The sequence below is a fragment of the Molothrus aeneus genome, chromosome 15, assembly GCF_037042795.1.
Source record: "Molothrus aeneus isolate 106 chromosome 15, BPBGC_Maene_1.0, whole genome shotgun sequence".
NCBI lineage: Eukaryota > Metazoa > Chordata > Aves > Passeriformes > Icteridae > Molothrus > Molothrus aeneus.
Window position 1 is genome coordinate 16,333,423 of NC_089660.1, and position 136,341 is coordinate 16,469,763.

The 136,341-nt window shown below is 55.1% G+C and overlaps 15 protein-coding genes and 2 pseudogenes across 15 annotated transcripts; all 17 read left to right on the forward strand.

The window, feature by feature from the left end:
* The first annotated feature begins 616 nt into the window (after nt 1-616).
* On the forward strand, nt 617-13,682 carry LOC136563215 (uncharacterized). The gene is made up of 3 exons (XM_066560455.1): nt 617-3,115; nt 4,815-4,929; nt 9,531-13,682. The coding sequence occupies exons 1-3, from the start codon at nt 680-682 to the stop codon at nt 12,425-12,427; spliced, it is 5,448 nt and encodes a 1,815-aa protein (XP_066416552.1). The 5' UTR covers nt 617-679; the 3' UTR covers nt 12,428-13,682.
* On the forward strand, nt 6,682-9,531 carry LOC136562926 (protocadherin beta-16-like). The gene has a single exon (XM_066560022.1). It carries the CDS (start codon nt 6,718-6,720, stop codon nt 9,097-9,099), a length of 2,382 nt encoding a protein of 793 aa, XP_066416119.1. The 5' UTR covers nt 6,682-6,717; the 3' UTR covers nt 9,100-9,531.
* Nucleotides 13,683-14,235: 553 nt separating the features above from the next.
* Nucleotides 14,236-18,176, forward strand: LOC136562957 (protocadherin beta-15-like). The gene is made up of 2 exons (XM_066560062.1): nt 14,236-17,061; nt 17,112-18,176. The coding sequence occupies exon 1, from the start codon at nt 14,434-14,436 to the stop codon at nt 16,876-16,878; it is 2,445 nt and encodes an 814-aa protein (XP_066416159.1). The 5' UTR covers nt 14,236-14,433; the 3' UTR covers nt 16,879-17,061; nt 17,112-18,176.
* Nucleotides 18,177-18,384: 208 nt separating this feature from the next.
* LOC136563216 (protocadherin beta-15-like) lies at nt 18,385-22,674 on the forward strand. Its single transcript, XM_066560456.1, has one exon. It carries the CDS (start codon nt 18,385-18,387, stop codon nt 21,412-21,414), a length of 3,030 nt encoding a protein of 1,009 aa, XP_066416553.1. The 3' UTR covers nt 21,415-22,674.
* A 202-nt stretch (nt 22,675-22,876) lies between these two features.
* On the forward strand, nt 22,877-27,136 carry LOC136563218 (protocadherin beta-4-like). Its single transcript, XM_066560457.1, has one exon. The coding sequence runs from the start codon at nt 22,877-22,879 to the stop codon at nt 25,856-25,858; it is 2,982 nt and encodes a 993-aa protein (XP_066416554.1). The 3' UTR covers nt 25,859-27,136.
* Nucleotides 27,137-27,672: 536 nt separating this feature from the next.
* On the forward strand, nt 27,673-31,679 carry LOC136562936 (protocadherin beta-15-like). Its single transcript, XM_066560035.1, has one exon. The coding sequence runs from the start codon at nt 27,924-27,926 to the stop codon at nt 30,366-30,368; it is 2,445 nt and encodes an 814-aa protein (XP_066416132.1). The 5' UTR covers nt 27,673-27,923; the 3' UTR covers nt 30,369-31,679.
* Nucleotides 31,680-32,317: 638 nt separating this feature from the next.
* LOC136562966 (protocadherin beta-4-like) lies at nt 32,318-36,111 on the forward strand. Its single transcript, XM_066560075.1, has one exon. It carries the CDS (start codon nt 32,427-32,429, stop codon nt 34,869-34,871), a length of 2,445 nt encoding a protein of 814 aa, XP_066416172.1. The 5' UTR covers nt 32,318-32,426; the 3' UTR covers nt 34,872-36,111.
* Nucleotides 36,112-36,845: 734 nt separating this feature from the next.
* On the forward strand, nt 36,846-40,567 carry LOC136562948 (protocadherin beta-15-like). Its single transcript, XM_066560049.1, has one exon. The coding sequence runs from the start codon at nt 36,872-36,874 to the stop codon at nt 39,314-39,316; it is 2,445 nt and encodes an 814-aa protein (XP_066416146.1). The 5' UTR covers nt 36,846-36,871; the 3' UTR covers nt 39,317-40,567.
* Nucleotides 40,568-41,165: 598 nt separating this feature from the next.
* Nucleotides 41,166-44,998, forward strand: LOC136562960 (protocadherin beta-15-like). Its single transcript, XM_066560068.1, has one exon. It carries the CDS (start codon nt 41,305-41,307, stop codon nt 43,747-43,749), a length of 2,445 nt encoding a protein of 814 aa, XP_066416165.1. The 5' UTR covers nt 41,166-41,304; the 3' UTR covers nt 43,750-44,998.
* A 478-nt stretch (nt 44,999-45,476) lies between these two features.
* On the forward strand, nt 45,477-49,414 carry LOC136563148 (protocadherin beta-15-like). The gene has a single exon (XM_066560361.1). The coding sequence runs from the start codon at nt 45,722-45,724 to the stop codon at nt 48,164-48,166; it is 2,445 nt and encodes an 814-aa protein (XP_066416458.1). The 5' UTR covers nt 45,477-45,721; the 3' UTR covers nt 48,167-49,414.
* A 12,546-nt stretch (nt 49,415-61,960) lies between these two features.
* LOC136563219 (protocadherin gamma-A10-like) lies at nt 61,961-69,239 on the forward strand. Its single transcript, XM_066560458.1, has 2 exons — nt 61,961-64,417; nt 68,958-69,239. Exons 1-2 carry the CDS (start codon nt 61,961-61,963, stop codon nt 69,237-69,239), a joined length of 2,739 nt encoding a protein of 912 aa, XP_066416555.1.
* An 89-nt stretch (nt 69,240-69,328) lies between these two features.
* On the forward strand, nt 69,329-71,927 carry LOC136563220 (protocadherin gamma-B5 pseudogene; annotated as a pseudogene).
* A 1,872-nt stretch (nt 71,928-73,799) lies between these two features.
* Nucleotides 73,800-81,062, forward strand: LOC136563221 (protocadherin gamma-A10-like). The gene is made up of 2 exons (XM_066560460.1): nt 73,800-76,256; nt 80,784-81,062. The coding sequence occupies exons 1-2, from the start codon at nt 73,800-73,802 to the stop codon at nt 81,060-81,062; spliced, it is 2,736 nt and encodes a 911-aa protein (XP_066416557.1).
* Nucleotides 81,063-81,151: 89 nt separating this feature from the next.
* LOC136563222 (protocadherin gamma-B5-like) lies at nt 81,152-83,641 on the forward strand. The gene has a single exon (XM_066560461.1). The coding sequence runs from the start codon at nt 81,152-81,154 to the stop codon at nt 83,639-83,641; it is 2,490 nt and encodes an 829-aa protein (XP_066416558.1).
* Nucleotides 83,642-85,624: 1,983 nt separating this feature from the next.
* Nucleotides 85,625-92,806, forward strand: LOC136563223 (protocadherin gamma-A10-like). Its single transcript, XM_066560462.1, has 2 exons — nt 85,625-88,075; nt 92,528-92,806. Exons 1-2 carry the CDS (start codon nt 85,625-85,627, stop codon nt 92,804-92,806), a joined length of 2,730 nt encoding a protein of 909 aa, XP_066416559.1.
* Nucleotides 92,807-92,895: 89 nt separating this feature from the next.
* Nucleotides 92,896-99,973, forward strand: LOC136563224 (uncharacterized). The gene is given in 5 exon segments (XM_066560463.1): nt 92,896-93,946; nt 93,949-95,378; nt 96,967-97,270; nt 97,335-99,838; nt 99,926-99,973. Coding segments are annotated over 5 exon segments (5,337 nt in total).
* Nucleotides 99,974-104,356: 4,383 nt separating this feature from the next.
* On the forward strand, nt 104,357-108,123 carry LOC136563225 (protocadherin gamma-B5 pseudogene; annotated as a pseudogene).
* The last annotated feature ends 28,218 nt before the right edge of the window (nt 108,124-136,341 follow it).

The following is a 136,341-nucleotide window of genomic DNA, read 5'->3' on the forward strand; positions in this document are numbered from 1 at the left end:
GTAAAAGTCAGGCGAGGTGTGAAACTCAGAAATAAAAAAATAGCATTAGGATGATGTGTCCTAGGACAGCTTTATCATCCTGCTGTGATGGCGACCTGTGGTGATAATGAAACTTTTACTCAAGGACAATTCTTTGTCAGCTCTCTGGCACCAGCTCTCGCTTTCAATAGCTTCTCTGACTCGCCACACCTACTAATCGTCCTGTGCTGATTAACAAGTGGAGAAGAGAAGGCAAATCTCTTCTGTGGAAGTGGAACTTGCCGTGTCTACACAAGGCAAACCAAAAGCTGCATATGAAGAGTTCGTGGTTGCGAGCTGGGATGTGATACCCGGAGCAGCGCTCTGTGTGTGGGCAGGAATCCCACTTCTGAGAGAGAAGAGCTTTTACACCGCACCTTTTTTATCCTCTTTGGCACAAAGAGCGCGGGTTCAAGCAGCAAACCCCGAGCCGGCAGCGCTGCCCCGATGGAGAGCAAATATTCCCCCTTCCGACGCTGGGTGGGGATGTTGGCCGCGGACCGGAGCGTTCCTCGGTCCGCCCCGGCTTTGCAGACACAGGGAGACAAAAAAACCGTGTGAGCTGAGCTGCTCGCAAAGGAGTCAGAGCACTCGGGGGCTTCCAGATTCCTTCACCCCAGGATTGCTGGCCCACACCGCTCTTTTTCGGACGCTGCTAAAAATGCTGGGAGCCGCCGAGGACTGCGGATGGCTTTTTTGGAGAGTGATGGCCTGTGGGAGACCGAGCGGTGACAGAAAGAGGCAAGTGATCTTGTTTATTCTGTGTATTTGCGTGTGTCAGAGCGGGGCTGAAACCCTCCGCTACTCCCTGCCGGAGGAAATGGAGAGCGACTTCTTCGTCGCCAATATCGCCAAGGACCTGGGGGTTCCTCTGAGCCAGCTTGCGGCTCGCAAAGCCCGCGTTGTGTCCGAGGGGAACGAGCAGCTTTTCCGACTCAATCAAAACACCGGAGTCCTGACGGCAAAGGAGTCGCTGGACCGAGAGGAGATCTGTCCGCAGAGCGATACCTGCACGCTCGTCTTTAAGATATTCTTTGAAAATCCGTTGCAGCTTATCCGAGGGGAGGTGGAAGTTCGTGACGTAAACGACAACTCGCCCGTGTTCCCGGAGAAGGAGATGGTTTTAGAGATTCTGGAAACAGCATCTCCTGGCTCCCGTTTCCCCCTCGAAAGCGCCCAGGACAAGGACGTGGGCATTAATGGTTTGCAGAACTACAGCCTTGCGCCCAATCCTCATTTCTCCCTCTCTCTGGGAACAGGAAAAAATGGCGTAAAATATGCGGAGCTCGTCCTACAGCGTCAGCTCGACCGTGAAGAGCAGGGAGAGCTGAATTTACTTCTGACCGCCACCGACGGGGGGTCACCACCCAGGTCGGGCACGGCTCAGGTACGGATCGTGGTTGTGGATGCCAATGATAACATTCCTGTCTTCGAAAGGGAGAGCTACGAGGTGCGCCTGGCTGAGAACAGCCCCCTGGAGCAGCTGGTGGTCAGAGTCGCTGCCACGGATCCCGACGAAGGGTCCTACGGGAAAGTGCGTTATGCCTTTACCCAGACATCGGAGCGATCCCGGCAGCTCTTCCAGCTGAACCCGACCACCGGTGAAATCCGAGTCGCAGGAAAACTGGATTTTGAGGAAGCAAAATCCCACACTATGGTGGTGAAAGCCACGGACGGCGGAGGGCTGTCTGCGCACTGCAAAGTGCAGGTGGAGGTCCTGGACGAGAATGACAACGCCCCGGAGATAGCGCTCACCTCCCTCAGCGCCTCCATTCCCGAGGACGCCCCGCCACGCACCGTGGTGGCTCTGTTCAGTGTGCGGGACCGGGACTCCGGGGACAACGGCAGGACGGAGTGCTCCATCGACGGGGACCTGCCGTTCAGCCTCACCCCCACTTTGGATAATTACTACGAACTGAGAACAAACGCGGCTCTGGACAGGGAGAGGACAGCGGAGTATAACATCACCATCACAGCCACAGACTGGGGTAGGAAGCGGCTGAGCTCTCAGGAAAGCATCTTCGTGCAGATATCGGATGTGAACGACAACCCCCCAGAGTTCACCCAGGAGATTTATACCATGTCTGTCACGGAGAACAACAGCCCCATGCTCCGCATCGGCAGCATGAAGGCCACGGACGCCGACGCAGGAATAAATGCCCGTGTGAATTACGCACTGGTGCGGCAGGAGGGCAAAGAGCAGCCCGAGGTGTCAGTCAACGCTGAAAACGGGGATGTTTATATCCTCCGCCCGCTGGACTACGAGAAGGTGCGCTCCTTCGAGGTGACAGTGAGCGCAGCCGACGGCGGCTCCCCGCCGCTCAGCGCCCAGGCCGTGCTGCGCATCGTCGTGCGCGACGAGAACGACAACGCGCCCGTGCTGCTGCACCCGGGCCCCGACAGCAGCGCGGCCGGAGAGCTGGTGCCGCGCTGGGCACCGTCCGGCTACCTGGTGGCCAAGGTGGTGGCGGTGGACGCGGACGCGGGGCAGAACGCGTGGCTGAACTACGAGCTGGCCAAGGCCACGGAGCCGGGGCTGTTCCGCGTGGGGCTGCACAGCGGCGAGGTGCGCACGGCGCGGGCCGTGACCGAGCGGGACGCGGCCCGGCAGAGGCTCATCGTGCTGGTGCGGGACCGCGGGCAGCCCTCACGCTCTGCCACCGCCACCCTCGCCGTGGCACTGGTGGACGGCTTCTCCGAAGCCCATTTACGGGTGAGCAAGGAGGCACCGGCCGCCGAGCCCGACGGGCCGCTTACTCTTTACCTCATCGCCTCCCTGGTCTGCGTGTCGGCGCTGTTCCTCGTCACCGCGGTGGCCGCCCTGGTAGTGAAGGTGCGGCGGGCCAGGCGGAGCGAGACGGAGACTTTGCCCACGTTCCCGACGACAGCCACGGAGAGCAGCGCGGGCTCCCTGCCCCGCAGCTACGTGTACGACGTCTGCTTCGCCGCCGGCACCGTCAACAGCGAGTTCCGTTTCCTCAGGCCGCTCTTCCCCTGCTTCCCCGCCGGGCTGCCCCCCGGGCCCGGCGAGCAGCGGAGCTCGGTGTGCTCGCAGGACGCCGCCAACCTCGGGGCCGAGGGCGACTGGACTGCGCAGGTGAGGGACTGACAGGGCCATCGGACAGGCGGGAGGGAGGTGTGACAAGCCCTGGGAGCAAGGACTATTGAAGCTGCAGAACTGCAGGTGGAGGAGTCCCTGGGGTGGGAGGAGATGATAGAAAGCATCTCAGAACTGCTGGAGAGGCCTCCCAGGAGGATCCAGCAGGGCTCAGCTGCTCCCCAAATGATGACTAACCATGCCTCTCTGCATCATAGAAGGATAGAACATTTTGGGTTGGAATGAACCTTTAAAAGCTGTTAAGTCCAAACCCTCATGCCCTAAGCACGGATACCTTCAACTAGACCAGGTTGCTCAGAGCTCCAGCTAAGCTGACCTTGGATATTTCCAGGGCGGGGCACCCACCACCTCTCTGGGCAGCTGGGCCCATATCCATGCTGAGTATTCGTGATAGATCAAGTCTTTGGTGTCTCTTCAAAGGGGAGGATTGAGGCCGTGAGAAGGTGAAAAGCACAGGTAGAGATGTGTCGCAGCAGATCTGGCCACAACACACCATACAATGTCAGAAGGCTTCAAGCATTAGCCCATACAGACTAACACCATACCCCTCCAAAAGGCTCCAAGAGTGTGACCTTCTTGTTCTTTAGCCCAGCCTTTTATACCCTTCATGTTCATGCATTGCACCTGTGTGTCCTCTCTACCTTTTTGAGATTGATCAGTGCACCTGGGCATGCCAGGGCTCATCACTTTCAATACTGATCACCTGTCCTGCACAGCTGTAGCCCATTGGGGATGAGGCTGGGCCGCAGCCCCACCCCCAATTACCACAACCCGTGTGCCCACAGACGTGTGGGTCCTGCCCACACACTGTGTAGATACCTGGAGCAGGAATGACACCATTCCTAAGGATACATCCTCCCGGAGGTGGCAGTAACAGGAATGTAGTGGCCTGTCCAGCGTCAGATGGGACTGCAGGGACAGCTGTGCAAAGGGTGACCCCAGCTATGTCCCCTGCACTGCTGTTGGGAGCTGGTGCTCGGTGCTGCCCTGTGCCATTCACCAGGGTGGTGGCAGTGCTGAACTCAAGCTGTCTTACAAACTGTTGGAGCCTATGGAGGTGGGAACCACTGCCATTAAATTCCCTTATGTTTTTGTGACTTGCATTGATAGTGTTGGCCAGAAAAGTGTGGTTATCAGTCAGCCACCTCTTAGTATGGGATTCTGTAGGGACTCCATGGAGAGTGTCCAAGGATCCATCTAGCATTTCACAGTAGGAAGGATGATGAACATGGATGAGGTTGGAGAAACACAAACACCATCAGGGTCAGTTAATATTTTCATATTTCATAACCGCCACTTGGACTAACTTTACTGCAGAGTGTCAGAATCACAGTAGCCTCAGGGAAGACAAGGACCCTTCTTGATATATCAAAATTAAACCACATTTACTGTTTGTGGTTTCTGTTTGGGCCTCTCACCATTTCAAATTACTCAAAACTCATAAAAGTTTTATAGAGATTCATTAAGATTTTGCAATAGTATCTTTTTGGAGGAGGTTTCTGACTTCAGGTGTTCTTCATTCAGGTCAGAGATCCACCAAGTCTTGCTTGCTCTTTGGCTCCCAGTAGAGAGGAGGGGTGTGACACAGGCAGTGGTGTAATTCACATCCTCTGAGCTTCTAGGTGAGGCTTGCTTTCCTTCAACTCCAAATAACAGCTGCTCTCTCTGTTCTTTGCAGGGCAGTGCTCCCCTCTCTGAAGATACGGGGCCCAGAGCTGCAGGTGCAGTTTGCCCTGCAAACAGGGAGCTGGAGCTAAATGTCAGTTCTGATCAAAACCCTTGGCTCTCCCATCAATAAGCGAAGAGAAAGTCAAGTTTGTCCTCACACGGAAAAGGGAACAAAGAGACCAGTCACCTTCCTAAAAAGTACCAGGGAGATGAAACCTTCTCTGTGAGAGTACTTTCCCCTTGAGCAGTACTTTATTCATGTAGATATTGTATAACTGTGCTGTCGATGGAGAAGGAGAACCGTGCTGCATGTTGATTACATAATAATCAATTATGATCATAATAATCAATTATGATCATAATAATCAATAATTACCATACCTAATAATGTATGATTGTGAGAGTGCTACTGCTTTTACATACTTCAAGAAATACAGAAAACTGGCAGCAGATCTTTAACTTCTTGTTACACCGCCTTCTCTGGGGGATTTCCTTTTGTGCTTTGTTTGTTTCTTTCTTTTTATGGAGAGAGTTTATATAAAAATATCTTAATTTTCTGCCGTGTATTCAACACCAGGCAAAACAGATATTATGTAAAATTAAGTGGTGCTTGCAAAGGAATTTCTTACAAAATAGGCAGAAGCTGTTTACATTTTGAACTGCTGGCATTGGCACATGACATATTTGACCAGGAATTTACAGGCTCTCCTAATTATAAAGAGTGGGCTTTGAGCAGTGTATTCTTTCTTCCTTTCTTTTTTTTCCATAAAGTTGAAAATACTATTTCACGGTTTTTAAAAACCAAGATAATTAAAAGTATTGTTTGTGGGTTTTCAGTAAAATAGACGAAACCATTTACAATTAGCTTAGGACACTGTAGAATATAGGGTGTCAAGAAGCTTTCTGGTTTTCTTTGGTCAGCCGGTATTAAACTATAAAGTAATGTGATAATTCCTGTCGTTGAACCATTTTAAAGAGTCAAATGAGTGATGTCAGAAAACAATAAAATCTGCTTGGAACTCTCCCGGGTGAGTGTGCTGTCTCGAGATCACTTGCCACAGTCATGGCCGAGGAAAAAGCCAACTCAAGAGCAGGATTTCGGGAATACATCCGTGCATCTGGAATGGAATTAATGCCGGGGGAAATCAGAACTATCTGGGAAATAGGACGGTCTCAGAAGTCGGAGCAAGGCGGAAGAGTTTTTTTCTGAGTGGAGCTGAGGTCTGAGATGCTGCCTCCAGCCCATTCCCAAAGGCTCCCAGCAGAAGAAGTCATGAACTGCGGGAACAATCTCTGTCCATTCCGAGAACGACCCTGGCCCTTGCTGCCGTGGTTAAAAGACCACCTCACCTGGTGGCTGGACCCCTGTAACAATACACAGCTGTTCCAGCTGAGCAGACGGAAAATCCTTTATTCAAAGAGTTCACACTGCGGGAAGTGGGGGGGGAACCAAAACAAAAGGAACGACCCAGCTTTATATACACTTTGTTTTGAAGAAGAAGGTAAACAGAGGCATTGCTCATCCAGCCAGTGGCCATACTTTGAATACGGTTGTATGGACATTTCAATCTCTATGCTTTGACCTAGGAAAGGAGAAAACGAGCCGTTAATCTCTGCTTTCCAGGCTTTGCGCTGGGAAATCTTCGAATCCTTCTACAGCTCGGCCGCCTGGTGCCGCTGCTGACCGCGGGAGCTCCGCGCAGCTCCAGAGCTCCGCTGCCCCCGCGATTCGGGCGGGCGGGGCTGCACCATCCCGAGCTGCTCCGCTGGGGGGTCGGCAGGCTGTATCGGCAGCTCCATCCGGCTTACAGAGGACGAGATCGGGTCTCTGGAAGAGAATGAAGCCGAGGAAGAGCGAGGAACCGCTCCCGGGGCGAGTGGCGGCTCTGCTCCTTGTCCTCTGCGTCTCGGGGATGAGAGCAGAAACCGCTCGGTACTCTGTGCCCGAAGAGGCGGAGAGAGGCTCTTTTGTAGCGAATATCGCTAAGGATTTGGGACTAACCGGTGAGGAATTATTGGCTCGTCAGGCTCGAGTCGTTCCTGAAGGAGAAAAGCAGTATTTACAGCTGAACCAGCACACCGGGGACTTGGTGGTGAGAGAGCAAATGGATCGGGAAGAGCTGTGTGGACAGAGCGAGCCCTGCTTGGTGCGTTTCGAGGTGCTGCTGGAGAGCCCACTGCAGTCCTTCCGAGCTGAGGTGAGACTCACCGACATAAATGATCATGCTCCTGTGTTCTTAAACAGAGAGATTGTTTTAACGATCCCGGAATCTGCAATGCCCAGGACTCGGTTTTTGTTGGAAAGTGCTCACGATCCAGACGTGGGGAACAACAGCCTTCAGCATTATAGTATCAGCTCGAACGAGTATTTCCATGTGTACACCCAGCGGCGAAATGACGGCGGGAGGTACGCCGAGCTGGTGTTGGATCGAGCCCTGGACCGGGAGCAGCAGGCAGAAGTTGCTTTTATCATCACGGCTGTGGATGGTGGGAATCCACCGCGGTCTGGCACAGCTTTAATCCGCGTGGTAGTCCTGGATACAAACGACAATAGCCCGGTATTTACCCAGACTTTATACAAAGTCTCTGTAATGGAAAATAGCTCAAAGGACACCATAGTGGTGGCAGTGTCTGCTAGCGATTTAGATGAAGGAACAAATGGGGAAATAGTGTATTCCATATTTCAAAATTCAGAAGAAAATCTCCAAACGTTTAAAATAAACCCAGAGACAGGCCAGATTCGACTCAAAAAGCCTTTGGATTATGAAGAAAAAAAGAGCTATGAGATAGACGTCCAAGCCACAGATGGAGGGGGCCTGTCCACGCATTGCAAGGTGGAGGTGCAGGTGAAGGACGTGAACGATAATGCCCCCGAGGTGATCATCACCTCGCTCACCAGCACCCTCTCCGAAGCCGCCCCGCCGGACACCGTGGTGGCCCTCTTCAACGTGAGAGACCGGGACTCGGGGGACAATGGCAGGACGACCTGCGAGCTGACAGGAGAGCAACCCTTCAGGATCACTCTGCTGGCAGCCGACGCGTACGCGCTGGTGACATCAGAGACGCTGGACCGGGAGCAGGTGGAGGAATACAACGTGACGGTGCGAGCTCGAGACGAGGGCTCCCCCGCCCTCTCGGCATCCAAAACCCTGCTCGTGCGGCTCTTGGATGTGAACGACAATGCACCCACCTTCACCCAGGCCATTTACACCATGGCGATGAGCGAAAACGAGCCCGCGGGGAGGAGCCTGGGCCGCCTCAGTGCCACGGACCCTGACGCGGGAGAGAACGCCCGCGTGAGATACTCGGTAGTGCCGCCACCGACGGGCACCCTCGCCGCCGCATCCTTCGTGTCAGTGGACGCGGAGAGTGGAACCGTCCGGACTTTGCGCCCGCTGGACTACGAGAAGGTGCGCTCCTTCGAGGTGACAGTGAGCGCAGCCGACGGCGGCTCCCCGCCGCTCAGCACCCAGGCCGTGCTGCGCATCGTTGTGCGCGACGAGAACGACAACGCGCCCGTGCTGCTGCACCCGGGCCCCGACAGCAGCGCGGCCGGAGAGCTGGTGCCGCGCTGGGCACCGTCCGGCTACCTGGTGGCCAAGGTGGTGGCGGTGGACGCGGACGCGGGGCAGAACGCGTGGCTGAACTACGAGCTGGCCAAGGCCACGGAGCCGGGGCTGTTCCGCGTGGGGCTGCACAGCGGCGAGGTGCGCACGGCGCGGGCCGTGACCGAGCGGGACGCGGCCCGGCAGAGGCTCATCGTGCTGGTGCGGGACCGCGGGCAGCCCTCACGCTCTGCCACTGCCACCCTCGCCGTGGCACTGGTGGACGATTTCTCCGATGCTTTCCACCAGCTTGGCCACGATCCCGCAGGCGGACAGCAGCCGCAGGTGGCCGAGGAGGAAATGCTCACTACTTACCTCATCGCCTCCCTGTGCTGCGTCTCGTCCCTTTTCCTCTTGTCCGTCCTCGTCTTAACAGCGAACACGCTCTGCAAAGCTCGCGTCCGGGCAGAACTTCCTCCTCCCTCTCCCAGCTGCTACGCGGACGGAGACTTCGCCAGCGACGGCGTGGGCATGGGCAGCACGGGCACTCTGTCGCCAGCTTACCGCTACGAAATGTGTCTGACCAGCGGCTCGGGGAGGAGCGAATTCCAGTTCGTGAGGCCAATCCTGCCCAGCCTTCATAGCAACGCAGAGGCGGGGCTGAACAAGAGCGAGGAGCCGCTACGCTGCTCGCAGCCCGCCTGCGACCGGGACACCCAGGCGGGGAGCACAGCCACTCCTCCCTTTTAGCAGCGAGACTGGCCAGTAGGCGTGCGCGTCCATGCCTGAGCTGTGCTGAGACGCACCTCCCTTCCCCGTCCTCAGAGATTACCCAGTACTAGTAGTGCCATTCCCGGCTGTTATAGGCATAATTTCCCTGCATAGGCTTCATGCCGGTTTCTCCTGCCGTGGAACGCGGCTCAGTCCCTCCGAAATCAGCCTCTGCCTCATGGTGCCCTGGAAAATCGTTGAGCCTCTCTTGCCGCCGCGTTTCTCGAAAGCCACGGACGCGACAATGGGTAGACAGGAGCACAGCAGGCCAAGAGTTCGGACCAGCGAGGCGAGAAGACTGGAAGCGGAGGAGCTGCCGACGATGCTCCGGCGCCGGAACTCTCCCAGGGATAGTGCCCATCCGCCCTGGAACTTCTCTCCGCGGAGAATGTGAGCGCACCCCGCCGCAGGAGCCCCCGCTGCGGCTTCGGGATCGCGGGCCGGGCCGAGCGGCAGCGCGGGCTGCGGGCGGCGGCGGCTGCAGTCCCAGCGCGCACCGCTGGGTGGTGCCCTCGGCCAAGGCGGCGCCGAGCGGCTGCGGCAGCGGAGGCGGCCGAGCCCGGAGCGCCACAGCCCGAGCAAGCTCGGCCCAGCCCAGCCCAGCCCAGCCCAGCTCAGTTCAGTTCAGCTTAGACCAGCCCAGCGCAGCCGGGAGGAGGTGGCAGCGGCTGCGGCAGCGAGCGCTGCCCCGTGTCACCCGCTGCCGGCACACCCCGGCTGCGTTACGGGCCGCCGGCCGCAATCTCAGACAGCGAGGGAAGGCGCCCGCCCCGCACTTCGCCGCTCTCCGCCCGGAATCGCCCGGGACACCCGCCGCGACACCCACACCGACACCGCCCGCCGCCGCCGCCGCCGCCGCGCCATGGCGCTCGCAAGGCAAGTGCTTTGTGTGTGTGCTTTGCTGGGGCTGCCGCTCGCTCGCGCCGAGCCCATCCGCTACTCCGTAGCCGAGGAGGCGGAAAGCGGCTCCCTGGTGGGCGAGCTGGCGGAGGACGCGGGGCTGACGCCGGCGCAGCTCTCGGCTCGCCGCGCCCGCCTGGTCTCGGAGGACGGCCGGCAGCATTTTCGCTTCGAGCGCGCCTCCGGCCGCCTCGTCGTGGCGGGGAGGCTCGACCGGGAGGAGCTGTGCGCCCAGTCCGACACCTGCATGCTCCCCCTCGAGCTGCTGCTCTCCAACCCCCTGCAGTTCTTTCGGGTCGAGGTGTCTCTGGAGGATATCAATGACCATTCACCTGTCTTCCCCGAGGAACGAGTCAATTTTAAGGTCCTGGAAAGGAGCGACCCAGGCTCCCGTTTCCCACTGGAGGTTGCTCAGGACCTCGATATTGGTAGGAACACAGTCCAGGAGTACAGCATTACTCCCGAGAATGAGTATTTCAGTGTCTCCTATGAAAGTGGGTCTAATGATGACAAATATCTTGAACTTGTTTTGGAAAAGCCACTAGACAGAGAGGAGCAGGCAGAGATGGGTTTCAGTGTTATTGCTGTGGACGGTGGCTCTCCTCCCAGAAGTGGGACCATCGAGATCTCTATTATCATTCTGGATGTAAATGACAATGCTCCCATATTCACAGAAGACCGTTATGTCGGGAAGGTTCTGGAGAACATGCCAGAAGGCTCTGTGGTTCTTACTGTGCTGGCAACTGATCCAGATGCAGGAGTCAATGGGGACATCTCCTATCAACTCAGCCAGGCAGTGGGACAGAGCGACTCAGCATTTGTGATTGATCCCATAACTGGGGAAATTAAAATCACAAAACCTCTGGACTTTGAGGCAGCAGAGCATCATGAACTCCGTGTAAGGGCCACAGATGGAGGGGGCCTCTCAGCCATCTGCAAAGTGTTGGTGGAGGTGGTGGATGTGAATGACAATGCCCCAGAGCTGGTGGTCAGTTCCTTCAGCAGTCCCCTCCCCGAGAACACAGTGCCCGGCACGGTGGTTGCCCTGTTTACGGTCAGGGACCGGGACTCTGGTGCCAACGGGAAGATCTCCTGTGCCCTGCAGGATCAGCTCTTCTTCTCCCTGCGGCCGGCCTATAAGAATTACTATGAGCTGGTGACAGTGAGCGCGCTGGACCGCGAGGAGACGCCTCAGTACGTCCTGAGTGTCACGGCAGCAGATGCGGGCTCGCCTCCTCTCAGCACCACGCAGACCTTCACCGTGGACATCTCCGACGTCAACGACAACGCCCCCGTCTTCAACCAGACCTCCTACACCATGTACGTGCGGGAGAACAACGTCCCCACGGTGTTTGTTGGGGCCGTGAGCGCTGCAGATGCTGACGTGGGGCTCAATGCCAAGGTGACCTATTCCCTGGCAGCAGAGCAAGGGCCAGAGCGGCCCTGGTGCTCCTGCATCTCGGTGAACTCTGAGACGGGACACGTGTTTGTGCTGCGGCCCCTGGACTACGAGCACTTGAGGCAGACCGAGGTGACGGTCAGTGCCTCTGACGCGGGCTCTCCTCCCCTCCGAGCCAACGTCAGCGTCCGCCTTGTGGTGCTGGACGAGAACGACAACGCCCCGCTCGTGCTCTACCCGGCCCCCGAGAGCAGCCCGACCTCCAGTGAGCTGGTGCCCGTGTCGGCTGAGGCGGGCTACCTCATCAGCAAAGTGGTGGCCGTCGATGCCGACTCGGGACAGAACTCCTGGCTCTCCTACCACCTGCTGAGGGCCACCGACCCAGGCCTGTTTTCCGTGGGCCTCCAAAGCGGCGAGGTGCGTCTCAGGAGGCCGGTGACAGAGAGAGACAGCGTCAAGCAGAAGCTCCTTGTGCTGGTCAGAGACAACGGCAAGCCCCCGCTGTCAGCCACGGCAGCTCTCAGCGCTCTCCTGCTCAAGGACTTCTCCGACATGCGCCTCCCGCACAGCGGCCCGGCCACCGAGGATCAGGCCGCCTCCCTCACCACCTATTTAATCATTGCCTTGGTCTTTGTCTCCCTCCTCTTCCTCATCTCCACCGCAGCGCTGGTGGCTCGCAGGCTGTGCAGGAGGAAGGAGCTGAAGGCTGGCCAGGTGCTCTATGCTGCCGACACCTTGCAGAGCGGCCTGGCCCATGCAGCCGCTGCTGCAGGGACCCTGCCCCGCCCCTATTGCTACGAGATCAGCCTCACCACGGGCTCGGGCAACAGCGAGTTCAGATTCCTCAAGCCCATCCTGCCCAGCCTGCCCCCACAGCACTGTGCCGTGGGCCAGGGCCCCCATGAGGAACAGGATTTCCCCGCTGGCCCTGTCAGCAGCGAGGACATGGCCCCAGACAGTGCTGGCACTCTCTCTGCAGCACAGTTCAATGCTCTTTCCTTTGACTAGCTGGGCTCTGCACAGACTGACGCTTCTTGGGCCATGGGGCTAAGAGGGCATCCTGACTGCAGCCTGTGGCAAATGTTTCTCCACAGAAAATATGTTCCCCTCCAGCATAGCCAACTTCCTCAAATTTTGAGTCAGAGTAAAATATTTCTTCCACTCCAAAAACACAAATAAGGAAAAAAAGATACTTTGATTCTTTCCCTCAGACAATAGGATATTTCACCTCTTTCCCAGCCCTTTCTGATAGCCTTTAATAATGTGCACCCAACTTTGATCTTGTGTCTTTTCCTGTTTGATCCGCCATTGGATTTTTTATTCTTCTTATAGCTCAATGGCATAGTTGTGTACACTAATATCACACTTGCTGAAATGACAGACAGGCCTTTTCCACAGAAAACAACGTAGTTCTGAATATTGTTTTACGATGTTCTGTTAACACAGGGCTTTTTCTCTCTGGGCTTCTGGATGTCTCTGCCTGGCATGTGTGGTCTCTGTGTGTTACTCTTTATTCTCAGTATGTCTCTCTGCATGACTATTTTGCATCTGCAGATGCTTCACTAATACTGCCCAGTGAAACTGGGTGTTGTTCCAATCCAACCGTTGCACTGCAGTCATTTCCAGCTCGGCAGAAGAAGACTGGAGTTTTGACCCTTTCAGGGCAGAAAAGAGCACCACAATGCTCAAGAAAATTTCCCCTTGGCCTATAAGTTTGGGTTTGGTGTTCTTTCTCCTTGGCATTACCTTTGAAATACAGCAGCATCTGGACAATCTGAGTTTGGACAGGCTGTAACTGTACAGATTCATGAAAACATATCCATTGTCTTTGTCTACATGAAAATGCCACATGTTCATCAATGATAATATTCTGAAGATAAAATCAAGAATTCGAAAACAGAAGTTTGTGTTTTGTTTCACATTCTTGATTCTGAATTCAGTGGCTTCTTGTTGGGACTAGAAAGCATCATCCCATGACTGTGTCAATTTGTTCTAGAGCATCTACATTCTGAATTTCGCCCTTCCTTCTCGACTCTGTGACCTGTATTGGGCATTGTTTAGCCTTTTTCAATAGAGAAGCATTGCCCCCTGATGTGTAATAACTGGTTGTTTGAATAATGTCTGTAATGCATGGAATATTCAGAAAGCCTCGCGGGGTGTTGTGCTGAAGTTATACAGTTTAACATTGTAAACTGGTATACCTCGGAGTTTAACAATTAAAAACAATATGATAGACTGAAATAAAAAGTACAGATTAATTCTTTTTGTGGAGACCAAAGTGTCTATAGAGACGTTATTTTTGGGAACGCTCCTTCAAGGTTTTCAAAATCCTGCCAGTCTTTTTCTCACTTTGCCCCTTGACAGAAACTGTGTGGAGTCGGTACAGTGCCTGATTGTAGAGATGAAGCCGGGAGTCTGTTCATTGGCATGTCCGTACTTTTAACACATCCCTATCTGTGTGAGGTTTGTCGTGTCGTTGTGGGCTGAAATGTGAGGCTTGGCCGTTGTGGGTTGAGCCTGGTCTTTGGGCTGCCCTGGTTAAGGCCGCGTTGCGGTGCCGGCCCCGGGTTTCTCGCTGCCTTCGGGATCGCGGGCCGGGCCGAGCGGCAGCGCGGGCTGCGGGCGGCGGCGGCTGCAGTCCCAGCGCGCACCGCTGGGTGGTGCCCTCGGCCAAGGCGGCGCCGAGCGGCTGCGGCAGCGGAGGCGGCCGAGCCCGGAGCGCCACAGCCCGAGCAAGCCCGGCCCAGCCCAGCCCAGCCCAGCTCAGCTCAGTTCAGCTTAGACCAGCCCAGCTCAGCCGGGAGGAGGTGGCAGCGGCTGCGGCAGCGAGCGCTGCCCCGTGTCACTCGCTGCCGGCACAGCCCGGCTGCCTTACGGGCCGCCGGCCGCAATCTCAGACAGCGAGGGAAGGAGCCCGGCCCGCACTTCGCCGCTCTCCGCCCGGAATCGCCCGGGACACCCGCCGCGACACCCACACCGACACCGACAACGGCCGCCGCCGCCGCCGCCGCGCCATGGCGCTCGCAAGGCAAGTGCTTTGTGTGTGTGCTTTGCTGGGGCTGCCGCTCGCTCGCGCCGAGCCCATCCGCTACTCCGTAGCCGAGGAGGCGGAAAGCGGCTCCCTGGTGGGCGAGCTGGCGGAGGACGCGGGGCTGACGCCGGCGCAGCTCTCGGCTCGCCGCGCCCGCCTGGTCTCCGAGGACGGCCGGCAGCATTTTCGCCTCGAGCGCGCCTCCGGCCGCCTCGTCGTGGCGGGGAGGCTCGACCGGGAGGAGCTGTGCGCCCAGTCCGACACCTGCATGCTCCCCCTCGAGCTGCTGCTCTCCAACCCCCTGCAGTTCTTTCGGGTCGAGGTCACTCTCCAGGATATCAATGACCATTCACCCGTCTTTCCTAATGATAGAGTGACTTTTAAGATCCCAGAGACAAGCGATCCTGGGGCTCATTTCCCGTTGGAGGTTGCTCAGGACCTCGATATTGGTAGGAACACAGTCCAGGCATACAGCATTACTCCCGAGAATGAGTATTTCAGTGTTTCCCATGGAAGTCGGGCTAATGGTGATAAATATCTTGAACTTGTATTGGAAAAGACACTAGACAGAGAGGAGCAGGCAGAAATGGGTTTCAGTGTTATTGCTGTCGATGGGGGATCTCCTCCCAGAAGTGGGACCATCGAGATCTCTATTATCATTCTGGATGTAAATGACAATGCTCCCATATTCACAGAAGACCGTTATGTCGGGAAGGTTCTGGAGAACATGCCAGAAGGCTCTGTGGTTCTTACTGTGCTGGCAACTGATCCAGATGCAGGAGTCAATGGGGACATCTCCTATCAACTCAGCCAGGCAGTGGGACAGAGCGACTCAGCATTCGTGATTGATCCCATAACTGGGGAAATTAAAATCACAAAACCTCTGGACTTTGAAGCAGCACAAATGCATGAGCTGATTGTGAAGGCCACAGATGGTGGAGGGCTGTCAGCCATCTGCAAAGTGTTGGTGGAGGTGGTGGATGTGAATGACAATGCCCCAGAGCTGGTGGTCAGTTCCTTCAGCAGTCCCCTGCCTGAGAACACAGTGCCCGGCACGGTGGTTGCCCTGTTTACGGTCAGGGACCGGGACTCTGGTGCCAACGGGAAGATCTCCTGTGCCCTGCAGGATCAGCTCTTCTTCTCCCTGCGGCCGGCCTATAAGAATTACTATGAGCTGGTGACAGTGAGCGCGCTGGACCGCGAGGAGACGCCTCAGTACGTCCTGAGGGTCACGGCAGCAGATGCGGGCTCGCCTCCTCTCAGCACCACGCAGACCTTCACCGTGGACATCTCCGACGTCAACGACAACGCCCCCGTCTTCAACCAGACCTCCTACACCATGTACGTGCGGGAGAACAACGTCCCCACGGTGTTTGTTGGGGCCGTGAGCGCTGCAGATGCTGACGTGGGGCTCAATGCCAAGGTGACCTATTCCCTGGCAGCAGAGCAAGGGCCAGAGCGGCCCTGGTGCTCCTGCATCTCGGTGAACTCTGAGACGGGACACGTGTTTGTGCTGCGGCCCCTGGACTACGAGCACTTGAGGCAGACCGAGGTGACGGTCAGTGCCTCTGACGCGGGCTCTCCTCCCCTCCGAGCCAACGTCACCGTCCGCCTTGTGGTGCTGGACGAGAACGACAACGCCCCGCTCGTGCTCTACCCGGCCCCCGAGAGCAGCCCGGCCTCCAGTGAGCTGGTGCCCGTGTCGGCTGAGGCGGGCTACCTCATCAGCAAAGTGGTGGCCGTCGATGCCGACTCGGGACAGAACTCCTGGCTCTCCTACCACCTGCTGAGGGCCACCGACCCAGGCCTGTTTTCCGTGGGCCTCCAAAGCGGCGAGGTGCGTCTCAGGAGGCCGGTGACAGAGAGAGACAGCGTCAAGCAGAAGCTCCTTGTGCTGGTCAGAGACAACGGCAAGCCCCCGCTGTCAGCCACGGCAGCTCTCAGCGCTCTCCTGCTCAAGGACTTCTCCGACGTGCGCCTCCCGCACAGCGGCCCGGCCACCGAGGATCAGGCCGCCTCCCTCACCACCTATTTAATCATTGCCTTGGTCTTTGTCTCCCTCCTCTTCCTCATCTCCACCGCAGCGCTGGTGGCTCGCAGGCTGTGCAGGAGGAAGGAGCTGAAGGCTGGCCAGGTGCTCTATGCTGCCGACACCTTGCAGAGCGGCCTGGCCGATGCAGCCGCTGCAGCAGGGACCCTGCCCCGCCCCTATTGCTACGAGATCAGCCTCACCACGGGCTCGGGCAACAGCGAGTTCAGATTCCTCAAGCCCATCCTGCCCAGCCTGCCCCCACAGCACTGCGCCGTGGGCCAGGGCCCCCATGAGGAACAGGATTTCCCCGCTGGCCCTGCCAGCAGCGAGGACATGGCCCCAGACAGTGCTGGCACTCTCTCTGCAGGACAGTTCAACGCTTTTTCCTTTGACTAGCTGGGCTCTGCACAGACTGAGGCTTCATGGCCCATCGGAGGAGAAGGCTCATGCCGCAGCATGTGGCAATGGTTCCTCCATAGAAATTTGTATTTTAAATTGGTTTAACCAACTTCCCTAAATTCTCTTCAAAATACATGTTTGCCACTTCACAAAGCAATGAAGGAATTATAAGAAGACAAGGTGCTCTCACGCCACTTCACAAAGCAATGAAGGAATTATAAGAAGACAAGGTGCTCTCACTTTTTTAAAATGGGTTTCACGTCTGTTACTGCCTTTTCTATCAGGCTTTATGTATCTGCTTAAACTCAATCTATGATCTGCTTTCTCTTGCTCACTGACAAGACACAGCTTCTTTTTATTCTGATCTTCAAGAAATATCACTGTTGCCCAAATGAATCATATCCTCACTGAAGTAGAAAAACTCTTTTTCCCACCTCTGGAAAGCAAGGACATTGTGAGTACTAATATCACGTGAGCACTAGGCCCTTTCTTCCCTGGATTCTGGATGTCTCTGTCTGAGATGTCAGCTATGTGTGCTTTGCTTTCTTGTAATTATGTTTGGCCATGCAGACGTTGAATATCTGCAGGTGCTTCAGTCGTGTTGCCTGGTGAAGCAGGGAGTCAGTCCCACCCAGACACTGCAGCACAGGCAATGGCCGCCCAGCAGAAAAGTGTGTGATGTCGACCCTGTGAAAACAGCAGTCTCATCTTCATTATCTAGCTTAGAGTAGAGCAGCAAAAGGCACAAAAAAGTTTTCCTTTGGCTTATGAGAAAGGCCTGTGTGTTCTGTCACCTCAGGATTGCCTTGGAATTACAGGAGCACAAATAGTGGTACGGTAGATTGTAACTGAACAGAGCTGTAACATGTAACAGAAAGATGTTTGTTGTCATTGAATACATTAAGGGAAAATTCCACAAATATAAAAAGACAATTATTGGAAGGTAGAGTCAAGAAGAACTTAAGAAAAGGTGTTGAGTTTGTTCTGTTCATTGTTGTTCCTGAATCCCAAGGCTTCTTGATGGAAGTAGAAAGTTGTCCCGATGTGATTTTCTGTGTTTGTCTTAGAGCCTTCCCATGTCTGCCTTTTCTCCTTCTGAGCACTGTACTGAGCCAGTTACTCTAGAGAAGGGCTGCCACCCCATCGAGAATAATTGGTGGTCTCAATGAAGTCTGTGATGCATGAAATAATCAGAAAGACTCCCTCACCCTGTATTCTGACAAAGTGAGATTAAGGTTGTAAACTGGTATACCTCTGAGGTTAACAAATAAAAAATTGTGTAGGACTTAAATACACACGACGTCCTGACTCCTTTTGTGAAAATAGAACTTGTTTAGACGCGTGCTTATCTGGAAAGCTCCTTCAAGGCTTTTCAAAATTCTGCGACTCTTTTCTCACTGTGTTCCTTGACTGAAGCAATGTTTGGTCGTTGAGTGAAGCAATGTTTGGTTGGTACCGTGCCTGAGTATGGTGATGCAGCAAGGAAGGTGTTCATTGGCATGCATGTGCTTTTACCAACTCCCTGTCTCTGTGAGGTTTCTCCTGTCGGGAAAGGCTCTTGGCCGTTGTGGGTTGAGCCCGGTCTTTGGGCTGCCCTGGTTAAGGCCGCGTTGCGGTGCCGGCCCCGGGTTTCTCGCTGCCTTCGGGATCGCGGGCCGGGCCGAGCGGCAGCGCGGGCTGCAGGCGGCGGCGGCTGCAGTCCCAGCGCGCACCGCTGGGTGGTGCCCTCGGCCAAGGCGGCGCCGAGCGGCTGCGGCAGCGGAGGCGGCCGAGCCCGGAGCGCCACAGCCCGAGCAAGCTCGGCCCAGCCCAGCCCAGCCCAGCCCAGCCCAGCTCAGCTCAGTTCAGTTCAGCTTAGACCAGCGCAGCCGGGAGGTGGTGGCAGAGGCTGCGGCAGCGAGCGCTGCCCCGTGTCACCCGCTGCCGGCACACCCCGGCTGCCTTACGGGCCGCCGGCCGCAATCTCAGACAGCGAGGGAAGGAGCCCGGCCCGCACTTCGCCGCTCTCCGCCCGGAATCGCCCGGGACACCCGCCGCGACACCCAAACCGACACCGACAACGGCCGCCGCCGCCGCCGCCGCCGCGCCATGGCGCTCGCAAGGCAAGTGCTTTGTGTGTGTGCTTTGCTGGGGCTGCCGCTCGCTCGCGCCGAGCCCATCCGCTACTCCGTAGCCGAGGAGGCGGAAAGCGGCTCCCTGGTGGGCGAGCTGGCGGAGGACGCGGGGCTGACGCCGGCGCAGCTCTCGGCTCGCCGCGCCCGCCTGGTCTCGGAGGACGGCCGGCAGCATTTTCGCTTCGAGCGCGCCTCCGGCCGCCTCGTCGTGGCGGGGAGGCTCGACCGGGAGGAGCTGTGCGCCCAGTCCGACACCTGCATGCTCCCCCTCGAGCTGCTGCTCTCCAACCCCCTGCAGTTCTTTCGGGTCGAGGTGACCTTGGACGATATCAATGACCATTCTCCTGTTTTCCGAGAAGAGCGAGTGAATTTTAGGATCCCTGAAATGACAGTGCCAGTTTCTCGTTTCTCACTGGAGGGAGCACAAGACCTCGATATTGGCAGTAATACAGTCCAGGAGTACAGCATCTCTCCCGAGAACGAGTACTTTAGTGTCTCATATGGAAGTCGGAGTGAGGATGTAAAATATATTGAGCTAGTGTTGAAAAAGCCACTAGATAGAGAGGAAGAGGCAGAGATGATCTTCTTTCTCATTGCTGTAGATGGTGGCTCTCCTCCCAGAAGTGGGTCAACAGAAGTGAAAATTGTCATTCTAGATGTAAATGACAATGCTCCCAAATTCACACAAGAGGTGTACATTGGAAAGGTTTTGGAGAACACACCAGAAGGCTCTGTGGTTCTGACTGTGCTGGCAACTGATCCAGATGTAGGAGTCAATGGAGACATTTCCTATCAACTAAGCCAGGCAGTGGGACAGAGTGAGTCAGCATTCATGATTGATCCCAAAACTGGGGAAATTACACTCACAAAACCTCTGGACTTTGAGGCAGCAGAGCATCATGAACTCCGTGTTACAGCCACAGATGGAGGAGGCCTCTCAGCCATCTGCAAGGTGTTGGTGGAGGTGGTGGATGTGAATGACAATGCCCCAGAGCTGGTGGTCAGTTCCTTCAGCAGTCCCCTGCCCGAGAACACAGTGCCCGGCACAGTGGTTGCCCTGTTTACGGTCAGGGACCGGGACTCTGGTGCCAACGGGAAGATCTCCTGTGCCCTGCAGGATCAGCTCTTCTTCTCCCTGCGGCCGGCCTATAAGAATTACTATGAGCTGGTGACAGTGAGCGCGCTGGACCGCGAGGAGACGCCTCAGTACGTCCTGAGTGTCACGGCAGCAGATGCGGGCTCGCCTCCTCTCAGCACCACGCAGACCTTCACCGTGGACATCTCCGACGTCAACGACAACGCCCCCGTCTTCAACCAGACCTCCTACACCATGTACGTGCGGGAGAACAACGTCCCCACGGTGTTTGTTGGGGCCGTGAGCGCTGCAGATGCTGACGTGGGGCTCAATGCCAAGGTGACCTATTCCCTGGCAGCAGAGCAAGGGCCAGAGCGGCCCTGGTGCTCCTGCATCTCGGTGAACTCTGAGACGGGACACGTGTTTGTGCTGCGGCCCCTGGACTACGAGCACTTGAGGCAGACCGAGGTGACGGTCAGTGCCTCTGACGCGGGCTCTCCTCCCCTCCGAGCCAACGTCACCGTCCGCCTTGTGGTGCTGGACGAGAACGACAACGCCCCGCTCGTGCTCTACCCGGCCCCCGAGAGCAGCCCGGCCTCCAGTGAGCTGGTGCCCGTGTCGGCTGAGGCGGGCTACCTCATCAGCAAAGTGGTGGCCGTCGATGCCGACTCGGGACAGAACTCCTGGCTCTCCTACCACCTGCTGAGGGCCACCGACCCAGGCCTGTTTTCCGTGGGCCTCCAAAGCGGCGAGGTGCGTCTCAGGAGGCCGGTGACAGAGAGAGACAGCGTCAAGCAGAAGCTCCTTGTGCTGGTCAGAGACAACGGCAAGCCCCCGCTGTCAGCCACGGCAGCTCTCAGCGCTCTCCTGCTCAAGGACTTCTCCGACGTGCGCCTCCCGCACAGCGGCCCGGCCACCGAGGATCAGGCCGCCTCCCTCACCACCTATTTAATCATTGCCTTGGTCTTTGTCTCCCTCCTCTTCCTCATCTCCACCGCAGCGCTGGTGGCTCGCAGGCTGTGCAGGAGGAAGGAGCTGAAGGCTGGCCAGGTGCTCTATGCTGCCGACACCTTGCAGAGCGGCCTGGCCCATGCAGCCGCTGCTGCAGGGACCCTGCCCCGCCCCTATTGCTACGAGATCAGCCTCACCACGGGCTCGGGCAACAGCGAGTTCAGATTCCTCAAGCCCATCTTGCCCAGCCTGCCCCCACAGCACTGCGCCGTGGGCCAGGGCCCCCATGAGGAACAGGATTTCCCCGCTGGCCCTGTCAGCAGCGAGGACATGGCCCCAGACAGTGCTGGCACTCTCTCTGCAGGACAGTTCAATGCTCTTTCCTTTGACTAGATGGAGTCTGCACAGACTGAGGCTTCATGGCTCTTGGGAGGAAGATATCCAGGCTGCAGCATGTGGCAATGGATCCGCTATAGAAATTTGTATTTTGTATTGGTTTTACCTGCTTCCTGCAAATTCTCTTTGAAATCAATGTCTGCCACCCCAAAAAGCAATGGAGGAAATAAAAGAACCCGAGGTGCTCTCACTTAGTGTGTAATAGGTTTCACCTTTTCTGAGAGGCTTTATGTATGTGTTTAGCCCTCAATCTATGATTTGCTTTCCCCTGCTGTCTGACTAGACAGAGGATCTTTTTATTCTGATCTTCAAGACAATACAACTGTTAGCCAAACTAATCATATCCTCACTGAAATGCAAAAAGGATTTTCTCAACTCTGGAAAGCAAGGAAGCTTTGACTGCTGAGTCACAATGCCACGTGAAAACTAGGCCCTTTTTTCCCTGCATTCTGGATGCCTCTTTCTGAGACTTGAGCTCTGTGTGCGGACATTGAATATCTGCAGAGGCTTCATACTTACTGCCTGGTGAAGTAGGCGGTTTCTCCCACCCAGCCATTACAACAGGCAATGCCAGCTCAGCAGGGAAGGAGGTGCTTTGGACCCTTTCACAACAGCACTCTCATCATCCTTATCTAGCCAGAGTAGAGCTGTAAAATGCACAACGAAATTTTCCTTTGGCTTACCAGAAGGGCTTGGGTGTTCTGTCACCTCAGAATTGGCTTCGAAACACAGGAGCACAAACACTGCAAACTTCTGCAGGTAGACTGCAGCTGTACAGAGCTGTAGAAACATGTTCATTGTCATTGAATGCATTGAAGGAAACATCTATCTATATATAGTAAAACACAATTTTTGTAAGATAGATTCAAGAAGTGATTAAAAAAAAAGATATTGAGGTTAGTCTTTTTATTGTTGTTCCTGAATCCCAAGGCTTCTTCATGGCACTAGAAAGCTGTTCCCACATGATTTTCTGTGTTTGAGTCAGAACATTTGCATTCCCATGCGCACACTTTCTCCTCTGAAATGGAATGAGCACTGTACTGAGCCTGCTGATCTAGAGAAGGACTGCCACCCCATCTAGCGGAACTGCTTGTTTGAATGATGTCTGTGATGCATGAAATAATGGGAAAGCCTCCCTCACGCTGTGATGTGCTGACATTATACAGCTTAACCTTGTAAATCGGAATAACTCTGGGATGAGAAACTGAAAAATGTGTTAGACTGAAATAAAGTGAACCCCCTTTTGTGGAGACAGAAGTCTTTGTAGACACGTTATTTCTGGTAAAGCCTTTTCAAGACTTTTCGGAATTGTGCAACTTACCTTCTCACTGTGTCCCCTTGTCATCAGGAATGTTGGGTGGGTAGAGCTCCTGAGCATGGAGATGCAGCCGGGAGTGTTCATTGGGAGGCCGATGCTGTGAGCCTCGCCCTCTCACTGTGCTGTTTCCCCTGCTGAGGGATGAGGCTCTGTGCTTCTGGGTTGAGCCTGGTCTTTGGGCTGCCCGGGTTAAGGCCGCGTTGCGGTGCCGGCCCCGGGTTTCTCGCTGCCTTCGGGATCGCGGGCCGGGCCGAGCGGCAGCGCGGGCTGCGGGCGGCGGCGGCTGCAGTCCCAGCGCGCACCGCTGGGTGGTGCCCTCGGCCAAGGCGGCGCCGAGCGGCTGCGGCAGCGGAGGCGGCCGAGCCCGGAGCGCCACAGCCCGAGCAAGCTCGGCCCAGCCCAGCCCAGCCCAGCCCCGTTCAGCTCAGCTCAGTTCAGCTTAGACCAGCCCAGCGCAGCCGGGAGGAGGTGGCAGCGGCTGCGGCAGCGAGCGCTGCCCCGTGTCACCCGCTGCCGGCACACCCCGGCTGCCTTACGGGCCGCCGGCCGCAATCTCAGACAGCGAGGGAAGGCGCCCGGCCCGCACTTCGCCGCTCTCCGCCCGGAATCGCCCGGGACACCCGCCGCGACACCCACACCGACACCGATACCGGCCGCCGCCGCCGCCGCCGCCGCGCCATGGCGCTCGCAAGGCAAGTGCTTTGTGTGTGTGCTTTGCTGGGGCTGCCGCTCGCTCGCGCCGAGCCCATCCGCTACTCCGTAGCCGAGGAGGCGGAAAGCGGCTCCCTGGTGGGCGAGCTGGCGGAGGACGCGGGGCTGACGCCGGCGCAGCTCTCGGCTCGCCGCGCCCGCCTGGTCTCGGAGGACGGCCGGCAGCATTTTCGCTTCGAGCGCGCCTCCGGCCGCCTCGTCGTGGCGGGGAGGCTCGACCGGGAGGAACTCTGCGCCCAGTCCGACACCTGCATGCTCCCCTTCGAGCTGCTGCTCTCCAACCCCCTGCAGTTCTTTCGGGTGGAGGTAGATCTGGAGGATATCAATGACCATTCACCTGTTTTCCACGAAGATCGAGTCAGTTTTAAGATCCTGGAAACGAGCGAGCCAGGTTCTCATTTCCCTATTGAGGCTGCTCAGGACCTCGATATTGGAAGCAACACAGTGCAGGAGTACAAAATCTCTCCCGAGAACAAATATTTTAGAGTGTCTTATGGAAGTCAGATCACAGGCAAGAAGTATCTTGAACTTGTTTTGGAAAAGCCACTAGACAGAGAGGAGCAGGCCGAGATGAGTTTCAGCCTTATTGCCATGGATGGTGGCACTCCTCCCAAGACTGGGTCCACCCAAGTGAAAATTTTCATTCTAGATGTAAATGACAATGCTCCCATGTTCACACAGGAGGAGTACATAGGGCAGATTTTAGAGAACACACCAGAGGGCTCTGTGGTTCTGACTGTTTTGGCGAATGATAAGGATGCAGGAGTTAATGGGGATGTTTCCTATCAACTCAGCAAAGCAGTGGGAGAGAGTGATTCAGCATTCGTGATTGATCCCATAACTGGTGAAATTAAAATCACAAAACCTCTGGACTTTGAAGCAGCACAAATGCATGAGCTGATTGTGAAGGCCACAGATGGTGGAGGGTTGTCAGCCATCTGCAAAGTGTTGGTGGAGGTGGTGGATGTGAATGACAATGCCCCAGAGCTGGTGGTCAGTTCCTTCAGCAGTCCTCTGCCCGAGAACACAGTGCCCGGCACGGTGGTTGCCCTGTTTACGGTCAGGGACCGGGACTCTGGTGCCAACGGGAAGATCTCCTGTGCCCTGCAGGATCAGCTCTTCTTCTCCCTGCGGCCGGCCTATAAGAATTACTATGAGCTGGTGACAGTGAGCGCGCTGGACCGCGAGGAGACGCCTCAGTACGTCCTGAGGGTCACGGCAGCAGATGCGGGCTCGCCTCCTCTCAGCACCACGCAGACCTTCACCGTGGACATCTCCGACGTCAACGACAACGCCCCCGTCTTCAACCAGACCTCCTACACCATGTACGTGCGGGAGAACAACGTCCCCACGGTGTTTGTTGGGGCCGTGAGCGCTGCAGATGCTGACGTGGGGCTCAATGCCAAGGTGACCTATTCCCTGGCAGCAGAGCAAGGGCCAGAGCGGCCCTGGTGCTCCTGCATCTCGGTGAACTCTGAGACGGGACACGTGTTTGTGCTGCGGCCCCTGGACTACGAGCACTTGAGGCAGACCGAGGTGACGGTCAGTGCCTCTGACGCGGGCTCTCCTCCCCTCCGAGCCAACGTCACCGTCCGCCTTGTGGTGCTGGACGAGAACGACAACGCCCCGCTCGTGCTCTACCCGGCCCCCGAGAGCAGCCCGGCCTCCAGTGAGCTGGTGCCCGTGTCGGCTGAGGCGGGCTACCTCATCAGCAAAGTGGTGGCCGTCGATGCCGACTCGGGACAGAACTCCTGGCTCTCCTACCACCTGCTGAGGGCCACCGACCCAGGCCTGTTTTCCGTGGGCCTCCAAAGCGGCGAGGTGCGTCTCAGGAGGCCGGTGACAGAGAGAGACAGCGTCAAGCAGAAGCTCCTTGTGCTGGTCAGAGACAACGGCAAGCCCCCGCTGTCAGCCACGGCAGCTCTCAGCGCTCTCCTGCTCAAGGACTTCTCCGACGTGCGCCTCCCGCACAGCGGCCCGGCCACCGAGGATCAGGCCGCCTCCCTCACCACCTATTTAATCATTGCCTTGGTCTTTGTCTCCCTCCTCTTCCTCATCTCCACCGCAGCGCTGGTGGCTCGCAGGCTGTGCAGGAGGAAGGAGCTGAAGGCTGGCCAGGTGCTCTATGCTGCCGACACCTTGCAGAGCGGCCTGGCCGATGCAGCCGCTGCTGCAGGGACCCTGTCCCGCCCCTATTGCTACGAGATCAGCCTCACCACGGGCTCGGGCAACAGCGAGTTCAGATTCCTCAAGCCCATCCTGCCCAGCCTGCCCCCACAGCACTGCGCCGTGGGCCAGGGCCCCCATGAGGAACAGGATTTCCCCGCAGGCCCTGTCAGCAGCGAGGACATGGCCCCAGACAGTGCTGGCACTCTCTTTGCAGGACAGTTCAATGCTCCTTCCTTTGACTAGCTGGGCTCTGCACAGACTGAGGCTTTGTGGGCCATGGGAGGAGAGGGCCCATGCCGCAGCATGTGGCAATGGTTCCTCCATGGAAATTTGTATTTTAAATTGGTTTAACCAACTTCCCTAAATTCTCTTCAAAATACATGTCTGCCACTTCACAAAGCAATGAAGGAAATCTAAGAAGACAAGGTGCTCTCACTCTTTTTTAAATGTGTTTCACCTTTGCTACTGCCTTTTCTAACAGGCTTTATATATGTGGTTAGAACTCAATCTATGATCTGCTTTCTCTAGCTGGTGCACAAGACAGAGCAACATTTTATTCTGATCTTCAAGACAATATCACTGTTGCTCAAACAAATCATATCCTCACTGAAGTAGAAAAACTCTTTTTCCCAGCTCTGGAAAGCAAGGACGTTGTGAGTACTATTATCACGTGAGCACTAGGCCCTTTCTTCCCTGGATTCTGGATGTCTCTGTCTGAGATGTCAGCTATGTGTGCTTTGCTTTCTTGTAATTATGTTTGGCCATGCAGACGTTGAATATCTGCAGGTGCTTCAGTCGTGTTGCCTGGTGAAGCAGGGAGTCAGTCCCACCCAGACACTGCAGCACAGGCAATGGCCGCCCAGCAGAAAAGTGGGTGATTTGGACCCTGTGAAAACAGCAGTCTCATCTTCATTATCTAGCTTAGAGTAGAGCAGCAAAAGGCACAAATGTCTTCATTTGGTTTATGGGAAGAGCTTGGGTGTTCTGTCACCTCAGGATTGCCTTGGAATTACAGGAGCACAAATAGTGGTAGGGTAGATTGTAACTGAACAGAGCTGTAACATGTAACAGAAAGATGTTTGTTGTCATTGAATACATTAAAGGAAAATTCCACAAATATAAAAAGACAATTATTGGAAGGTAGAGTCAAGAAGAACCTAAGAAAATGTGCTGAGTTTGCTCTGTTCATTGTTGTTCCTGAGTCCCAAGGCTTCTTGATGTGAGCAGAAAGTTGTCCCGACGTGATTTTCTGTGTTTGTCTTAGAGCATTTGCCTTCCCATGTCTGCCTTTTCTCCTTCTAAGCACTGAAATGTACTGAGCACTGTACTGAGCCTGTTCCTCTAGAGAAGGGCTGCCAGCCCATCTAGAATAATTGCTGGTTTCAATGAAGTCTGTGATGCATGAAATAATCAGAAAGACTCCCTCACACTGTATTCTGACAAAGTTATAGAGATTAGGGTTGTAAACTGGTATACCACTGAGTTGAACAAATAAAAAAAAAATTGTAGGACTTAAATAAACAGGACGTCCTAACTCCTTTTATGAAAATAGAAATTGTTTAGACGGGCTTACCTGAAAAGATCCTTCAAGGCTTTTCAAAATTCTGCGACTCTTTTCTCACTATTTTCCTTGACTGAAGCAATATTTGGTCCTTGACAGAAGCAATGTTTGGTTGGAACAGTGCCTGAGTGTGGAGATGCAGCAAGGAAGGTGTTCATTGGCATGCATGTGCTTTTACCAACTCCCTGTCTCTGTGAGGTTTCTCCTGTCGGGCAAGGCTCTTGGCCGTTGTGGGTTGAGCCTGGTCTTTGGGCTGCCCTGGTTAAGGCCGCGTTTCGGTGCCGGCCCCGGGTTTCTCGCTGCCTTCGGGATCGCGGGCCGGGCCGAGCGGCAGCGCGGGCTGCGGGCGGCGGCGGCTGCAGTCCCAGCGCGCACCGCTGGGTGGTGCCCTCGGCCAAGGCGGCGCCGAGCGGCTGCGGCAGCGGAGGCGGCCGAGCCCGGAGCGCCACAGCCCGAGCAAGCTCGGCCCAGCCCAGCCCAGCCCAGCCCAGCCCAGCTCAGCTCAGCTCAGCTCAGTTCAGCTTAGACCAGCGCAGCCGGGAGGAGGTGGCAGAGGCTGCAGCAGCGAGCGCTGCCCCGTGTCACCCGCTGCCGGCACACCCCGGCTGCCTTACGGGCCGCCGGCCGCAATCTCAGACAGCGAGGGAAGGCGCCCGCCCCGCACTTCGCCGCTCTCCGCCCGGAATCGCCCGGGACACCCGCCGCGACACCGACACTGACACCGGCCGCCGCCGCCGCCGCCGCGCCATGGCGCTCGCAAGGCAAGTGCTTTGTGTGTGTGCTTTGCTGGGGCTGCCGCTCGCTCGCGCCGAGCCCATCCGCTACTCCGTAGCCGAGGAGGCGGAAAGCGGCTCCCTGGTGGGCGAGCTGGCGGAGGACGCGGGGCTGACGCCGGCGCAGCTCTCGGCTCGCCGCGCCCGCCTGGTCTCGGAGGACGGCCGGCAGCATTTTCGCTTCGAGCGCGCCTCCGGCCGCCTCGTCGTGGCGGGGAGGCTCGACCGGGAGGAGCTGTGCGCCCAGTCCGACACCTGCATGCTCCCCTTCGAGCTGCTGCTCTCCAACCCCCTGCAGTTCTTTCGGGTCGAGGTAGCCTTGGAGGATATCAATGACCACTCGCCAATTTTCCCGGAGGAACGAGTCACTTTTGACATCCCGGAAACGAGCGAGCCAGGCTCTCGTTTCCCACTGGAGGTGGCTCGAGACCGCGACATTGGCAGCAACACAGTCCAGGAGTACAGCATTGCTCCAGAGAATGACTTTTTTAAACTCTCCTATGGAGGTCGGATTACAGGCAAGAAATACCTGGAACTGATCTTGGAAAAGCCACTTGACAGAGAGGAGCAGGCAGAGATGGGCTTCAGTGTCATTGCAGTAGATGGAGGCTCTCCTCCAAGGAGTGGCACCACCCAAGTGAAAATTGTCATTCTAGATGTAAATGACAATGCTCCCATCTTCACAAAGGAGGAGTACACTGGACAGATTCTAGAGAACATGCCAGAAGGATCTGTGGTTCTGACTGTGCTGGCAACTGATCCAGATGCAGGACTAAATGGGGATATTTCCTATCAATTCAGCCAGGCAGTGGGACAGAGTGATTCAGCATTTGTGATTGATCCTAAAACTGGTGAAATTAAACTAACAAAACCTCTGGACTGTGAAGCAGCACAAATGCATGAGCTGATTGTGAAGGCCAGAGATGGTGGAGGCCTCTCAGCCATCTGCAAAGTGTTGGTGGAGGTGGTGGATGTGAATGACAATGCCCCAGAGCTGGTGGTCAGTTCCTTCAGCAGTCCCCTCCCCGAGAACACAGTGCCCGGCACGGTGGTTGCCCTGTTTACGGTCAGGGACCGGGACTCTGGTGCCAACGGGAAGATCTCCTGTGCCCTGCAGGATCAGCTCTTCTTCTCCCTGCGGCCGGCCTATAAGAATTACTATGAGCTGGTGACAGTGAGCGCGCTGGACCGCGAGGAGACGCCTCAGTACGTCCTGAGGGTCACGGCAGCAGATGCGGGCTCGCCTCCTCTCAGCACCACGCAGACCTTCACCGTGGACATCTCCGACGTCAACGACAACGCCCCCATCTTCAACCAGACCTCCTACACCATGTACGTGCGGGAGAACAACGTCCCCACGGTGTTTGTTGGGGCCGTGAGCGCTGCAGATGCTGACGTGGGGCTCAATGCCAAGGTGACCTATTCCCTGGCAGCAGAGCAAGGGCCAGAGCGGCCCTGGTGCTCCTGCATCTCGGTGAACTCTGAGACGGGACACGTGTTTGTGCTGCGGCCCCTGGACTACGAGCACTTGAGGCAGACCGAGGTGACGGTCAGTGCCTCTGACGCGGGCTCTCCTCCCCTCCGAGCCAACGTCACCGTCCGCCTTGTGGTGCTGGACGAGAACGACAACGCCCCGCTCGTGCTCTACCCGGCCCCCGAGAGCAGCCCGGCCTCCAGTGAGCTGGTGCCCGTGTCGGCTGAGGCGGGCTACCTCATCAGCAAAGTGGTGGCCGTCGATGCCGACTCGGGACAGAACTCCTGGCTCTCCTACCACCTGCTGAGGGCCACCGACCCAGGCCTGTTTTCCGTGGGCCTCCAAAGCGGCGAGGTGCGTCTCAGGAGGCCGGTGACAGAGAGAGACAGCGTCAAGCAGAAGCTCCTTGTGCTGGTCAGAGACAACGGCAAGCCCCCGCTGTCAGCCACGGCAGCTCTCAGCGCTCTCCTGCTCAAGGACTTCTCCGACGTGCGCCTCCCGCACAGCGGCCCGGCCACCGAGGATCAGGCCGCCTCCCTCACCACCTATTTAATCATTGCCTTGGTCTTTGTCTCCCTCCTCTTCCTCATCTCCACCGCAGCGCTGGTGGCTCGCAGGCTGTGCAGGAGGAAGGAGCTGAAGGCTGGCCAGGTGCTCTATGCTGCAGACACCTTGCAGAGCGGCCTGGCCCATGCAGCCGCTGCTGCAGGGACCCTGCCCCGCCCCTATTGCTACGAGATCAGCCTCACCACGGGCTCGGGCAACAGCGAGTTCAGATTCCTCAAGCCCATCCTGCCCAGCCTGCCCCCACAGCACTGCGCCGTGGGCCAGGGCCCCCATGAGGAACAGGATTTCCCCGCTGGCCCTGCCAGCAGCGAGGACATGGCCCCAGACAGTGCTGGCACTCTCTCTGCAGGACAGTTCAATGCTCTTTCCTTTGACTAGCTGGGCTCTGCACAGGCTGACGCTTCATGTATCTTGCAAGGAGGGGATCCAGGCTGCAGCATGTGTCAATTGTTTCTCAAGCTTTCATCTGTGTTTGCAGGTGGATCAACCAACTTTCTGAAAGTTCTATTCAGAATAAATGCAATCTGCCACTCCAAATACATCGATGGAAGTACAAGAGGTCAAGGTTCACTCACTTTTTTTAGTCATTTGTTTCAGCTCTTTAACTGCTATTTCTAACAGGCTTCATGGATGCAGGTAGCACTCACAGCTCTGTTGTTCTCTCTCTTGCTGTCTGACAAGTCAGAGGACCTTTTTATTCTGACCCTTACACAATGTCACTGTGGGCCAAACAAGTCATATCCTCACTGAAATGCAAAAAGGTTTTCTTGTACTTCAGGAAAGCAAGGAACTTGCTAGTACTGAGTCACAATGTCATGTGAACCCTAGGCTCTTTCTTCCCTGGACTATGGATGTCTCTGTCTGAGATGTGGGCTATCTGTGCGTTACTTTTTCTCACTACGACAGACAAGACAAGCTTCCTTGTTCATTCAGACACTGAATATCAGCAGATGCTTCAGTAGTGCTGCCTGGTGAAGGCAGTTGCTTCCACCCTGCCATTGCAACACAGGCAGTGCCAGCTGAGCAGGGAACAAGGTGATTTGGACCACTTTGATACAGCAGTCCCATCTTCCTTATCTAGCTCACACTAGAGCAGCAAAATGCTGAACAAAATGTTCCTTTGGCTTACAAGAAGGGCTTGGATGTTCTGTCACCGCAGGATACCCTTGGAAATACAGGAGCACAGTGTTAGAGTAGACTGTAACTGAACAGAGCTGTAGGAACATGTTCATTGTCTTTGGCTGCATTGAAGGAAAACTCCACAAATACCACAAGGGAATTATTGGAACGTAGAGTCAAGAAGAACTCTTAAAAAAGATGTTGAGTTTGGTCTTTTCATTGCTGTTCCTGAATCCCAAGGTTTCTGGAAGGGAATGGAAAACTGTCCCCACCTGATTATGTTTGTTTGTATCAGTGCATTTCCATTCTCATGTTTGCCATTTCTCCTCTGAAATGTACTGAGCACTGTAGTGACCCTGTTCCTCTAGAGAAAGACTGCCACCCCATCTAGAATATCTGGTTGTTTGATATGATGACTGTGATGCATGAAATACTCAGAAAGACCCCCTGAAGCTGTGATGTGCTGAAGTTATACAGTTAAATATTATAAATTGGTATAATTGTGGGATTAAAAAGTGAAAAAATGTGTGATACTAAAATAAAGAGCACACCCTGACTGCTTAAGTGGAGACAGAAGTCTTTAGAGACACGTTATTTCTGGTAAAGTCCATTCAAGACTGTTCGGAACTGTGCAACTTACCTTCTCACTGTGTCCCCTTGTCAGCAGGAATGTTGGGTGGGTAGAGCTCCTGAGCATGGAGATGCAGCCGAGAGTGTTCATTGGGAGGCCGATGCTGTCAGCCTCGCCCTCTCACTGTGCCCTCCCACTAATTCCCCTGCTGAGGGATGAGGCTCTGTGCTTCTGGGTTGAGCCTGGTCTTTGGGCTGCCCTGGTTAAGGCCGCGTTGCGGTGCCGGCCCCGGGTTTCTCGCTGCCTTCGGGATCGCGGGCCGGGCCGAGCGGCAGCGCGGGCTGCGGGCGGCGGCGGCTGCAGTCCCAGCGCGCACCGCTGGGTGGTGCCCTCGGCCAAGGCGGCGCCAAGCGGCTGCGGCAGCGGAGGCGGCCGAGCCCGGAGCGCCACAGCCCGAGCAAGCTCGGCCCAGCCCAGCCCAGCCCAGCCCAGCCCCGTTCAGCTCAGTTCAGTTCAGCTTAGACCAGCGCAGCCGGGAGGAGGTGGCAGCGGCTGCGGCAGCGAGCGCTGCCCCGTGTCCCCCGCTGCCGGCACACCCCGGCTGCGTTACGGGCCGCCGGCCGCAATCTCAGACAGCGAGGGAAGGCGCCCGGCCCGCACTTCGCCGCTCTCCGCCCGGAATCGCCCGGGACACCCGCCGCGACACCGACACTGACACCGGCCGCCGCCGCCGCCGCCGCCGCGCCATGGCGCTCGCAAGGCAAGTGCTTTGTGTGTGTGCTTTGCTGGGGCTGCCGCTCGCTCGCGCCGAGCCCATCCGCTACTCCGTAGCCGAGGAGGCGGAAAGCGGCTCCCTGGTGGGCGAGCTGGCGGAGGACGCGGGGCTGACGCCGGCGCAGCTCTCGGCTCGCCGCGCCCGCCTGGTCTCCGAGGACGGCCGGCAGCATTTTCGCTTCGAGCGCGCCTCCGGCCGCCTCGTCGTGGCGGGGAGGCTCGACCGGGAGGAGCTGTGCGCCCAGTCCGACACCTGCATGCTCCCCCTCGAGCTGCTGCTCTCCAACCCCCTGCAGTTCTTTCGGGTCGAGGTGACCTTGGATGATATCAATGACCATTCTCCTGTTTTCCGAGACGAGAGAGTAAGTTTTAGGATCTCTGAAATTACAGAGCCGGGTTCTCGTTTCCCGCTGGAAGGTGCTCAAGACCTCGACATTGGCAGCAATAGCATCCAGGAGTACAGCATCTCTCCCGCGAACGAGTACTTTAGTGTCTCATATGGAAGTCGAAGTGAAGATGACAAATATATTGAACTGGTCTTGAAAAAGCCACTAGATAGAGAGGAAGAGGCAGAGATGAACTTCTTTCTCATTGCTGTAGATGGGGGCTCTCCTCCCAGAAGTGGGTCAACAGAAGTGAAAATCGTCATTCTAGATGTAAATGACAATGCGCCTATATTCACCCAGGAGGTGTACATTGGAAAGGTTTTGGAGAACATGCCAGAAGGCTCTGTGGTGTTGACTGTGCTGGCAACTGATCCAGATGCAGGAGTCAATGGGGACATCTCCTATCAACTCATCCAAGCAGTGGGACAGAGTGAGTCTACATTTGTGATTGATCCCATAACTGGGGAAATTAAACTCCGAAAAACACTGGACTTCGAGGCAGAAGAGCATCATGAACTCCGTGTGACAGCCACAGATGGAGGGGGCCTCTCAGCCATCTGCAAAGTGTTGGTGGAGGTGGTGGATGTGAATGACAATGCCCCAGAGCTGGTGGTCAGTTCCTTCAGCAGTCCCCTCCCCGAGAACACAGTGCCCGGCACGGTGGTTGCCCTGTTTACGGTCAGGGACCGGGACTCTGGTGCCAACGGGAAGATCTCCTGTGCCCTGCAGGATCAGCTCTTCTTCTCCCTGCGGCCGGCCTATAAGAATTACTATGAGCTGGTGACAGTGAGCGCGCTGGACCGCGAGGAGACGCCTCAGTACGTCCTGAGGGTCGTGGCAGCAGATGCGGGCTCGCCTCCTCTCAGCACCACGCAGACCTTCACCGTGGACATCTCCGACGTCAACGACAACGCCCCCGTCTTCAACCAGACCTCCTACACCATGTATGTGCGGGAGAACAACGTCCCCACGGTGTTTGTTGGGGCCGTGAGCGCTGCAGATGCTGACGTGGGGCTCAATGCCAAGGTGACCTATTCCCTGGCAGCAGAGCAAGGGCCAGAGCAGCCCTGGTGCTCCTGCATCTCGGTGAACTCTGAGACGGGACACGTGTTTGTGCTGCGGCCCCTGGACTACGAGCACTTGAGGCAGACCGAGGTGACGGTCAGTGCCTCTGACGCGGGCTCTCCTCCCCTCCGAGCCAACGTCACCGTCCGCCTTGTGGTGCTGGACGAGAACGACAACGCCCCGCTCGTGCTCTACCCGGCCCCCGAGAGCAGTCCGGCCTCCAGTGAGCTGGTGCCCGTGTCGGCTGAGGCGGGCTACCTCATCAGCAAAGTGGTGGCCGTCGATGCTGACTCGGGACAGAACTCCTGGCTCTCCTACCACCTGCTGAGGGCCACCGACCCAGGCCTGTTTTCCGTGGGCCTCCAAAGCGGCGAGGTGCGTCTCAGGAGGCCGGTGACAGAGAGAGACAGCGTCAAGCAGAAGCTCCTTGTGCTGGTCAGAGACAACGGCAAGCCCCCGCTGTCAGCCACGGCAGCTCTCAGCGCTCTCCTGCTCAAGGACTTCTCCGACGTGCGCCTCCCGCACAGCGGCCCGGCCGCCGAGGATCAGGCCGCCTCCCTCACCACCTATTTAATCATTGCCTTGGTCTTTGTCTCCCTCCTCTTCCTCATCTCCACTGCAGCGCTGGTGGCTCGCAGGCTGTGCAGGAGGAAGGAGCTGAAGGCTGGCCAGGTGCTCTATGCTGCCGACACCTTGCAGAGCGGCCTGGCCCATGCAGCCGCTGCTGCAGGGACCCTGCCCCGCCCCTATTGCTACGAGATCAGCCTCACCACGGGCTCGGGCAACAGCGAGTTCAGATTCCTCAAGCCCATCCTGCCCAGCCTGCCCCCACAGCACTGTGCCGTGGGCCAGGGCCCCCATGAGGAACAGGATTTCCCCGCTGGCCCTGTCAGCAGCGAGGACATGGCCCCAGACAGTGCTGGCACTCTCTCTGCAGGACAGTTCAATGCTCTTTCCTTTGACTAGATGGAGTCTGCACAGACTGAGGCTTCATGGCTCTTGGGAGGAAGATATCCAGGCTGCAGCATGTGCCAATGGATCCGCTATAGAAATTTGTATTTTGTATTGGTTTTACCTGCTTCCTGCAAATTCTCTTTGAAATCATGTCTGCCACCCCAGAAAGCAATGGAGGAAATTAAAGAACCCAAGGTGCTCTCACTTAGTGTGTCATAGGTTTCACCTTTTCTGAGAGGCTTTATGTATGTGTTTAGCCCTCAATCTATGATTTGCTTTCCCCTGCTGTCTGACTAGACAGAGGATCTTTTTATTCTGATCTTCAAGACAATACAACTGTTAGCCAAACTAATCATATCCTCACTGAAATGCAAAAAAGATTTTCTCGGCTCTGGAAAACGAGGAAGCTTTTACTACTAAATCACAATGCAACGTGAGAACTAGGCCCTTTTTTCCCTGCATTCTGGATGCCTCTTTCTGAGACTTGAGCTCTGTGTGCGGACATTGAATATCTGCAGTGGCTTCATAGTTACTGCCTGGTGAAGTAGGCGGTTTCTCCCACCCAGCCATTACAACAGGCAATGCCAGCTCAGCAGGGAAGGAGGTGCTTTGGACCCTTTCACAACAGCACTCTCATCATCCTTATCTAGCCAGAGCAGAGCTGCAAAATGCACAATGAAATTTTCCTCTGGCTTACCAGAAGGGCTTGGGTGTTCTGTCACCTCAGAATTGGCTTGGAAACACAGGAGCACAAACACTGCAAACTTCTGCAGGTAGACTGCAGCTGTACAGAGCTGTAGAAACATGTTCATTGTCATTGAATGCATTGAAGGAAAGATCTATATACAGTAAAACACAATTTTTGTAAGATAGATTCAAGAAGTGATTAAAAAAAAAGATATTGAGTTTAGTCTTTTAATTGTTGTTCCTGAAACCCAAGGCTTCTTCATGGCACTAGAAAGCTGTTCCCACATGATTTTCTGTATTTGCATCAGAGCATTTGCATTCCCATGCGCACACTTTCTCCTGTGAAATGTAATGAGCACTGTACTGAGCCTGCTGATCTAGAGAAGGACTGCCACCCCATCTAGAGGAACTGCTTGTTTGAATGATGTCTGTGATGCATGAAATAATGGGAAAGCCTCCCTCACGCTGTGATGTGCTGACATTATACAGTTTAACATTGTAAATCGGTATAACTCTGGGATGAGAAACTGAAAAATGTGTTAGACTGAAATAAAGTGAACCCCCTTTTGTGGAGACAGAAGTCTTTAGAGACACGTTATTTCTGGTAAAGCCCTTTCAAGACTTTTTTGAATTGTGCAACTTACCTTCTCACTGTGTCCCCTTGTCAGCAGGAATGTTGGGTGGGTAGAGCTCCTGAGCATGGAGATGCAGCCGAGAGTGTTCATTGGGAGGCCGATGCTGTCAGCCTCGCCCTCTCACTGTGCTGTTTCTCCTGCTGAGGGATGAGGCTCTGTGCTTCTGGGTTGAGCCTGGTCTTTGGGCTGCCCTGGTTAAGGCCGCGTTGCGGTGCCGGCCCCGGGTTTCTCGCTGCCTTCGGGATCGCGGGCCGGGCCGAGCGGCAGCGCGGGCTGCGGGCGGCGGCGGCTGCAGTCCCAGCGCGCACCGCTGGGTGGTGCCCTCGGCCAAGGCGGCGCCGAGCGGCTGCGGCAGCGGAGGCGGCCGAGCCCGGAGCGCCACAGCCCGAGCAAGCTCAGCCCAGCCCAGCCCAGCCCAGCTCAGCTCAGCTCAGTTCAGCTCAGTTTAGACCAGCCCAGCGCAGCCGGGAGGAGGTGGCAGCGGCTGCGGCAGCGAGCGCTGCCCCGTGTCACCCGCTGCCGGCACACCCCGGCTGCCTTACGGGCCGCCGGCCGCAATCTCAGACAGCGAGGGAAGGCGCCCGCCCCGCACTTCGCCGCTCTCCGCCCGGAATCGCCCGGGACACCCGCCGCGACACCCACACCGACACCGACACCGGCCGCCGCCGCCGCCGCCGCCGCCGCCGCGCCATGGCGCTCGCAAGGCAAGTGCTTTGTGTGTGTGCTTTGCTGGGGCTGCCGCTCGCTCGCGCCGAGCCCATCCGCTACTCCGTAGCCGAGGAGGCGGAAAGCGGCTCCCTGGTGGGCGAGCTGGCGGAGGACGCGGGGCTGACGCCGGCGCAGCTCTCGGCTCGCCGCGCCCGCCTGGTCTCGGAGGACGGCCGGCAGCATTTTCGCTTCGAGCGCGCCTCCGGCCGCCTCGTCGTGGCGGGGAGGCTCGACCGGGAGGAGCTGTGCGCCCAGTCCGACACCTGCATGCTCCCCCTCGAGCTGCTGCTCTCCAACCCCCTGCAGTTCTTTCGGGTCGAGGTCACTCTCCAGGATATCAATGACCATTCGCCTGTCTTCCCCGAGGAACGAGTTACTTTTGATATCCTGGAAACAAGCGAGCCAGGTTCACTTTTCCCGCTGGAGGTGGCTCGGGACCTCGATATTGGAAGCAACACAGTGCAGGCATACAACATCTCTCCCAGGAACGAGTACTTTAGTGTCTCATATGGAAGTCGGGCTAATGGTGACAAATATCTTGAACTTGTTTTGGAAAAGCCCCTAGACAGAGAGGAGCAGGCAGAGATGGATTTCCTTGTTATTGCTGTGGATGGGGGCTCTCCTCCCAGAAGTGGGACCGTTGAAATCTCTATTATCATTCTGGATGTAAATGACAATGCTCCCAAATTCACAGAAGAGCGTTACGATGGGAAGGTTCTGGAGAACATGCCAGAAGGCTCTGTGGTTCTGACTGTGCTGGCAACTGATCCAGATGCAGGAGTCAATGGGGACATCTCCTATCAGCTCAGCCAGGCAGTGGGACAGAGTGAGTCAACATTTGTGATTGATCCCATAACTGGGGAAATTAAACTCACAAAACCTCTGGACTTTGAGGCAGCAAAAACTCATGAGATCAGTGTGAGGGCCAGAGATGGAGGGGGCCTCTCAGCGATCTGCAAAGTGTTGGTGGAGGTGGTGGATGTGAATGACAATGCCCCAGAGCTGGTGGTCAGTTCCTTCAGCAGTCCCCTCCCCGAGAACACAGTGCCCGGCACGGTGGTTGCCCTGTTTACGGTCAGGGACCGGGACTCTGGTGCCAACGGGAAGATCTCCTGTGCCCTGCAGGATCAGCTCTTCTTCTCCCTGCGGCCGGCCTATAAGAATTACTATGAGCTGGTGACAGTGAGCGCGCTGGACCGCGAGGAGACGCCTCAGTACGTCCTGAGGGTCACGGCAGCAGATGCGGGCTCGCCTCCTCTCAGCACCACGCAGACCTTCACCGTGGACATCTCCGACGTCAATGACAACGCCCCCGTCTTCAACCAGACCTCCTACACCATGTACGTGCGGGAGAACAACGTCCCCACGGTGTTTGTTGGGGCCGTGAGCGCTGCAGATGCTGACGTGGGGCTCAATGCCAAGGTGACCTATTCCCTGGCAGCAGAGCAAGGGCCAGAGCGGCCCTGGTGCTCCTGCATCTCGGTGAACTCTGAGACGGGACACGTGTTTGTGCTGCGGCCCCTGGACTACGAGCACTTGAGGCAGACCGAGGTGACGGTCAGTGCCTCTGACGCGGGCTCTCCTCCCCTCCGAGCCAACGTCACCGTCCGCCTTGTGGTGCTGGACGAGAACGACAACGCCCCGCTCGTGCTCTACCCGGCCCCCGAGAGCAGCCCGGCCTCCAGTGAGCTGGTGCCCGTGTCGGCTGAGGCGGGCTACCTCATCAGCAAAGTGGTGGCCGTCGATGCCGACTCGGGACAGAACTCCTGGCTCTCCTACCACCTGCTGAGGGCCACCGACCCAGGCCTGTTTTCCGTGGGCCTCCAAAGCGGCGAGGTGCGTCTCAGGAGGCCGGTGACAGAGAGAGACAGCGTCAAGCAGAAGCTCCTTGTGCTGGTCAGAGACAACGGCAAGCCCCCGCTGTCAGCCACGGCAGCTCTCAGCGCTCTCCTGCTCAAGGACTTCTCCGACGTGCGCCTCCCGCACAGCGGCCCGGCCACCGAGGATCAGGCCGCCTCCCTCACCACCTATTTAATCATTGCCTTGGTCTTTGTCTCCCTCCTCTTCCTCATCTCCACCGCAGCGCTGGTGGCTCGCAGGCTGTGCAGGAGGAAGGAGCTGAAGGCTGGCCAGGTGCTCTATGCTGCCGACACCTTGCAGAGCGGCCTGGCCCATGCAGCCGCTGCTGCAGGGACCCTGCCCCGCCCCTATTGCTACGAGATCAGCCTCACCACGGGCTCGGGCAACAGCGAGTTCAGATTCCTCAAGCCCATCCTGCCCAGCCTGCCCCCACAGCACTGCGCCGTTGGCCAGGGCCCCCATGAGGAACAGGATTTCCCCGCAGGCCCTGTCAGCAGCGAGGACATGGCCCCAGACAGTGCTGGCACTCTCTCTGCAGGACAGTTCAACGCTCTTTCCTTTGACTAGATGGAGTCTGCACAGACTGAGGCTTCGTGGGTCTTGGGAGGAAGATGCAGCATGTGCCAATGGATCCGCTATAGAAATTTGTATTTTGTATTGGTTTAACCTGCTTCCTGCAAATTCTCTTTGAAATCAATGTCTGCTACCCCAGAAAGCAATGGAGGAAATAAAAGAACCCAAGGTGCTCTCACTTAGTGTGTAATAGGTTTCACCTTTTCTGAGAGGCTTTATGTATGTGTTTAGCCCTCAGTCTATGATTTACTTTCCCCTGCTGTCTGACTAGACAGAGGATCTTTTTATTCTGATCTTCAAGACAATACAACTGTTAGCCAAACTAATCATATCCTCACTGAAATGCAAAACGGATTTTCTCAGCTCTGGAAAGCAAGGAAGCTTTGACTACTGAGTCACAATGCCACGTGAAAACTAGGCCCTTTTTTCCCTGCATTCTGAATGCCTCTTTCTGAGACTTGAGCTCTGTGTGTGGACATTGAATATCTGCAGAGGCTTCATACTTACTGCCTGGTGAAGCAGGGGGTTTCTCCCACCCAGCCATTACAACAGGCAATGCCAGCTCAGCAGGGAAGGAGGTGATTTGGACCCTTTCACAACAGCACTCTCATCATCCTTATCTAGCCAGAGCAGAGCTGCAAAATGCACAATGAAATTTTCCTCTGGCTTACGAGAAGGGCTTGGGTGTTCTGTCACCTCAGAATTGGCTTCGAAACACAGGAGCACAAACACTGCAAACTTCTGCAGGTAGACTGCTGATGTACAGAGCTGTAGAAACATGTTCATTGTCATTGAATGCATTGAAGGAAACATCTATATATAGTAAAACACAATTTTTGTAAGATAGATTCAAGAAGAGATTAAAAAAAAGATATTGAGGTTAGTCTTTTTATTGTTGTTCCTGAATCCCAAGGCTTCTTCATGGCACTAGAAAGCTGTTCCCACATGATTTTCTGTATTTGCATCAGAGTATTTGCATTCCCATGCGCACACTTTCTCCTCTGAAATGTACTGAGCACTGTACTGAGCCTGCTGATCTAGAGAAGGACTGCCACCCCATCTAGAGGAACTGCTTGTTTGAATGATGTCTGTGATGCATGAAATAATGGGAAAGCCTCCCTCACGCTGTGATGTGCTGACAGTATACAGTTTAACATTGTAAATTGGTAAAATATATCTCTGGGATGAGAAACTGAAAAATGTGTTAGACTGAAATAAAGTGAACCCCCTTTTGTGGAGACAGAAGTCTTTGCAGACACGTTATTTCTGGTAAAGCCCATTCAAGACTTTTGGAATTGTGCAACTTACCTTCTCACTGTGTCCCCTTGTCAGCAGGAATGTTGGGTGGGTAGAGCTCCTGAGCATGGAGATGCAGCCGGGAGTGTTCATTGGGAGGCCGATGCTGTCACCCTCGCCCTATCATTGTGCTGTTTCTCCTGCTGAGGGATGAGGCTCTGTGCTTCTGGGTTGAGCCTGGTCTTTGGGCTGCCCTGGTTAAGGCCGCGTTGCGGTGCCGGCCCCGGGTTTCTCGCTGCCTTCGGGATCGCGGGCCGGGCCGAGCGGCAGCGCGGGCTGCGGGCGGCGGCGGCTGCAGTCCCAGCGCGCACCGCTGGGTGGTGCCCTCGGCCAAGGCGGCGCCGAGCGGCTGCGGCAGCGGAGGCGGCCGAGCCCGGAGCGCCACAGCCCGAGCAAGCCCGGCCCAGCCCAGCCCAGCCCAGCCCAGCCCAGCTCAGCTCAGCTCAGTTCAGTTTAGACCAGCCCAGCGCAGCCGGGAGGAGGTGGCAGCGGCTGCGGCAGCGAGCGCTGCCCCGTGTCACCCGCTGCCGGCACACCTCGGCTGCCTTACGGGCCGCCGGCCGCAATCTCAGACAGCGAGGGAAGGCGCCCGGCCCGCACTTCGCCGCTCTCCGCCCGGAATCGCCCGGGACACCCGCCGCGACACCCACACCGACACCGCCCGCCGCCGCCGCCGCCGCCGCGCCATGGCGCTCGCAAGGCAAGTGCTTTGTGTGTGTGCTTTGCTGGGGCTGCCGCTCGCTCGCGCCGAGCCCATCCGCTACTCCGTAGCCGAGGAGGCGGAAAGCGGCTCCCTGGTGGGCGAGCTGGCGGAGGACGCGGGGCTGACGCCGGCGCAGCTCTCGGCTCGCCGCGCCCGCCTGGTCTCGGAGGACGGCCGGCAGCATTTTCGCCTCGAGCGCGCCTCCGGCCGCCTCGTCGTGGCGGGGAGGCTCGACCGGGAGGAGCTGTGCGCCCAGTCCGACACCTGCATGCTCCCCTTCGAGCTGCTGCTCTCCAACCCCCTGCAGTTCTTTCGGGTCGAGGTAGCCTTGGAGGATATCAATGACCACTCGCCAATTTTCCCGGAGGAACGAGTCACTTTTGACATCCCGGAAACGAGCGAGCCAGGCTCTCGTTTCCCACTGGAGGTGGCTCGAGACCGCGACATTGGCAGCAACACAGTCCAGGAGTACAGCATTGCTCCAGAGAATTACTTTTTTAAACTCTCCTATGGAGGTCGGATTACTGGCAAGAAATACCTGGAACTGATCTTGGAAAAGCCACTTGACAGAGAGGAGCAGGCAGAGATGGGCTTCAGTGTCATTGCAGTAGATGGAGGCTCTCCTCCAAGGAGTGGCACCACCCAAGTGAAAATTGTTATTCTAGATGCAAATGACAATGCTCCCATCTTCACAAAGGAGGAGTACACTGGACAGATTCTAGAGAACATGCCAGAAGGATCTGTGGTTCTGACTGTGCTGGCAACAGATCCAGATGCAGGACTAAATGGGGATATTTCCTATCAATTCAGCCAGGCAGTGGGACAGAGTGATTCAGCATTTGTGATTGATCCTAAAACTGGTGAAATTAAACTCACAAAACCTCTGGACTTTGAGGCAGCACACACTCACGAGCTTACTGTAAGGGCCAGAGATGGAGGAGGCCTCTCAGCCATCTGCAAAGTTCTGGTGGAGGTGGTGGATGTGAATGACAATGCCCCAGAGCTGGTGGTCAGTTCCTTCAGCAGTCCCCTCCCCGAGAACACAGTGCCCGGCACGGTGGTTGCCCTGTTTACGGTCAGGGACCGGGACTCTGGTGCCAACGGGAAGATCTCCTGTGCCCTGCAGGATCAGCTCTTCTTCTCCCTGCGGCCGGCCTATAAGAATTACTATGAGCTGGTGACAGTGAGCGCGCTGGACCGCGAAGAGATGCCTCAGTACGTCCTGAGGGTCACGGCAGCAGATGCGGGCTCGCCTCCTCTCAGCACCACGCAGACCTTCACCGTGGACATCTCCGACGTCAACGACAACGCCCCCGTCTTCAACCAGACCTCCTACACCATGTACGTGCGGGAGAACAACGTCCCCACGGTGTTTGTTGGGGCCGTGAGCGCTGCAGATGCTGACGTGGGGCTCAATGCCAAGGTGACCTATTCCCTGGCAGCAGAGCAAGGGCCAGAGCGGCCCTGGTGCTCCTGCATCTCGGTGAACTCTGAGACGGGACACGTGTTTGTGCTGCGGCCCCTGGACTACGAGCACTTGAGGCAGACCGAGGTGACGGTCAGTGCCTCTGACGCGGGCTCTCCTCCCCTCCGAGCCAACGTCAGCGTCCGCCTTGTGGTGCTGGACGAGAACGACAACGCCCCGCTCGTGCTCTACCCGGCCCCCGAGAGCAGCCCGGCCTCCAGTGAGCTGGTGCCCGTGTCGGCTGAGGCGGGCTACCTCATCAGCAAAGTGGTGGCCGTCGATGCCGACTCGGGACAGAACTCCTGGCTCTCCTACCACCTGCTGAGGGCCACCGACCCAGGCCTGTTTTCCGTGGGCCTCCAAAGCGGCGAGGTGCGTCTCAGGAGGCCGGTGACAGAGAGAGACAGCGTCAAGCAGAAGCTCCTTGTGCTGGTCAGAGACAACGGCAAGCCCCCGCTGTCAGCCACGGCAGCTCTCAGCGCTCTCCTGCTCAAGGACTTCTCCGACGTGCGCCTCCCGCACAGCAGCCCGGCCACCGAGGATCAGGCCGCCTCCCTCACCACCTATTTAATCATTGCCTTGGTCTTTGTCTCCCTCCTCTTCCTCATCTCCACCGCAGCGCTGGTGGCTCGCAGGCTGTGCAGGAGGAAGGAGCTGAAGGCTGGCCAGGTGCTCTATGCTGCCGACACCTTGCAGAGCGGCCTGGCCCATGCAGCCGCTGCTGCAGGGACCCTGCCCCGCCCCTATTGCTACGAGATCAGCCTCACCACGGGCTCGGGCAACAGCGAGTTCAGATTCCTCAAGCCCATCCTGCCCAGCCTGCCCCCACAGCACTGCGCCGTGGGCCAGGGCCCCCATGAGGAACAGGATTTCCCCGCAGGCCCTGTCAGCAGCGAGGACATGGCCCCAGACAGTGCTGGCACTCTCTCTGCAGGACAGTTCAACACTCTTTCCTTTGACTAGCTGGGCTCTGCACAGACTGAGGCTTCATGGGTCTTGGGAGGAAGATATCCAGGCTGCAGCATGTGCCAATGGATCCGCTATAGAAATTTGTATTTTGTATTGGTTTTACCTGCTTCCTGCAAATTCTCTTTGAAATCAATGTCTGCCACCCCAGAAAGCAACGGAGGAAATTAAAGAACCCAAGGTGCTCTCACTTAGTGTGTAATAGGTTTCACCTTTTCTGAAAGGCTTTATGTATGTGTTTAACCCTCAGTCTATGATTTGCTTTCTCCTGCTGTCTGACTAGACAGAGGATCTTTTTATTCTGATCTTCAAGACAATACAACTGTTAGCCAAACTAATCATATCCTCACTGAAATGCAAAAAAGATTTTCTCAGCTCTGGAAAACGAGGAAGCTTTTACTACTAAATCACAATGCAACGTGAGAACTAGGCCCTTTTTTCCCTGCATTCTGGATGCCTCTTTCTGAGACTTGAGCTCTGTGTGCGGACATTGAATATCTGCAGTGGCTTCATAGTTACTGCCTGGTGAAGTAGGCGGTTTCTCCCACCCAGCCATTACAACAGGCAATGCCAGCTCAGCAGGGAAGGAGGTGCTTTGGACCCTTTCACAACAGCACTCTCATCATCCTTATCTAGCCAGAGCAGAGCTGTAAAATGCACAATGAAATTTTCCTCTGGCTTACCAGAAGGGCTTGGGTGTTCTGTCACCTCAGAATTGGCTTGGAAACACAGGAGCACAAACACTGCAAACTTCTGCAGGTAGACTGCAGCTGTACAGACCTGTAGAAACATGTTCATGGTCATTGAATGCATCGAAGGAAACATCTCTATATAGTAAAACACAATTTTTGTAAGATAGATTTAAGAAGTGATTAAAAAAAAAGATATTGAGTTTAGTCTTTTAATTGTTGTTCCTGAATCCCAAGGCTTCTTCATGGCACTAGAAAGCTGTTCCACATGATTTTCTGTGTTTGCGTAGGAGCATTTGCATTCCCATGCGCACACTTTCGCCTCTGAAATATAATGAGCACTGTACTGAGCCTGCTGATCTAGAGAAGGACTGCCACCCCATCTAGAGGAACTGCTTGTTTGAATGATGTCTGTGATGCATGAAATAATGGGAAAGCCTCCCTCACGCTGTGATGTGCTGACATTATACAGCTTAACTTTGTAAATCGGTATAACTCTGGGATGAGAAACTGAAAAATGTGTTAGACTGAAATAAAGTGAACCCCCTTTTGTGGAGACAGAAGTCTTTAGAGACACGTTATTTCTGGTAAAGCCCTTTCAAGACTTTTTGGAATTGTGCAACTTACCTTCTCACTGTGTCCCCTTGTCAGCAGGAATGTTGGGTGGGTAGAGCTCCTGAGCATGGAGATGCAGCCGAGAGTGTTCATTGGGAGGCCGATGCTGTCACCCTCGCCCTCTCACTGTGCTGTTTCTCCTGCTGAGCGATGAGGCTCTGTGCTTCTGGGTTGAGCCTGGTCTTTGGGCTGCCCTGGTTAAGGCCGCGTTGCGGTGCCGGCCCCGGGTTTCTCGCTGCCTTCGGGATCGCGGGCCGGGCCGAGCGGCAGCGCGGGCTGCGGGCGGCGGCGGCTGCAGTCCCAGCGCGCACCGCTGGGTGGTGCCCTCGGCCAAGGCGGCGCCGAGCGGCTGCGGCAGCGGAGGCGGCCGAGCCCGGAGCGCCACAGCCCGAGCAAGCTCAGCCCAGCCCAGCCCAGCTCAGCTCAGCTCAGTTCAGCTTAGACCAGCCCAGCTCAGCCGGGAGGAGGTGGCAGCGGCTGCGGCAGCGAGCGCTGCCCCGTGTCACCCGCTGCCGGCACACCCCGGCTGCCTTACGGGCCGCCGGCCGCAATCTCAGACAGCGAGGGAAGGCGCCCGCCCCGCACTTCGCCGCTCTCCGCCCGGAATCGCCCGGGACACCCGCCGCGACACCCACACCGACACCGCCCGCCGCCGCCGCCGCGCCATGGCGCTCGCAAGGCAAGTGCTTTGTGTGTGTGCTTTGCTGGGGCTGCCGCTCGCTCGCGCCGAGCCCATCCGCTACTCCGTAGCCGAGGAGGCGGAAAGCGGCTCCCTGGTGGGCGAGCTGGCGGAGGACGCGGGGCTGACGCCGGCGCAGCTCTCGGCTCGCCGCGCCCGCCTGGTCTCGGAGGACGGCCGGCAGCATTTTCGCTTCGAGCGCGCCTCCGGCCGCCTCGTCGTGGCGGGGAGGCTCGACCGGGAGGAGCTGTGCGCCCAGTCCGACACCTGCATGCTCCCCTTCGAGCTGCTGCTCTCCAACCCCCTGCAGTTCTTTCGGGTCGAGGTCACTCTCCAGGATATCAATGACCATTCACCAGTTTTCCGAGAAGATCGAGTTAGTTTTAAGATCCCTGAAACGAGCGAGCCAGGTTCACATTTCCCACTGGAAGTGGCTCGGGACCTCGACGCTGGCAGGAACACAGTCCAGGAGTACAACATCTCTCCCGAGAATGAGTATTTCAGTGTCTCCTATGGGACTCGCAACACAGGCAAGAAGTATCTTGAACTGGTTTTGGAAAAGCCACTTGACAGAGAGGAGCAGGCAGAGATGAGGTTCAGTGTAATTGCCGTCGATGGAGGCTCTCCACCAAGGAGTGGCACTACCGAAGTGAAAATTGTAATTCTAGATGCAAATGACAATGCTCCCATCTTCACACAGGATGTGTACCATGGACAGCTTTTGGAGAATACATCAGAAGGCTCTGTGGTGCTGACTGTTTTGGCAACTGATCCGGATGCAGGACTAAATGGGGACATCTCCTATCAACTCAATGAAGTAGTTAGTCAGAGTGATTCAGTATTTGTGATTGATCCCATAACTGGGGAAATTAAACTAACAAAACCTCTGGATTTTGAGGCAGCACAAATGCATGAGCTGATTGTGAGAGCTACAGATGGAGGGGGCCTCTCAGCCATCTGCAAAGTATTGGTGGAGGTGGTGGATGTGAATGACAATGCCCCAGAGCTGGTGGTCAGTACCTTCAGCAGTCCCCTCCCCGAGAACACAGTGCCCGGCACGGTGGTTGCCCTGTTTACGGTCAGGGACCGGGACTCTGGTGCCAACGGGAAGATCTCCTGTGCCCTGCAGGATCAGCTCTTCTTCTCCCTGCGGCCGGCCTATAAGAATTACTATGAGCTGGTGACAGTGAGCGCGCTGGACCGCGAGGAGATGCCTCAGTACGTCCTGAGGGTCACGGCAGCAGATGCGGGCTCGCCTCCTCTCAGCACCACGCAGACCTTCACCGTGGACATCTCCGACGTCAACGACAACGCCCCCGTCTTCAACCAGACCTCCTACACCATGTATGTGCGGGAGAACAACGTCCCCACGGTGTTTGTTGGGGCCGTGAGCGCTGCAGACGCTGACGTGGGGCTCAATGCCAAGGTGACCTATTCCCTGGCAGCAGAGCAAGGGCCAGAGCGGCCCTGGTGCTCCTGCATCTCGGTGAACTCTGAGACGGGACACGTGTTTGTGCTGCGGCCCCTGGACTACGAGCACTTGAGGCAGACCGAGGTGACGGTCAGTGCCTCTGACGCGGGCTCTCCTCCCCTCCGAGCCAACGTCACCGTCCGCCTTGTGGTGCTGGACGAGAACGACAACGCCCCGCTCGTGCTCTACCCGGCCCCCGAGAGCAGCCCGGCCTCCAGTGAGCTGGTGCCCGTGTCGGCTGAGGCGGGCTACCTCATCAGCAAAGTGGTGGCCGTCGATGCCGACTCGGGACAGAACTCCTGGCTCTCCTACCACCTGCTGAGGGCCACCGACCCAGGCCTGTTTTCCGTGGGCCTCCAAAGCGGCGAGGTGCGTCTCAGGAGGCCGGTGACAGAGAGAGACAGCGTCAAGCAGAAGCTCCTTGTGCTGGTCAGAGACAACGGCAAGCCCCCGCTGTCAGCCACGGCAGCTCTCAGCGCTCTCCTGCTCAAGGACTTCTCCGACGTGCGCCTCCCGCACAGCAGCCCGGCCACCGAGGATCAGGCCGCCTCCCTCACCACCTATTTAATCATTGCCTTGGTCTTTGTCTCCCTCCTCTTCCTCATCTCCACCGCAGCGCTGGTGGCTCGCAGGCTGTGCAGGAGGAAGGAGCTGAAGGCTGGCCAGGTGCTCTATGCTGCAGACACCTTGCAGAGCGGCCTGGCCCATGCAGCCGCTGCTGCAGGGACCCTGCCCCGCCCCTATTGCTACGAGATCAGCCTCACCACGGGCTCGGGCAACAGCGAGTTCAGATTCCTCAAGCCCATCCTGCCCAGCCTGCCCCCACAGCACTGCGCCGTGGGCCAGGGCCCCCATGAGGAACAGGATTTCCCCGCTGTCCCTGTCAGCAGCGAGGACATGGCCCCAGACAGTGCTGGCACTCTCTCTGCAGGACAGTTCAACGCTCTTTCCTTTGACTAGCTGGGCTCTGCACAGACTGAGGCTTCATGGCCCATGTGGGGGGGAAGATATCCAGGCCACAGCATGTGGCAGTGGTATTTCTAGACTAAAATTTGTATCTTCATTTGGTGTCATCAACGTCCTTCCAAATGTCATTCAGAATAAAAATTTTCTGCCCCTCCAAATCACAAATAAGAAAGAAAAGTAACTCAGGTTCTCACGCTGAGGCAATAGTGTGTTTCAGCTGTTATGGTAATTTCTGGGAGGGTTTAAGCGTGGGATTAGCACTCCAGCTGTGCTATTTTCTCTCTTTCTCTCCAACTAGACCGTCAAGCTTTTCTTCTGTCCTTTGACACAAGGGCACACTTTGGTAGACTATGCCAGATCTTCTCCTTCATAAAATTTAGAAAACCCCTTTCCCAGCTCAGGAAAGCAAATATGTTGAGAATACAGTGTCACAGTATTGTGTGAGGACTGGGCTCTTTCTTCCCTGGGTTCTGGATGCCTCTTTCTGAGATGAGTGGGTTCCATGTGCTTTGGTTTCCTGTCAGTCAGTACAGCCACTGTGTGTCTGCCTATCATTCACCCATGCTGCCCAGTGGAGTTGCTCCCATCCAACCTCTGCAATGCAGGCAACTGCAGCTCAGCTGCCAAGAAGTGTACTCTGAACCTCTGAGTACAGGAGTCTCATCCTCTGCAGGGCAGAGAAGAGCAGTAAAATGTATCAAAAAATATTCTTTTTGCCCTATAAAGCAGTGCTTGGTGTTCTGTCTCCTTGAAATACAGAAATATAACAGCACAAATAATGTTTGGTTTACTATAACTGTTCAAAGTTTTTAAAAAATGTTCATTTCCTTTGGTTAAATTTGATGAAAACTCCGTAAGTTCTTCAGAGACCATTTTCTGAAGGGTAGAATCAACATGAAATGGTAAAAAGAAGATTGATGCTGGTCTTCTTATTGTTCCCATATACAGTGGTTTCTTGTTGGGAGTAGAAAGCTGTCCCCACATTATTTCCTCCATTTGTGTTAGAGCATTTGCATTCTCCTTTTTTCCCTTTCTCCTGCTACTCTCTGAACTGAGTTTGAGCATTGTCTTTTTTCTGCTTAAGGACTGCCTCCCATGTATAATAATTGATTACTTGAATGATGTCTGTGATGCACAGAATATTCAGAAAGCCTCACGCTGTGTTTTGTTGAAGTTATAAAGTTTAATATTGTGAACTTGGACACCCCGGAGTGTAAAACTGAAATAAAGAGAACACCTGAATGCCTTGTGTGGAGACAGTCTTCGTATTTTCCTTTGGCCTAGCTAGTGGGTGAGTGGGCATATCTTTTCAGTTCAAGATGCAGCTAATAAAGCATTCAGGAAAGTTGGGAGTACAATGGAATTGCTATCAGGCCTCTCTGGTTCTTTTGAGAATTCACCTTTAGGCTGGGATGGAGCCCAGGCAGGTCAGGGGAAACTGGGCCCTAGCTCCACACAGGCCCTAGGTGTGCTCTGTCTCTGCAAAGCTGTGATGCAGGGGAGTGACCTTCTCACATCTCCTGACAGCTGCATCTGCAGATGGCAATCACAGGGTGTTTGTAACACTTCAGGTGCAGGAATTTTGGGAAAGAATGGCAGAAAACCAGGAAGTACTTCCCTTGGGAAGTATTTTTAGGGAGTGCCTGGAAGTGGGAATTTGACAATTCAATAAAAGAATAAAAACTGCTACCAGGGAGAATCTTTGGTATCAAGAAATGCAGAGGACTACAGCAGGACTACTTCCACAAGACCCAGATGAAAAGGTAAGTCTGGGGGAGGAAATGGTGCAGTGATGATGACCAGAAGCCTGATGAACACCAAGGATGAAGTGATCCATAATCCAGTTAATCTGGGAAGACACAGGCCTCTGTGTGTTCTGCTGTGCTGTGTTCTGCTCCACAAATACATTGGTGGAGGGTTAGATTCATCTCATTTTAACCAAGGAACCTGCAGGCGGGTCCCCTTTCCCACTGATGAGAAAGCCACCTGCAAACAAGAAGTCTGCATGCAAACTTCTTTTACTGGAACTCTAAAAATTATGAATAAAACTGGTTTACTGTGTGAAAGTCCTGTAGTGTCTTGACTGAATGGAACAGGGGCACACCTCCTTTCCTGGGACCAGGATCTGCTTGGCATTCTGTGTGTGGCTGAATTCCTGTGTGAAGTTACTTTTACTCAATGTTCTCCACATCTAAAGGGATGCAAGATTACCTGTGCAAATCTCTTCCACTGGTGTGTGTTATAAAAGAGAATTGGTGTGTGCCTCTTACTGAGATCACTAGCGACCATCATCTTCTGTGGTTAAACTTCTGGGGTTTCAGTCATTCCAGTTTGAGGCTTCAAGTGTCTGAGGCAGTTCATAAACAGCTGGTTTATTATGACTTTTACCCTGTGAGAGGGGGAGGCAGTGTCCTGTCTTGAAAGGCCTGAACACACTGCTGAGTTCTCCCAAGAAGCTCACTGGAGGTGCCCTTTAGGAAGGATTAAGACCTTAGTCCTGCCCTCCTTACCAAAGAAATGTTTTTCTAGACTTGTTTGGTCATCAACACAGATGAGCTAATCAGAGATACCAAGACTGGAGGCAGCCTGAGCTGCCATGATCATTCACTGGTCAAGTTCATAGTCCTGAGGGATATGGATCAGGCAAAGAGTAAAGCCAGGACCGTGAATTTTAGGGAAGCAAAGTTCCAGCTCTTAAAGGATTTAGTCAATGAGGCCCCTCAGGGGAAAGTGCCCTGAAGGACAAGGGAGCAGAACAGACCTGGCAGATCTTTAGGGATGCTTTCCATACAATGTGTGCCCTCTAGAACCCATGTGTAGGAAAACAGGAAAAGAAGGGGACAGACCAGCATGGCTGAGGGAAGATTTGCTGGTCTAAATTAAAGGGGAAAGAAAGAAATGAGCAGCGGTGGGATCAGGGACAGGTGTCCAGGGAAGATTATAGGGATGCTGGCCGGTTGTGTTGGTGTTGGGATAGGGTTGTTGTGCTGCTGGCCGGTTGTGTTGGGATAGGGTCAGGTCGGCCAAGGCATGGCTGGAGCTGAACTCTACAAGGAATGCAAAGAATAGCAAGAAGGGCTTCTACAGGTAAGTCAGACTGAAGAAAATGTATTTTGTCTCCTGAGGAACAAACTGAAAATTTATGTCTCCTGCTGTATGTCTCCTGATGAGCACAACTGACAATCTGATAAAAACAGGCCACGAGAAGGCTGAGGTACTCAGCCATATCTTTGTCTCAGTCATTACTGACAAGGTCTTTTCCCACACCTGTCAAGTGGATGGAGCTCAGGACAGGGACTGGGGGGGAAAAAAGTCTCTGCCACTGTAAGAGAAGATCAGGTTCAAGAGCTGCTGAGGAACTTGAACACAGAAAAGTCGGCTGCTGGCTTGTGCTAGCACATGGGGTTCGGAAATCTGAGGTTGCTAATGGCATTCCAAAATTAGGATACATTGGCAGAAAAGGTGAGGGGAATAAAAAGATTATCCAACCATGACTGCTGAAAAAGCTGGGCCATTAGTGGGGGAAATTGTGGTTTTAAACTAATGGACTGTGACTAGTAATACTTTTGCTTGTTAAGAGATCTTCATATCAATATTGTATCACCATTACAAAAACATTTTCCTGTGCGGAAACAGCACAAGGACGCCTCTGCCTTCTTACCGGTCTTGATCAGCTTCTCAAAGAAGAGATGGGCTGGAGAAGAGTAGAGGCAGGAGGTCCCCTCTGGGACCCGATATCTCCGTGGCTCTGTGCTGTCCCCGCGAGCTGCCCGTGGGCGAGGCAGGGCGGGCAGCGCTGGGCAGCGCTCGGTGCCTGCAGTGCCGGGAGGAGGCTGCGGGCGCCGCTGTTGACCGAGAGGAGCGAGAGGAAGCTCGGAGCGCTACCGGCAGCCCCGCCCGCTGCGGCAGGATCCCTTGCCCGCTCCCTCTCTGACTCGGCAGACGCCGGGTTAGGATCGTCCCCGCAGTGCGGATCGGTGCCGCAGCGAGGCGGAGGAGCCAGAGGCAGCGGCCGGGAGCGGTGAGCCGGAGAAGAAATTAGAGCAGCAGCAGGAGCCGGAGCGGGTTGCAGATCGGCGGGGCGAACTCCTCGCTGTGTTTGCGGTGCCGCGGGCGAGATGTGCGCGGCGGGGAGGCGCTGGGGCCGGCGGCAGCGAGCTCTGCTCTGGGCCGTGCTGCTGGCGGCGTGGGAGGCGGCGTGGGGGCAGCTGCGCTACTCGGTGCCCGAGGAGATGCCCAAGGGCTCGTTCGTGGGCGACGTGGCCAAGGACCTGGGGCTGCAGCTGCCGACACTCAAAGACCGCGACGCCCACGTTTTTGACACAGGTAGGACACGGTACTTCTTTTTAGACTTGCAGAACGGCCACTTATCTATGATGGAGCAGGTGGACAGAGAGGAGATATGCGCAGCTGTTGCTAAATGTGTTCTAAACTTCGAAATTCTTGTAAAGCGTCCAATGAACATTTACAAAGGGGAAGTAGAAATACTGGATATTAACGATAACCCTCCCAGTTTTCCAGAAAGAAGAAATGTCTTAGAAATCAGCGAGAATACTGCACCAGGTGCTCGCTTCCCATTAGAGAGAGCTCACGATCCCGACATAGGAGCGAATTCTTTACAGAATTACGAATGTAGTGAGAGCAGCTATTTTACCTTGGAGGTGAAAACTGGAGGTGATGGTGTGAAATACCCGGAATTATTATTGGTGAAATCTTTGGATCGGGAACAGAAGGCTGCTCATCATTTGATCCTGACAGCCACAGACAATGGAAGTCCAGTGAAATCAGGATCGACAACAATCGAAATAATTGTGTTAGATGGAAATGACAATGCCCCGGAATTTACTCAGTCTGTGTACAAGGTGACCGTGAAAGAAGACGTGGCTGTAGGGAGTCGGGTGTTACAGGTGACAGCAACTGACAGAGACGAAGGGCCAAATGCCGAGGTAAAATACTCCTTCTTTCAGATCCCAGAGAAGTTTGACAAGACTTTTAAGATGGATCCAGAAAGTGGAGAAATTGTCATAATAGAGAACTTGAATTTCGAAGAGCACGAGTTTTATGAATTGGTTGTGCAAGCTCGGGATGCGGGTGGACTCTCTTCCCACAGCAAGGTACTCATTAAAGTCGTTGATGTAAACAACTACGTTCCTGAGATTGTCATTATGTCCGTGTTCACTCCGGTTCCAGAAGATACACCGTTGGGGACAGTGATAGCAATTTTCAGCGTCCAAGACAGAGATTCTGGAGCGAACGGAGAGGTGCAGTGCAGCATCAGCGACAGCCACCCGTTCCGCCTAGAGAAATCATTTGATAACTACTACCGTGTGGTGACTGCAGAACTACTGGACCGGGAGCAGGTGTCGGAGTACAACGTGACGGTGCGGGCGGCCGACGGCGGGTCGCCGGCGCTGCAGAGCAGCGCGGTGCTGGCGCTGCGGGTGCTGGACGTGAACGACAACGCGCCGGTGTTCTTGGAGGAGCGCTACAGCGCGCGGCTGGCGGAGAACAACGCGGCGGGCGCGCTGGTGCTGACGGTGCGCGCCACGGACGCGGACTGGGGGCAGAACGCGCGCGTGCGCTACCGGCTGGCGGAGGGGCGGGTGCGGGGCGCGCCGCTGTCGTCGTACGTGTCGGTGCAGGCGGAGACGGGCGCGCTGTACGCGCTGCGCTCCTTGGACTACGAGCAGCTGCGCGAGCTGCAGCTGTGCGTGCGGGCGGAGGACGGCGGCGCGCCGGCGCTGAGCAGCAACGTGTCGGTGCGGCTGCTGATCGTGGACGAGAACGACAACGCGCCGCAGGTGCTGTACCCGGCGCCGGCCGCAGCGGCGGGCTCGGGCGCTGCTGCGGCGTGGTCGGGCGTGGAGCTGGCGCCGCGCTGGGCCGAGGCCGGCGCGCTGGTGGCCAAGGTGGTGGCGGTGGACGCGGACGCGGGGCAGAACGCGTGGCTGTCCTACGAGCTGGCCAAGGCCACGGAGCCGGGGCTGTTCCGCGTGGGGCTGCACAGCGGCGAGGTGCGCACGGCGCGCTCGCCGCTGGCCCGCGACGCGGCGCGCCACAGCCTGCTGGTGCTGGTGCGGGACCACGGGCGGCCGGCGCTGTCGGCCACGGCCACGCTGAGCGTGGTGCTGGCCGAGAGCGTGGCCGAGCTGCTGGCCGAGCTGGGCAGCGCGGCCCACGAGGCGGCGGCGCCGGGCGAGCCGGCCGCCAGCCTGACGCGCTGGCTCGTGCTGGCCGTGGCCGCCGTCTCGTGCCTCTTCGTGGCCTTCCTGCTGCTGCTGCTGGCGCTGCGCCTGCGCCGCTGCCACCGCCAGCAGCTGCTGCCGCCGGACAGCGGCGCCTTGCGCGGCGTGCCCGTCTCGCACTTCGTGGGCATCGACGGCGTGCGCGCCTTCCTGCAGTCCTACTCGCACGACGTGTCGCTCACGGCCGACTCGCGCAAGAGCCACCTGCGCTTCTCGGCCGCCAGCTGCTGCGACACCCTCCCGGCCCGACCACCAGATGAGGTTTCGGCCGATCTCGTCCCTTCAGGAGATCAAGTTACCGAAAGCAGTGGGCAAGTTTCCTCTCAGGTACGTTAATTTTTTAAACTGTATTTAGTAGACGCGGTGTTTAGGATTTTTAGGCTAGGCACAGATGATTCACAGTCTTAGAAACCTTGTTTTAAGATAGTCACCCACTCATGAATGTCATTTGAATGAATGCGTGCTGAGTCTGCCTTGTGTATTACGTGTCGTGTTCTTTACCGCTTGCAAGAGCTCTTTTTGCCTAACTTTCTCCAAGGCTGGAAGGTTCTGTTCCATGTGTAACTTCGTAAGGAATTCTCTTTCTCTTGGTCCTCTACTGACCGTTCTTTCAAATTGTTTAAGTACTTGCTAGCGCCCGGTTCCAAGCAATTCAGTTTAATTCCCTGTATCAGCTCTCAAATTCCGGTTGAATTCGGGAATCTTGTAGCTTGAAAGCCGACACATTGAAGTCCCAGATTTCTTCCATATCCACCTTCAACAAACGACTTATTCAATCCTTCTTAAGGGCATTTGAAGAGACTCGTATCAATTGGTGAAGAATTCCTCTGCTTGAGTTGTTTTTTTGGGTTTTTTTCCCCACAGCTGGGTTTCGTGACTTAACCTTTGGATTCGATACAAATGGTCGATTACTGTGCAGGCATAGTCTTGGAAATAAAGTATATTTACTGGCATATAGATGAAAAAGTACTTGAATGCAAAGTACAATTCATTGCTATCTATTTATTGTAAAGCTAATTTTGGAATGCGAGTCAATCTTGAAAACACGGATTTGGACAGTTTCCATGATGCATGAAAATGTGTGTCTGGGTTGTTACAGGCAATTCTCGCCATATAGGAGGCAGTGAATTGACTGCTAAATATTTCAACAGAATTCTCCTGCTCCCATGTAAGCAACCACATCCATCTCTCAATATCTTGTGAAGATGCTCACAGCCTTGCGTGCTTCTTAAACATTACAAATTCAAATTCACGTCTTGTTCTGACAGAGTGTTAATTTCTTACCAGAAATTGTGCATATACAGCTGGACGGAAAGGAATTATCCTTCACTTTATGAAATACTACGGTTAGCAGGAAAATATATTTTCTAACGAGACATTACTGGTCCAGTGAGTATAGCTTGACATTGGCACCTCAGAGACCCAGGACTGGAGAACCTGTCAGAGCAACTCCATGGAGCAGACAGTGTGGAGAGTTTTCTAACCTCTCCCTGTCTTCTCCATAAGGGGCTGTGATGATACACAGCTTTCCTTCAGGATTTTTTGTTGTTATTATTTTGTTTGTGGCTTTGGCGAGTTTTTTTTTTTTTTTTACTGTAAAAGAGATGAGGATCTAATTTACAGGTAAAATAAAACGGCTTTTTGCAAGGAATCTGTCTGTTTACTCTTGGTAGTTCAAAAAAAACCATAGCTGCCACCGACATTTCCCAGGAAATGTTCTTTAACGCCTGAGATCAGCTACTATGCGCCTGTTTAGGGTATCAGGGAGTGGTTTGTGGGATACACACACAAAAGTAATTCGGGGTTGGGTTGTATGGGTACTGATAAGATGATGCTGAGCTTTGAATGTCGAAAAAGATGGGATCAGGTGTGATGTGACCTCTGTGGTGTTCTCAGAGCCTGGGATTCCCGGCTCTGCTTGTCCACCAACGACCACTGTTCAAAGCTGGTAAGCTTAGCGTTAGTTGGGGATCTCAGCCATCGTAAATAAACCCACTACCCAAAGCAGCGTTTCAGTGTTCCATCCGCCTTGCCTTGTCCCTCACGGAGACGGCACGATGGCAGCGGGGACACCGAGCACCCCACCCTAGAGATCAGGAAGCTGACAGTGGGTGCAGAGACCAAGATCCTGCCTACATCCCTCAAGAAAAAGAAGAGGATCTGTCCGACGGAAGGATTGCAAGTGTGAGCAATAAAGACAGCGGGAATTCCTAGATGCACAGTTTCAGTAGTGATAGATTTTCTGTTTCTCGCTCCTGACAATATCTGTACTTTCCAATCCTTCCCGATGCAAGGGAATGCAGGGCAGGATCTTCGGGCCGGGTTTTTTCCTTGAACTCTGCGGTTCTCAGGCACGGACTCAGGGTGTCACTGTTGGCCAAGGCGGAGAAGCGGCTCAGCCGTCGGCTCCTCCCCGGCGCCCGCGCAGCGCTGCTCCGCACTGCGCAGAGCAGAGAGAAGAGCAGGAACCGCTCGACTCAGCCCGTCCTCCGACCGGCAACAGGGATTTCTTCTATTTATTTCTCTCGAATACTGCTTCAGCTACCCGGAAAGGCTAATTTTTACTCGTCCACAGAATACCCTTCAGGAATGCAGGGAATGGAGGTCAGATCGGCAGCGCAGGGCTGGGCAGGCGCTGGCCGGGTCTCTCTCCTGGCCGCGCTGCTGCTGCTGCTGTGCGTGTGGTGCCGGGCGGCGGCCGAGCGGCTCCGCTACGCCATCCCCGAGGAGCTGGGCAGAGGCTCGCTCGTGGGGCCGCTGGCGCGGGACCTGGGGCTCAGCACGGACGAGCTGCCGGCGCGCAAGCTGCGGATCGTCACTGGTGACGAAAAGCAGTTCTTCACTCTGGAGGAAGATAACACAAATCTGCGTGTAAATGGCAGGATAGACCGAGAGAGCATCTGCGGAGCCGTGTCGCCCTGTATCCTCAGTTTGGAGGCGGTCGTGGAAAACCCTTTCGACATATTTCATGTGAGTGTCACTATCCAGGATATCAATGACAATGCGCCGCAGTTTGACAGAGAATTTGTTACCATAGAAATTATCGAGTCGACGCCTCCAGGGACCAGGTTCCCTCTGGGCAGTGCCAGAGACCCCGACATTGGAGTGAATTCCTTACAAAACTACGAACTTACCCCCAGCCCACTCTTCTCCCTCTTAGTGAAGGAGAGCCCTGATGGGACAAAACACGCGGAACTGGTACTGGAGAAAATCTTGGATCGAGAAAAACAGAGAAACCACCATTTGATACTGACAGCAGTGGATGGTGGGAATCCAGTCCGATCTGGGACCGCCCAGATTAAGATTAACGTGACCGACGCAAACGACAACCCACCAATATTCACCAAAGAAATCTACACAGTTCGACTGATGGAAAACCTGCCAGAGGGCTCCTTAGCTTTTCAGGTGGAAGCTACTGACAATGATGAAGGTACAAATGCAGAAATTACCTACTCTTTCAGTGATATAGCAAAAAGTATCCGCCAGCTCTTCACTCTGGACCCTAGGACAGGGGAGGTGAAGGTTACAGGACCCTTAGATTATGAACAAAGGAAATACTATGAAGTGAGTGTTGAAGGCAAGGATGGGGGCGGGTTGACAGCACACGCCAAAGTGCACATAGACATTATAGACGTAAACGACCATGCCCCAACACTTTCCCTCCTGCCTATCTTGAACCCCATACCCGAAGACTCCGTCCCGAGCACAGTTGTTGCTGTGATCAATGTCCGGGATAGAGATTCGGGAGAAAACGGAGAGGTGAGCTGTAAAATGGACGGAAATTTGCCTTTCAGATTAGAAACTTCATCAGAGAATACATACAAACTAATAATAGCCAGTGCGCTGGATAGAGAAAACGTCTCTGCTTACAATATCACCATCACTGCCACAGACCGGGGCAGTCCGCCACTGTCGAGCAGAGCGGAGCTGGTGCTGGAGGTGTCGGACGTGAACGACAACGCGCCGGTGTTCGAGGAGGCGGCGTACAGCGCGTACGTGGCGGAGAACAACGCGGCGGGCGCGCTGGTGCTGCGCGTGCAGGCGCGGGACGCGGACGCGGGCGCCAACGGGCGCGTGAGCTACTGGCTGGCGGGCGGCAGCGCGGGCGCGGCGGGCGCGGCGCCGCTGGTGTCGGTGGAGGCGCGGAGCGGCGCGCTGTACGCGCAGCGCTCCTTGGACTACGAGCAGTGCCGCGAGTTCACGGTGGCCGTGCGGGCGCAGGACGGCGGCTCGCCGGCGCGCAGCTCCACGGCCACGGTGCGCGTCTTCGTGCTGGACCGCAACGACAACGCGCCCAGGGTGCTCTGGCCCGCGGCGGCGGCGGCGGCGGGAGAGGGTCCGGGAGGGGCGGCGGCGGCGGCGCCTTTCGAGGTGGTTCCGCGCTCGGCCGAGGCCGGCTACCTGGTGGCCAAGGTGGTGGCGGTGGACGCGGACGCGGGGCGCAACGCGTGGCTGTCCTACGAGCTGGTGCAGGCGTCGGAGCCGGCGCTGTTCCGCGTGGGGCTGCACAGCGGCGAGGTGCGCACGGCGCGCGCCGTGGGCGAGCGGGACGCGGCCAAGCAGCGGCTGGTGGCCGTGGTGAAGGACCACGGGCAGCCGGCGCTGTCGGCCACGGCCACGCTGCACGTGGTGCTGGCCGAGAGCTTGCAGGAGGCGCTGCCGGAGCTGAGCGAGCGGCCGGCGGGCGCCGAGGCGGCGGCGGCCGAGCTGCAGTTCTACCTGGTGCTGGCGCTGGCGCTGCTCTCGGCGCTCTTGGTGCTGAGCGTGGCGCTGGCCGTGCTGGCGCGGCTGCGCCGGGCCGGGCCGCCCGCCGTGCTGCGCTGCCTGGGCGCGCAGCGCTTCTCGCTGGCCGGCGCCGCCTTCCCGGCCGACTTCTGCGAGGGCACCTTGCCCTACTCCTACAACCTGTGCGTGCCGCCGCCCGCCCGCGCCCTGCCCGAGGCCGCTTGGCCGCCGCCGCCGCCGGTGCCCATCCTGTCGGCGGAGGAGCTTCTGGGCGGCGATTCCTGCGGGAAGCCGAGCTCCAACAGCAGTGCTGTCGCGGGAGAGTTGTCCGCCGAGCCCGACGCACCGCAGGTCTGTAAAACCGTAAGTTCCTGCTCTTCTTCTTAAGTCTTTCTTAACAGGCTTTTTCGTTTTCGTCAGATTGATACGCTTGTCGAGACCTGGGCATTACCTGTTGGTCAATACTATTTCGGTGTTTACTCTCAACGGGAACAGGCATCTGGCTCTACTGATAGAGAACTTACATGTTGTTCTAACTTCTCTTCTGTTTGCCTTCCCATGTTTTGAGAGAGGGCTTCTTCACATATTGTACGTCTAGTGAGGCTGACTATTTTTCCCCCTGATATTGTTTGTCTGATACAAACCCGGGTTTTAATCTTGTTTCCAAAATTGCCGTGTAGTGCCCCATGTTTTGACGGAATGCTTCTGCAGAAAAGGCAGCATTGATGGGATGGATATATATATATTCCCTCATGATTTTTCAAAGTTTTTTTAAACAATTATTTGTAAGTTCAATGGAGAACACGGAATCTTGCTCTCCTGAAAGAGATCTGCTGATTCTGCGTGACAGAATTCTGAAAAGGGTATTAATACTCGGGGTGTGTTGGGAGGAGAAGGCATGTCTTTGCTTGCTATTTGGGTTTTTTTTTTTCATGAGATGTGTGCGTTTTCGACATGAAAGGAGAAATTACAGGTTGTTTCTCCCTGCTGGAAGAGTGTCGAATGTATCTGGGGATAAGTTTTCTTCAGGAATGGTAGGCGGATTTGCTTACTTATTCACGTAATTTATCTCTGCAGTTCTTTCTGCAGAGCTACGTGTTCCTCTCTTCTCTTCTTCTGTTCTGTTCCTGCTGTTCCCCTTGGATCTTTCGAACCGTTGCTCTCTTTTCCTTGGGTTTCTCCCGGTAGTGTAGGTGGGAATGGCTGGTCCATGTCTCCGAGAAGAAATGAAAGAACGGGGTGATTTCTTTTTCTAAGAAAAGATAATTAGCCATAGCACTTGATTCTGCCGTGGCCACAGCTTCCGATTCATCTAAGAGGTTTTGTCTACATCTCTTGAGCTGACTAAAATCGTATTAATTAATAACTGTGATGGGGAATCATAACTGTGCAGGAGATTCGTGGTTCTTCATGAAGGAATCAGGGAAATAATGCAGATACTAGCCTGCTGCAGATTCTTCCTTAATGATCTGTTTATCCTGAAAGTGTATTCTGGGACCTGGTTAAAAGCTGGCCACATACTTCCTTGTTTAACGTTTTTTGGTCTTGGACTCCAGAAAGACTCGTTTCTCATGGATAGAAAAGTGACAGCTTCTCCATCCAGAGTACAAGAAAAGACAGTCACTGATCTTTTGCGTGAACACTGTTGCAGAAATGGCAGGAGTGGTACCATTAGTGAGGCGAGTTATTTTTGCTAGTTTCCTTTTTTCATTCTGGCTCGTAGTTCCCTTTTTTGTTTTTTTTTTTTTTTTAACCATTCCTAATATTTCTTTCATACACAGGTGTAAAAGAAGACTGAGGTCTCAAACGGGAAAAAATCGTATTTTTTTTTTCCGAGCCTATTTTCTTACCATTTTATAAAAAGAAAGGTGTTTGGACTCTGTATAGAGAATTCGTTCTCTTAGGGGATTTTTTAAATTTGGTTATTTGTTTTTTAGGTGGGTCGCCCTTCCACCCCTCCCTCCCCAGTATTTCTTACAAATGTCTGTGTAAAAGGATAATAAGGCTCTAAGATCCAAATATAGATATCAAATGTGTAGGGGATTCGCCAATTGACACTTTAGACACTTAAATCGGGTATACTTGAAAATTTATCAAAGGCCATCAGAGTCTAAGGTGTGCATCTGTGCCTGAAAGTATTTTGTTGAAAATGTGCCATAGCTACATGAATACGCAATAATTAGAACAAGGTTTTGCTAATGAGCATCAACCCTTTACATCTTAACTTCTGAGAAAAGAAAAACTTCTTCCTGGGATCATAGAATAACTTGATTGAATATAATTACATATAAACTGGATAGGTTCATTACAGGAGTTTTCCTGCATCCTGGGTAGCTGTAAATAGAGTTGGCACAGAGTGATAAAGTAACCTACAGCTGTATATCAGAGACGGTTTTCTTTCGCTACCCTTGCGCGGGTCATTTCATCAGGTCTTCTACAAATATTTGTGATGAAAGTTCTGCTTTTGATTACTGTGTTAGGACTCGTAATCCTCCGTCCGTCGTATTAAAATAAATACATGGCATTTCACTGCGTGCAGTGCCGGGAGGAGGCTGCGGGCGCCGCTGTTGACCGAGAGGAGCGAGAGGGAGCTCGGTGCTCTGCAGCCCCGCCCGCTGCGGCCCGGCTCTCTCGCGGTCCCGGTGTGTGAGTCGGCGGCGGAGCAGTCTGGGATCATCCCCGCGGTGCGGATCGGTGCTGAAGGGGCTCAGAAGGGCCTGAAAGGAGCGGCCGGGGCAGAGCGCCGCAGCGATACCGTGAACCAGATCGGTGAGCGGCGGAGGAGAGCTCCCGACGGTGCTGCGGGGCTGCTGCGGAGATGTGCGCGGCGGGGAGGCGCTGGGGCCGGCGGCAGCGAGCTCTGCTCTGGGCCGTGCTGCTGGCGGCGTGGGAGGCGGCGTGGGGGCAGCTGCGCTACTCGGTGCCCGAGGAGATGCCCAAGGGCTCGTTCGTAGGCGACGTGGCCAAGGACCTGGGGCTGCAGCTGACGGAGATCCGCGATAATGCCGTCCGTGTTGTCTCCGAAAGCACGACGCAGTATTTCGCTTTGCACGGGAAGACGGGACATTTAGTGACGGCAGAGAGGATCGACAGAGAGCAGCTGTGCCGGCTGGTGGAGAAATGCGTGCTGCGCTGTGAGCTGATAGTGGAGGGACAGATGCAGGTTTACGGAATCGAAGTCGAGATTACGGATATTAACGACAATGCGCCCAGCTTTCGACAGGCAGAAAAAGAACTGAGACTTAGTGAGATGACAGCCCTGGGGTCCCGGTTTCCCCTGGCCGAAGCTCACGATCCTGACTGGGGCCAGAATTCCCTGCAGAGCTACGAGCTGAGCGGTGACGAGCACTTCTCGCTGGCCGTGCAGGCGGGCCCCGGCGGCGATCAGCGTCCCGAGCTGGTGCTGGCCAAGGCGCTGGACCGAGAGGAGGCGGCGTTTCACAAGCTGGTGCTGAGGGCGAGCGACGGCGGCGATCCGGCACGGACGGGCACGGCTCGGATCCGCGTGACGGTGCTGGACGCGAACGACAACGCGCCCGTGTTCAGCCAGGCGGAGTACACGGTGCGTGTGCCCGAGGACGTGCCCGTGGGCTCCACCCTCGTCACTGTCACAGCTACGGACGCCGACGAGGGTCTGAACGGGAAGGTGAAATACAGCTTCCATAAAATTTCAGACCGAGCCTCAGAACATTTTAATCTCGACTCTGAGACAGGAGAAATAACTGTTAAGGACGACTTAGATTTCGAGGAAATCTCCTCCCACGAATTTGAGGTTCAAGCACATGACGGAGGAGAGCTCTCCGATACTGCAAAAGTGGTGATCACCGTGACAGACGTCAACGACAACGTGCCCAAGATTTCGGTGAGGTCGGCTCTTAACGAGATCTCGGAGGATGCCCCTCTGGAAACTGTTGTCGCACTCTTGCATGTGCAGGACCGGGACTCGGGGGAAAACGGTGATGTGCGCTGCTCGATCGACAAGAACGTCCCGTTCCGCCTGGAGAAATCCTATGAAGACTACTACCGTGTGGTGACCGCGAGAGAGCTGGACCGGGAGCAGGTGTCGGAGTACAACGTGACGGTGCGGGCGGCCGACGGCGGGTCGCCGGCGCTGCAGAGCAGCGCGGTGCTGGCGCTGCGGGTGCTGGACGTGAACGACAACGCGCCGGTGTTCTTGGAGGAGCGCTACAGCGCGCGGCTGGCGGAGAACAACGCGGCGGGCGCGCTGGTGCTGACGGTGCGCGCCACGGACGCGGACTGGGGGCAGAACGCGCGCGTGCGCTACCGGCTGGCGGAGGGGCGGGTGCGGGGCGCGCCGCTGTCGTCGTACGTGTCGGTGCAGGCGGAGACGGGCGCGCTGTACGCGCTGCGCTCCTTGGACTACGAGCAGCTGCGCGAGCTGCAGCTGTGCGTGCGGGCGGAGGACGGCGGCGCGCCGGCGCTGAGCAGCAACGTGTCGGTGCGGCTGCTGATCGTGGACGAGAACGACAACGCGCCGCAGGTGCTGTACCCGGCGCCGGCCGCAGCGGCGGGCTCGGGCGCTGCTGCGGCGTGGTCGGGCGTGGAGCTGGCGCCGCGCTGGGCCGAGGCCGGCGCGCTGGTGGCCAAGGTGGTGGCGGTGGACGCGGACGCGGGGCAGAACGCGTGGCTGTCCTACGAGCTGGCCAAGGCCACGGAGCCGGGGCTGTTCCGCGTGGGGCTGCACAGCGGCGAGGTGCGCACGGCGCGCTCGCCGCTGGCCCGCGACGCGGCGCGCCACAGCCTGCTGGTGCTGGTGCGGGACCACGGGCGGCCGGCGCTGTCGGCCACGGCCACGCTGAGCGTGGTGCTGGCCGAGAGCGTGGCCGAGCTGCTGGCCGAGCTGGGCAGCGCGGCCCACGAGGCGGCGGCGCCGGGCGAGCCGGCCGCCAGCCTGACGCGCTGGCTCGTGCTGGCCGTGGCCGCCGTCTCGTGCCTCTTCGTGGCCTTCCTGCTGCTGCTGCTGGCGCTGCGCCTGCGCCGCTGCCACCGCCAGCAGCTGCTGCCGCCGGACAGCGGCGCCTTGCGCGGCGTGCCCGTCTCGCACTTCGTGGGCATCGACGGCGTGCGCGCCTTCCTGCAGTCCTACTCGCACGACGTGTCGCTCACGGCCGACTCGCGCAAGAGCCACCTGCGCTTCTCGGCCGCCAGCTGCTGCGACACCCTCCCGGCCCGGCCGCCGCCCGACGAGCCCGCGCCGCTGCTCGGGGACGGGGACCCGGCCGGCGCCCTCCCCGCGGATCCCGCCTCCGTCCCGGTGAGTTCCCATACCAATTTCTATCCGCTTTTCCTTCTTTTATTGCTTCTCTACTTTTTTCGAACTCCTACAGAGTCCTGTTTGCTGACATGGAAGGCAAAGTATCTTTTAGGGACGTGCTGATCTCGTGGCCTATTGCTACACCACGGCGGACATGGGGTCGGGTCTTGGCTTTCCTGCGTTTGAGGGATGCATGATAAGGGAGACTGATCTTGGCTGGAGAGTTTTTTAAAGGAAGTTTTTTCTGTATCATGTGATCCTCGCTGCCTCAGTATCTTTTGACAGACAGGTACTGTTTCACCTCCTTCCTGCTTCTCCTCTGAGATGCATTTGGCAGACAAATATTTCTCCACTCGTAGTACAGAGATTTAAAGATACCTGTTTGAAGTCTATAGGTTATCCTGGTGCATGTGTAAGGGAAACCCTCTGAATATCTGGTATTTTGATGGAAACTGCTGTCAAAAGATCAAGGTCGAGACAGAACATGCAAGATCTTAGAGGCAGGAGATGCAAATACTGGGCTCTGTGTGTGAAAGACTGTTAAGAGAAAAGATAAGATGAGATGATAAGATGAAAGATAATTTTTCAGTGTTTATCTGTAGTTTAAAGGAATGCAATTTTCTCTATCCTAAATATGTGTGGGTTAACAGATAGTAATGAAGTTCTATTGAGAATAGGTGTGTTTACAGGTTATTGTAATGTAATTAATGTATTGTAATATATTTAATGTATAGCCAAAATATTTAATTAATAGCCCTATATATTCCAATCTGAAATGTCGCAATGGGGGCTTTGCAATAAGGAAATTCATTACATCCCTACTTTTAATACCTAGATTATGCATTTTCTCCAAAAGCTGTAATCTACATTAGTTTGAGCCCTATATTTCTGGAGATGTTATCTTCTTGTCTTGTTCTTTGCACTGATTTTAAGATGGGCCTTTGTATCTGGTAGTATCTGATCACATCTCTTACATTTGTCTCATATATGCCTTTCATTTTTACAACTCGTCAGGGAAAGATATTCATAGATGTGTTTCCTTAAATTTTTAATGGGAGCAATTATCTTATATCTCACTTGCACACATTACGAAGTCAAATACTAGTGATGGTAAGTTGTCTCTGCAACTTTTCTTGCAGTGGAGTTCCTCTGCTAATGGTAAAGATCAGAGAGAACCAAACAATCTGTAACGAGATTCAGGAGACTCTTGCAGGTGCAGTGTGTGAGGAAGCCCTGTTGGAGAGAGAGCAGGTGTGTTTTTAACTTCCATGGTCCATTGCTGGACTAGATAAAGTGAATATGCTCAGATTATAAATGGCCAAGCTGTGGGTTCATAAGTTTACTTTCCTGTAATGGGGTGCTCTCTGTAAGGGATGATTAATCTGCTGACTTGTTTGTCCTGACCAGGTAGAGGTGGGCCTGGATGTGCCTGAAACTCTATCTGAAAATATCTCTAGAATCTTACTTATATCTGTAATCTTACTTGTAACATCCTCATGGTGAACAGTCAGGGAGAGATTGCTCCCAGGGAGAGACTGGCCCCTCAGCAGGCAGAGCGGGGTTCTATGATTTGGGTGTGCCAAGGCCTGTGCCACTTACACCAAGTGCCCTTTTCTTTTCCTGTGTCCAGAAAAGGATGGCAATCCTCCAATGCATTTGTCTGCAAGCAATGCCCAGGGCAGTGCATGCTTCAGGGCTTCTGTGTCTAAGAAATGCTGCGGGAAATGTCATTTGCCCAGCTATGTGTCCTTGTTACAGTTGTGATGTAGAGTTTCACTGTGTTTGTACCAAGCTTTTCCAAGCTTTGAGCAAACCTTCAGATGTTATTAATGGCTCTTGCTTGCTGATGTTACTGCTGATGTTTTGTTTCTTTTTTTTTTTTTTAATTGAAATTGGTAGGATTGTAGGGATGGGAGAGTCTAATTTTCCAGCAAAGTCCAGGTTTGGAGTTTTTATTTGAAGCACATGCCAGAAAGTCACTCATTTTATCCTCTGCCATGTCTGATACAGCTCTTCCCTGTGAGTGGTAGCTCTTGGATGTAGACATAGATTTCACATGAATGGTTCCCAAGTGGCATATATCCAAAACTGTCCATGTGTTTAGGAAGAATGATGACATCTTTGTATTGATCCTGATCTGAGTCTTTAACTGAGCTACATATTGCTTATGACTGTTTAGTCATTTTACATTTCTTCAAATATCAGTGGTGAGCAGAGTCCCTATGTGTGGACCTGTGTTGTGATCCTTGCTCTCCATAAGGAGAAGTTGTGTGGAAAACTTCTTCCAGTGGTGTCTGTCTGCAAAGGGGTCCCTGTTGGGTGATGTCTGAGCATTGTGCCTGTGCAGAGACAGGGCTGGTGGAAGAATTGCTGAAATATCTAAAGGGTTGGTATAAATATTCAGTTTTCCCTAGCTGTTTTATGGATCACATAGTTATGGTTGTGTGCATTTTTCTTTGCTTTTTCTCCAAAGGAATTTCTTGCAGTGCCTTACTTCTAGATATTCGAAATGTGTCTTATGTACTTGTTAAAGCTGACACAAGTTAGGCCTTCAAACTTACACCTTTAAACGTAGGCCTTCAAATATAGGCTTTAACTTAGGCCTTTAAGCATAGGCCTTCAAAGATCGGCCTTCAAACATAGGCCTTCAAACACAGGCCTTCAAACACAGGCCTTCAAACATAGGCCTTCAAACATAGGCTTTTATACACAGGCCTTTAAACTTGGGTGTTTAAAATCAGGCCTTTAAGCATAGGCGTTCAAATATAGGCCTCTAACCTTAGGCTTTCAAACTTAGGCCTTCAAACTTAGGCCTTCAAACTTAGGCCTTCAAATCTGTGGGGTATGAGCAGGCCACATAGTAGAAAAGCTGATGAGAGCTCTGGAGTGTTTCATGAAATGAAGTCACACTGGCAGTCCAGAACAAGATTTCAAGGTCTCACTTCCAGCCTGACACCTCAGTGGGTTCCAGGTGCTGTCGGGAATGAATTTCCTTGCCCACAGAGAGGCCTGAGATTTCCTCTGGATGAGTTTCTCTGAATGCACTCCTAATGCATCCCTGCAGTGCTTGAGTGGCTTTCTTTTCTTGACATGTTATTACAGCTGATGTAGAATGAGGACATGTGAGGGGGGTACATCTGTGTTCTAATTTTGTCATATGTTAAGAGATGTAAAAATGTCACATCTTTGTGGATCTGTGCATGTGATAAAAGAGGGGAAGTGCATAGTTTGATAGAGAGTTCATGAAAGTGGTAATTACATTTTCCACCTTGGATCTTAATTCAGGCTCTGTTTCCTGGAAGGCCATGGTTCATGTTTCCTTCCCACTTGTGAGTGCTGCTTTGCAGGAAACAGTAACTTCCCTTGAGAACCAAATGAAGACAGAATGTTGTGTGTGAGGAAAATGAAAAAGCTGTAAAATGGTAAAATGGTAGCTGTAAAATGCTGCTGTCCAATTCCACTTACCTGGGGATTCTTCTTGTGTCTCTGAGGTCCACACAGCTACGAGCTGCTCTCTGTGGGTTCCTGCACTGCACAGGCCCTGCTGTGTCACAGTGGCCAATGATTGGCCCCATGTATGGCAGTGGGAGATATTTGGCTTGGCTTCTTTGATAGAGTAAGTGCCAAGGATTTCTGTTGTTCTGCTGCTTAGTAAAGTCATTTAGTCCAGTCGAAGAGACCTCATAGTCCTTTATAATTCCTGCAGCTTGCCTAGCTTGCACCTTGAGGCCTAAGTGAGTTTCCAGGTGTTCTGGGAAAGAATTTTTAAGGCTGTGTTGTGGTAAAGCACCAGAAAATCACAGCACTGAAATATGTCCCCCACTCTGATGGGGTCAGATGGAAGTTTGGGGTTTGTATATGAATCTTCAGAATTCATTGAAAACCATTCAGCTGATTTTGCAGTCCTAAAACGGATTGGGGAGATGTTGAGACTTTTGCCTAGAGGTTAGGAAAATCAAAACAATGGAAATATTAAATCAGTTGTTGTAGCAGGCCAAATTTTTGAGTTTCCACCAAAAGCACAGAAGGTTTTCTGGATGGAAGGGGAGTCAGTGTAAGCCAGAGTCTGCAGTGCTTTGCACTTTGTTATTCTCTGCCAGGTATGTATGTACACTGGCATTTATCTGAGAGCACATCCACTGCTTCTGGGCTTCACATTTCTCTGCAAGTGTTATTCACTGTAAAAATGTTCTTTTGATTTGCATGCGTTTTTCACAGATGATGGGCAAACAATATCTTGGGTATAACTGGAACAATTAAATTTTAAATAATCTCAGCAATCATCTTTTCAGATTTTGGCTTCAGGTCTTTGACTGTGCATGAGAAAACCGATCTCGATTTTTGGAACACATATTTGGTTTCTGATTTTCATGCTACCTCAAACCAGAGAGTGCAGAAAATCTTTGATAAGGAGGAATACTTGTTTCCGTGTCTATTGCCGCTAGAAATAAATAGATCGTTACCACACGGATATTGCTGCTGCAATCATAAGGGTTCCTACTTGTGGTTAAGCAAGAGCTGCTGCTGTGGGTGTTTGCAGTCGGGGAGAGCCCCCGGGGCCGGTGCAGGCGCTGAGCCCCGGCCAAAGCCGGGCCCCGTTGAGCGCGGGCATGCGGTGGCTGCAGTGTCGCGGCGGCGCCTCCGGGTGTCGCTGTTGGCCGGCGCCGAGCGGCGCTGGAGCCGCCGCCGCCGCCGCCGCCGCGTCCTGCCCCCGCAGGCTGCTCGCTCGGCCGGCGCCGGCCACAGCGGCAGCGGCACCGCCAGCAGCAGCAGCAGAAGCGAGAGGCGGCGAGAGGCGGCGCGGCGAGCTGGGTGTGTTTGAGCGGTGTCTGTTTTGGGCGGCGAGAGCGGCTGGAAGGGAGGCAGGGCAGCGGCAGTCGGCAGGAGCGCGGCGAGCGCAGTGGGCAGAGAATGGCGGTGAGGCAGAGGCGGCAGAGGCGCGGGCCGGGCGGCGGGCGAGCGCTGCTGGCCGCGCTGCTGCTGCTGCTGCTGTGCGTGTGGTGCCGGGCGGCGGCCGAGCGGCTCCGCTACGCCATCCCCGAGGAGCTGGGCAGAGGCTCGCTCGTGGGGCCGCTGGCGCGGGACCTGGGGCTCAGCGCGGACGAGCTGCCGGCGCGCAAGCTGCGGCTGAGCGAGGAGAAGCAATACTTCACGGTGAATGAGGAGAACGGGAACCTGTACGTGAACGAGAGTCTGGACCGGGAGGAGATGTGCGGCGATTCGGCGACGTGCTCCGTCAGCTTCGAAGTGCTGGTGCACAACCCGCTGAATATTTTCCATGTCGAAGTGGCGATCGAGGACGTGAATGACAACAGCCCGGTCTTCAGGAAGGCTGTTCTGGATCTCGAGGTCGGTGAATGGACGGTTCCCGGTGCTCGTTTCCCGCTGGAGATGGCCCGAGATGAGGACGCAGGAAGCAACTCGGTGCTGACTTACCAGCTCACCAGCGACCCGTCCTTCTCTCTGGTCGTGAAGGAGAGCCCTGACGGAAGAAAGCAGCCGGAATTGGTGCTGGACAGAGCTTTGGACCGAGAGAAACAGAGCTCCTTTGAGCTGCTGCTGATGGCAGTGGATGGCGGGGAGCCCGCGAGATCTGGGACTGTCCAGGTTCACATAAACGTTACTGATGCCAACGACAACCCACCCGTGTTCAGCAAAAGCCTCTACGAGGCGAGAGTAGCGGAAAATCTGCCGGCAGGGTCGCTGGTGTTGCAGGTGGTGGCCACGGATGCGGACGCAGGCTCCAATGCGCGGGTGTTCTACTCCTTCGGCAACGTCCCGGACATCATCCGTGCTTTGTTCACTGTCGACAGCAACACCGGCGAGGTCAGGACACTGAGTGCCCTCGATTTCGAGGAGAAGAATAAATACATCTTCAGGCTGGAGGCGACGGACGGAGGAGGCTTGACGACTCACTGCACGGCTCAAATAGATATCACGGACGAGAATGACAACGCCCCGGAAATCACCATTTTGTCGCTGTCGAGCCCTGTACCCGAGGATGCCCCGACTGGCACCGTAGTGGCCGTGCTGAAAGTTCGGGATCGAGACTCCGGCGAGAACGGTCAGGTGTCGTGCTCGCTGTCGGGAGAGGCGCCGCTGTCGATCGTGGCGTCGTCGGGCGGCTCGTACAAGGTGGTGACATCGGGCGCGCTGGACCGCGAGCAGGCGTCGGAGCAGCGCGTGACGGTGGTGGCCCGGGACCGGGGCAGGCCGGCGCTGTGGAGCAGCAGGGAGCTGGTGCTGGAGGTGTCGGACGTGAACGACAACGCGCCGGTGTTCGAGGAGGCGGCGTACAGCGCGTACGTGGCGGAGAACAACGCGGCGGGCGCGCTGGTGCTGCGCGTGCAGGCGCGGGACGCGGACGCGGGCGCCAACGGGCGCGTGAGCTACTGGCTGGCGGGCGGCAGCGCGGGCGCGGCGGGCGCGGCGCCGCTGGTGTCGGTGGAGGCGCGGAGCGGCGCGCTGTACGCGCAGCGCTCCTTGGACTACGAGCAGTGCCGCGAGTTCACGGTGGCCGTGCGGGCGCAGGACGGCGGCTCGCCGGCGCGCAGCTCCACGGCCACGGTGCGCGTCTTCGTGCTGGACCGCAACGACAACGCGCCCAGGGTGCTCTGGCCCGCGGCGACGGCGACGGCGGCGGCAGAGGGTCCGGGAGGGGCGGCGGCGGCGGCGCCTTTCGAGGTGGTTCCGCGCTCGGCCGAGGCCGGCTACCTGGTGGCCAAGGTGGTGGCGGTGGACGCGGACGCGGGGCGCAACGCGTGGCTGTCCTACGAGCTGGTGCAGGCGTCGGAGCCGGCGCTGTTCCGCGTGGGGCTGCACAGCGGCGAGGTGCGCACGGCGCGCGCCGTGGGCGAGCGGGACGCGGCCAAGCAGCGGCTGGTGGCCGTGGTGAAGGACCACGGGCAGCCGGCGCTGTCGGCCACGGCCACGCTGCACGTGGTGCTGGCCGAGAGCTTGCAGGAGGCGCTGCCGGAGCTGAGCGAGCGGCCGGCGGGCGCCGAGGCGGCGGCGGCGGCGGCCGAGCTGCAGTTCTACCTGGTGCTGGCGCTGGCGCTGCTCTCGGCGCTCTTGGTGCTGAGCGTGGCGCTGGCCGTGCTGGCGCGGCTGCGCCGGGCCGGGCCGCCCGCCGTGCTGCGCTGCCTGGGCGCGCAGCGCTTCTCGCTGGCCGGCGCCGCCTTCCCGGCCGACTTCTGCGAGGGCACCTTGCCCTACTCCTACAACCTGTGCGTGCCGCCGCCCGCCCGCGCCCTGCCCGAGGCCGCTTGGCCGCCGCCGCCGCCGGTGCCCATCCTGTCGGCGGAGGAGCTTCTGGGCGGCGATTCCTGCGGGAAGCCGAGCCCGAGCACTGACCTCATCGAGGCAGAGCCGCCTGCCAATCCCGATGCACCACAGGTCTGTAAATTTTGGGCTTCTTCTGTTTCTAAAAGTTCCCGAAACGTCATCTTTGTTTCCCCGGGTATTCTCGGTGTGCTCTCAGTGGGTATTCTTCATCTGTATCTCCACGTAGCAGCGGAAGTTTGTCATTTTTTGTCTGTAAGAAGTTCAGCTGACAGGCTTTGATGATAGCTCTCCTTTCGGCTAGTAGCGGTGTTTCTCAGTGTTTCTCCATGTTTCTCGGAGTTGTGTTTATGTGAGTTGCACAGTCCTGTCTCCGTGACGGACTGAGTGAAGGAACGGGCTATCCCCCGTTCATGGCGAGCAGGAAGCCCTTGGTTCTTCCTTGGTCACAGGTTCAGCTTTAGGGTCGAGTTTTTGTCTTTAACAATTGTGCTCCATAAATTTGAATATGTTAGCAACATTGAAAGCAGATTCGTATTCTGTGGAACGAGAATGTCTGATTCCACATGACGGGGTCAAGGGAAAAAAAGAGAGCACTGACATCTGGATCTGGAGATATTTCTTCCCTTACTGATTTGTTCGGAAAGGGTGTACTTGGAACTCGTGTATAGCTTGACCCAAACCCGTTCGTTAATATTTTTTTTTCCCGGTTGGATTTAGAAAGGAAAGGAGTGTGGAAAGTTCCTTTCACTCTTTTTTCTGAGTGAAGGAAGAGATTGTCACACGTTTTCGGGGGAATGCTGTAGTGGGACCAGATGGCTTCGTTATGCGTCCTGGCTGGCCGTTCGCTCTGTTTTGCTCTTCATCTTTATTTCATACACTGGTGAGAGTGCTGAAAGATTTCTGTTTCAGAGATTGTTATTTTTCTATCTCACAACGATGTTGGGGGTGTTAGCAGGTCTCAAATATCTCGAGAACAGCAAAACTTTGCAATTCTGTTTATTAGGATAAACATCTGAGATATTAAGGGATCCCATATGAGGGAGATTGGCCAGAGGAGGGTTTAGGCACTTGAATCATGCCCATTTGCACATTGATTAGTGGTCAGCACAGTTTCCTTTGTTGTACTTTTATTATATGGTCCCATAATTATTTTCTTCAACACATAGCCAAGAATGTCATTAAGAGATACTTAGAGGAATAGTTTCCTAACGAGCTTTAGTGCTTTAGAGGTTGATTTCTGAAAAAAAGGAAAACTACAATTATTTGATTAAACGTAAATCTGTATAAACTAAGGAAACACTAGGCGCATCCCCTAGGAAAGGATGTCAAATATTTAAAGTCCTGAAACTTTACCTTGAGAGTTTCAGCTACATTTTTATTTATACCCATAATTGAATTCTGTAACAATGGGCTCCCTGAATTCAAGCAGTATTCAATTGCTCTTGTCCCGCTTTGTTAATAACCCGGATAGCTTTGTTTCTTCGGGATATGCTATCTTCCCGTTCTCTGTATGGGAGGCTGTTGTTGAAGGTGCTTCTGAACAAAAACGATAAGCTTAAGAATAAGCTACAGGGCAAAATATCTATTTTAACTTACGTATAATGACAGTAGAAAGTAATGAGTTTCCCGTGCGATTAAAGAACCCCGCCCGCGGAATGCCTCTGGCTTCCTCCCGATGGTGATAGCCTGGAGGATGAAAGCAGAGATGGGCTGGAGAAATGCGGAGGCAGGAGATCGGCGCTGGACGAAAAGCGACATCTCGGTGGCGACCGTGGCCTGTATGGAGCAAGGCAGGGCGGGCAGCGCTGGGCAGCGCTCGGTGCCTGCAGTGCCGGGAGGAGGCTGCGGGCGCCGCTGTTGACCGAGAGGAGCGAGAGGAAGCTCGGAGCGCTACCGGCAGCCCCGCCCGCTGCGGATCGGCTCGCTCGGTTGTTCGCTGCCTGTCGGAACGTGCGGTCCCCGATCGTCCCCGCGGTGCTGGTCCATTGTGGAGCCAGGCGGAGGCAGCGGCAGCTGCGCACGGTGCAGGATCTGAGAGCATTGAGTGGCAGCGGGATTGGATCGGCGGTGCTGCGGTGCCGGCGGTTCCGCGGGCGAGATGTGCGCGGCGGGGAGGCGCTGGGGCCGGCGGCAGCGAGCTCTGCTCTGGGCCGTGCTGCTGGCGGCGTGGGAGGCGGCGTGGGGGCAGCTGCGCTACTCGGTGCCCGAGGAGATGCCCAAGGGCTCGTTCGTGGGCGACGTGGCCAAGGACCTGGGGCTGCAGCTAACGGAGATCCGCGATAATGCCGTCCGTGTTGTTTCCAAGGGTAGGACGCAGTATTTTGCTCTGCACGGGAAGACGGGACATTTAGTGACGGCAGAGAGGATCGACAGAGAGCAGCTGTGCGAGCGTGTGCAGCAATGCGTGCTGCGCTGTGAGCTGATAGTGGAGGAGGAAATGAAGTTTTATGAAATAGAAGTGGAAATCACAGACGTTAACGACAACTCCCCCAGGTTCCGAGAGACGGAAAAAGAATTGAGAGTAAGCGAGACGACAGCCCCAGGGTCGCGGTTTCCCCTCCGAGAAGCACAAGATCCGGACTCGGGCCAGAATTCCCTGCAGAGCTACGAGCTGAGCGGTGACGAGCACTTCTCGCTGGCCGTGCAGGCGGGCCCCGGCGGCGATCAGCGTCCCGAGCTGGTGCTGGCCAAGGCGCTGGACCGGGAGGAGGCGGCGTTTCACGAGCTGGTGCTGAGGGCGAGCGACGGCGGCGATCCGGCACGGACGGGCACGGCTCGGATCCGCGTGACGGTGCTGGACGCGAACGACAACGCGCCCGTGTTCAGCCAGGCGGAGTACACGGTGCGTGTGCCCGAGGACGTGCCCGTGGGCTCCACCCTCGTCACCGTCACGGCCACGGATGCCGACGAGGGTCTGAACGGGCAGGTTAAATATAGCTTCCATAAAATTTCAGACCGGGCGTCGGAACTTTTTGACCTGGACTCTAAGACAGGAGAAATAACCGTTAGAAATGCTTTGGACTTCGAGAAGATCTCCTCCCATGAACTTGAGGTTCAGGCACAAGACGGAGGAGAGCTTTATGACACAACGAAAGTTACTATCACAGTGACAGACGTCAACGACAACGCACCCGAGATTTCGTTACGATCAGCACTGAGTGAGATTTCCGAAGACGCCCCGACGGGGACCGTGGTGGCCCTTTTGCATGTCCAGGATCTGGACTCGGGGGCGAATGGTGAAGTGCGCTGCTCGCTTCAAGGGGATGTCCCATTCCGGCTGCAGAGCTCTCACGGCAGCTACTACAGTGTGGTGACCGCGAGAGAGCTGGACCGGGAGCAGGTGTCGGAGTACAACGTGACGGTGCGGGCGGCCGACGGCGGGTCGCCGGCGCTGCAGAGCAGCGCGGTGCTGGCGCTGCGGGTGCTGGACGTGAACGACAACGCGCCGGTGTTCTTGGAGGAGCGCTACAGCGCGCGGCTGGCGGAGAACAACGCGGCGGGCGCGCTGGTGCTGACGGTGCGCGCCACGGACGCGGACTGGGGGCAGAACGCGCGCGTGCGCTACCGGCTGGCGGAGGGGCGGGTGCGGGGCGCGCCGCTGTCGTCGTACGTGTCGGTGCAGGCGGAGACGGGCGCGCTGTACGCGCTGCGCTCCTTGGACTACGAGCAGCTGCGCGAGCTGCAGCTGTGCGTGCGGGCGGAGGACGGCGGCGCGCCGGCGCTGAGCAGCAACGTGTCGGTGCGGCTGCTGATCGTGGACGAGAACGACAACGCGCCGCAGGTGCTGTACCCGGCGCCGGCCGCAGCGGCGGGCTCGGGCGCTGCTGCGGCGTGGTCGGGCGTGGAGCTGGCGCCGCGCTGGGCCGAGGCCGGCGCGCTGGTGGCCAAGGTGGTGGCGGTGGACGCGGACGCGGGGCAGAACGCGTGGCTGTCCTACGAGCTGGCCAAGGCCACGGAGCCGGGGCTGTTCCGCGTGGGGCTGCACAGCGGCGAGGTGCGCACGGCGCGCTCGCCGCTGGCCCGCGACGCGGCGCGCCACAGCCTGCTGGTGCTGGTGCGGGACCACGGGCGGCCGGCGCTGTCGGCCACGGCCACGCTGAGCGTGGTGCTGGCCGAGAGCGTGGCCGAGCTGCTGGCCGAGCTGGGCAGCGCGGCCCACGAGGCGGCGGCGCCGGGCGAGCCGGCCGCCAGCCTGACGCGCTGGCTCGTGCTGGCCGTGGCCGCCGTCTCGTGCCTCTTCGTGGCCTTCCTGCTGCTGCTGCTGGCGCTGCGCCTGCGCCGCTGCCACCGCCAGCAGCTGCTGCCGCCGGACAGCGGCGCCTTGCGCGGCGTGCCCGTCTCGCACTTCGTGGGCATCGACGGCGTGCGCGCCTTCCTGCAGTCCTACTCGCACGACGTGTCGCTCACGGCCGACTCGCGCAAGAGCCACCTGCGCTTCTCGGCCGCCAGCTGCTGCGACACCCTCCCGGCCCGGCCGCCGCCCGACGAGCCCGCGCCGCTGCTCGGGGACGGGGACCCGGCCGGAGCCCTCCCCGCGGATCCCGCCTCCGTCCCGGTGAGTTCCCATACCAATTTCTATCCGCTTTTCCTTCTTTTATTGCTTCTCTACTTTTTTCAGACTCCTACAGAGTCCTGTTTGCTGACATGGAAGGCAAAGTATCTTTTAGGGACGTGCTGATCTCGTGGCTTATTGCTACACCACGGTGGACATGGGGTCGGGTCTTGGCTTTCCAGTTTGTGAGGGATGCATGATATGGGAGACTGATCTTGGCTGGAGGGTTTTTCTAAATGAAGTTTTTTCTGTATCATGTGATCGTCGCTGCCTCAGTATCTTTTGATGGACAAGTAGGGTTTCACCTCCTTCCGGCTTCTTCTCTGAGATGTATTTGACAGGAAAATATTTCTTCCCTCTTAGTAGAGAGCTGTAAAGATACCTGTTTAAGGCTATTGGTTATCCTGGTGCATGTGTAAGGGAAACCCTCTGAATATCTGGTATTTTGATGGAAACTGCTTTCAAGGGATCAAGGTCGAGACACAATATGCAAGATTTTAGAGGCAGGAGATGCAAATAGTGGGCTCTGTCTGTGGAAAACTGTTAAGTGATAAGATAAGATTAAGATAAGATAAGATAAGATGCGTTTTCAGTGCTGATCTGTGGTATAATGTAATGTAATTTTCTCTTTCCCAAGTATGTGTGGCTTAACAGATATTACTGAAGTTCTAAGGAGAACAAGCCTGTTTACAGGTTCTTGTAATGTATTTATTGTATTTTAATGTATTTAATGTATTGTCAATATATTAAATTTATAGCCCTATATATTCTATTCTGAAATGTCACAATGGGCGCTTTGCAGTAACGAAATTTATTCCAATCCCCACTTTTAACACCTAGATTATGTATTTTCTGCAAGAGCCTAATCTAGATGAGAGTGATTCCTTATTTTCCGCAGATGTTATCTTCTTGTCTTGTCCTTTGTACTGATCTTAAGATGGGCCTTTGTATTTGGCAGTATCAGATCACGTCTCTTACATTTCCCTTGCTGTTCCATACATCCCTTTCATTTTACAACTCGACAGGGAAAGACATTCATAGATATGTTTCCTGAAATTTTTAATGGGAGAAGTTGTTTTATTTCTCACATGGACAGGTTAAGAAGTTTAATGTTAGCCTTGGTAAGTTATCTCTGCAACTTTTCTTGCAGTGGAGTTCCTCTGCTAATGGTAAAGATCAGAGAGAACCAAACAATCTGTAACGAGCTTCAGGAGACTCTTGCAGGTGCAGTGTGTGAGGAAGCACTGTTGGAGAGAAAGCAGGTTTGTTTTTAACTTCCATGGTCCATTGCTGGACTACATAAAGTGAATATGTTCAGATTATAAATGACCAAGCTGTGGATTCATAAGCTTGCTTTTCTACAATGGTGTGCTCTCTGTGAATGATAGTTTAACTGTTGACTTGTTTGTCCTGACCAGGTAGAGATGGGCCTGTGTGTGTCTGAAACTCTATCTGTAAACATCTCTGGAGTCACTGATCTTAGTTGTAACATCCTCATGGTGAACAGTCAGGGAGAGATTGCTCCCAGGGAGAGACTGGCCCCTCAGCAGGCAGAGCGGGGTTCTATGATTTGGGTGTGCCAAGGCCTGTGCCACTTACACCAAGTGCCCTTTTCTTTTCCTGTGTCCAGAAAAGGATGGCAATCCTCCAATGCATTTGTCTGCAAGCAATGCCCAGGGCAGTGCATGCCTCAGGGCTTCTGTGTCTAAGAAATGCTGCGGGAAATGTCATTTGCCCAGCTATGTGTCCTTGTTAAAGCTGTGATGTAGAGTTTCACTGTGTTTGTACTAAGTTTTTCCAAGCTTTGAGCAAACCTTCAGATGTTATTAATGGCTCTTGCTTGCTGATGTTACTGCTGATGTTTTGTTTTTTTTTTTAATTGAAATTGGTAGGATTGTAGGGATGGGAGAGTCTAATTTTCCAGCAAAGTCCAGGTTTGGAGCTTTTATTTGAAGCACATGCCAGAAAGTCACTCATTTTATCCTCTGCCATGTCTGATACAGCTCTTCCCTGTGAGTGGTAGCTCTTGGATGTAGACATAGATTTCACATGAATGGTTCCCAAGTGGCATATATCCAAAACTGTCCATATGTTTAGGAAGAATGATGACATCTTTGTATTGATCCTGATCTGAGTCTTTAACTGAGCTACATATTACTTATGACTGTTTAGTCATTTTACATTTCTTCAAATATCAGTGGTGAGCAGAGTCCATATGTGTGGACCTGTGTTGTGATCCCTGCTCTCCATAAGGAGAAGTTGTGTGGGAAACTTCTTCCAGTGTTGTCTGTCTGCAAAGGGGTCCCTGTTGGGTGATGTCTGAGCATTGTGCCTGTGCAGAGACAGGGCTGGTGGAAGAATTGCTGAAATATCTAAAGGGTTGGTATAAATATTCAGTTTTCCCTAGCTGTTATATGGATCACATAGTTGTGGTTGTGTGCATTTTTCTTTGCTTTTTCTCCAAAGGAATTTCTTGCAGTGCCTTACCTCTAGATATTCGATATGTGTCTTATGTACTTGTTAAAGCTGACACAAGTTAGGCCTTAAAACTTACGCCTTTAAACGTAGGCCTTCAAATATAGGCTTTAACTTAGTCCTTTAAGCATAGGCCTTCAAAGATCGGCCTTTAAACATAGACCTTCAAACATAGGCCTTCAAACATAGGCCTTCAAACATAGGCCTTCAAACACAGGCATTAAAACTTAGGCTTTTAAACATAGGCCTTTAAACTTGGGTCTTTAAAATCAGGCCTTTAAGCATAGGCCTTCAAACATAGGCCTTCAAACTTAGGCCTTCAAACATAGGCCTTCAAATCTGTGGGGTATGAGCAGGCCACATAGTAGAAAAGCTGATGAGAGCTCTGGAGTGTTTCATGAAATGAAGTCACACTGGCAGTCCAGAACAAGATTTCAAGGTCTCACTTCCAGCCTGACACCTCAGTGGGCTCCAGGTGCTGTCGGGAATGAATTTCCTTGCCCACATAGAGGTCTGAGATTTCCTCTGGGTGAGTTTCTCTGAATGCACTCCTAATGCATCCCTGCATTGCTTGAGTGGTTTTCTTTTCTTGACATGTTATTACAGCTGATGTAGAATGAGGACATGTGAGGGGGGTACATCTGTGTTCTAATTTTGTCGTATGTAAAGAGATGTAAAAATGTCACATCTTTGTGGATCTGTGCATGTGATAAAAGAGGGGAAGTGCATAGTTTGATAGAGAGTTCATGAAAGTGGTAATTACATTTTCCACCTTGGATCTCAATTCAGGCTCTGTTTCCTGGAAGGCCATGGTTCATGTTTCCTTCCTACTTGTGAGTGCTGCTTTGCAGGAAACAGTAACTTCCCTTGAGAACCAAATGAAGACAGAACAGTGTGTGCGAGGAAAATGAAAAAACTGCTTAACTCAAGTGGATAGCTGTAAAATGCTGCTGTCCAATTCCACTTACCTGGGGATTCTTCTTGTGTCTCTGAGGTCCACACAGCTACGAGCTGCTCTCTGTGGTTTCCTACATTGCACAGGCCCTGCTGTGTCACAGTGGCCAATGACTGGCCCCATGTATGGCAGTGGGAGATATTTGGCTTGGCTTCTTTGATAGAGTAAGTGCCAAAGATTTCTGTTGTTCTGCTGCTTAGTAAAGTCATTTAATCCAGTCGAAGAGACCTCATAGTCCTTTAAAATTCCTGCAGCTTGCCTAGCTTGCACCTTGAGGCCTAAGTGAGTTTCCAGGTGTTCTGGGAAAGAATTTTTAAGGCTGTGTTGTGGTAAAGCACTGGTAAATCACAGCACTGGAATATGTCCCCCACTCTGATGGGGTCAGATGGAAGTTTGGAGTTTGTATATGAATCTTCAGAATTCATTGAAAACCATTCAGCTGATTTTGCAGTCCTAAAACGGATTGGGGAGATGTTGAGACTTTTGCCTAGAGGTTAGGAAAATCAAAACAATGGAAATATTAAATCAGTAATTGTGGCAGGCCTAATTTTTGAGTTTCCACCAAAAGCACAGAAGGTTTACTGGATGGAAGGGGAGTCAGTGTAAGGATGGACACAGGGCAGAGTCTGCACTGCTTTGCACTTTCTTATTCTCTGCCAGGTATATATGTACACTGGCACTTATCTGAGTGCAGATTCATTGCTTCTGGGCTTCACATTTCTCTGCAAGTGTTAATCACTGTAAACATGTCCTCTTGATTTGTACTGGTTTTGCACAGGTGATGGGCAAAGAATATCTCGGGTACCACTGGAACAATTAAATTGTAAAACATCTCAGCAATCATCTTTTCAGATTTTGGCTTCAGTTCCTTGACTGTGCATGAGACAACCAATTTGTTCTTTGGGAACACATATTTGGTTTCTGATTTTCATGCCATCTCAAACCAGAGAGTGCAGAAAATATTTGATAAGGAGGAATATTTGTTTCCGTGTCTATTGCAGCTAGAAATAAATAGATCGTTATCACACGGATATTGCTGCTGCAATCATAAGGGTTCCTACTTGTGGTTAAGGAAGAGCTGCTGCTGTGGGTGTTTGCAGTCGGGGAGAGCCCCCGGGGCCGGTGCAGGCGCTGAGCCCCGGCCAAAGCCGGGCCCCGCTGAGCGCGGGCATGCGGCGGCTGCAGTGTCGCGGCGGCGCCTCCGGGTGTCGCTGTTGGCCGGCGCCGAGCGGCGCTGGAGCCGCCGCCGCCGCCGCCGCAGCGTCCTGCCCCCGCAGGCTGCTCGCTCGGCCGGCGCCGGCCACAGCGGCAGCGGCACCGCCAGCAGCAGCAGCAGCGAGAGGCGGCGAGAGGCGGCGCGGCGAGCTGGGTGTGTTTGAGCGGTGTCTGTTTTGGGCGGCGAGAGCGGCTGGAAGGGAGGCAGGGCAGCGGCAGTCGGCAGGAGCGCGGCGAGCGCAGTGGGCAGAGAATGGCGGTGAGGCAGAGGCGGCAGAGGCGCGGGCCGGGCGGCGGGCGAGCGCTGCTGGCCGCGCTGCTGCTGCTGCTGTGCGTGTGGTGCCGGGCGGCGGGCGAGCGACTCCGCTACGCCATCCCCGAGGAGCTGGGCAGAGGCTCGCTCGTGGGGCCGCTGGCGCGGGACCTGGGGCTCAGCGCGGACGAGCTGCCGGCGCGCAAGCTGCGGCTGAGCGAGGAGAAGCAATACTTCACTGTGAATGAGGAGAACGGGAACCTGTACGTGAACGAGAGGCTGGACCGGGAGGAGATGTGCGGTGAGTCGGCGACCTGCTCCGTCAGCTTCGAGGTGCTGGTGCACAACCCGCTGAATATTTTCCACGTCGAGGTGACCATCGAGGACGTGAATGACAACTCCCCAGTCTTCAGCAAGGCTGTTCTGGACCTCGAGATCGGTGAATTGATCCCTCCCGGTGCTCGGTTTCCCCTGGAGATGGCGCGAGATGCAGACGCAGGAAGCAACTCAGTTCTGACTTATCAACTTACGAGCAACCCGTCGTTCTCAATGTCAATGAAGGAAAAGCCGGGTGGAAAGAAGCAGCCGGAATTAGTCCTGGAGAGAGTGTTGGACCGGGAGAAGCAGAGCTCTTTTGATCTCGTGTTGATGGCGGTCGATGGCGGGGACCCCGCGAGGTCTGGGAGTGTCCAGGTGCGCATCAACGTTACAGACGCAAATGACAACCCACCCGTGTTCAGCAAAAGCGTCTACGAGGCGCGAGTGGCGGAGAATCTGCCAGTGGAGTCGGTGGTGCTGCGGGTACGGGCGACGGATGCCGATGCAGGCTCGAACGGGCGAGTGTCCTACTCCTTGGGCAGCGTCTCGGAATCTGTCAGGGCGTTGTTCATTATCGACAGCGAGAGTGGAGAAGTGAGGACAGCGGGTGCCCTCGATTTCGAGGAGAAAAAAAAATACGTCTTCACCGTTGAGGCGACGGACGGAGGCGGGCTCAGCGATGACTGCGAAGTGCAGATCGACATCTCGGACGAGAATGACAACGCGCCCGAGATCACGATTTTGTCCCTGTCGAGTCCCGTGCCCGAGGACGCACCAGCGGGCACCGTGGTGGCCGTGCTGAAAGTTCGGGACAGAGACTCCGGCGAGAACGGTCAGGTGTCGTGCTCGCTGTCGGGAGAGGCGCCGCTGTCGATCGTGGCGTCGTCGGGCGGCTCGTACAAGGTGGTGACATCGGGCGCGCTGGACCGCGAGCAGGCGTCGGAGCAGCGCGTGACGGTGGTGGCCCGGGACCGGGGCAGGCCGGCGCTGTGGAGCAGCAGGGAGCTGGTGCTGGAGGTGTCGGACGTGAACGACAACGCGCCGGTGTTCGAGGAGGCGGCGTACAGCGCGTACGTGGCGGAGAACAACGCGGCGGGCGCGCTGGTGCTGCGCGTGCAGGCGCGGGACGCGGACGCGGGCGCCAACGGGCGCGTGAGCTACTGGCTGGCGGGCGGCAGCGCGGGCGCGGCGGGCGCGGCGCCGCTGGTGTCGGTGGAGGCGCGGAGCGGCGCGCTGTACGCGCAGCGCTCCTTGGACTACGAGCAGTGCCGCGAGTTCACGGTGGCCGTGCGGGCGCAGGACGGCGGCTCGCCGGCGCGCAGCTCCACGGCCACGGTGCGCGTCTTCGTGCTGGACCGCAACGACAACGCGCCCAGGGTGCTCTGGCCCGCGGCGGCGGCGGGAGAGGGTCCGGGAGGGGCGGCGGCGGCGGCGCCTTTCGAGGTGGTTCCGCGCTCGGCCGAGGCCGGCTACCTGGTGGCCAAGGTGGTGGCGGTGGACGCGGACGCGGGGCGCAACGCGTGGCTGTCCTACGAGCTGGTGCAGGCGTCGGAGCCGGCGCTGTTCCGCGTGGGGCTGCACAGCGGCGAGGTGCGCACGGCGCGCGCCGTGGGCGAGCGGGACGCGGCCAAGCAGCGGCTGGTGGCCGTGGTGAAGGACCACGGGCAGCCGGCGCTGTCGGCCACGGCCACGCTGAGCGTGGTGCTGGCCGAGAGCTTGCAGGAGGCGCTGCCGGAGCTGAGCGAGCGGCCGGCGGGCGCCGAGGCGGCGGCGGCGGCGGCCGAGCTGCAGTTCTACCTGGTGCTGGCGCTGGCGCTGCTCTCGGCGCTCTTGGTGCTGAGCGTGGCGCTGGCCGTGCTGGCGCGGCTGCGCCGGGCCGGGCCGCCCGCCGTGCTGCGCTGCCTGGGCGCGCAGCGCTTCTCGCTGGCCGGCGCCGCCTTCCCGGCCGACTTCTGCGAGGGCACCTTGCCCTACTCCTACAACCTGTGCGTGCCGCCGCCCGCCCGCGCCCTGCCCGAGGCCGCTTGGCCGCCGCCGCCGCCGCCGGTGCCCATCCTGTCGGCGGAGGAGCTTCTGGGCGGTGATTCCTGCGGGAAGCCGAGCCCGAGCACTGACCTCATCGAGGGAGAGCCGCCCGCCAATCCCGACGCACCACAGGTTTGTGAAGCGTGAGCTTGTTCTGTTTCTAAAAGTTCCCGGAATGTCATCGTTGTTTTCCGCGTGTTCTCTGCGTGGTGTCAGTGGGGATTCGTCATCTGTATCTCCACGTACCAGCGGAAGTTTTTATTTTTTCTCTGTAATAGCTTCAGCTGACAGGCTTTGTTGATAGCTCTCCTTTTGGCTAGTAGCGGTTTTTCTCAGTGTTTCCCCTTGTTTCTCGGACTCGGGTTTATGTGAATTGCACAGTCTTGTCTCCATGACGGATTGACTTAATGTATTGACTATCCCCCATTCATGCAGAGCAGGAAGCACTTGGTTCTTCCTTGGTCACAGGTTCAGCTTCAGGCTCGCGGTTTTGTCTTTAACACTTGTGCTCCATAAATTAGAATGTGTTAGCAACATTGAAAGCAGATTCCTATTCTGTTGAAGGAGAAGGGCTGATTCTGCATGACGGGGTCGAGGAAAAAAAGAGATAGCACTGACATCTGGTGCTGGAGATATTTCTTTCCTGACTGATTTGTTCGGAAAGGGTGTGCTTGGAACTCGTGTATAGCTTTACCCAAACCCGTTCGTTATAATTTGTTTTTCCCCTATTAGATTTAGATAGGAAACGAATATGCAAAGTTCCTTTCTCCTTTTTTTGTGAGTGAAAGAAGAGATTGTCGCTGGTTTGGGGGGGAATGCAGTAGTGAGGCTAGATGGCTTCGTTTATGCGTCCTGGCTGGCAGTTCTCTCTGTTTTACTCTTCATGATCTTTATTTCATACACTGGTGAGAGTGCTGAAAGATTTCTGTTTCAGAGATTGTTATTTTTCCATCCTCGTCTCACAACGATTTTGGGAGTTTTAGTAGATCTCAAATATATCGAAAACAGCAAACTTTTGCAATTCTTTTATTAGGACACACATCTGAGGTATGAGGGCATCCCATATCAGAGAGATTGGCCAGAGAAGCATTTAGGCACTTGAATCAAGAGCATTTGCACATTGATTAGTGGTCACACCGTTTCGAGAGAGCAGCTATTCTTTTGTTCTATGGTTTTATAATTCTCTTCTTGAAAACTTATCAACCTCATTAGAGATACTTAGATGATTGGTTTATAGACGAACTACAGTGCTTTACACATGGATTTCAGAAAAAGGAAACATAGAATGACTTGAATGGATTTTAATGTGTATAAACTAAGGAAACACTAGGTGTATCTTAGGAAGAGATGACAAATATTTTATGTCCAGAAAATTTCCTTTGAGAGTTTTAGATGCATCTTTATTTGTTACCCATATTTTAATCCTGTAACAATAGGCTCCTTGACTTCAAGAAGCATGCAATTGCTGTCGTCCCACTTGTATTAAAGAACCTGATAGATCTGTGTGTTCGGGATATGATATTTTCCAGTTTTCTCTCTGGGAGCCTGTTTAAGATGATTTTGAACAAAAAGGGTAAGAGTAACAATAAGCTACAGGGTAAAACACAAAAAATATTTTTTAAATTTACATGTAATGGAATGAATAAATGATGGGTTTCCCGTGCGGTTAAATAACCGCGCCCACGGAATGCCTCTGCCTTCCTCCCGATGGTGATAGCCTGGAGGATGAAAGCAGAGATGGGCTGGAGAAATGCGGAGGCAGGAGATCGGCGCTGGACGAAAAGCGACATCTCGGTGGCGACCGTGGCCTGTATGGAGCAAGGCAGGGCGGGCAGCGCTGGGCAGCGCTCGGTGCCTGCAGTGCCGGGAGGAGGCTGCGGGCGCCGCTGTTGACCGAGAGGAGCGAGAGGAAGCTCGGAGCGCTACCGGCAGCCCCGCCCGCTGCGGATCGGCTCACTCGGTTGTTCGCTTCGTGTCCGAACGTGCGGTCCCCGATCGTCCCCGCGGTGCTGGTCCATTGTGGAGCCAGGCGGAGGCAGCGGCAGCTGCGCACGGTGCAGGAGCTGCGAGCATTGAGTGGCAGCGGGATTGGATCGGCGGTGCTGCGGTGCCGGCGGTTCCGCGGGCGAGATGTGCGCGGCGGGGAGGCGCTGGGGCCGGCGGCAGCGAGCTCTGCTCTGGGCCGTGCTGCTGGCGGCGTGGGAGGCGGCGTGGGGGCAGCTGCGCTACTCGGTGCCCGAGGAGATGCCCAAGGGCTCGTTCGTGGGCGACGTGGCCAAGGACCTGGGGCTGCAGCTAACGGAGATCCGAGATCGCGGCGTCCGCATTGTCTCCGAAGGTAGGACGCAGTATTTCGCTCTGCACGGGAAGACGGGACATTTAGTGACGGCAGAGAGGATCGACAGAGAGCAGCTGTGCCGGCTGTTGGAGAAATGCGTGCTGCGCTGTGAGCTGATAGTGGAGGGGGAAATGCAGGTTTACAGAATGGAAGTGGAAATCACTGATATTAACGACAACGCTCCAAGCTTCAAGGAAAGTGAAGTTGAGGAGAGGATTAGCGAGACGACAGCTCCAGGGTCTCGGTTTCCCCTCGCAAGGGCTCACGATCCAGACTCTGGACGGAATTCCCTGCAGAGCTACGAGCTGAGCGGTGACGAGCACTTCTCGGTGGCCGTGCAGGCGGGCCCCGGCGGCGATCAGCGTCCCGAGCTGGTGCTGGCCAAGGCGCTGGACCGGGAGGAGGCGGCGTTTCACGAGCTGGTGCTGAGGGCGAGCGACGGCGGCGATCCGGCACGGACGGGCACGGCTCGGATCCGCGTGATGGTGCTGGACGCGAACGACAACGCGCCCGTGTTCAGCCAGGCGGAGTACACGGTGCGTGTGCCCGAGGACGTGCCCGTGGGCTCCACCCTCATCACTGTCACGGCCACGGACGCCGACGAGGGTCTGTACGGGGAAATTGAATACTCGTTGAAGAATGAGGCGGACACGGCTGTTTTCCATCTCGACTCTGAGAGTGGAGCTATCACTCTGATGCAGAGCCTGGACTTCGAGGAAGGCGACTCCTACGAACTGGAGGTGCAGGCACGGGACGGAGGAGGGCTTTTAGACACTGCCAAAATCACGATCAGTGTCACAGACATAAACGATAACGCCCCAGTGATTTCTGTGAGGTCGGCACTACGTGAGATTTCTGAGGACGCTCCTTCGGGGACAGTGGTAGCTCTGCTGCACGTGCAGGACCGGGATTCGGGGGTAAATGGCGAGGTGCGCTGCTCGATCGACAAGGACGTCCCGTTCCGGCTGGAGAAATCCTATGAAGACTACTACCGTGTGGTGACCGCGAGAGAGCTGGACCGGGAGCAGGTGTCGGAGTACAACGTGACGGTGCGGGCGGCCGACGGCGGGTCGCCGGCGCTGCAGAGCAGCGCGGTGCTGGCGCTGCGGGTGCTGGACGTGAACGACAACGCGCCGGTGTTCTTGGAGGAGCGCTACAGCGCGCGGCTGGCGGAGAACAACGCGGCGGGAGCGCTGGTGCTGACGGTGCGCGCCACGGACGCGGACTGGGGGCAGAACGCGCGCGTGCGCTACCGGCTGGCGGAGGGGCGGGTGCGGGGCGCGCCGCTGTCGTCGTACGTGTCGGTGCAGGCGGAGACGGGCGCGCTGTACGCGCTGCGCTCCTTGGACTACGAGCAGCTGCGCGAGCTGCAGCTGTGCGTGCGGGCGGAGGACGGCGGCGCGCCGGCGCTGAGCAGCAACGTGTCGGTGCGGCTGCTGATCGTGGACGAGAACGACAACGCGCCGCAGGTGCTGTACCCGGCGCCGGCCGCAGCGGCGGGCTCGGGCGCTGCTGCGGCGTGGTCGGGCGTGGAGCTGGCGCCGCGCTGGGCCGAGGCCGGCGCGCTGGTGGCCAAGGTGGTGGCGGTGGACGCGGACGCGGGGCAGAACGCGTGGCTGTCCTACGAGCTGGCCAAGGCCACGGAGCCGGGGCTGTTCCGCGTGGGGCTGCCCAGCGGCGAGGTGCGCACGGCGCGCTCGCCGCTGGCCCGCGACGCGGCTCGCCACAGCCTGCTGGTGCTGGTGCGGGACCACGGGCGGCCGGCGCTGTCGGCCACGGCCACGCTGAGCGTGGTGCTGGCCGAGAGCGTGGCCGAGCTGCTGGCCGAGCTGGGCAGCGCGGCCCACGAGGCGGCGGCGCCGGGCGAGCCGGCCGCCAGCCTGACGCGCTGGCTCGTGCTGGCCGTGGCCGCCGTCTCGTGCCTCTTCGTGGCCTTCCTGCTGCTGCTGCTGGCGCTGCGCCTGCGCCGCTGCCACCGCCAGCAGCTGCTGCCGCCGGACAGCGGCGCCTTGCGCGGCGTGCCCGTCTCGCACTTCGTGGGCATCGACGGCGTGCGCGCCTTCCTGCAGTCCTACTCGCACGACGTGTCGCTCACGGCCGACTCGCGCAAGAGCCACCTGCGCTTCTCGGCCGCCAGCTGCTGCGACACCCTCCCGGCCCGGCCGCCGCCCGACGAGCCCGCGCCGCTGCTCGGGGACGGGGACCCGGCCGGAGCCCTCCCCGCGGATTCTGCCTCCGACCCGGTGAGTTCCCCGTACGAGTTTTTCTCGGCCATTCTTTCTTCTATTGCTTCTCTACTCTTTTCCATGTCCTGCAGAGTCATGCTTGCAGACATGGAAGGCAAAGTATCTTTTAGGGACGTGCTGATCGCGTGGCCTATTGCTACACCACGGTGGACATGGGGTCAGGTCTTGGCTTTCCAGTTTGTGAGGGATGCATGATATGGGAGACTGATCTTGGCTGGAGGGTTTTTCTAAATGAAGTTTTTTCTGTATCATGTGATCGTCGCTGCCTCAGTATCTTTTGATGGACAAGTAGGGTTTCACCTCCTTCCGGCTTCTTCTCTGAGATGTATTTGACAGGAAAATATTTCTTCCCTCTTAGTAGAGAGCTGTAAAGATACCTGTTTGAAGGCTATAGGATGTCCTGGTGCATGTGTAAGGGAAACCCTCTGAATATCTGGTATTTTGATGGAAACTGCTTTCAAAGGATCAAGGTCGAGACAGAACATGGAAGATCTTAGAGGCAGGAGATGCAAATAGTGGGCTCTGTGTGTGAAAATCTCTTAGGAGGTAAGGTAAGATGAGTTTTTAGTGTTGATCTGTAGTATAAAGTAATGCAATTTTCTCCTTCCCAAATATGTCTTGCTTAACAGATATTACTTCATTTCAACTGAGAACAGGTGTGTTTATCGGGTATTGTAATGTATTTAATGTCTAGCCAATGTATTTAATGAATAGCCTTATATATTCTAATCTGGAATGTCACAATGGGAGCTTTGCAATAAGGAAATTCATTACATCCCTAGTTTTAATACCTAGATTATATATTTTCTGCAACAGCCCTAATCTAGATGATCTTGATCCCTTCATTTCTGGAGATGTTATCTTCTCGTCTTGTTCTTTGCACTGATCTTAAGATGGGCCTTTGTATCTGGTAGTATCTGATCACATCTCTTACATTTGCCTCGTTCTCCTATTCATGCCTTTCATTTTTACAACTCAACAGGAAAAGATATTTATAGATTAGTTTCCTTAAATTTTTAATGGGAGAAATTGTCTTTTTTCTCACTTGCACATGTTAAGTGAAATGTTAGCCATGGTTAGTTGTCTCTGCAACTGTTCTTGCTGTAAAGTACCTCTGCAAGTTTCAGTTTCTTGCAGGTGCAGCGTGTGTGGAAGCCCTGTTGGAGAGAAAGCAGCTGTGTTTTTAACTTCCATGGTCCATTGCGGACTATATAAATGTTCGGTTTATAAATTGCCAAGCTGTGGATTCATAAGCTTGCTTTTCTATAATGGTGTGCTCTCTGTGAATGATGGTTTAAGTGTTGACTTGTTTGTCCTGACCAGGTAGAGATGGGCCTGTGTGTGTCTGAAACTCTATCTGTAAACATCTCTGGAGTCACTGATCTTAGTTGTAACATCCTCATGGTGAACAGTCAGGGAGAGATTGCTCCCAGGGAGAGACTGGCCCCTCAGCAGGCAGAGCGGGGTTCTATGATTTGGGTGTGCCAAGGCCTGTGCCACTTACACCAAGTGCCCTTTTCTTTTCCTGTGTCCAGAAAAGGATGGCAATCCTCCAATGCATTTGTCTGCAAGCAATGCCCAGGGCAGTGCATGCCTCAGGGCTTCTGTGTCTAAGAAATGCTGCGGGAAATGTCATTTGCCCAGCTATGTGTCCTTGTTAAAGCTGTGATGTAGAGTTTCACTGTGTTTGTACTAAGTTTTTCCAAGCTTTGAGCAAACCTTCAGATGTTATTAATGGCTCTTGCTTGCTGATGTTACTGCTGATGTTTTTTGGTTCTTTTTTTTTTTTTTAATTGAAATTGGTAGGATTGTAGGGATGGGAGAGTCTAATTTTCCAGCAAAGTCCAGGTTTGGAGTTTTTATTTGAAGCACGTGCCAGAAAGTCACTCATTTTATCCTCTGCCATGTCTGATACAGCTCTTCCCTGTGAGTGGTAGCTCTTGGATGTAGACATAGATTTCACATGAATGGTTCCCAAGTGGCATATATCCAAAACTGTCCATGTGTTTAGGAAGAATGATGACATCTATGTATTGATCCTGATCTGAGTCTTTAACTGAGCTACATATTGCTTATGACTGTTTAGTCATTTTACATTTCTTCAAATATCAGTGATAAGCAGAGTCCATATGTGTGGACCTGTGTTGTGATCCCTGCTCTCCATAAGGAGAAGTTGTGTGGGAAACTTCTTCCAGTGTTGTCTGTCTGCAAAGGGGTCCCTGTTGGGTGATGTCTGAGCATTGTGCCTGTGCAGAGACAGGGCTGGTGGAAGAATTGCTGAAATATCTAAAGGGTTGGTATAAATATTCAGTTTTCCCTAGCTGTTATATGGATCACATAGTTGTGGTTGTGTGCATTTTTCTTTGCTTTTTCTCCAAAGGAATTTCTTGCAGTGCCTTACCTCTAGATATTCGATATGTGTCTTATGTACTTGTTAAAGCTGACACAAGTTAGGCCTTCAAACTTACACCTTTAAACATAAACCTTCAAATATAGGCTTTAACTTAGTCCTTTAAACATAGGCCTTTAAGCATTGGCCTTTAAACATAGACCTTCAAACATAGGCCTTCAAACATAGGCCTTAACATAAGCCTTCAAACATAGGCCTTCAAACATCGGCCTTCAAACACAGGCCTTAAAACTTAGGCTTTTAAACATAGGCCTTTAAACTAGGGTGTTTAAAATCAGGCCTTTAAGCATAGGCCTTGAAACATAGGCCCTCAAACTTAGGCCTTCAAACATAGGCCTTCAAATCTGTGGGGTATGAGCAGGCCACATAGTAGAAAAGCTGATGAGAGCTCTGGAGTGTTTAATGAAATGAAGTCACACTGGCAGTCCAGAACAAGATTTCAAGGTCTCACTTCCAGCCTGACACCTCAGTGGGCTCCAGGTGCTGTCGGGAATGAATTTCCTTGCCCACATAGAGGCCTGAGATTTCCTCTGGGTGAGTTTCTCTGAATGCACTCCTAATGCATCCCTGCATTGCTTGAGTGGTTTTCTTTTCTTGACATGTTATTACAGCTGATGTGGAATAAGATCATGTGAGGGGGGTCCATCTGTGTTCTAATTTTGTCGTATGTAAAGAGATGTAAAAATGTCACATCTTTGTGGATCTGTGCATGTGATAAAAGAGGGGAAGTGCATAGTTTGATAGAGAGTTCATGAAAGTGGTAATTACATTTTCCACCTTGGATCTTAATTCAGGCTCTGTTTCCTGGAAGGCCATGGTTCATGTTTCCTTCCCACTTGTGAGTGCTGTTTTGCAGGAAACAGTAACTTCCCTTGAGAACCAAATGAAGACAGAATGTTGTGTGTGAGGAAAATGAAAAAACTGCTTAACTCAAGTGGATAGCTGTAAAATGCTGCTGTCCAATTCCACTTACCTGGGGATTCTTCTTGTGTCTCTGAGGTCCACACAGCTACGAGCTGCTCTCTGTGGTTTCCTACATTGCACAGGCCCTGCTGTGTCACAGTGGCCAATGACTGGCCCCATGTATGGCAGTGGGAGATATTTGGCTTGGCTTCTTTGATTTAATAAGTGTCAAAGATTTCTGTTGTTCTGCTGCTTAGTAAAGTCATTTAATCCAGTCGAAGAGACCTCATAGTCCTTTAAAATTCCTGCAGCTTGCCTAGCTTGCACCTTGAGGCCTAAGTGAGTTTCCAGGTGTTCTGGGAAAGAATTTTAAGGCTGTGTTGTGGTAAAGCTGCAGAAAATCACAGCACTGAAATATGTCCCCCACTCTGATGGGGTCAGATGGAAGTTTAGGGTTTGTATATGAATCTTCAGAATTCATTGAAAACCATTCAGCTGATTTTGCAGTCCTAAAACGGATTGGGGAGATGTTGAGACTTTTGCCTAGAGGTTAGGAAAATCAAAATAATGGAAATATTAAATCAGTTGTTTTAGCAGGCCAAATTTTTGAGTTTCCACCAAAAGCACAGAAGGTTTACTGGATGGAAGGGGAGTCAGTGTAAGCCAGAGTCTGCAGTGCTTTGCACTTTCTTATTCTCTGCCAGGTATATATGTACACAGGCATTTATCTGAGAGCACATCCACTGCTTCTGGGCTTCGCATTTCTCTGCAAGTGTTATTCACTGTAAAAATGTTCTTTTGATTTGCATGAGTTTTTCACAGATGATGGGCAAACAATATCTTGGGTATAACTGGAACAATTAAATTTTAAATAATCTCAGCAATCATCTTTTCAGATTTTGGCTTCAGGTCTTTGACTGTGCATGAGAAAACCGATCTCGATTTTTGGAACACATATTTGGTTTCTGATATTCTCAAACCAGAGAGTGCAGAAAATCTTTGATAAGGAGGAATACTTGTTTCCGTGTCTATTGCAGCTAGAAATAAATAGATCGTTATCACACGGATATTGCTGCTGCAATCATAAGGGTTCCTACTTGTGGTTAAGGAAGAGCTGCTGCTGTGGGTGTTTGCAGTCGGGGAGAGCCCCCGGGGCCGGTGCAGGCGCTGAGCCCCGGCCAAAGCCGGGCCCCGTTGAGCGCGGGCACGCGGCGGCTGCAGTGTCGCGGCGGCGCCTCCGGGTGTCGCTGTTGGCCGGCGCCGAGCGGCGCTGGAGCCGCCGCCGCCGCCGCCGCAGCGTCCTGCCCCCGCAGGCTGCTCGCTCGGCCGGCGCCGGCCACAGCGGCAGCGGCACCGCCAGCAGCAGCAGCAGCGAGAGGCGGCGAGAGGCGGCGCGGCGAGCTGGGTGTGTTTGAGCGGTGTCTGCTTTGGGCGGCGAGAGCGGCTGGAAGGGAGGCAGGGCAGCGGCAGTCGGCAGGAGCGCGGCGAGCGCAGTGGGCAGAGAATGGCGGTGAGGCAGAGGCGGCAGAGGCGCGGGCCGGGCGGCGGGCGAGCGCTGCTGGCCGCGCTGCTGCTGCTGCTGTGCGTGTGGTGCCGGGCGGCAGGCGAGCGACTCCGCTACGCCATCCCCGAGGAGCTGGGCAGAGGCTCGCTCGTGGGGCCGCTGGCGCGGGACCTGGGGCTCAGCGCGGACGAGCTGCCGGCGCGCAGGCTGCAGGTGGCGTCTGCCGGCAAGAAGCAGCTGAAATACTTCACTGTGAATGAGGAGAACGGGAACCTGTACGTGAATGAGAGGCTGGACCGGGAGGAGATGTGCGGCGAGTCGGCGACGTGCTCCGTCAGCTTCGAGGTGCTGGTGCACAACCCGCTGAATCTTTTCCACGTGGATGTGGATATCCAGGACGTGAATGACAACACACCGAGGTTCTTGCAAGACAGTTTCCAGCTGGAGATCAACGAGTTTACTTCTCCCGGCGCCCGGTTTTACTTGGGCATGGCAGAGGATCCGGACGTGGGCAGTAACTCTCTGCAGGGCTACGAGCTGGAGGCCAATAAGTATTTCACTGTGGAGGTCAAAGATAGTCAGGATGGCAGCAAATCCGCGGAGCTGGTGCTGCGACACTCTCTGGACCGGGAGAGCGAGCCGAGCCTCCGTCTGCTGCTGACTGCGCTGGATGGCGGAGACCCGCCCCGGACTGGCACGGCCCAGCTGTGGATAAACGTCACCGACGCCAATGACAACCCACCCGTGTTCGCGCAGGACCGGTACCGCGTCAGCCTGCGCGAGGACACGCCTCCGGGATCGATGGTGGTGAACATCTCTGCCTCTGATGCTGACGCCGGCACCAACGCCCACATCACCTACGGCTTCGGGAAAATGCCGGCCAAGGTGCTTCAGAAGTTCATGGTGGATGCCGAGCGAGGAATGATCACGCTGCAGGAGGCGCTGGACTTTGAGGATACGCGTGCGTTCAGCCTGGCTGTGGAGGCGACGGATGGAGGGGGTTTGGTGGCTCACTGCAAGGTGGAGGTGGAGGTGCTGGATGTGAATGACAACCTCCTGAGATCACCATTCTGTCGCTTTCGAGCCCAGTGCCTGAGGATGCCCCGACAGGCACTGTGGTGGCTCTGTTGAACGTAAATGACTTGGACTCCGGCGAGAACGGTGAGGTGTCGTGCTCGCTGTCGGGAGAGGCGCCGCTGTCGATCGTGGCGTCGTCGGGCGGCTCGTACAAGGTGGTGACATCGGGCGCGCTGGACCGCGAGCAGGCGTCGGAGCAGCGCGTGACGGTGGTGGCCCGGGACCGGGGCAGGCCGGCGCTGTGGAGCAGCAGGGAGCTGGTGCTGGAGGTGTCGGACGTGAACGACAACGCGCCGGTGTTCGAGGAGGCGGCGTACAGCGCGTACGTGGCGGAGAACAACGCGGCGGGCGCGCTGGTGCTGCGCGTGCAGGCGCGGGACGCGGACGCGGGCGCCAACGGGCGCGTGAGCTACTGGCTGGCGGGCGGCAGCGCGGGCGCGGCGGGCGCGGCGCCGCTGGTGTCGGTGGAGGCGCGGAGCGGCGCGCTGTACGCGCAGCGCTCCTTGGACTACGAGCAGTGCCGCGAGTTCACGGTGGCCGTGCGGGCGCAGGACGGCGGCTCGCCGGCGCGCAGCTCCACGGCCACGGTGCGCGTCTTCGTGCTGGACCGCAACGACAACGCGCCCAGGGTGCTCTGGCCCGCGGCGGCGGCGGGAGAGGGTCCGGGAGGGGCGGCGGCGGCGGCGCCTTTCGAGGTGGTTCCGCGCTCGGCCGAGGCCGGCTACCTGGTGGCCAAGGTGGTGGCGGTGGACGCGGACGCGGGGCGCAACGCGTGGCTGTCCTACGAGCTGGTGCAGGCGTCGGAGCCGGCGCTGTTCCGCGTGGGGCTGCACAGCGGCGAGGTGCGCACGGCGCGCGCCGTGGGCGAGCGGGACGCGGCCAAGCAGCGGCTGGTGGCCGTGGTGAAGGACCACGGGCAGCCGGCGCTGTCGGCCACGGCCACGCTGCACGTGGTGCTGGCCGAGAGCTTGCAGGAGGCGCTGCCGGAGCTGAGCGAGCGGCCGGCGGGCGCCGAGGCGGCGGCGGCGGCGGCCGAGCTGCAGTTCTACCTGGTGCTGGCGCTGGCGCTGCTCTCGGCGCTCTTGGTGCTGAGCGTGGCGCTGGCCGTGCTGGCGCGGCTGCGCCGGGCCGGGCCGCCCGCCGTGCTGCGCTGCCTGGGCGCGCAGCGCTTCTCGCTGGCCGGCGCCGCCTTCCCGGCCGACTTCTGCGAGGGCACCTTGCCCTACTCCTACAACCTGTGCGTGCCGCCGCCCGCCCGCGCCCTGCCCGAGGCCGCTTGGCCGCCGCCGCCGCCGGTGCCCATCCTGTCGGCGGAGGAGCTTCTGGGCGGCGATTCCTGCGACAAACCGAGCCTGAGCAGCACCGCCGTGACGGGAGAGCCGCCGGCCAATCCCGATGCACCGCAGGTAATGTCGCGCGCTCGTTCTGTTATTGAGACTTTCCTATCATCGTCCTTTCCCCCCTCTTTTTCTCGGCATGGTTTCCATGACAAGTCCCCTTTTGTGTCTCCATGTAGCTGCAGAAAGTCTTCATCTTTTCTTGGTATCGGCTTCTGTTTCGGATGAGATGCTTTGAGTATAATTCTCTTTTTAACTTGGAGTAGTGGTCACCTGTTTTCCGGGGTTATTTTTTTGGGAGGCACACACCTATCTCCATTAATTAAGGAAATTATTTAACAAACTGAATTAAGGAAAGGGCTATGCCCCTTCCATGGAGAGCAGGACGCTAGCAGCACCTGGCTCTTCCTTGGGAACAGAGTCAAGTTCAATGGAAGAGGTTTTGTCTTCAAAACTCGTGCTCTATGAATTAAAATGCGTTTCCAGTGCTGATTCTGTGTGATGTAGTTCGACAGGAAAAAAATCACTGACAAGTGATGTTGTAGCTTTTTTCGTTCCGGTTTTGATTCAGAAAGTGCATTTGAGACTTGTTTATAGCTTTAGACAAATTCGTTTATTAATGGTTTTGAGGGGGGTTGCCTATTGAACTCGAAGGAAACGTTTCTGGAATGTTGTGTTCTGCATTCTGAGTGAAAGAAAAGAATGTCGCTTCTTTTAGGGGGTTATGCAGGAGTGGGCTTGGCTTCGTTTTTGCATCCTAGCTGACAGTTCCCTGTTTTACTCTTCATGATATTTATTTCATACGGAAGTGAAAGTGCAGAAAGGTTTGCTTCAGATGTTTTTCTTTTTCCTCTCGTCTTTACCCTAAGGGTTTGAGATTTATGGAGATGTTGATTTTCTGGACAACAGCGAGATTTTAAAATTCTGACTATTCACATGGATAGACATCTGAGATAGGAATATATGACAGTATCAAGGAGATTAGCCAAAGGACAGTTCGGGCACGTTAATCAAACTCATTTGTACATTTTTCATGGCTAATCAGAGTTTCGAGTGGGAAACTGTACTTTTTTCCTACTATTCTACAATTCTTTTCATTGAGTTGTTGTACCAACCTGATTAAGAAAGTATTCCTGTGATACTTTCTTAATACACTTCAATGCTTTGCAAGTTGATTCCTGATAAATTCTTTTCCTTGTGGCTTTAGAATTACTTCGTGAAGGTGTAAATGTGTAAAAAGTAAGGAAATACTAAATTTAACTGAGAATAGCGAGATTCAGACATTCGACTCTTGGTCCCTTCAAGTTTCCCTTTGAGACTGTTGGCTGCATCTTTATTTCTATCTGTAATAATCATATAAAAGTTAGCTGAATTCAAGAAGCATGCAATTGTTCTCATCCCGCTTGTGTTAATGAGCCTGATAGCTCAGGTTATCGGTGGGTGTGGGTGTGTATCTAATGTTTTCAATCTCTGACCCCGTTGCTGAAGAGGTTTTTGAAAGAACAGAGTGAGACTGATGGTAATCTAGAGCTTGAAATGTGAAAAACATGCTTTCATTTACATTTATTGCCTTTAGTAAGTTACTAGTACCTCCTGCGGTAAAAGCACCACCCCCACGGAATGGGTCTACATTCATCCCGACCGTGATCCCCTGAAGGATCAAAGCCGAGGTCGGCTGGAGAAAAGGCGGTGCAGGAGGTCACGGCTGCACGAGAAAATTGTCTCGGTGGCAAATATCGGGTCCTCCCGAGCTGTCCGTGGGAAGGCAGAAGCGCAGCGCTGGGCAGCGCTCGGTGCCTGCAGTGCCGGGAGGAGGCTGCGGGCGCCGCTGTTGACCGAGAGGAGCGAGAGGAAGCTCGGAGCGCTACCGGCAGCCCCGCCCGCTGCGGATCGGCTCACTGGGTTGTTCGCTCCGTGTCCGAACGTGCGGTCCCCGATCGTCCCCGCGGTGCTGGTCCATTGTGGAGCCAGGCGGAGGCAGCGGCAGCTGCGCACGGTGCAGGAGCTGCGAGCATTGAGTGGCAGCGGGATTGGATCGGCGGTGCTGCGGTGCCGGCGGTTCCGCGGGCGAGATGTGCGCGGCGGGGAGGCGCTGGGGCCGGCGGCAGCGAGCTCTGCTCTGGGCCGCGCTGCTGGCGGCGTGGGAGGCGGCGTGGGGGCAGCTGCGCTACTCGGTGCCCGAGGAGATGCCCAAGGGCTCGTTCGTGGGCGACGTGGCCAAAGACCTGGGGCTGCAGCTGACGGAGATCCGAGATCGCGGCGTCCAAGTGGTCTCCGAAGGTAGGACGCAGTATTTCGCTCTGCACGGGAAGACGGGACATTTAGTGACGGCAGAGAGGATCGACAGAGAGCAGCTGTGCGAGCGTGTGCAGCAATGCGTGCTGCGCTGTGAGCTGATAGTGGAGGGACAGATGCAGGTTTATGGGATCCAAGTGGAAATCACAGACATTAACGACAACGCCCCGAGCTTCAGAGAGGCCGAAACAGAGCTGAGAATGAGCGAGATGACAGCCCTGGGGTCGCGATTTCCCCTGGCCGAGGCTCATGACCCGGACTCGGGCCTGAATTCCCTGCAGAGCTACGAGCTGAGCGGTGACGAGCACTTCTCGGTGGCCGTGCAGGCGGGCCCCGGCGGCGATCAGCGTCCCGAGCTGGTGCTGGCCAAGGCGCTGGACCGGGAGGAGGCGGCGTTTCACGAGCTGGTGCTGAGGGCGAGCGACGGCGGCGATCCGGCACGGACGGGCACGGCTCGGATCCGCGTGACGGTGCTGGACGCGAACGACAACGCGCCCGTGTTCAGCCAGGCGGAGTACACGGTGCGTGTGCCCGAGGACGTGCCCGTGGGCTCCACCCTAGTCACTGTCACAGCTACGGACGCCGATGACGGGTTGTACGGACGCGTGAAATATTCGGTTCAGAAAATTACCGAGAAAGCCTCGCAGATTTTACAGCTGGATGGCAACAAGGGTGCGATAACCCTGCTACAGAGCCTGGACTTCGAGGAATGCAATTCCTATGAATTAGATGTGCAGGCACATGACGGAGGAGCTCTTTTCGACAAGACAAAAGTCGTGGTCACTGTGACAGACGTCAATGACAATGTGCCAGAGATTTCGATGCGGTCGGCACTGAGAGAGATCTCGGAAGATGCGCCCTCGGGAACTGTGGTGGCCCTGCTGCACGTGAGGGACCGGGACTCGGGGGCCAACGGCGAGGTGCGCTGCTCGATCGACAAGGACGTCCCGTTCCGGCTGGAGAAAACCTATGAAGACTACTACCGCGTGGTGACAGCGAAGGAGCTGGACCGGGAGCAGGTGTCGGAGTACAACGTGACGGTGCGGGCGGCCGACGGCGGGTCGCCGGCGCTGCAGAGCAGCGCGGTGCTGGCGCTGCGGGTGCTGGACGTGAACGACAACGCGCCGGTGTTCTTGGAGGAGCGCTACAGCGCGCGGCTGGCGGAGAACAACGCGGCGGGCGCGCTGGTGCTGACGGTGCGCGCCACGGACGCGGACTGGGGGCAGAACGCGCGCGTGCGCTACCGGCTGGCGGAGGGGCGGGTGCGGGGCGCGCCGCTGTCGTCGTACGTGTCGGTGCAGGCGGAGACGGGCGCGCTGTACGCGCTGCGCTCCTTGGACTACGAGCAGCTGCGCGAGCTGCAGCTGTGCGTGCGGGCGGAGGACGGCGGCGCGCCGGCGCTGAGCAGCAACGTGTCGGTGCGGCTGCTGATCGTGGACGAGAACGACAACGCGCCGCAGGTGCTGTACCCGGCGCCGGCCGCAGCGGCGGGCTCGGGCGCTGCTGCGGCGTGGTCGGGCGTGGAGCTGGCGCCGCGCTGGGCCGAGGCCGGCGCGCTGGTGGCCAAGGTGGTGGCGGTGGACGCGGACGCGGGGCAGAACGCGTGGCTGTCCTACGAGCTGGCCAAGGCCACGGAGCCGGGGCTGTTCCGCGTGGGGCTGCACAGCGGCGAGGTGCGCACGGCGCGCTCGCCGCTGGCCCGCGACGCGGCGCGCCACAGCCTGCTGGTGCTGGTGCGGGACCACGGGCGGCCGGCGCTGTCGGCCACGGCCACGCTGAGCGTGGTGCTGGCCGAGAGCGTGGCCGAGCTGCTGGCCGAGCTGGGCAGCGCGGCCCACGAGGCGGCGGCGCCGGGCGAGCCGGCCGCCAGCCTGACGCGCTGGCTCGTGCTGGCCGTGGCCGCCGTCTCGTGCCTCTTCGTGGCCTTCCTGCTGCTGCTGCTGGCGCTGCGCCTGCGCCGCTGCCACCGCCAGCAGCTGCTGCCGCCGGACAGCGGCGCCTTGCGCGGCGTGCCCGTCTCGCACTTCGTGGGCATCGACGGCGTGCGCGCCTTCCTGCAGTCCTACTCGCACGACGTGTCGCTCACGGCCGACTCGCGCAAGAGCCACCTGCGCTTCTCGGCCGCCAGCTGCTGCGACACCCTCCCGGCCCGGCCGCCGCCCGACGAGCCCGCGCCGCTGCTCGGGGACGGGGACCCGGCCGGCGCCCTCCCCGCGGACCCCGCCCCTTCCTCGGTGAGTTTCTCTGTCCAAATTTTCTCCACGACCCTTTCTTGTAATGCAGCCCTTCCCTTTCCCCGCCGTGTTCTCTTGCTTGCCTAGGAGACGTTGTCTAGAAGCATGGTAAAGTTTCCTTCGATGAAAGTTTGACGGCTGGGGTCCATTGGTGTCGGTATGTAAACATGGGGTGGGTCCTCAGCCTTCCAGTTTGTGAAGGAGGAAGGAGGGAAAAGGCTACTGCTGCAGGCTGTTGCTTAGGTCGAATGTTTGGGTATTGATTACGTTCCAAGTATTGTTCCCCTATATCAGCTGTGCTGTGTAGAGTCTGTGTTCTTGATAGCATTGTCTCTTCTGAAGGGATGGATCTCCTTACTAAGAAAATCAGCTTTTTTGGAGGTTCACGTGTCTTCCCAATAGCACACATGCATGAATATTTTGAATGTGTCTTGAACACAAGGCTGATGGCTTTGTGTGGAACCTTTTTGCATGTTCTTCTCGGCCCTTATTGTTCTCCATGATACATAGTGAAGGTCAGCAGGAAGTATTTGTGTCATTCACGCTTTGGTCTTTTTTTGTGAAGAGGGGATTGGACCAGGCAACAAGAGGTCCTTGGTGCTCTCTGTCTACCTGCTTTGAAGATAAAAGATCATCTTGAAGTTGTGTCTCTTTGAAAAGCCTGTGTGTGGCTGCATATGGAGCATGAAACGCAGGAGGAAATGGCAGAACTGCTTTGTTTTGTCTTGTTTTTCCAGGTAGGGCTATGTCAGATGGAGCTTGATGAGCTTTGGGTAGAAAATATTTAGCATGGCAAGAGAATAGCCTGGATGGGAAGGAGAGATTCACGGTGCAGTGGGAGATACAAGGTGGGCATAATTCCCTGTGAGCAGATATTCACTGCGTCAGTGTCTCCTGGAAGACTGCTTGGCTTTTCCTTTGAGACCTATGAAGTCTCTTCCCAGAACTGCAGTGAGCAGCAAATGTAGCTTGCACAGCACAGAGATGTACAGAGAGCTGTGTGCAATTGATGCTGGGAAGAGAAATGGTCTGGGGAACTGGGCCTCCACTGTCCCATGTTTGTAAGGTGTATGGGTGAAAGGACACCATGGATGGTGTGAAGGGTTGGAAATCTGAGTGCTGTGAGCTGTGTGTGAATGTTTGCTGAAAGACTCAAGGGAATGTTTTCCTCCATTCCATGTCCACTTCCTATCTGTCAGATGAAGCAATGTGAGGTTTTTCTTCCCCAAGTATTTGTCTAGAAGATTTGTATTCCAGTTGCGTGGGGATGAACCCTGGAAGGATCTTGCTGAGTATTTCAGCGTCATCATAATGGTGTCACTTCAAAGCTTAATTTTGTACTTTTGACAGATGGGGTATGGGAAGTGCAAGCTGTGTATTCAGTACCTATAAACAACAACATCAATCATCTACTTTGACTTATATAACCCAGAAGAGTGTTGGGAACTCTTCAATTCTGCAGGTGTTAACTTTCTGTCTCATTCTTCTGATCATCTGAAGATGGTTCTTTCATGTTTATAGGTGAAAAGAGAGAGACTTCCTTAGAGATGTTTCTTGACAATATCTCTTTAATAAATGCTTTTTCTTGTCCCATGACTGGGTGAGATGTCGAATATTAAGGCGATACAGTCTGATCAACGTTCCTCTTGGTGGAGTCTCTCTAAATTCTGAAGGTGTCTGCTTACCATGGGAGCTGTGGTGGGTTTATGTGGGAGTGTTGGTTGTGTGGTGTGTGAGGAGGTCCTGGTGGAGACATGGCAGGTGTTTTGTTGATCCCCAGGGCTATTGCTGGCCTTCTGCACAATGAGTCAAGAGGAGTCCTATGATTTTCCCTTGTGTGGTTTGGACTGAAGTGGCCTAGTTTGGGTTCCATATCCCTTTGCATCAAGAGTGGTAGTCACACATGCTTTGAGGAGTCCATGTGCTGAAGAATGGTGATGTTGCCTTTGAGGTGATACTTGGATGTGTGGGTCTTTGACAGAGCTGGTAATAATTTGTGGCCTGTATGACATTTCCCACTTGTTGAAGTAATATGGAGGAGCAGAATAATGTTAGTTGTGATGTTTGTGCTCTGAGAAGCTGTGCACACAACTTTTCTTCTAATGATGTCTGTATGGAAAATTTGCTGTCATGTTATGTTTTGGCAGAGAGAAGAAGTCTGTGTATGCAGAGACAGGGCTGGTGCTGGAGTTCAGTGTGATACAGTTCAAAATGAATTAATGAATTTTGTCCAGTTCTGTTTGTCCTGGTATTTAGATGAGGCCCCCAGCTGTGGTTCCAAGCTTTTCCTTTCTCTTTGTATCCAAGGCACTGACAGTGTGGGGCCTGTGGAGTGACTCCTGTGTGAGGCCCCTGTGTATTGGTTCCAGTCCAGTTTCCAGGGTTGTGTATATCCTGCAGTTGAGCCAATCTGCATTGTGAGGCCATGATTGATACTCTTGTGGTGTTTCCCATTCTTAACTTGGTTGATTAAGGTTTCTTTGGATAATTGGGTTGGGTTGTTTGTCTTTTTGTTTGCTTGTATTTTTGTCAAGGATTAAAGTTGATCCTCACTGAGCCTGGCAATTCTGCAAACTCCAAAACAATTATCCAGTAGGGAGAGTATCTCTCATACATCCCTTGAAGCTGTACATGTAATCATCTTATCCTAGACACACAGAATCATAGAATGGCTGGTATTCCAAAGCACCTTAAAGATCCCCTCATTCACTCTCCTCTGCCATGGGCAGGGACATCTTCCACCAGAGCAGGTGGCTCAGAGCCCCAGCCAGCCTGACCTTGAATATTTCATTCAAGAAATACAACTTCATGAATGGATGTTTCCCCAAGCTCTTGCTTTCTCTGGGGCCAACATGGAACCAAAATTTTGGTTTGCATTGATGGTGAAAGCAAAGGCTGTAAATGCAGAGTGAGGAGGGTGAGAGCTCAGTTCTGTGCCAGGCAAATGGGGGACTCAGTGTGGGTTTGGCAGAGAAATGGTTTGATTTCATGCTTGGTGCCAGAGGCAGTGCCCTTGCTGTTCTGATCCTGGTTTCTCTGTCATGAAAGATAATTACAGTCTTCTAACAATAACATTTTGCACAGTAACAGTTCATGTAGAACTATAATTCTTGGCTGGAAGAGGTAATTAATCCTGTGTGAAACCTCCATCATCTCTATCTCTAGGCCACATTGTGATATAGAGTTTGTTCAGAAGTGTAATTACACTTTCATTCACGCCTTTGTTTCCAGGAAGGTTGCAGCTCATTTCCTCAATTCTGGTCATTACTTTGAAATATGAAACAGTGACTGATGTTTTTCAGGATGTCCTTTTTTCAGCCACTTAGAACTAAAGAGTGTGTGTGGGGAATAGGAAGCAGAAGCAATAAGAGAATCTGTTGTGATTTGTAGAAGATTTACCTTGAGAAAGAGGCCAATGAGAAGTTGTTTAAAGTGGTGGTTTCCTACCTGTGCCAGGTGAGCAGGCCATGCAGTAGAAAGAGTTGCTGAGGAGAGGCCTCATTGTTCAAATGAACCCCCCTATCCTCTTGTCCTGTGGGAGTCTTGAGAGCCACACTTGCCCCTTGAGACCTCAGTAACTTCCAGGTGCTCTCAGGTGTGAATTTTAAAGCCTGCAAACAAGGCCTGGAAGACTTCACAGTGAGCATCAATGACTACTTGTTATTCACTAGTGCTTCCTAGCCTTATCTGATTCATGTTTTGGGGTTTTCTGCAGGTCTTTGTTTTGTTGTTGTTGTTTTTTGTAGAGTTTTTTTGTGTTATTTTGTTTTCCCTTGATTTACTCCGTGTGTAGCTATACTTTCTATTATCAACAATCCATCTGTTTTGAGCAATATATGGAGTGTTAATGTCCCCTTCTCTTGTTGCAGTGGGAGAGGAAGGCAGGAGATATGAGAGTGACTTTGTGTTCTGTTCCTGTTGGGAGAAATAAATGTAAATATGACTTTAGTAGACTTTGCCTCTCTGGAACAGAGCATGTCATAAAGGTGTGGAGGAGATTCCCCCTAAGCCAATGGTTTGATGAACTATTCTGCTTTGGATGACTGCTGATCTTTTAATACGATTGTTTATCATTTGTGTGCTGTACAATCCTTCAGCTCCTTATCATAATGGTGGTGAGCAGACAATTGTAGCTCCCTTCTGGGTGTGGCTGCAGTGCATTATCATCTCATGAGAGATTTGAGCAGTGAGGAGATGGCCACAAGCAAAACCCCACAGTGGCCTGGTGTGGATCTCTAGGGATGGGCTGGAGAAGTGGTCCCGTGCAGCCATCATGGAATGGATCAAAGTGCAAGGTCCTGCAGCTGGGGTGGGGCAATCCCCAGTTGAAACAGAGAGTGGGGGATAGGGAAGAGCTTTGCAGAGAAGTGCTTTGGGGTATTGGTGGGTGATGAGGTGGGCCATGAGCTGCCCATGGGCACCTGCTGCTGGAATTGTGTCCTGCACTGCATGACAAGCTCTCTGCCTGGCAGGTTCAAGGGTGGTCCCTCCTCCCCTCTAAACTGTTTTTGTGAGAACATGGACTGCATGGGGATCGTGGGCCAATATCCCACTGGACATGCCAGATTTCCCAGAAGGATCATGGAAGTAGCCTGAGGGTTGGAACATTTCTCTTATGATGAAGGACTGAAGTAGCTTGTGTCTTCAAATATAGAGAAATGATAGGTCTGTGTAGACTTTTGAATTTTTTTATAAACTGTTGTTAGGAAAAATGGGGCAAGCGCTTCTTATGAGGTCTAGGGTTCATAGTACACCATGTTGTTGTTTTCCACTAAAAGAAAGGAGTTTTTGATTAGGAGAAAGCTTTTCAATGTGAGTTGTGTCAAAAAGGAAGATATTGCCCGGAGAAATTTTGGAGGTGCCTCCAACATCCAAGTCTATCAGGAAGTGTTCCTGCTGGTGTTCGAGCTGTGGATCACATGGCCTTTAGAGAAAAGTATAAATTGGAAACTGAAAATATTGATTGCTTGCCTATGAAGGGCTCAGAGTTGCTTTACACTTTCTATTGTCAGACACTCAGATATTGAGATGCAGATGAAGCAAGTTTAATGAATCAGAAAGAAAAGAGTAAATGTTATTCTGCTACCTTGTCATAGGGGATGCTTATTTTACTTTAGGCGGATCTATATCTCCAACTAATTGATCCCAGATAGTAAAAGAACAATTCAAGACAAGTTTGAAAAAGCTCTGGAAGTCTCCCTATATTATAGGTTATTGCTGGTATAAATGAAACGTGATTTTAGTAAGAGAAGCTGAATGCCATTCTTTACTGCCCTGCAATGAATATTTCTTTCTGACTGTAGAATGTGACTGAAAAGAATGGCCTGAAAGCACCCGGCAGCACATGTCAGATAGAAAGGCCTTGGAGTGGAATTAAGCCAGAGCTGCTGCTGTGGGTGTTTGCAGTCGGGGAGAGCCCCCGGGGCCGGTGCAGGCGCTGAGCCCCGGCCAAAGCCGGGCCCCGTTGAGCGCGGGCATGCGGCGGCTGCAGTGTCGCGGCGGCGCCTCCGGGTGTCGCTGTTGGCCGGCGCCGAGCGGCGCTGGAGCCGCCGCCGCCGCAGCGTCCTGCCCCCGCAGGCTGCTCGCTCGGCCGGCGCCGGCCACAGCGGCAGCGGCACCGCCAGCAGCAGCAGCAGCGAGAGGCGGCGAGAGGCGGCGCGGCGAGCTGGGTGTGTTTGAGCGGTGTCTGTTTTGGGCGGCGAGAGCGGCTGGAAGGGAGGCAGGGCAGCGGCAGTCGGCAGGAGCGCGGCGAGCGCAGTGGGCAGAGAATGGCGGTGAGGCAGAGGCGGCAGAGGCGCGGGCCGGGCGGCGGGCGAGCGCTGCTGGCCGCGCTGCTGCTGCTGCTGCTGTGCGTGTGGTGCCGGGCGGCGGGCGAGCGGCTCCGCTACGCCATCCCCGAGGAGCTGGGCAGAGGCTCGCTCGTGGGGCCGCTGGCGCGGGACCTGGGGCTCAGCGCGGACGAGCTGCCGGCGCGCAAGCTGCAGGTGGCGTCTGCGGGCAAGAAGCAGCTGAAATATTTCACGGTGAATGAAGAGAACGGGAACCTGTACGTGAACGAGAGGCTGGACCGGGAGGAGATGTGCGGCGCCTCTGCGACCTGCTCCGTCAGCTTCGAGGTGCTGGTGCACAACCCGCTGAACATTTTCCATGTCGAAGTGGCTATCGAGGATGTGAATGACAATTCTCCAGTCTTTAGCAAGGCTGTTCTGGACCTCGAGATCGGTGAATGGACGGTTTCCGGTGCTCGATTTCCGCTGGAGATGGCCCGGGATGCGGACGTGGGTAGGAACTCGTTGCTGATTTACCAACTAACCAGCAACCCATCGTTCTCACTGTCAATGAAGGAAAAGCCGGGTGGAAAAAAGCAGCCAGAATTGGTGCTGGAGAGACCATTGGATCGAGAGAAGCAGAGTTCCATTGATCTAGTACTGACAGCAGTGGACAGTGGGGACCCTGTGAGGTCCGGGACTGTTCAAGTTCGCATCAACGTGACGGATTTAAATGACAACCCACCCGTGTTCAGCAAAAGTGTCTACGAGGCACGAGTGGCGGAGAATTTACCTGCGGGTTCGGTGGTGCTGCGGGTACGGGCCACGGATGCAGACGTGGGCTCAAACGGGCGAGTCTCCTACTCCTTTGGCAACGTCCCAGATGTCGTGTCCTCATTGTTCGCTATCGACAGCGAGAGTGGAGAGATCAGGACGGCGGGTCCACTCGATTTCGAGGAAGAAAATAAATACGTTTTTGGTTTGGAGGCGACGGACGGCGGGGGGCTCACTGATCACTGCGAAGTGCAGATCGACATCACGGACGAGAATGATAACGTTCCCGAGATCACGATTCTGTCACTGTCGAGCCCAGTGCCTGAAGACGCACCGGCCGGTACCGTTGTAGCCCTGGTGAACGTGAACGACCCGGACTCCGGCGAGAACGGTCAGGTGTCGTGCTCGCTGTCGGGAGAGGCGCCGCTGTCGATCGTGGCGTCGTCGGGCGGCTCGTACAAGGTGGTGACATCGGGCGCGCTGGACCGCGAGCAGGCGTCGGAGCAGCGCGTGACGGTGGTGGCCCGGGACCGGGGCAGGCCGGCGCTGTGGAGCAGCAGGGAGCTGGTGCTGGAGGTGTCGGACGTGAACGACAACGCGCCGGTGTTCGAGGAGGCGGCGTACAGCGCGTACGTGGCGGAGAACAACGCGGCGGGCGCGCTGGTGCTGCGCGTGCAGGCGCGGGACGCGGACGCGGGCGCCAACGGGCGCGTGAGCTACTGGCTGGCGGGCGGCAGCGCGGGCGCGGCGGGCGCGGCGCCGCTGGTGTCGGTGGAGGCGCGGAGCGGCGCGCTGTACGCGCAGCGCTCCTTGGACTACGAGCAGTGCCGCGAGTTCACGGTGGCCGTGCGGGCGCAGGACGGCGGCTCGCCGGCGCGCAGCTCCACGGCCACGGTGCGCGTCTTCGTGCTGGACCGCAACGACAACGCGCCCAGGGTGCTCTGGCCCGCGGCGACGGCGGCGGGAGAGGGTCCGGGAGGGGCGGCGGCGGCGGCGCCTTTCGAGGTGGTTCCGCGCTCGGCCGAGGCCGGCTACCTGGTGGCCAAGGTGGTGGCGGTGGACGCGGACGCGGGGCGCAACGCGTGGCTGTCCTACGAGCTGGTGCAGGCGTCGGAGCCGGCGCTGTTCCGCGTGGGGCTGCACAGCGGCGAGGTGCGCACGGCGCGCGCCGTGGGCGAGCGGGACGCGGCCAAGCAGCGGCTGGTGGCCGTGGTGAAGGACCACGGGCAGCCGGCGCTGTCGGCCACGGCCACGCTGCACGTGGTGCTGGCCGAGAGCTTGCAGGAGGCGCTGCCGGAGCTGAGCGAGCGGCCGGCGGGCGCCGAGGCGGCGGCGGCCGAGCTGCAGTTCTACCTGGTGCTGGCGCTGGCGCTGCTCTCGGCGCTCTTGGTGCTGAGCGTGGCGCTGGCCGTGCTGGCGCGGCTGCGCCGGGCCGGGCCGCCCGCCGTGCTGCGCTGCCTGGGCGCGCAGCGCTTCTCGCTGGCCGGCGCCGCCTTCCCGGCCGACTTCTGCGAGGGCACCTTGCCCTACTCCTACAACCTGTGCGTGCCGCCGCCCGCCCGCGCCCTGCCCGAGGCCGCTTGGCCGCCGCCGCCGCCGGTGCCCATCCTGTCGGCGGAGGAGCTTCTGGGCGGCGATTCCTGCGGGAAGCCGAGCCCGAGCAGTGACCTCGTCGAGGCAGAGCAGCCCGCCAATCCCGACGCACCGCAGGTCTGTAATGCCGGGCGCTCGTTCTGTTATTGAGTCTTTTTTATCATGGTCCTTTCCCCCCTCTTTTTCTCGGCATGGTGTCCATGACAAGTCCCCGTTTGTGTCTCCATGTAGCTGCAGAAAATCCTGATCTTTTCTTGGTATCGGCTTCTGTTTCGGATGAGATGCTTTGAGTATAATTCTCTTTTTAACTTGGAGTAGTGGTCACCTGTTTTCCGGGGTTATTTTTTTGGGAGGCACACACCTATCTCCATTAATTAAGGAAATTACTTAACAAACTGAATTAAGGAAAGGGCTTTGTCCCTTCCATGGAGAGCAGGACGCTAGCTGTAGCACCTGGCTCTTCCTTGGGAACAGAGTCAAGTTCAATGGAAGAGGTTTTGTCTTCAAAACTCGTGCTCTCTAAGCTAAAATGCGTTTCCATTGCTGATTCTGTGTGATGTAGTTGGACAGGGAAATAAAATCACTTACAAGTGATGTTGTAGCTTTTTTCTTTCCTTTTTTTTATTCAGAAAGTGCATTTGAAACTGGTTTATAGCTTTAGACAAATTTGTTTATTAATAGTTTTTAGGGGGGTTGCCTGTTGGACTCAAAGGAAACGTTTCTGGAATGTTTTGTTCTGCACTCTGAGTGAAAGAAAAGAATGTCGCTCCTTTTAGGGGGTTATGCAGGAGTGGGCTTGGCTTCGTTTTTGCATCCTAGCTGACAGATCCCTGTTTTACTCTTCGTGATATTTATTTCATACGGAATTGAAAGTGCAGAAAGGTTTGCTTCAGATGTTTTTCTTTTTCCTTTCGTCTTTACCCTAAGGGTTTGAGATTTATGGAGATGTTGATTTTCTGGACAACAGCGAGATTTTAAAATTCTGACTATTCACATGGATAGACATCTGAGATAGGAATATATGACAGTATCAAAGAGATTAGCCAAAGGACAGTTCGGGCATGTTAACCAAACTCATTTGTACATTTTTCATGGCTAATCAGAGTTTCGAGTGGGAAACTGTACTTTTTTCCTACTATTCTACAATTCTTTTCATTGAGTTGTTGTACCAACCTGATTAAGAGAGTATTCCTGTGATACTTTCTTAATACACTTCAATGCTTTGCAAGTTGATTCCTGATAAATTCTTTTCCTTGTGGCTGTAGAATTACTTCGTGAAGGTGTAAATGTGTTAAAAGTAAGGAAATATTAAATTTAACTGAGAATAGCGAAATTCAAACATTCGACTCTTGGTCCCTTCAAGTTTCCCTTTGAGACTGTTGGCTGCATCTTTATTTCTATCTGTAATAATCATATAAAAGTTAGCTGAATTCAAGAAGCATGCAATTGTTCTCATCCCGCTTGTGTTCATGAGCCTGATAGCTCAGGTTATGGGTGGGTGTGGGTGTGTATCTAATGTTTTCAATCTCAGATCCCGTTGCTGAAGAGGTTTTTGAACGAACAGAGTGAGACTGATGGTAATCTAGAGCTTGAAATGTGAAAAACATGCTTTCATTTACATATATTGCCTTTAGTAAGTTATTAGTACCTTCTGCGGTAAAAGCACCACCCCCACGGAATGGGTCTACATTCATCCCGACCGTGATCCCCTGAAGAATCAAAGCCGAGCTGGGCTGGAGCAAAGGCGGTGCAGGAGGTCACGGCTGCACGAGAAAATTGTCTCGGTGGCAAATATCGGGTCCTCCCGAGCTGTCCGTGGGAAGGCAGAAGCGCAGCGCTGGGCAGCGCTCGGTGCCTGCAGTGCCGGGAGGAGGCTGCGGGCGCCGCTGTTGACCGAGAGGAGCGAGAGGAAGCTCGGAGCGCTACCGGCAGCCCCGCCCGCTGCGGATCGGCTCACTGGGTTGTTCGCTCCGTGTCCGAACGTGCGGTCCCCGATCGTCCCCGCGGTGCTGGTCCATTGTGGAGCCAGGCGGAGGCAGCGGCAGCTGCGCACGGTGCAGGAGCTGCGAGCATTGAGTGGCAGCGGGATTGGATCGGCGGTGCTGCGGTGCCGGCGGTTCCGCGGGCGAGATGTGCGCGGCGGGGAGGCGCTGGGGCCGGCGGCAGCGAGCTCTGCTCTGGGCCGCGCTGCTGGCGGCGTGGGAGGCGGCGTGGGGGCAGCTGCGCTACTCGGTGCCCGAGGAGATGCCCAAGGGCTCGTTCGTGGGCGACGTGGCCAAGGACCTGGGGCTTCCTCTCTCGGCTCTAAGAGACCGCGGTGCCCGTATTATAGAAAGAGGTCGGACGCAGTATTTCGCTCTGCACGGGAAGACGGGACATTTAGTGACAGCGGAGAGGATCGACAGAGAGCAGCTGTGCGAGCGTGTGCAGCAATGCGTGCTGCGCTGTGAGCTGATAGTGGAGGGGGAAATGAAGTTTTATGAAATCGAAGTGGAAATCACGGACATTAACGACAACTCCCCCACGTTCAAGGAAATTGAACTGGAACAGAGCATGAGCGAGACGACAGCCCCGGGGTCGCGGTTTCCCCTGCCAGACGCTCATGACCCGGACTCGGGCCGGAATTCCCTGCAGAGCTACGAGCTGAGCGGTGACGAGCACTTCTCGCTGGCCGTGCAGGCGGGCCCCGGCGGCGATCAGCGTCCCGAGCTGGTGCTGGCCAAGGCGCTGGACCGGGAGGAGGCGGCGTTTCACGAGCTGGTGCTGAGGGCGAGCGACGGCGGCGATCCGGCACGGACGGGCACGGCTCGGATCCGCGTGACCGTGGTGGATGTGAACGACAACGCGCCCGTGTTCAGCCAGGCGGAGTACACGGTGCGTGTGCCCGAGGACGTGCCCGTGGGCTCCGTCCTCGTCACCGTCACGGCCACCGACGCTGACGAGGGGCTGTACGGATACGTTAAATACAGTTTTCATAGAATTTCAGAAAGGGTATCCAAACTTTTTCACCTGGAATCAAACACAGGAGAAATAATCCTTAAGGAGAACTTGGATTTCGAGGAAATCTCTAATTTTGAAATGGAGGTGCAGGCACGGGACGGGGGAGCACTATTCGATGCAGCCAAAGTCACAATCTTCGTGACAGACGTCAACGACAATGCCCCTGAACTGACAATATCATCTGCATTGACTGAGATTTCGGAAGACGCCCCATCCGGGACAGTGGTAGCCCTGTTGCACGTGCAGGACCGGGACTCGGGGGCTAATGGCGAGGTGCGCTGCTCGCTTGACGGGGATGTCCCATTCCGGCTGCAGAGCTCTCACGGCAGCTACTACAGCGTGGTGACAGCGAGAGAGCTGGACCGGGAGCAGGTGTCGGAGTACAACGTGACGGTGCGGGCGGCCGACGGCGGGTCGCCGGCGCTGCAGAGCAGCGCGGTGCTGGCGCTGCGGGTGCTGGACGTGAACGACAACGCGCCGGTGTTCTTGGAGGAGCGCTACAGCGCGCGGCTGGCGGAGAACAACGCGGCGGGCGCGCTGGTGCTGACGGTGCGCGCCACGGACGCGGACTGGGGGCAGAACGCGCGCGTGCGCTACCGGCTGGCGGAGGGGCGGGTGCGGGGCGCGCCGCTGTCGTCGTACGTGTCGGTGCAGGCGGAGACGGGCGCGCTGTACGCGCTGCGCTCCTTGGACTACGAGCAGCTGCGCGAGCTGCAGCTGTGCGTGCGGGCGGAGGACGGCGGCGCGCCGGCGCTGAGCAGCAACGTGTCGGTGCGGCTGCTGATCGTGGACGAGAACGACAACGCGCCGCAGGTGCTGTACCCGGCGCCGGCCGCAGCGGCGGGCTCGGGCGCTGCTGCGGCGTGGTCGGGCGTGGAGCTGGCGCCGCGCTGGGCCGAGGCCGGCGCGCTGGTGGCCAAGGTGGTGGCGGTGGACGCGGACGCGGGGCAGAACGCGTGGCTGTCCTACGAGCTGGCCAAGGCCACGGAGCCGGGGCTGTTCCGCGTGGGGCTGCACAGCGGCGAGGTGCGCACGGCGCGCTCGCCGCTGGCCCGCGACGCGGCGCGCCACAGCCTGCTGGTGCTGGTGCGGGACCACGGGCGGCCGGCGCTGTCGGCCACGGCCACGCTGAGCGTGGTGCTGGCCGAGAGCGTGGCCGAGCTGCTGGCCGAGCTGGGCAGCGCGGCCCACGAGGCGGCGGCGCCGGGCGAGCCGGCCGCCAGCCTGACGCGCTGGCTCGTGCTGGCCGTGGCCGCCGTCTCGTGCCTCTTCGTGGCCTTCCTGCTGCTGCTGCTGGCGCTGCGCCTGCGCCGCTGCCACCGCCAGCAGCTGCTGCCGCCGGACAGCGGCGCCTTGCGCGGCGTGCCCGTCTCGCACTTCGTGGGCATCGACGGCGTGCGCGCCTTCCTGCAGTCCTACTCGCACGACGTGTCGCTCACGGCCGACTCGCGCAAGAGCCACCTGCGCTTCTCGGCCGCCAGCTGCTGCGACACCCTCCCGGCCCGGCCGCCGCCCGACGAGCCCGCGCCGCTGCTCGGGGACGGGGACCCGGCCGGCGCCCTCCCCTCGGACCCCGCCCCTTCCTCGGTGAGTTTCTCTTTTCAGATTTTCTCCACGACCCTTTCTTGTGATGCAGCCCTGCCCTTTCCCCGCCGTGTTCTCTGTGTTTCATAGGAGACTTTGTCTAAAAGCATGGTCAAGTTTCCTTTGGTGAAATTCTAAAGGCTGGTGCCCATTGCTACCGTTGTGTGAACATGGGTTGGGTCTTCAGGGCTCCAGTTCGTGAAGAAGGAAGGAGGGAGAAGGCTGCTGCTGGCAGGCTGATGCTTAGGTCGGAGGTTTGGGTATCGATCAGGTTCCAGGTGTTGTTCCTCTGCATCAGCTGTGCTGTGTAGAATCTGTGTTCCTGTTAGTATTGGCTCTCCTGAAGGGATGGATCCCATTATTGGGAAATACAACCTTTTAGCAGGCTCATGTGTCTTCCCAAGAGCACATATGCTTGAATCGGTTGAATGTGTCTTGAACAAAATGCTGATGGCTTTGTGTGGAACCTCTGTACACATTGTTCTCAGCCTTTATCGCTGTCCATGATACATAGTGAAGATCAGAAGGAAAAGTGTTTGTATCATCCATGCATTGTTCTTTGTCTCCCAGAGAGGATTGGGCCAGGCGACAAGAGTCCTTGATGATGTCTGTCTACCTGTTGTGAAGATGAAAGATCCTCTTGAAGTTGTGATTCTTTGAAAAGTTTTTGGGTGGCTGCATGTTCAGGAGGAAATGCAGGAGGAAATGGCATAACTGCTTTGGTTGTTTTCTTGTTTTTTAAGGTAGAGCTCTGTCAAATGGAGCTGGATGAGCCTTAGCTATAAAATATTTAGTATGGCAAGAGAATAGCCTGGATGGGAAGGGAGAGATTCAAGGTGCAGCGGGAGATACAAGATGGGCATAATTCCCTGTGAGCAGATATTCACTGCGTCAGTGTCTCCTGGAAGACTGCTTGGCTTTTCCTTTGAGACCTATGAAGTCTCTTCCCAGAACTGCAGTGAGCAGCAAATGTAGCTTGCACAGCACAGATGTACAGAGAGCTGTGTGCAATTGGTGCTGGGAAGAGCAATGGTCTGGGGAACTGGGCCTCCACTGTCCCATGTTTGTAAGGTGTATGGGTGAAAGGACACCATGGATGGTGTGAAGGGTTGGAAATCTGAGTGCTGTGAGCTGTGTGTGAATGTCTGCTGAAAGACTCAAGGGAATGTTTTCCTCCATTCCCTTTCCAGTTTCTACTTTAGGGATGAAGCAATATGAGGTTTTTCTTCCGCAAGTAATTCTCTAGAAGATCTGTATTCCAACTACATAGAGAACCCTGGCAGGTTTTTACTCAGTATTTTCACATCATCATAATTTTGTCACTTCAAAGCTTAATTTTGTATGTATGACAGATGGGGCATGGGAATTGCAAGCTGTGTATTCAGTGCCTATAAACAACATCATCAATCATCCACTCTGAATTATATAACCCAGAAAAATATTGTGAGCTCTTCAATTCTGCAGGTGTTAACATTCTGTTTCACTCTTCTGATGATCTGAAGATGATTCTTTCATGGTTATAGGTGAAAACAGAGACACTTCCTTAGAGATGTTTCTTGACAATATCTCTTTAATAAATGCCTTTTCTTGTCTCATGTCTGGGATTTGAAGTCAAATATTATGCATGGTATGGAGATACAGTCTGATCAACGTTCCTCTTGGTGGAGTCTCTCTAAATTCTGAAGGCCTCTGCTAACCATGGCAGCTGTGGCGAGTTTATGAGGCAGTGTTGGTTGTGTGGTGTGTGAGGAGGCCCTGGTGGAGACATGGCAGGTGTTTTGTTGATCCCCAGGGCTATTGCTGGCCTTCTGCACAATGAGTCAAGAGGAGTCCTATGATTTTCCCTTGTGTGGTTTGGACTGAAGTGGCCTAGTTTGGGTTCCATATCCCTTTGCATCAAGAGTGGTAGTCACACATGCTCTGAGGAGTCCATGTGCTGAAGAATGGTGATGTTGCCTTTGAGGTGATACTTGGATGTGTGGGTCTTTGACAGAGCTGGTAATGATTTGTGGCCTGTATGACATTTCTCACTTGTTGAAGTAATATGGAGGAGCAGAATAATGTTAGTTGTGATGTTTGTGCTCTGAGAAGCTGTGCACACAACTTTTCTTCTAATGATGTCTGTATGGAAAATTTGCTGTCATGTTATGTTTTGGCAGAGAGAAGAAGTCTGTGTATGCAGAGACAGGGCTGGTGCTGGAGTTCAGTGTGATACAGTTCAAAATGAATGAATTTTGTCCAGTTCTGTTTGTCCTGGTATTTAGATGATGCCCCCAGCTGTGGTTCCAAGCTTTTCCTCTCTCTTTGTATCCAAGGCACTGACAGTGTGGGGCCTGTGGAGTGACTCCTGTGTGAGGCCCCTGTGTATTGGTTCCAGTCCAGTTTCCAGGGTTGTGTATATACTGCAGTTGAGCCAATCTGCAATGTGAGGCCATGATTGATACTCTTGTGGTGTTTCCCATTCTTAACTTGGTTGATTAAGATTTCTTTGGATAATTGGGTTGGGTTGTTTGTCTTTTTGTTTGCTTGTATTTTTGTCAAGGAGTAAAGTTGATCCTCACTGAGCCTGACAATTCTGCAAACTCCAAAACAATTATCCAGTAAGGAGAGTATCTATCATCCATCCCTTGAAGCTGTACTTGTAATCATCTTATCCTAGACACACAGAATCATAGAATGGCTGGTATTCCAAAGCACCTTAAAGATCCCCTCATTCACTCTCCTCTGCCATGGGCAGGGACATCTTCCACCAGAGCAGGTGGCTCAGAGCCCCAGCCAGCCTGACCTTGATATTTCATTCAAGAAATACAACTTCATGAATGGATGTTTCCCCAAGCTGTTGCTTTCTCTGTGGCCAACGTGGAACCAAAATTGTGGTTTGCATTGATGGTGAAAGCAAAGGCTGTGAATGCAGAGTGAGGAGGGTGAGAGCTCAGTTCTGTGCTGGGCAAATGGGGGACTCAGTGTGGGTTTGGCAGAGAAATGGTTTGATTTCATGATTGGTGCCAAAGGCAGTACCCTTGCTGTTCTGATCCTGGTGTCTCAGTCATGAAAGATAATTACAGTCTTCTAACAATAACATTTTGCACAGTAACTGTTCATGTTGAACCATAATTGTTGGCTGGAAGAGGTAATTAATCCTGTGTAAAACCTCCATCATCTCTATCTCTAGGCCACATTGTGATATAGAGTTTCTTCAGAAGTGTAATTACACTTTCTTTCATGCCTTTGTTTCCAGGAAGGTTGCAGCTCATTTCCACAATTCTGGTCATTACTTTGAAATATGAAACAGTGACTGATGTTTTTCAGGATGTCCTTTTTTCAGCCACTTAAAACTAAATAGTGTGTGTGGGGAATAGGAAGCAGAAGCAATAAGAGAATCTGTTGTGATTTGTAGAAGATTTACCTTGAGAAAGAGGCCAATGAGAAGTTGTTCAAAGTGGTGGTTTCCTACGTGTGCCAGGTGAGCAGGCCATGCAATAGAAAGAGTTGATGAGGAGAGGACTCATTGTTCAAATGACCCCCCCATCCTGCTGTGCTGTGTGAGTCCTCAGGGCCACACACTTGCAGATTGAGACCTCAGTGACTTCCAGGTGCTCTCAGGGATGGATTTTAAGGCCTGCAATAAAGGCCTGGAAGGCTTCACTGTGAACATATCTGACTCATTGTACTCTTCTAGTGCTTCCTTGCCTTATCTGATTTGTAGTTTTGGGTTTTCTGTGGGGTTTTTACTTGGTTTTGTTTTCCCTTGATTTACTCAGTAGGTGGGTATCCATAGTATTATCTACAATCCATCTTTTTTTAGTAACATATGATGTGCCAATGTCCCTTGCTCTTGTTGCAGTGGGAGTGGAAGGCAGGAGATATGAAAGTGACTTTTCTTCCAGTTCCTGTTGGGAGAAATAGATATAAATATGACTTTAGTAGACTTTGCCTCTCTGTGGAACAGAGCATGTGATAAGGATGGAGAGGAGGTTCCCTCAAAGTCAATGGTTTGATGAGCCATTCTCAGTTGGATGACTGCTGATCTTTTAGTATGATTGTTTATCATTTGTGTGCTCTAGAATCCTTCAGTTCCTTATCATAATGGTGGTGAGCAGACAATTGTAGCTCCCTTCTGGGTGTGGCTGCAGTGCATTATCATCTCATGAGAGATTTGAGCAGTGAGGAGATGGCCACAAGCAAAACCTCACAGTGGCCTGGCATGGAAGAAAAAGCAGAGAGGGGAGCTCTGTGTGTGAGGCTAGAGAAGAACTGGGTCATTGCCTTGCTGGTCAGATGTCACAGATAAGACCAGGCTGTGCCTGCTGGAGTGCAGTGGGATCTGAGTTGGTTCTGTAGAGCAAGGCAGACCCACAAAATGTCATTGCATGTGTCCATTTCCATGTGTTTCTGAGTCTTGCATTGCTTGTGGTCATGAGCTCAGCCTCAGGGTGTCTGATCTCATGTGGAAGGTCTCCTGTGTGCCAGCTGCCCCAGTGCAGGTGCAGTTGCCACACCCAGCTGTGATGTTTCCAGCTGCACAGAGGAAGGGTTTGACAAGCACTCCTGGTGTGCTCAGCCAGGAACCTTTTGTCTGTAGTGTAATCATGCAGGATCATCTGTGCTGCAGCTGTCCAAGTGCAGAGTGAGCAGCCAGCCCAGGCAAAGTTTCCATGGACAGAGCAGGGCCCAGTGGGAGAAGGTGTGCAGTGTCCCCCAGGCCATCCCCCAGAGGAACATCCCCCAGGCAATCAGCTGGAGGCTGTCAAATGGCTGAGGAACAGGCTGGAGAGTCACCTGCAGAGAGTTACAGACAGTGGCTCCATGGCCAGGTGCAAAACAGGGACTTGTGCTGTCCCTCAAGGGCCCTGACTGGGCCCAGTTCTGTTCAGCACCTGCATGGCCAATGGGATTGAGGCACCCTCAGGCAATTTGCAGCTTTGGGCTATTGGTGGGTGATGAGGTGGGACATGAGCTGCCCATGGGCACCTGCTGCTGGAATTGTGTCCTGTACTGCATGATAAACTCTCTGCCTGGCAGGTCGAGGGGAGCCCTGCCTCCCCTCTGAACTCTTTTCTTGTGAGCTTGGACTGCATGGGGATCTTGAGCCAATATCCCAATGGACAGGCCAGAGTTGCCAGAAGGATCATGGAAGAGGCCTGAGGGCTGGAACATTTCTGTTATGCAGAAGGACTGAAGGAGTGTAGGTCTTCAAGCATAGAGTAATGATACCTCTGTGTAGCCTTCTCAAGTTTTTTTTCTTAGGTCAGTTTATGAATAAGTTTATAGGAAATATGGACAAAGCTGTGTTTCCCTGGGCCAGCTGTTGTATAATAGCAGAGCAGTATTTTATCCTAAGAGAAGGGAGGTTTTGATTAGGAGAAAGCTTTTCAGTGTGGGTTGTGATAAACGGGAAGATACTGCACAGAGAAATTTTGAATATGCTTCCAACATTCAAGTCTAGCAGAAAGTGTTCCTGCTTATGTCAGATCTGTGGATTAAAGGGCCTTTACAAAAAAGTTCAAGTGGGAAAGTATTGTTTGGCTCTATGAAGGACTCAGCCTTTCTTTGCACTTTCCATTGTCAGGCACTCAGATATGGAGATGCAGATGAAGAAAGTTTAAATGAGTCAGAAAGAAAAGAGTAAATATTATCCTGTTGTCGTGGCATAAGGGGATGCTTACATTGCTTTAGGCTTACCTGTATCTCCAACCAATTAATCCCAAATAATGAAAGAACAATTCAAGAGAAGTGTGAGAAAGCTCTTGACGTCTTCCTCATATTATCGTTTATTGCTGGTGTAAATGAGCCCTGATTTTATCAGGAGCAGTTCAATTACTTTTTTTACTGCCCTGCCATGAATGTTTGCTTCTGAGTGTTCAATGTGACTGAAAAGAATGGCCTGAAAGCACCCGGCAGCACATGTCAGATAGAAAGGCCTTGGAGTGGAATTAAGCCAGAGCTGCTGCTGTGGGTGTTTGCAGTCGGGGAGAGCCCCCGGGGCCGGTGCAGGCGCTGAGCCCCGGCCAAAGCCGGGCCCCGTTGAGCGCGGGCACGCGGCGGCTGCAGTGTCGCGGCGGCGCCTCCGGGTGTCGCTGTTGGCCGGCGCCGAGCGGCGCTGGAGCCGCCGCCGCCGCCGCCGCAGCGTCCTGCCCCCGCAGGCTGCTCGCTCGGCCGGCGCCGGCCACAGCGGCAGCGGCACCGCCAGCAGCAGCAGCAGCGGCGAGAGGCGGCGAGAGGCGGCGAGAGGCGGCGCGGCGAGCTGGGTGTGTTTGAGCGGTGTCTGTTTTGGGCGGCGAGAGCGGCTGGAAGGGAGGCAGGGCAGCGGCAGTCGGCAGGAGCGCGGCGAGCGCAGTGGGCAGAGAATGGCGGTGAGGCAGAGGCGGCAGAGGCGCGGGCCGGGCGGCGGGCGAGCGCTGCTGGCCGCGCTGCTGCTGCTGCTGCTGTGCGTGTGGTGCCGGGCGGCGGGCGAGCGGCTCCGCTACGCCATCCCCGAGGAGCTGGGCAGAGGCTCGCTCGTGGGGCCGCTGGCGCGGGACCTGGGGCTCAGCGCGGACGAGCTGCCGGCGCGCAGGCTGCGGCTGAGCGAGGAGAAGCAATACTTCACGGTGAATGAGGAGAACGGGAACCTGTACGTGAACGAGAGGCTGGACCGGGAGGAGATGTGCGGCGAGTCGGCGACGTGCTCCGTCAGCTTCGAGGTGCTGGTGCACAACCCGCTGAACATTTTCCACGTCGAAGTGGCGATCGAGGACGTGAATGACAACTCCCCGATGTTCAGCAAGGCTGTTCTGGACGTCGAGATCGGTGAATGGATCCCTCCCGGTGCTCGTTTTCCCCTGGAGATGGCCCGAGATGCAGACGCAGGAAGCAACTCGCTGCTGACCTATCAACTCACCAGCAACCCGTCCTTCAGTTTGGCCGCGACAGAGAGTCCTGACGGAAGCAAGCAGCTGGAATTAGTGCTGGACAGAGCCTTGGACCGAGAGAAACAGAGCACCTTTGAGCTGGTGCTGACGGCAGTGGACGGCGGGGATCCCGCGAGATCCGGGACTGTCCAGGTGCGCATCAACGTTACAGATGCCAATGACAATCCACCCGTGTTCAGCAAAAGAGTCTACGAGGCGAGAGTAGCGGAGAATCTTTCAGTGGGGTCTCTGGTGCTGCGGGTACGAGCGACGGATGCTGACGCGGGTAGCAACGGGCGAGTGTCCTACTCCTTTGGCAGCGTCCCGGACTCTGTCAGGGCGTTGTTCACTATTGACAGCGAGAGCGGGGAAGTGAGGACTGCGGGTGCCCTCGATTTCGAGGAGAAGAATAAATACATCTTCGGCCTAGAGGCGACGGACGGAGGCGGGTTGACGGCTCACTGCAAGGCTCAAATAGATATCACGGACGAGAACGACAACGCGCCCGAGATCACGATTCTCTCACTCTCGAGTCCCGTGCCCGAGGATGCCCCGACTGGCACCGTGGTGGCCCTGCTGAAAGTTCGGGATCGAGACTCCGGCGAGAACGGTGAGGTGTCGTGCTCGCTGTCGGGAGAGGCGCCGCTGTCGATCGTGGCGTCGTCGGGCGGCTCGTACAAGGTGGTGACATCGGGCGCGCTGGACCGCGAGCAGGCGTCGGAGCAGCGCGTGACGGTGGTGGCCCGGGACCGGGGCAGGCCGGCGCTGTGGAGCAGCAGGGAGCTGGTGCTGGAGGTGTCGGACGTGAACGACAACGCGCCGGTGTTCGAGGAGGCGGCGTACAGCGCGTACGTGGCGGAGAACAACGCGGCGGGCGCGCTGGTGCTGCGCGTGCAGGCGCGGGACGCGGACGCGGGCGCCAACGGGCGCGTGAGCTACTGGCTGGCGGGCGGCAGCGCGGGCGCGGCGCCGCTGGTGTCGGTGGAGGCGCGGAGCGGCGCGCTGTACGCGCAGCGCTCCTTGGACTACGAGCAGTGCCGCGAGTTCACGGTGGCCGTGCGGGCGCAGGACGGCGGCTCGCCGGCGCGCAGCTCCACGGCCACGGTGCGCGTCTTCGTGCTGGACCGCAACGACAACGCGCCCAGGGTGCTCTGGCCCGCGGCGGCGGCGGCGGCGGGAGAGGGTCCGGGAGGGGCGGCGGCGGCGGCGCCTTTCGAGGTGGTTCCGCGCTCGGCCGAGGCCGGCTACCTGGTGGCCAAGGTGGTGGCGGTGGACGCGGACGCGGGGCGCAACGCGTGGCTGTCCTACGAGCTGGTGCAGGCGTCGGAGCCGGCGCTGTTCCGCGTGGGGCTGCACAGCGGCGAGGTGCGCACGGCGCGCGCCGTGGGCGAGCGGGACGCGGCCAAGCAGCGGCTGGTGGCCGTGGTGAAGGACCACGGGCAGCCGGCGCTGTCGGCCACGGCCACGCTGCACGTGGTGCTGGCCGAGAGCTTGCAGGAGGCGCTGCCGGAGCTGAGCGAGCGGCCGGCGGGCGCCGAGGCGGCGGCGGCCGAGCTGCAGTTCTACCTGGTGCTGGCGCTGGCGCTGCTCTCGGCGCTCTTGGTGCTGAGCGTGGCGCTGGCCGTGCTGGCGCGGCTGCGCCGGGCCGGGCCGCCCGCCGTGCTGCGCTGCCTGGGCGCGCAGCGCTTCTCGCTGGCCGGCGCCGCCTTCCCGGCCGACTTCTGCGAGGGCACCTTGCCCTACTCCTACAACCTGTGCGTGCCGCCGCCCGCCCGCGCCCTGCCCGAGGCCGCTTGGCCGCCGCCGCCGGTGCCCATCCTGTCAGCGGAGGAGCTTCTGGGCGGCGATTCCTGCGACAAACCGAGCCCGAGCAGTGACCTCATCGAGGCAGAGCAGCTCGCCAATCCCGACGCACCGCAGGTCTGTAATGCCGGGCGCTCGTTCTGTTATTGAGTCTTTTTTATCATGGTCCTTTCCCCCCTCTTTTTCTCGGCATGGTGTCCATGACAAGTCCCCTTTTGTGTCTCCATGTAGCTGCAGAAAATCCTGATCTTTTCTTGGTATCGGCTTCTGTTTCGGATGAGATGCTTTGAGTATAATTCTCTTTTTAACTTGGAGTAGTGGTCACCTGTTTTCCGGGGTTATTTTTTTGGGAGGCACACACCTATCTCCATTAATTAAGGAAATTACTTAACAAACTGAATTAAGGAAAGGGCTTTGTCCCTTCCATGGAGAGCAGGACGCTAGCAGCACCTGGCTCTTCCTTGGGAACAGAGTCAAGTTCAATGGAAGAGGTTTTGTCCTCCAAACTCGTGCTCTATAAATTAAAATGCGTTTCCATTGCTGATTCTGTGTGATGTAGTTGGACAGGAAAAAAAAATCACTGACAAGTGATGTTGAAGCTTTTTTCGTTCCTGTTTTTATTCAGAAAGTGCATTTGAGACTTGTTTATAGCTTTAGACAAATTGTTTTAATAATGGTATTGAGGGGGATTGCCTATTGGACTCAAAGGAAACGTTTCTGGAATGTTGTGTTCTGCATTCTGAGTGAAAGAAAAGAATGTCCCTCCTTTTAGGGGGTAGTGCAGTAGTGGGCTTGGCTTCATTTTTTCATCCTGACTGGCAGTTCCTTGTTTTACTCTTCATGATATTTATTTCATACAGAGGTCAAGGTGCAGAAAGGTTTGTTTCAGATGTTTTTCTTTTTCCTTTCGTCTTTACCCTAAGGGTTTGAGATTTATGGAGATGTTGATTTTTTGGACAACAGCGAGATTTTAAAATTCTGACTCGTCACAAGGATAAGCATCTGAGATAGGAATGTGTGACAGTATCAAGGAGATTAGCCAAATGACAGTTCAGGCACTTGAATCCAACTCGTTTGTACATTTTTCACGGGTAATCAGAGTTTCGAGCGGGAAACTGTACTTTTCCCCTACTGTTCTACAATTCTTTTCCTTGAATTGTTGTACCAACCTGATTAAGAAACTATTCCTGTGAAACTTTCTGAATACACTTCAATACTTTCTAACTTGATTCCTGATAAATTCTTTTTCTTGTGGCTGTAGAATTACTTGATGAGGTGTATATGTGTAAAAAGTAAGGAAACAAAAAATTACTGAGGATAGAGAGACTGAAACATTCGAATCTTGGTCCCTTCAAGTTTCCCTTTGAGACTGTTGGCTGCATCTTTATTTCTATCTGTAATAATCATATAAAAGTTAGCTCACTGAATTCAAGAAGCATGCAATTGTTCTCATCCCGCTAGTGTTAATGAGCCTGATAGCTCAGGTTATCGGTGGGTGTGGGTGTGTATCTAATGTTTTCAATCTCGGACCCCGTTGCTGAAGAGGTTTTTGAACAAACAGGGTTAGACTGATGGTAATCTAGCGCATGAAATGGGAAAAACATGCTTTAATTTACATATATTGCCTTTAGTAAGTTACTAGTACCTCCTGCGGTAGAAGCACCACCCCCACATCCATCCCGACCGTGATCCCCTGAAGGATCAAAGCCGAGGTGGGCTGGAGAAAAGGCGGTGCAGGAGGTCACGGCTGCACGAGAAAATTGTCTCGGTGGCAAATATCGGGTCTTCCCGAGCTGTCCGTGGGAAGGCAGAAGCGCAGCGCTGGGCAGCGCTCGGTGCCTGCAGTGCCGGGAGGAGGCTGCGGGCGCCGCTGTTGACCGAGAGGAGCGAGAGGAAGCTCGGAGCGCTACCGGCAGCCCCGCCCGCTGCGGACCCGCTCGATCACTCGCTCGCTCGGGGTCTGGCTCGGCGGCGGGCGGCCTGCGAGCGTCCCTGCGGTGCAGAGCCGTTCTGCAGGGAGGCAGAAAAGCCGGCGACAGCATCAGGGAGCGGCGAGTCGGAGCGTGAGTGGTACGCGGTGCTGCGATGCCGGCGGAGATGTGCGCGGCGGGGAGGCGCTGGGGCCGGCGGCAGCGAGCTCTGCTCTGGGCCGTGCTGCTGGCGGCGTGGGAGGCGGCGTGGGGGCAGCTGCGCTACTCGGTGCCCGAGGAGATGCCCAAGGGCTCGTTCGTGGGCGACGTGGCCAAGGACCTGGGGCTGCAGCTGACGGAGATCAACGACCCGGGCGTCCGCATTGTCTCCCAAAGTACTATGCAGTATTTCGTTTTGCACGGGAAGACGGGACATTTAGTGACGGCAGAGAGGATCGACAGAGAGCAGCTGTGCGAGCGTGTGCAGCAATGCGTGCTGCGCTGTGAGCTGATAGTGGAGGGGGAAATGAAGTTCTATGAAATAGAAGTGGAAATCACGGATATTAACGACAACGCGCCCAGGTTCAAGGAAACGGAGCTAGAACAGAGAATAAGCGAGACATCACCAGTGGGGTCGCGATTTCCCCTGTCCGAGGCTCACGATCCGGACTCGGGCCAGAATTCCCTGCAGAGCTACGAGCTGAGCGGTGACGAGCACTTCTCGCTGGCCGTGCAGGCGGGCCCCGGCGGCGATCAGCGTCCCGAGCTGGTGCTGGCCAAGGCGCTGGACCGGGAGGAGGCGGCGTTTCACGAGCTGGTGCTGAGGGCGAGCGACGGCGGCGATCCGGCACGGACGGGCACGGCTCGGATCCGAGTGACGGTGCTGGACGCGAACGACAACGCGCCCGTGTTCAGCCAGGCGGAGTACACGGTGCGTGTGCCCGAGGACGTGCCCGTGGGCTCTGTCCTCGTCACCGTCACAGCCAAGGACAACGACGAGGGGGCTTTCGGTAACGTGAAATACTCGTTTAAGAAAGTAACAGAGAAAGCATCGAAGACGTTCCATCTTGACTCTGAGACTGGAGCTGTCACTCTATCGCGGAGCCTGGACTTCGAGGAAGGTGACTCATATAAGCTTGAGGTGCAGGCACAGGATGACGGCGGCCTTTCGGACACTGCCGAAGTCACTATCAATGTCACAGACATAAACGACAACGTGCCGGTGATTTCTGTGCGGTCAGCGCTAAGTGAGATTTCCGAGGACGCCCCTTCGGGAACGGTGGTCGCCCTGTTACACGTACATGATAAAGACTCGGGGAAGAACGGCGAGGTGCGCTGCTCGATCGACAAAGACGTTCCGTTTCGACTGCAGAGCTCTCACGGCAGCTACTACAGCGTGGTGACAGCGAGAGAGCTGGACCGGGAGCAGGTGTCGGAGTACAACGTGACGGTGCGGGCGGCCGACGGCGGGTCGCCGGCGCTGCAGAGCAGCGCGGTGCTGGCGCTGCGGGTGCTGGACGTGAACGACAACGCGCCGGTGTTCTTGGAGGAGCGCTACAGCGCGCGGCTGGCGGAGAACAACGCGGCGGGCGCGCTGGTGCTGACGGTGCGCGCCACGGACGCGGACTGGGGGCAGAACGCGCGCGTGCGCTACCGGCTGGCGGAGGGGCGGGTGCGGGGCGCGCCGCTGTCGTCGTACGTGTCGGTGCAGGCGGAGACGGGCGCGCTGTACGCGCTGCGCTCCTTGGACTACGAGCAGCTGCGCGAGCTGCAGCTGTGCGTGCGGGCGGAGGACGGCGGCGCGCCGGCGCTGAGCAGCAACGTGTCGGTGCGGCTGCTGATCGTGGACGAGAACGACAACGCGCCGCAGGTGCTGTACCCGGCGCCGGCCGCAGCGGCGGGCTCGGGCGCTGCTGCGGCGTGGTCGGGCGTGGAGCTGGCGCCGCGCTGGGCCGAGGCCGGCGCGCTGGTGGCCAAGGTGGTGGCGGTGGACGCGGACGCGGGGCAGAACGCGTGGCTGTCCTACGAGCTGGCCAAGGCCACGGAGCCGGGGCTGTTCCGCGTGGGGCTGCACAGCGGCGAGGTGCGCACGGCGCGCTCGCCGCTGGCCCGCGACGCGGCGCGCCACAGCCTGCTGGTGCTGGTGCGGGACCACGGGCGGCCGGCGCTGTCGGCCACGGCCACGCTGAGCGTGGTGCTGGCCGAGAGCGTGGCCGAGCTGCTGGCCGAGCTGGGCAGCGCGGCCCACGAGGCGGCGGCGCCGGGCGAGCCGGCCGCCAGCCTGACGCGCTGGCTCGTGCTGGCCGTGGCCGCCGTCTCGTGCCTCTTCGTGGCCTTCCTGCTGCTGCTGCTGGCGCTGCGCCTGCGCCGCTGCCACCGCCAGCAGCTGCTGCCGCCGGACAGCGGCGCCTTGCGCGGCGTGCCCGTCTCGCACTTCGTGGGCATCGACGGCGTGCGCGCCTTCCTGCAGTCCTACTCGCACGACGTGTCGCTCACGGCCGACTCGCGCAAGAGCCACCTGCGCTTCTCGGCCGCCAGCTGCTGCGACACCCTCCCGGCCCGGCCGCCGCCCGACGAGCCCGCGCCGCTGCTCGCGGACCAGGATCTTGCCGGTGCTCCCCCCCTGGACCCAGCCGCTGCACCGGTGAGTTCCTTTTAACCACACTGTTTCCCTGATGCTTCCCTTTCCCAGTTCCACGCTCTTTCATCCCATAGTCTGTGTTCTAAATAAGAGGAGGTGGACCTTGTTTCACTCCGCTCGCTTACACCTGGCAGGGATATGGAGCAAGATCAGCAAGTCTGTTGCTGACTGGACTTTCATATGTGCGGTTTCCTATTCATCTCTGTGTTTCAGGCCGGTTACTGCCCCTGTCTGTCCTGGCGTGCACCTTCCCCTTTGCCTTGACAATCTTGATATTTCTTCTTTGAAGTGCATCTGGTCATTGTGCTTGCATATTAGGAGGGTTGAAAAAAACAACTGCGCATTTTGAAGGAGTTGTCCACCTCTATTATTATGCAATGTGAGTCTCTTCTTTACCGTGGCAAGCAAGTATTGAGTGCATAAGTTTTGTCTTCGTATTTATTTGCAGCATGATGGGACGTATTTCAATGACAGGTTAATTATAAAGTTGTAAATATCACAATGTCAGCTTTAGGAGGAAAAGGATTGTTAGTTCCCTACTCAATGCCGGTGCCATAATCTTGAAGAGTAAGTAGTGATTAGTATCTTTCTGCGGGTGCTAATCTCCTGCATTGTTTCTTGGCATGTTCTAACTGTAGACCATTATATATGATAATATCTGATCAGATCTGTTGACATTGTTGCCTAATTACCCTCGTGCTGAAGGTGTCTTTGAGCTGATCCTTTTTTTGTCTGGGTTTTTATCAGATCTGTACATCTCTTATGAATTTGAGAATATTTTACGTTTCTTTGAGCAGTGTGAAAAGGGAAGAAATGTCTTTCATTTGTTAATGTTTTGACCTTTGTTCTTACATGACGAGAAGATGTGCACACAACTCTTTCAGAGATGTCTGTTTGCAAAGGCAGTTTTGACGTTGTGTGGTGTTTGGGCAGGGTGATATAAGGACAAGTGGTTTCCTCAGTTTGCTTTCCCAATTCTCATGTTCTTCCCAGTGACTGGTGGTTGAATTCTGCCTTGATTCTTACTATGAGGCAAAGGTGGGCGTGTTGTGTGTCTGATAATGTGTCTGGACATGTCAGCAGCATCAATGCTCTTGCTTGTCACACATTCATGGAGAGCAGTCAGTGCACAATCATCCAGAGAGTGGCCTAAAGCAGCACAAGAGAGAGTTGGATGTTCCACCTGGCTGGGTGTCTCTTCATGTCGTGGTGATTGCCAAGGCCTTGCCACTTACACCAGGTGCCCTTCTCCTGCATCCAGAAAGGGGAGGTCAATCCTCTGATGAATTTATCTGCAAACAATAGCCAGGGAAGTGCAAATTTCCTTCAGAAATTCTGTGTGTAAGAACTGCTGCAGGAAGCATCATTTTTCCATCTATACGTCCTTCTGTGTCTGGATGTAGAATTTCATCATGTTTGAATTATGCTTTTCACGGCCTTGATCAACCTTCAGATGTTATTAATGGCTTTTTTTTTTATGAAGTAACTGTTGGTGTTATTTATTGCGTGAATAAAGGCTGTGAATGCAGAACAAGGTGGACAGAGTCTGTCATATTACTAGGGAAAAAAGTGAATCAAAGCAGTTTTACCTGAGCAATGGTTTGATACTGTGCCCAGTACCAAGGCCTGTGGCACCTTTTCTGCAATCCTGGTTTCTCTGTTTTTAAAGACAGTGATAGTTCTCTGATCACAGAGCATTTGTCCAATAACTCTGCATTTAGAGACATGATGCATGGGTATGTGCTGTGAATGAGGGATTTACATTGCTTAGAAAATCACCATCAGAGATGGCAGAAGTGGTTTTAATAGGCTTTTGTAGAATGCTAGGAATGTAAAGGATGAGAGGGTATTTCTGCTGGAAATTCACTTTTCATTTGAAGTATTTGCAAGAAACTTACGCATTTAATCCTCTCTTATGTCTGATAGGGCTCTTCCTGAGAGTGCTGGTCCTAGGATGTAGACATAAATATGCATTAATTTTTGCAAAGTCCGGTATCTTCTGAAATGCCTGTGTGCTGAGAAGGAATGATGTTGTATTTGAGTTGACTTTGAAGACTGAGACTTTAACTGAGCCACATGTAGCTTATACCCACTGGAACATTTTATGTTCTGATGCATCCGTCTGTATTATGATCCTCATTCTCCATAACAGAGGTCGTGTGGGAAACATGTCTTTCAATGATGTCTGTCTTCAAAGGTAGCTCCCCTCCTGCATGTTATTTGAGCATGCCAAAGCATTCTATCCTCAGGGAGACCAGAAAGTTTGCTTGGCTGTGGTTTGAAATGCCTAAAAGTGTGGTGGGAACATTCAGTTTCCCCTATTTGCTGTATTAATCCTATTATTGTGCTCCTCTGCATTTTCCATTTCTTCTTCTCCAAAGAAATTACTTGGAGACCTGTGCCTGCTGAAACTAATTACTCCTCCCTGTGTACCTGCTGCATTTGACACAGCCTGAAATGTTAAGCTATAATTTCTTCACTTCTGTGCTCTTGTCATTCCTTCCTTGTTGCTTTTCATGTTCTAAAACTGGGTCTCAGTTTGGCTGACAGACCTGGAAAAGGAGAGCTGTTGAAATTAAGGGTCTGGGGGAGCAGTTTCTATTCACACTTTCAGGGTGTTTAGCTGCCAAGACAAAGACTTTGATATACTTCAGGCTTCATAAAATACTGCTGAACCTTTAATGTCCATTTCTTTTTGACTTGCAGTTCACATAAGACAACAATAATTCAAATAGTTGAATTTGTCCATGGTGCAACTGAATACCGTGAATGCAGAGCAAGAGGTTGAATTCCTACTAGGAAATTAGGAGGATTAATGTGGTTTTGACTGAGGATTTGTTTGATTTCATGGTAAGCCATTTTTGTCTATGATCCTGGTTTCCCTGGTTTGAAAGGCAATGGCAGGCCTCTGGTAACAGAGCATTTGTCCAATAGCTCTGCATTTTTGAAGGTTGATGCCTGGTTAGATGTAATTAATGAATGATTTGGATTGTCTAAAGAATCTCTGTCAGAAGTATTATGAAAAGTGGATTAATGTGATGTTGTGCAAGTGTGTCTTTAACAAAGTTTGATGCATGTCCAGCTGCATTTCAGATAGGCCTCAAATTGGACCTGTCCAAAGATCTCTTCTCGGTAAAAGATCTTCCTGCCTTGAGGAGCAAGCATGAGAGGTGTCCCCCATAATGGGAGATCATCACCACACAGCCATGCTGCCTAGCAGGGAGATTTCAGCAAATAAATATGGAAGCTCCCATTGGCTTTATGGGATAAATAGTGTGGCTCAGAGTCAAATGGCATAAACCAGGAAAGGTCTGAATGAGACTCGTACTCACAACTTTCTTTGTTTGATAGAGGAGCCTGGGAAGACCCTTGCACATCACTCTGCTCCTTGGAGGGTTTCCTAGAGGAGTTGCTCCACAGCTTTGACAAGTTTCTAATTCCTGTATGAAACCTCTTTATCTAAATTATATCTCCTTGGATGTTGCAATGGAGAGTTTGTTCCAAGTTGTATTAACACTTCCTTTTAGGCATTTTGTCCCTGGAAAGTCATGCTTCTGTTTCCCTGGTTTTGGACTGTGCTTTTGCATTAGAAGCCATGTTTTTTCAGGAAATACTTTGGTTACCTAAGACAAAATTCTATGTTTGGCGATGAAGAAACATAGTGTAAAAGAGAGCCTGTTCAATTTTCTCACAAAACTTACCATGAGAAAGAGGCCCATTATAAAGCCTTTAAAGTCAGGTCTTCTTACCCTGTGGTCCAGAGTAAGATCTCAGGGTACCACCTGCAGCTGGAGACTTCAAAGACTTCCAGATACTCTCAGAAATGAATTTCTATGGTCAAAGTGAAAACTGAGCTGTCCTCCTGGTGGATTTCTCTGCAAACACACCTAATGCATCCTTGCCTTGCTCATAGAATTGTTTTTTCTTTCTCCTCTCTATATGTGTGTTTAATTAGAAGTAGTGGCAAAACTTCATGTGCCAAGGCCTTGTTCTTTAGTGTGTGTTTAGTCACATTGTAGCTGGTGAGGAAGGCAGGAGATGAGAGTGGCTGACTCTTGAGTTCGAGTTCTGAGTGAACAGATGTAATCATGGCCTTGGAGGAAGTCACAATTTTGTGGAACAGTGTGTGTGATAGAAGAGTGGAAGAGATTCCCCATAGTGAATAATTTGATGACCATGTCACTGTTGGATAACCACTCCTCTTTTAGTTGTCCATTCATCATTGCTGTGCTTTTGAATAATTATAATTCTTAGAATGGTGGTGATCAGACAGCTCTATCTCCTTTACCTGCATGATCATATGCATTATCTTCTCATGAGGTATTTTTGTTAATGATGAGGTCATAAACAAACCTGAAATTTGAATAGGGTTTGAGAGAAATGAGAATGATGGCATACGGGTAGAATGATTTATAAATGGGTAGAATGGTTCATAATTCCTATGGAAGCACTGGTGCATTTCCAAAACCAGAACCCACTATTACATTGTCCAAAGTAAGACTTCACAGTCTCACCTGCTCGTTCAGACACTGGTGACTTTCAGGTGCCTTGTAAAACATCTTTTAAGGCAGAGATATGGGAATGCAGCTGTGTATTCCAGGAGTCCACTATTTCCCTCAGAGAGGCCAGTCACAGATTTTGGTTTTGTTTCTAAAGACTCAGAAATGAGGGAGTGATTTGAGCTTCTGCTTTGCAAAAAAGACCTGGTGAAGAGCACTGGAACACAGCCCCACCCATTGTTGATTCCTAGTGGCTAACAAGCATAAAAAAGATCAAGGAGCCTTATTCCATAGCAGCAGTCACCTCTGGACCCCTTCTGCCAAGCTCCAGAGCACAGTACAGATTGTAGAGCACAGATGGCCAGTCCCACCAACCTGGAGATTGTTCTTATTTCTTGGGGACTGCAGGACTACATTCTCCTCTGTGTGATTTCCTACACTGTGCAGACCTGGATTTCTCACAGTAAGGAAGAATCAGCCCCATGTGGGTCAGTGGGAGGTTTTTGGGTTGGCTTCTTTGGGTTATTAGGGTTATTAAGTGCCAGGAAGCATTGTTGTTCTGAAAAAAGCAATATCTGGAGCTTGGTAAAGTCACCCAGTGCAGTTAAAAGACACCTAGCAACCCTCTGAAATTAGTGTAACCTTAGGCCTCTTGGCTTCAGTGAATTTCCAGGTTCTCTGGGTGTGAGTTTTTAAGGGAGAGTCATGGCAATGCAAGTGAAAATTATAGACCGAAGATACTTTCCTCAATAAGATCATATGGAGTTTTTTATTTGTGTATGAATCATGAAAAATCACTGTAAAATTTTCAGTTGATCATATTAGATGGGCTGACCAGGTGATAGGGCCTTTGTCTAGAAGCTTTCCAAATCAAAGCAGAGGAAATATTGTAACAATTCTTATGAAAGACCTTGATGTTTCAAGCGTCCACCAAGACCACTGAGGGTTTATCTACATTGAAGAGTAGTGGGTGCCAGCATGTGCATAGTGCAGAGCCTGCAGAGCCCTGTACTTTCTTTCCCATACTTTTGGCGAGTGTGTACAATGACACAGGCCTGAGTGCATGTACAGTACCTTAGAACTTAACATCTCTCCCTCGGTGTTAATTGTTGTCCAGAATCAGAACCAGACCTCAGCATTTCAGAGTAATATGAACTCATTTGTGTGTACTTCAGTGTCAACTGAGGGCAGGAAGGTGAAATATCAGGAAAGATTGAAAAGATTTGCAAGTTGGGCATGAAGAGATAGGCAGGGTTTGTAAAAGAAATGCAACTGGATTGTGCAAATTTATATTTTGCCTGTCTCTTGTTGCAACCTGCACACGATATGGTACCCATAAGGGGGAAGGTGCCTTGCACGCACTGGAAATGAATTTTAACAAGGCGGCTGCAGTGTCGCGGCGGCGCCTCCGGGTGTCGCTGTTGGCCGGCGCCGAGCGGCGCTGGAGCCGCCGCCGCCGCCGCCGCAGCGTCCTGCCCCCGCAGGCTGCTCGCTCGGCCGGCGCCGGCCACAGCGGCAGCGGCACCGCCAGCAGCAGCAGCAGCGGCGAGAGGCGGCGAGAGGCGGCGAGAGGCGGCGCGGCGAGCTGGGTGTGTTTGAGCGGTGTCTGTTTTGGGCGGCGAGAGCGGCTGGAAGGGAGGCAGGGCAGCGGCAGTCGGCAGGAGCGCGGCGAGCGCAGTGGGCAGAGAATGGCGGTGAGGCAGAGGCGGCAGAGGCGCGGGCCGGGCGGCGGGCGAGCGCTGCTGGCCGCGCTGCTGCTGCTGCTGTGCGTGTGGTGCGGGCGGCGGGCGAGCGGCTCCGCTACGCCATCCCCGAGGAGCTGGGCAGAGGCTCGCTCGTGGGGCCGCTGGCGCGGGACCTGGGGCTCAGCGCGGACGAGCTGCCGGCGCGCAAGCTGCAGGTGGCGTCTGCCGGCAAGAAGCAGCTGAAATACTTCACGGTGAATGAGGAGAACGGGAACCTGTACGTGAACGAGAGGCTGGACCGGGAGGAGATGTGCGGCGCATCTGTGACGTGTTCTGTCAGATTCGAGGTGCTGGTGCACAACCCGCTGAACGTTTTCCATGTCGAAGTGGCGATCGAGGATGTGAATGACCACTCCCCGGTGTTCAGCAAGGCTGCTCTGGACCTGGAGATTGGTGAATGGACGGTTCCCGGGACTCGTTTTCCTTTGGAGATGGCCCGAGATGCGGACGCAGGAAGTAACTCCCAGCTGACTTACCAGCTCGCTAGCAACCCGTCCTTCTCTCTCATCTTGGATGAAAACCCGGGTGGAAAGAAGCAACCCGAGTTAGTGCTGGAGAAAGCATTGGACCGGGAGAAGCAGAGCTCGTTTGAGTTGATGCTGACAGCGGTAGATGGCGGGGACATCGCGAGGTCCGGGACTGTAGAGATTCGCATAAATGTGACGGATGCAAATGATAACCAGCCCGTGTTCAGTCAAAGAGTATATGAGGCACGAGCAGCGGAAAATCTGCCGGCGGGGTCGCTGGTATTGCAGGTGGTGGCCACGGATGCGGACGCAGGCTCCAATGGGCGGGTGTTCTACTCCTTCGGCAACGTCCCGGATGCAATTCGCAGATTGTTCAGTGTCGACAGTGATAGTGGTGAGATCAGGTTGGTGGATCCCCTCGATTTCGAGGAGAAGAATAAATACATCTTCGGCTTGGAGGCGAAGGACGGGGGCGGGCTCACCGGTCACTGTGAAGTGCAGATAGACGTCACGGACGAGAACGACAACGCGCCCGAGATCACGGTTCTGTCACTGTCGAGCCCAGTGCCTGAGGATGCCCCGACAGGCACCGTGGTCGCCGTGCTGAACGTGAACGACCCGGACTCCGGCGAGAACGGTGAGGTGACGTGCTTGCTGTCGGGAGAGGCGCCGCTGTCGATCGTGGCGTCGTCGGGCGGCTCGTACAAGGTGGTGACATCGGGCGCGCTGGACCGGGAGCAGGCGTCGGAGCAGCGCGTGACGGTGGTGGCCCGGGACCGGGGCAGGCCGGCGCTGTGGAGCAGCAGGGAGCTGGTGCTGGAGGTGTCGGACGTGAACGACAACGCGCCGGTGTTCGAGGAGGCGGCGTACAGCGCGTACGTGGCGGAGAACAACGCGGCGGGCGCGCTGGTGCTGCGCGTGCAGGCGCGGGACGCGGACGCGGGCGCCAACGGGCGCGTGAGCTACTGGCTGGCGGGCGGCAGCGCGGGCGCGGCGGGCGCGGCGCCGCTGGTGTCGGTGGAGGCGCGGAGCGGCGCGCTGTACGCGCAGCGCTCCTTGGACTACGAGCAGTGCCGCGAGTTCACGGTGGCCGTGCGGGCGCAGGACGGCGGCTCGCCGGCGCGCAGCTCCACGGCCACGGTGCGCGTCTTCGTGCTGGACCGCAACGACAACGCGCCCAGGGTGCTCTGGCCCGCGGCGACGGCGGCGGGAGAGGGTCCGGGAGGGGCGGCGGCGGCGGCGCCTTTCGAGGTGGTTCCGCGCTCGGCCGAGGCCGGCTACCTGGTGGCCAAGGTGGTGGCGGTGGACGCGGACGCGGGGCGCAACGCGTGGCTGTCCTACGAGCTGGTGCAGGCGTCGGAGCCGGCGCTGTTCCGCGTGGGGCTGCACAGCGGCGAGGTGCGCACGGCGCGCGCCGTGGGCGAGCGGGACGCGGCCAAGCAGCGGCTGGTGGCCGTGGTGAAGGACCACGGGCAGCCGGCGCTGTCGGCCACGGCCACGCTGCACGTGGTGCTGGCCGAGAGCTTGCAGGAGGCGCTGCCGGAGCTGAGCGAGCGGCCGGCGGGCGCCGAGGCGGCGGCGGCCGAGCTGCAGTTCTACCTGGTGCTGGCTCTGGCGCTGCTCTCGGCGCTCTTGGTGCTGAGCGTGGCGCTGGCCGTGCTGGCGCGGCTGCGCCGGGCCGGGCCGCCCGCCGTGCTGCGCTGCCTGGGCGCGCAGCGCTTCTCGCTGGCCGGCGCCGCCTTCCCGGCCGACTTCTGCGAGGGCACCTTGCCCTACTCCTACAACCTGTGCGTGCCGCCGCCCGCCCGCGCCCTGCCCGAGGCCGCTTGGCCGCCGCCGCCGCCGGTGCCCATCCTGTCGGCGGAGGAGCTTCTGGGCGGCGATTCCTGCGGGAAGCCGAGCCCGAGCAGTGACCTCATCGAGGGAGAGCCGCCCGCCAATCCCGATGCACCTCAGGTGTGTAATTTCGCACGCTCTTCTTCTGTAAGTCTTTTCTATGAGCCTGGTTGTGGCAGGAGGCTCTTTAGGTTAGTTCTATGTTGTGGCGGTTATTGCCGTTTCGTATTTCCATGGCGCATTAAGTGATTATCTCCCGTGTGTATTTCGACAGCAGCCCATGCCATATGGCACTTCCTGCCTCTCAAGATGTGGTGAAACTCTTATCTCTGTTCAACTTTTGCTTCTACTAAGTTTCTGTGACGAAGTATGACTAGCATCCTGCTGTTGTCTTCAGTGTTTTGAAATTTAACAAACAACGTCACTTTTCCTTTTTTGATTGTTGTTTCTCCACGCTGTACTTGAACCTGATAGATAACTAGGAAAGAAGAAGCCGTTGCTAAACGTAGATTTGATACTGTAGGACCAAAGCAGGTTTGTGTGCGGCTTCCTGAATGCAGAATTCATGCATCTGTCGTGTGTCCTAATATCCTTTGAGAAAATTATGCCGTAGAAATGGTTACTAAGCGCAGACGGGGTAATTTAGGATTTGAAAAACCAAACAAACAATAAAACTGCAAAAACGAAAAAGGAACAGAAAAATCTTAAGGAAAGAAAACAATGTACAAAAAAAATCTTCAAAATCACACAAAGCAACTCCAAACCCTTGGTTTTTTGTATTTCAAACTCTGGTTTTAGTTTTTTATTCCCTTTTCCTTATCATATAACCTGAAGGCTTTTCTTTCAGGTACGTTTTAGTATTTCGTTTTGTTTGGGTTTTTTTAATTGTTCTGAAATTTGCCCCCAAGCCAGAATGGATGGACTTGATCGCATGGGAGGTCTTTTCTGACATGAAGGATTCTATTGGTTTATGGTTCATTGCTCTCTTCTGAGTTACTCTACAAAGGAGAACCCGGCGTAAGCACTTCCTGTAGCGTGTAAAAGTGTTAGGAGCTATTTCAAAGTGGTGTCTGGAGAATAGGGTGAAGTCAGGGTTCTTAAGAGCAGCCTGGGATGTGCAGCTCGAATATAATATGGTCCAAAATTTTGGTGTTGTCCCTATTCTGCGGAATGCAAGGAGTAAATATTTTGACTATTTACAATTATTTCTGAGCATACATGGAGCTGTTTAAACCTTCCAAATGGATGAGGAGAAAGTCCTTGAAGATGGACTGGTCTAAAAGGCTGTGAAGTGGAAGGAAGGATATTGAGCTTCAGAGCCTAAGGAAATAATATGAGCATTACTGTACATGCCATATTCTAAGAATATATTATATCACATTTATTGAAAGTTTTTGGGTGCGTCAGAAATACTGCAATCCCAGAAGGCCTATTAAATGTGTCTAGTGATGAGCTGGATGATCGAATAAGAGGTCGACTGTAGGAAAGCCGAGGGAGCGGGTTCCCACAGGACGGGACGCAACCTCTCCGAAGCTACTGTCCCCTCCCCGCGAGCTGCCTGTGAGCGAGGCAGGAGCGCAGCGCTCGGTGCCTGCAGTGCCGGGAGGAGGCTGCGGGCGCCGCTGTTGACCGAGAGGAGGGAGAGGAAGCTCGGAGCGCTGCAGCCCCGCCCGCTGCGCACCCGCTCGATCACTCGCTCTGTATTAGGCTCGGCGACCGAGCGGTCTGCGATCGTCCTCACAGTGCGGATCCGTGCAGGAGGGGAAGAGAAAGAGGCTACGACAGGGGCCGGTGAGCGGAGAGTCCAGTAGGAAACCTCAGCAACCGCGGGTACCAGAGCAGCAAGAGGCAGCGAGGAGCTGCCGCGGGCGAGATGTGCGCGGCGGGGAGGCGCTGGGGCCGGCGGCAGCGAGCTCTGCTCTGGGCCGTGCTGCTGGCGGCGTGGGAGGCGGCGTGGGGGCAGCTGCGCTACTCGGTGCCCGAGGAGATGCCC

Bases quoted from the DNA above. Each gene is read 5' to 3' on its own strand.
- LOC136562957 (XM_066560062.1), top strand. From the start codon at position 14,434: ATGGCGCTCGCAAGGCAAGTGCTTTGTGTGTGTGCTTTGCTGGGGCTG.
- LOC136562966 (XM_066560075.1), top strand. From the start codon at position 32,427: ATGGCGCTCGCAAGGCAAGTGCTTTGTGTGTGTGCTTTGCTGGGGCTG.
- LOC136563216 (XM_066560456.1), top strand. From the start codon at position 18,385: ATGTGCTTTTACCAACTCCCTGTCTCTGTGAGGTTTCTCCTGTCGGGA.
- LOC136563223 (XM_066560462.1), top strand. From the start codon at position 85,625: ATGTGCGCGGCGGGGAGGCGCTGGGGCCGGCGGCAGCGAGCTCTGCTC. The intron at 88,076-92,527 runs GTGAGTTCCCCG...GGGTGTTTGCAG, and splicing joins CGGATTCTGCCTCCGACCCG to TCGGGGAGAGCCCCCGGGGC.
- LOC136562960 (XM_066560068.1), top strand. From the start codon at position 41,305: ATGGCGCTCGCAAGGCAAGTGCTTTGTGTGTGTGCTTTGCTGGGGCTG.
- LOC136562926 (XM_066560022.1), top strand. From the start codon at position 6,718: ATGAGAGCAGAAACCGCTCGGTACTCTGTGCCCGAAGAGGCGGAGAGA.
- LOC136562948 (XM_066560049.1), top strand. From the start codon at position 36,872: ATGGCGCTCGCAAGGCAAGTGCTTTGTGTGTGTGCTTTGCTGGGGCTG.
- LOC136563221 (XM_066560460.1), top strand. From the start codon at position 73,800: ATGTGCGCGGCGGGGAGGCGCTGGGGCCGGCGGCAGCGAGCTCTGCTC. The intron at 76,257-80,783 runs GTGAGTTCCCAT...GGGTGTTTGCAG, and splicing joins CGGATCCCGCCTCCGTCCCG to TCGGGGAGAGCCCCCGGGGC.
- LOC136563215 (XM_066560455.1), top strand. From the start codon at position 680: ATGCTGGGAGCCGCCGAGGACTGCGGATGGCTTTTTTGGAGAGTGATG. The intron at 3,116-4,814 runs GTGAGGGACTGA...TGTTCTTTGCAG, and splicing joins AGGGCGACTGGACTGCGCAG to GGCAGTGCTCCCCTCTCTGA. The intron at 4,930-9,530 runs AATAAGCGAAGA...ACCCCGCCGCAG, and splicing joins AAACCCTTGGCTCTCCCATC to GAGCCCCCGCTGCGGCTTCG.
- LOC136562936 (XM_066560035.1), top strand. From the start codon at position 27,924: ATGGCGCTCGCAAGGCAAGTGCTTTGTGTGTGTGCTTTGCTGGGGCTG.
- LOC136563148 (XM_066560361.1), top strand. From the start codon at position 45,722: ATGGCGCTCGCAAGGCAAGTGCTTTGTGTGTGTGCTTTGCTGGGGCTG.
- LOC136563222 (XM_066560461.1), top strand. From the start codon at position 81,152: ATGGCGGTGAGGCAGAGGCGGCAGAGGCGCGGGCCGGGCGGCGGGCGA.
- LOC136563219 (XM_066560458.1), top strand. From the start codon at position 61,961: ATGTGCGCGGCGGGGAGGCGCTGGGGCCGGCGGCAGCGAGCTCTGCTC. The intron at 64,418-68,957 runs GTGAGTTCCCAT...GGGTGTTTGCAG, and splicing joins CGGATCCCGCCTCCGTCCCG to TCGGGGAGAGCCCCCGGGGC.
- LOC136563218 (XM_066560457.1), top strand. From the start codon at position 22,877: ATGAGGCTCTGTGCTTCTGGGTTGAGCCTGGTCTTTGGGCTGCCCGGG.